General features: G+C 38.6%; 2 protein-coding genes and 1 pseudogene across 2 annotated transcripts; 1 reads left to right on the top strand and 2 right to left on the bottom strand.

The window, feature by feature from the left end:
* The first annotated feature begins 2,465 nt into the window (after positions 1–2,465).
* Positions 2,466–99,786, top strand: spns2 (SPNS lysolipid transporter 2, sphingosine-1-phosphate). The gene is made up of 13 exons (XM_051682547.1): positions 2,466–2,875; positions 27,719–27,784; positions 55,268–55,404; positions 64,915–65,066; positions 68,980–69,046; positions 75,856–75,998; positions 76,561–76,713; positions 76,926–77,115; positions 81,004–81,069; positions 81,640–81,738; positions 90,035–90,198; positions 92,739–92,775; positions 96,709–99,786. Exons 1-13 carry the CDS (start codon positions 2,644–2,646, stop codon positions 96,718–96,720), a joined length of 1,518 nt encoding a protein of 505 aa, XP_051538507.1. The 5' UTR covers positions 2,466–2,643; the 3' UTR covers positions 96,721–99,786.
* A 19,532-nt stretch (positions 99,787–119,318) lies between these two features.
* Positions 119,319–121,173, bottom strand: LOC127439751 (piggyBac transposable element-derived protein 4-like; annotated as a pseudogene).
* Positions 121,174–126,333: 5,160 nt separating this feature from the next.
* ruvbl2 (RuvB-like AAA ATPase 2) lies at positions 126,334–139,682 on the bottom strand. Its single transcript, XM_051682574.1, has 15 exons — positions 139,631–139,682; positions 138,954–139,008; positions 138,660–138,715; positions 138,382–138,523; positions 136,600–136,729; positions 136,153–136,219; positions 134,672–134,778; positions 134,105–134,198; positions 133,876–133,999; positions 133,626–133,720; positions 133,276–133,394; positions 132,077–132,196; positions 131,818–131,947; positions 131,596–131,710; positions 126,334–126,668 (listed from the first exon to the last, which is right to left on the bottom strand). The coding sequence occupies exons 1-15, from the start codon at positions 139,640–139,642 to the stop codon at positions 126,640–126,642; spliced, it is 1,395 nt and encodes a 464-aa protein (XP_051538534.1). The 5' UTR covers positions 139,643–139,682; the 3' UTR covers positions 126,334–126,639.
* Between the last annotated feature and the right edge of the window lie 1,851 nt (positions 139,683–141,533).

Consider the following 141,533-nt stretch of genomic DNA (forward strand, 5'->3'; position numbering starts at 1 on the left):
ACACACACACACACAACCTATTATTTATTTTCCCAATGGGAGTGTTTTAGTCTATACTGTATGCATACTGATATGTCATGCAGTGCAGATGCAGAACCAAGTCAATAAAGAACTCAGGATTTGTGGATGACAAAGGTAACCTTAGGAATTTGGCTTGTTTTACTTATCTGTGATCCAGCCAGACAGTAGCTGATACACAGCAGGAGGTAGATAAAGGATGTTTGGACCCTTATTGCACAGCCTGTGCTGAGTAAATATGCGAGATGTGCTGGCATGCAGATTGCTTATGAAGGTTGTTATTTAAGACCACAAGGTAATTTAAGCTATAGGTAGTCTACTGATATAGAATGCTGATTCCCAATTACTCTGCAACAATTGTGCCACAAACATGTTGGACTACCAATCATTTTATAGGAATGAATGAATAAACAAGTCTTTCTTAAACTTTTAGAGCATATTTTTCAAACACAGTCTAAATCTGTAGAAGTAATTAAGATTTGTTTTCATTTGGAAAAGCCCTCAACTGTTGCTATAAAAGAGGCATAATTTTAATTCTTATGACCCATTTAGTCTGATTTGTTCAGACAAGTAGCCTCAAGATGGGATATTAAGATGAAGAGAAGCATAACAAATGAATAGCTTCCCCATTTCCCCACAATTAATCGTTTAACAGGTATCATCCTTCTCTCAAGAGAATGACTCATGCATTCAAGTCTTTTCTGCACTCACAATGCATCTTAACTATCATGAAACCCTTCAGTTTTGACATTTCATGCTCTTCGAAAGGGTATTCGGAGCCTTGAGAAAACAGTTCTTTTGAGAGCTGACATGGTCTATTATAGAGACAGGCGTCTTTAGACAGCTGAGACAAGCCTGCTCTGTGCCTGTTAAAAATTCTGTGTAAAGATGCAAAAGCCAGAATAAATTAAGCCTGCTCTGGCCCACCTCAGCCCGTAGTATCAAAGGCTTAAATTCTGTGTAAATGAAATGCAGCATGAGAGCAGCCTTAAACTCTTTTGTTGTTATGATAGACCATATTTAGTATTTCACAATTTAGTTTCAAATTTAAAAGTATAACTTCATGTTTTCATTCATCTCATATTTTTATACTTATCATTTTATGCTTAAATAATAATCTCATTACATTATTTATGCATTTGGAATTGCTGTCTAAATTAATGTATGCCTGCTTTGAGAAGCATTAAACAGTCTGTGTAAATACACCTAAATGCACTTCAGATGCAGCTTCTGTGCCATATTTGCTGGCTTTAGACCTGTTTGCTGTCCCCCAGCAGCATTAACGAATTTCGCACCGGTATACAAGTGGTTATCGCATTAACAAAAGAATGGGAAAAAGAGGGGAAGAGGGAGGTGGTAAAACTAAGATGTACTTAATAATGTGATTTGATGAGATCTTCGCTAATTGATGGGTTTCGGTGAAAACGCGGACCATGATATGAATCAAAGAGTGCGCAGTAAGATCCAAACAGGAAGTAATAAAACACTATAGGCTATACATTTGCGTTATTTTGCGTTATTTTACCCGAAGTCAGGTCAATATCATGTTTCCAACAACATGAAACATTAAATGGTAATCACTAATCACTGAACATTATACTGTAGTATGGTTGAGATGAAATAATTCTTATTCTAGAATTCTTTGTTACTGAACGGTTTTAGATATAGTGATAATGAGCTGTCCAGAGTGCTGAAGATGGTGTGTCGCTTTCAGGGGCGGTTATAGCCCACTTGCTACAACTCGAGTCCAGCTGTGTTAAACCATGCAATCCCTTTCACCATGCATATACTTCATTAATGTGCTATATAATTCGTGTAGGCTACCACAATGAACTAACAAGCTGTATATAACAACCACAAGGATTATGAAACACGGAACAAACAGTTCTTAACTCCGAACTAAGTGTAATGAATGCGCTGGCAGTAGTCTACTACACATCACCGAACGGGTATTCAGATATTATGAGTGTCCGAACGCTATGCGTTTCATGTTTATATAGACGTCTTTTGAATATTCCTGTTATTCGAATAAACATCACAGTTATTGTTATGTCTCCAAGCCACCTAAGCGTACTACATTTCGTATTTTCACGGGTCTACCTGAATAGGGAACAGTTTGTAAGCCCAACGTTTCCCCTGGGGTCTCGCGCTTTCTCTTTATTCAGCGCGCGCGGTGCTCACTCGACGGTCCATTGAAGTCTCCCTTCCGACAAAACAGAGACAAAGCAGTCTTTTGCACAAGCGCCGTGTGTGTGTTCTGTCGTAGGTACAAAAAAAATAAATAAAATAAATAAAAAATAAAAATAAACAATAAAAAAAAATTGTCTTCGATTTGCCATTCTCCGCATTCCGTGAACATTAGGTCCTTCATTCGCTCAGAGAGAGGCGGGGTTAACGCGCACCGCCACGCCTCCTCGCTCGCAACACTAGTAAGAGTGAGAGAAAAGCGCTTACCGAGCGCTCAATCTTGTCACTGTCCAGACATGAACCGAGCTCAACGAGCAATAATCAAATCCTTGTTTTTTCCCCTCCGCAACTGACACGCAGTTTTTTTTCCGGCTGAACCGCTCTGTCTCCGTGCACCGAAATCGTCCAGTTTTTGTGCTGGATCTGTCGTGGAAGAAGATGTGCGTGGAGAGCGATGGATGCGAGATCGAGGGGTGCAGTAGCTCGGATGAGGTGCACACACTGTCTGGAAGCATGAGTCCGACTCTTAAATCCAGTCCAGACTTGCATCCCTGCAGACCTGGGCAGAAATTCCGTGCCGCATTACTCCGATGCCGGTCTCCGTTCGTTGCCGCCGGGATTCTGAGTTTTGGGAATGTGCTCAATTACATGGACAGATACACCGTAGCAGGTAAGATCAGTATTTTCTTGGTATGAAGAAGACGTTCGTTTTATTAAATAGCTTGGCAGAGCCAAAACAGCGTTGTTTAATGATTTACTTACAGGAAGGTTTCAGTTCAACACAGAGGCAACGAAATGCGCGTTTTAAACATTAACAGAAGTCAAGTGTTAATTTGGATAGACTTATGTCTTTGCACGCGTGCTGAGTTTTATTGAACGGCTTTAAAGAGTCTGCCTTCCAGGTCTTATGCTGTGTGATTTAATCAAACCATCCGGACAGTGTGCGGTAACGAGGGGCCACCGTTGTGCTAACATGATATTGATTACAACTGTGTGGGATCTTAGATCAATCCAATCTGAACCTTATGACAACTGGCAACTGAGTCAAAAACCAAAACGAAAAGCCTCATATTATGACACATGAGATATGTGGTGTATAATTTGGTGTCCCTAATGAGCTTTTATATTTGTGAAATTAGAGAGAATCAAGTAACAATTTAGTAGGCAGTGTGCATGTTACACTTCACATGTAAGGCTACTATAATTAATGATTATTAACAACAATATGCATATGCAAGCTTAAACATAAATAATTAAGTAGCTTATTAGGTACATTTACTTCGTATTACTCGGTTATTACTCATGTAAATTCACAGCAGAACTGCGATTTATAGTGTGACTAAAAATCACAATAGCATTGCCTGTCGTGATGTATCCTATTTATCAACCTATATGTGAAGTTTATGGCATTGTATTCAAATACAGGCTACATTTTGTACACATACAGTACATACACAAACCTCATTTAAAGCAGTTGCGTTTTTGCTTTTTCCGAGGATATTTCAGTCCGATGTAATTTAGAGCAAACTTCTCGAGGGACACGTTTATTCCAAGGTTTTACAATTAGTAACCATTCTCACATTAGGCGTAAAATCTTTCCGTGGCAGTGAGAGCTGCCACACAAGATGCCCTTGGAATCCAAATAGAAGTTATTCGGAAATAAATGCAGAGCAAAGATTCTGTGCGCAGCCACGGTTTCCATAGAAACTAGAGCAGATTTAATCAGCTAGTTTACCTTGCGTCAAACATGCTTCAAAAGTGCGGATACATTCGTTTATTGAATGCATACTTGGAGTGAAACGAAGAGTTAAGGCAGTGGTGATCTGAGGCGACATGTCAGCTGGCATTTGCTCCAGAACGCTCTGAGAGGGGTACTTTCATGAATAACTAATGATAAGCAATTAGGGATTTGGAACAAAGCATGAGTATACTGTTGGCTGGGGATTTCTCAAATGCGAGATTTAGCGTAAGTGTCGATGCTGGATACTGGATACTAGTATTCCACAAAGCACATTTCCCTCTCTTGCATTTTAGGCTTATGAAGTACGAAACAGCTCTTGACATAACTGGTCACATTGCAATGTTCATATTACACTATAATCACTGACTAATACGAATTAATATCATGCACTTTAAATGTAATTGTTTTGTGGAGCTGCTTGGCTAAATACATTTGACAAGTAATTATGTATAGGAAAAATAAAGCACCTCTGAATTAGTCCAGATTTACGTTTCATGCTCATCTTTAGTTCTGCAGTATCCGCATTTCCCTCTCTGAACAGAGCGTTCTTTGCGCGCGCTTATCAAACAGTCTGACAGCGCGAGATGCTTGAACGCGCTGCTGCAGCGTGCTTTATCGTAACGGGTGGCTGTATTGAGTTATAAATGCAGTCGCTGTTTTGCCTTTTCTGAAGCTTAATCATTGCAGATATAAGCAAAATACAAAGGTGCGTGAGTTTGCCAGATGGTTGTGTTTTACAACACGTAAGAATAGTCAATAATTGATGGGGCGAAATTTACAAAGACGTGAAGAAAATATAAACAGGGCAACGGATTGTAGCGCCAGTAGTCTACGATGGAATTCAGCATTACATAAGACTGCCGACCTGTGATAACATAAAGTTTTTACATGAGATATCGCATCTAATCTAGACTGGGCATCTCTAAAATCAGTCTCGTTTCACCCAGAGTATATCCTGGAAAGACAGATTTTACATACATATATATATATATATATATATATATATATATATATATATATATATATATATATATATATATATATATATATATATGTAAGTTAAATACATATGTATATGTAAGTTAAATACAGCAAAATTCCATCAGTTTTTACTCAAGTAGTGAGTTTACAGTAATGCATTTTAAGTCTTTATGATTAAGGAATCTTTGTCATGTTATACAACTGCTGGTGTGCATAACACACAGTCTCTGAATTGAGTGAGTTACAGCTGAACAGTTTAGTTGGATGAAGAGAGTGAAATATAGAGAACATAAAGACAAATGTGATGAAGACTGCATAAAGATTGCATCAAAAATAGCTAATTCCCTGGAATTGAGTTGTGTATAAGTGTGTGTGAGTGTGTTACAGTAGACAACATGTTGCAGCATGTTGCAGAAAGCTGTAGGGCTCTCCTCTGCACTACCATGTCTGACTGATCATGCATTATACATGGGAAGGGTGTGAGGGTGAAGCCCCCTTCATGGGCAAAGAGGAGAGGGGAGAGCTGACACAGCCATCCTGCAGTGGTGGTAACCACTCTTTAGTGAGTGAGCAAATGAGAGAAAGAGAGAGAGAGAGAGAGAGAGAGAGAGAGAGAATGGTCCACATGGTGAATGAGACCTGCTCACCACTGCTGTTGTTCAGTCATTTCTACTGCAGTCAGACTGACACAGACATCATGGTAATGAAGTTCAGCAGTGTGGTGTTTGTGAGAGCTTGTGTGTATTGTGAGTTTGTATCCGTGTATGAGGGTAAGCTAAGGCTAAAGGGGGTTTAGCCATACATCAAAAGTAATTCCTGATGCCATGACGCTTTCCAGTTTGCAGTGAAGCAGTTAAAAGATGATGAGTTGGCTGGAAATTGATTGAATATTGTTTGGAATGCCATGATGAGGTCATCATTGTGTCAATTGTGGTTTATATGGTACAGCAGAGGTCTTTAAGTTTGCACACACACAAACAAAATTAAAAAAATGTGTATGCAGCCACTGCTTGTAACACTGGGAAACAAACAGTACATTTTGCTTCACATTACATTCTTAACCATCCTATTGCATTCAGTTAATTTTTGACCTGGGAGAGGTAGATAATAGTCTAACTTTTAAATTCCACATAGTTTAGTACGGGAACCAAGCTTTGTGACTTTTTCAAGACTATCAAAATACATATTATATATATAATATACATATATATATATATATATATATATATATATATATATATATATATATATATATATATATATTCAGATTTTTTTATACAATTTTTTAAGAGATTTAACCATTTAAAGGAAAATGGTTAAACCTTTTGCGTTCACGGGTCAATTTTGACACGGGCATCAATTGTGGCTTTACGCATGATATTATGTAGATTTTTTTGTACATCTATGAATTAAATATTTTCTTATAAACACTTCACTTACATTTAGCCTTTTCCCATACTCTCAAACACAATATTTTGTCTCTTCCTGGGACTGCATCTTGTTTACAAACATACAAACACACACACACACACACACACACACACACACACACACACACACACACACACACACACACACACACACACACACACACATGCACACACACACACACTCACACACACACACACACACGCACACACACACACACACATTCCTGTACAAAACAGACATGACAGATGTAACAAACATAACAAATAAATTAAATCAAAGGTACTGCGGCCTAAAGGGGATGTGGCAAGAGCAAAAGTTCATGCACACATTAGTCTAAATAGGGCTTGAAAGAGGAAATTGTCCACATTTTATTCTGCAGCCATCTGATGTAGAACCAGTTTGCAGCATACTCACACATAAACATTTGACAGTTCATGCAAGTAAATAGAATAGATTTTGCTTAAAAACATAGCAAAGAAGTATTAATGCTGTATATTTGAGTTGTACAGTTGTTTTGATGGTGTTTATTTGAAATAGAATATGCTGGTTTCATAAATTGTAACCACCAAGTTGTATTGAGCAGTTACGAGTAATAGGAAATTAGATTCTGAACGCAAAAGGAGGGTTCACAGTAAGTTGACTATTAATGCAATCCCAAAGACTGAAATGCTGTCTAATAAAGACAGCTTATGTAATCGTGAAAACACTTAAGATTTTTTTTGCTTTTTTGTCATATTCATACTGTCAATTTAAGTTTTTACAAGCCCTTCCAGGCTGTGGCTGCCTTGCAATCTTCTAGCATCAACCAAGGTCTCTTATGTTTTTCAGAACTGAATAAAATGTTCATTTCTCTCAGGGGAAAAAAGTGCATATAATATGAGTTTTCCCTATCTATAGTGTGTCATTTTATCCTTGCTTGTTTAAATGATTGATAGGCTACTCATGTTTGTGAAAGAGAACAGTATGGCTCTAATTTGGCTGTTCTCTTCAGCTAAACAAAGCTTGTGGGTGAGCAGTTTTTAGAGCTGAGGAGAGACAACTAATCCCTCACAAGGACCCACAGAGCAGAGACATGTGTTTGTGAGGTGGTGGAGGATAACTACATTTATATTACCCTTCCCACTATATGTGAATGTGATTGTGGATAAGGACACGTATAGGTACGAGTATGTGTGTAATATGGTTGCAATAAGTTCAGATGTTATGTGTATTTGGTGGCGATACTGTCTGGGACATGGTTGCTATACTGTAACACATATCTGGCTTCTTGAGTCCTTGGAACACCTTGATCTTTCTTAATGTTCTGCCTGAGGTGCAGTACTACAACAGTGGCACTCTTCTCTTTCCTCTCCCAGTTGGCTCATTATAGCTATCCATTTTCTATATCTGTCTCGGTCTCTGTTTCCAACACAGCCTCCATTGGGACTGAGAGATCAAATTGATGGGACTGAGGTTGTGAACCATTTAGTTTGATTAAATTTGTGGTTTGGCTGTGTTGGCTCAGACTCACAGAGGCTCGCTGGCTACAGTCCCTCCATCAGACAGACTGAGTTCAACAACAGATTATGTGTGAAACAGGGATTAGGAAATGCAGTGAATACCACAGGGATGTACAGACGGAGGCCACTTAGCATTATTTGAGCTAAGATCCTCAGTTTCCTCCTCAGTTGAGCCACCATCTTGATGCCTGCTGTAATGAAGGCAGTTTGACTGGTAATCTGGATTATGAGGCACAGCAGATACTGAAGGGGCAGCCTCTTCTAAAGGCATTTGAGTTATGAGGATGTTTAATCTCACACAAGTGCTTAATTAAGTGTGTTGGTTAATCCAGAGGCCTGAGAAGCTCCCTGAGGGAAAATGGTCATGTCTGCACATTCAGCTACACAGGCTCACAGATTGCAAAGGGAATTCAGAGACTATAGACAATGTACATTTTGCTGCATTGCTGTTCTACACTAGATGGTCCAGTCTAGCTGGCTCAGCTGTAGTTCTGCCTGGACACACTCTCTGACAATCCCTTCTGTGAGGCGCGCGCGCGCGCGCGCGCGCACACACACACACACACACACACACACACACACACACACACACACACACACACACTGCCTCTTCCAGTTCTACCCCTAGTGGTGTATGCTGAAGGTGTGATAAGGCCTATCAGCAACACACAGTGTGTTGTGTGGAGTGAGATCAGAACCAGTAGCACGTAGTACATTGGCCGCACATACATTATTGACACTGACAAAATCATTACATCATTTGTTTCTGAAAACGTGTGGGAGTGGGCAGTAGTTTAGTTGGAATTTGCCAATATTATTAAGATGGATATGAAAGTAATTTGTAATTGGCAATAATTTATTTTCATTTCATTATGGGTGGTAATACTATCTAGGTATTTTGCTGTTCTTATGGTATAGAAGAGATGTGAGAGCTCATTGATAAGATGTTAGTAACAACAAGACAGGTAAAGTTTGTCAAGACAAACTTTGATGTTGGCTGCAAAGCCTTTTTTGAAAGTTTGAACTAATTAAAAAAGTTTTAAGTTTGATGGCTATACAGACATTACAGTAGGACAAACAACCAACTGGCTTGATAGTCAGACAGATTGTCACATAGATAGTCAGATAAACCATCAGATATACAGTATATATATACAGTATATATATATATATATATATATATATATATATATATATACATATATATATAATAAGGTGGTCGCACACATGATGTGTCTGGCGGACAACATGGCGCATTCTAAAATTCAAAACAATTGTTTTCTATGAAGGTACACACAGTGCTGCCCCTTTCCGTCTGTCGGTGGCGCTCAGCTACGACTCTGGATGCTGCTCAAAATTCTGCAGTGCCACGGAACGCAACTCGCATAGTTTTCCATTAAACTCGACCCAAATCATTATAAAAGGACATAGATTATTTAGTCTAGCCATCACTGGATGATATATTGTGTATATGTGTCTTTCACAATGTATTTTCAGTTACAGGTATGTCATTTTGTGCACTGACAGCTTGAATGAAATCTATTCATACAAATTGCATAATAAACATCAACATTTTTAATCATACAGTTTGCACAGTTACACAAGTTTCATACATTAACCTGTAAACTCATCAGTGTCACTTTGTTTATTCTTTTTTTTTTTTTTCTTTTTCTCCCAATTTGGAATGCCAAATTCCCAATGTGCTTTTAAGTCCTTGTGGTCGCATAGTGATTCGCCTCAGTCCGGGTGAATCCCAGTTGCCTCCGCGTCTGAGACCGTCAACCCGCGCATCTCATCACGTGGCTTGTTGAGCACGTTGTCATGGAGACATAGCGTGTGTGGAGGCTTCACGCCATCCACTGCGGCAACCACGCTCAACTCACCACGTGCCCCACCAAGAACAAACCAAATTATAGTGACCACGAGGAGGTTACCCCATGTGACTCTACCCTCCCTAGCAACTGGGCCAATTTGGTTGCTTAGGAGACCTGGCTGGAGTCACTCAGCACGCCCTGGGATTCGAACTTGCGAACTCCAAGGTGATAGCCAGCATCTTTACCACTGAGCTAAGCAGGCCCCCCCATAAATTTGTTTATTCTTGTAGAAGTACAAAAACCTTCGTAACTTTTATATGTATCTGCACTGCACCTGTTATCTGCATTGCATCGAAACATCCTGTCCTCGATGCGACTCGACACTTCTTCTGGTGTGCGACTGCCTAGAGAGAGAGAGAAAGAGAGAGAGAGAGAGAGAGAGAGAGAGAGAGAGAGAGAGAAACTTAAAGCAGATCACAAGCATTTATGGGGTTTGTTTACATTTTAATTGATGACAGTTGGAGTTTGAATTAAAGGAATGTTCTGGGTTCAATACAAGTTAAGCTCAATCGACAGCATTTGTGGCATAATATTGATTACCACAAAAACATTTTTTTTGACTCTTCCCTCCTTTTCTTTTTTTTTTATTTTCTCCCCTTTTCTCCACAATTTGGAATGCCCAATTCCCAGTGCGCTCTAGGTCCTCACCTCAATCCGGGTGGCGGAGGACGACACTCAGTTGCCTCCTCGTCTGAGAACGTCAATCCACGCATCTTATCTCGTGGCTTGTTGAGTGCGTTACCACAGAGACACAGCGCGAGTGGAGGCTTCACGCTATTCTCCGCAGCATCCACGCACAATTCACCACGCGTCCCACCATGACCATGAGGAGGTTACCCCATGTGACTCTACCCTCCCTAGCAACCGGGCCAATTTGGTTGCTTAGGAGACCTGGCTGGAGTCACTCAGTACGCCCTAGATTCGAACTCATGACTCCAGGGGTGGTAGTCAGCGTCTTTACTCACTGAGCTACCCAGGCCCTCCGTCCCTCCTTTTCTTAAAAACAAAAACAAAAATCTTGGTTCCAGTGAGGCACTTACAATGGACGTCAATGTGGCCAATCCGCAAATGTTAAAATACTCACTGTTTCAAAAGTATAGCCACAATACATAAAGGATATGCATGTAAAAATTAACATTTTCATTAGTTTCATTAACAAAGATTGGGAGGAGCAAGTTCATTTAATCCGACCAATCACACTGCCAGAGCAAACGTATATAAACAGCTGCTTACCTCTATGTGGCATCGAGCCTTCCAGCATCCCTACACCTCCCCATCTCCACCTCTTTATTTCAACAATAACTAATCTAAGTCCGGGGGGTATTCGAGCCCGGGTCAAGTCTCGAGCCCTTCACCCAGGACAGCAAGCCAGACACGTTTACACTATCCTCAATGCAGGATTACTTTAACTTGCGAACTACTGAAATTATTTTTGTGTGACAAAATCACTTACTAACCTTTTCTGTGTAAAGTAATTGCCAATTTTACAACTTTGTTACCTTGATGATGTAATGTCAATAAACCCTAAAACCGTAAAACGACTGTAAAAATTACAATATAAACAACTTTACAGCTCAAACAATACACAAGTTTTAACAGAAGAATTAATGCAAGTGCTTTTATAAAATGGTAAGCTTCACATTTCTGTGTATAAACCCTCCAAAAATTGGCTACATTCACTTTCATTGTAAGTGCCTCACTGTACCTCAATTTTGTTTTAAGAAAAGGAGGGACGAGTCTAAATAAATGTTTGTGTTAATCAGTATTATGCCACAAATGCTGTCGATTGGGCTTAAATTCATTCCGTTGGCCTGCTTGAACATTCTGTCAGTGTAAGCCTTTTGGGATTTTTCTGACATTTGTTAATCCCCTGTGTGAAAACCCTAAGTCCGATCAGTTAGAGAAGATAATAGCACACTATTACAGAACAGTCTGAAGGTCTGTGCCAAGTTTAGTGGATGTAGCTTGAAAGCTCTAGGAGGAGTAAATATTAGAAATACTAGTTTTGGTTTAGGGATTGTGAAAAAGCCAACACAATTAGTGATAAACTTTAAAATCACCTTAATATTACTCTAAGTGATAGTATTGTTCAAGATGTTTTGCAACCTATGGGGATTGCTACCCCACAGCTCAATGATAGAGAATTTACATCTTTTGCAAGCTTTTTTTATATAATGTTTTCAAAAAACTACCATTAGCTTAGTATTTGCAAATGACTTCTGTCCATGTGCTTTAAGTGATGGTAGAATTACAGTTTAATAAAAGAAGGCAGGATATTTGCTAAAAGGTCAGACGTAAGAAATATCTTGTTTAAAAAACTAATAATAGTAGCTAACACACAGTTGATAGTTTTTGCAGATGTTAGATTAATTTGAATTACAATTGCTACAATTTGGCAGCATGTATTGAAATTAAACTTTGAGGTTAGCTCAGTCACTTTAGAGTTGGCTGTAATCTTTCTCTTCTCTTTCTATGCTCGTACTTAAGGACTTTCAACAACAAAAGCATGAAAGTAATGGAAAAACTTGTAATCACTGAGTTTATGAGCTTGTCTCTTCTGAAACCCTCATGCAAAACAAATGGCTTCCATTTCTCCAAAATTGATTCCTATATGTCAGCTATGGAGCTATTGAGTTTTACAGCTGATGTCGCTCTCAAACATATAATATAAATCCATTAAACTTTTGTTTAAGAGCTATTGCAAGTTTGTCTCTAACATGCTGGAGTTTATTGATGAAGGCACAGAGTATTTAATATCCACTAATATAACTGTGTAGTACAATATGCATTAAGGTTTGAGAAATGATTGGCGTACTTTAACGCTTAGGGTGATTGGTTTTAAGAGGACACATTTCTTACTCCTACTAAAGTTCTCTCCTATCAAGATATCTCCATCTCTTTTTTGCCTGCGTTTGTGTTTTTGTGGGGTTGTATTTAGCTGATATATGGGCTGCCTGTGAAATAAGTGGCTGGAATTAGACAACATCTCTTCCCTTTTTCAACGCTGTGCTTTTCATGTGGTCATGGCATCCATTACTCAAGCCAGCCAAGCCATTTCTGAGACTGCCACTACTTTCCCAAAGACAGCTTGGCTTCCTTAGCTGAACTAGCCCTAAAAGTTAAGGAAGAAAGTGTGTGTGTGTGTGTGTGTGTGTGAGAGAGAAGAGAGAGAGAGAGAAAGGTTTTTTTTATATAACTATGGTAAAGTCCAAAGAGCTTCCAACCTTCCACAATCATTAATTTCATTCATCTGCCTCAGCAGTTTCCTTAAGAAGAGCACACAAGCATGACCACCTCAACAATAAGGTCAGTGTATAAATATACAGTATATAGAAGAAATTCTCATCTTGCTCTAGAGAGGCTGTATTGGGCAAAGCAGCCTGACAACTAAACAGACCAGCATCTCAAAATAAACACTGACACATTCATGTCCACTAACTGCCCCTGAGAAGCAGAATGCGATTTGTCCGGTTTATTTAAACGGACTTGTCTTTCATTGGTTTGTGCTTTTGGCCCATATGATGTTCATTTAACGTACCGTGAACAATCCAAACAAGGCACAACGTTTGTTATTTTTTTCCAACAGAGCGGCGGCTGCCGTGCTTGTTTAAATGGCATTGACCCTGCTAATTTAATTGGTGGCCCGCTTTTAGCTCATAGCGTGTCCAAACAGATGCATAGTATGTGTGTTAGTGTATGTGTATGTGTTGATGTTTATCTGTTTTAAAAAGGGATTCACAGTGATTCTTAGCTTCCTCGTGTGTATTTTTGATAGAGTGTATTTTAGGAATTAAGGGCAGAGAGTTTGACAGACAGCTGTAGAGGAGGGTAGAGGAAGAGAGGGGGAAGGGGTGCCTGAGGGAGTAGTGCACCTGTGAGATTTGAAGTCTTATGAATTTGAGTGTTAGAGATATCCTCAGGCCTGGCCTCTGACCCCATAATGCAGACAACTGGCCAAATAGGGCTCAGGGGCTGTACACAGAGAGTGTCAACAGTTTTACATTTTTGAATTACTGATGTATGATGTTGCATGTGAAAGGGACAGAGATAGAGGGAAAGAGCAGTTTAGAAGGATAAGACTAAGGGAGAATAGAGAAAGATCTTCACAGAAACCAATCTGAAGTGACAGGCTAAATCCATAATAAGGCCCTGCACAAAGCTGACATTTCTGACAGTCCATATGCATCATGTGCTGTTCACAACATCCTAAACTGACCCAATGTCCTCATGATATGAATAAACCCAGTAACCCTGGCCGTAATGCCTCAAAATGCGACATAACAGTGTCTACACAATTCCAATAAGATTGAAAGCACTGCAAATCACTGCAGGTGCTACAGCATAAATTTGAGATACTGGAATCCCAAAAAATGAGTGAATGTTCCTGAAATCATATATGATTTGAGTAGGTGTATGAGGGTGGAAAGTATTCATGGATTATGTTGATAATCTGTTCCGTTTTTACAGAAGCATTCCTTGCTTCCCCGTAAATATTGTCTCCAAACCAATTCAAAAGAAAGATCAGTGGACTAAACTACTCTACCAAAGCGTGGCTTTGTACTTAAAGTAGCCTATGGAAGCGCTCCACATTGCCGAGACAAATATTTGAACTGGACTTTACATGCCGCCTGTGTTTGCCAAGTCTTTATTAAAGAGAAAAATAGAGTATGCCATCTTTCCTTCTATTCAAAAGTGATTGAGTAAATAATCAGTGCAGGTTTTATGTAATGTGTTTATACCCAGATCTATAAACAACTCCTTAAACTAGTGTGTGTTTGCCTGAAGTGGAAACAGTCTGTATTTGTTGCATTGCTCCACCGGTTGCAATGAAACAAAAGAAGTAATGTTGTATGTGTATTCCTGTGTCATTTTATGTCATTGTATTTGGCACTCTGACACATTATATGTCAGTAACACTTTCAGCTCAGAGGGAAATTTTGCTGTGTTGTTTCAGTGTTGTGAAAAGTGTAGATGTTCTGGTTTGAAGGCTCATGTGTTTTCTCAAAACCTCTCTTTAACCTCTGGGTGGACAATGAAACATCAACTTCCTGCCCTCTATAGATCAGTTTCAAATTCCAACAATTCTTTACCAAGACAAATCATAACTCATTTATTTCTCAGAGCTGTTTTGACTTGTTCTAAAATTAACCCCTGTATTGTTACCTCAGATACCTGACATACACAGTTTACATGCATACTATAGAGACACAACCTTTGAGAATGCAGAATAACAAATACTTAAAGACTTTAGTTTCCTTAAAGCATTAAATGGGCATTCTTTCAAAGTTAGCCACAATTGAGTTATTTGGCCACACCATGACATAATAATTGTCCAGAAGTAACGCCTAAAAATACCTGCGTTTATATGTGACTCCACCTCACTGCAGTGGAATGTGGAGGTTGAGCTGGAATTCCAGTGATGTGCTTGTTTTGTTTTCCCACAGTTACTTAACCTCCGATCTACAGTTAGTTACCAATTACCAATTTATATTTATCAACCCATGCCACAGGTAGGCTGTTATCAATTCAAAATCAATAGTGGGTGTCACACTCCGTCATGTGTTCTTTCAGTTTCTCTTCCTTTTGTTACTTGAATTCTTCACCACTGTTCTATCAGGGTTTCTATGGCACAAGACTGTAGTAGGCCATTTTTTACGTGCTTGCAGGAATAAATATGAATCTAAGACATACTGTCTCTCGAGAGTGTCTTGCACTTTTCTGCATTAAAGTAGACCAGGAATAAATTAGATTTATTTCTTATTCATGAAGGAGAAAGTGAGATGGATAACTTTGCTGGCGAGTCTCAGCTGTTCTCAATGAGAATGCTGGGTGAGTGGATGAAAATAGTGCTTTACAGAGCAAGAAAATAGATGCACACAAATGATCAGCACACAAACACTTGAATGCGGATTGCTAAGATGAGGGTAGCAAAATGCTGTGGAATATGACGGTATTCTTTATTGCAGTATGTGGTACAGCACACACATACTGTACACTTTGAATTAGGGTTGCACTAGGTGGAAAGCAATGTCTCACCATAGGTGTCCACTGAGAGATCAAACAGCAGAGCCAATCCATGCTGAGCAAAGAGGGATGACAAATTCCCAGCCATATAGCACTTTATAGTCAGTACTGTTCTGTCTAAGGTTCTTTGGGGTTATGAATTCTCTGTCTCCTCTGAAGCAGTACTCTGAGGAATGTCAAAAAGACAAAGGTACAAGACTGTGTACTTGAATGAACTACGATCCCATGAAGCATTGCAAATAATATAGTCAAATTAAAAAATGATGGAAAAATATAAAACTATTGTTTTAATGTCTAATTTTAATTCTGTTGCAAAATATTCAGATATGCGCAAATATATAAGTAGTTTGAGAGTAGAGGGAGACTGACTTGATTGCATCATTGCGTCAAACTGTGCTATTAAACACAATAAAAAATTGAAAAAGTGAAAAAATAAAGTGAACTGATTGATTCAGTAGGTGCATGTACCAACGATTAACAACCTCAGAGCTCATGGTAGGTCTGTTTTACAAGGTTTTTAAGTTATCGTTAAAAATCAATTTGCTTATGGAGAAAAAAACAAGAATGGGATTTTAACCTCTAGACTGTTGCGCTCTATTAAGCTGAAGAAGATAAAGAATTCTTAGCTGGTAGCAAGGGGTCGTATTGTCTTTAAAGTATAGCTATATACTGTAATTATTCTGTACAGCATGAATCAGAAGGAGAAACTGGAACATTTGTGTAGTTTTCACTCAGCTGACCATTATAACTGACTGACCTAAACTGAGGACATCTGATCAAAAAGATGACTGATCCCAAAAAATTTTTACACACATTTGTCCTTCGTCTTACCCTCAGCTGTTAGTTTTATAAACCTCATGCCCACTCAGACAGAGCAGTATGGCTACAACATAATGCTAAATTGAGCTTGAAAGACCAGCTTTCAACATTTTTCAGCCTTAAGCATGCTGAAATGTCTGATCCAATTTAGCTCTCCTCTATTCTCCCTCTTTTCCCTCCAGTTTTCATTTACTTGATCCCTTGACACCTCTTTCGTTCCCTTGACTCTCTTATCACTGTTTGTTTTAGCTCTAGATTGCTCTACACTGTCAGTTATAACTTTGAGAATGGCTTAGCCCGTTTGAAGCTCTATTGATTGAGCTCTTCTCCACTTTCCAGATCTTCATAGATATTTTACACAGAGTCTGTATTTTTGTATTCTAGTGCCGTCACTTTCAGGTAAAATCTAAGCACCGTTTGAAATGCACAAATTGTTTATCTGTTTAACTCTTTATCTATAACCAAAGACACAATAATAGGCTAATAATAAAAAACCTTTTAGAAAAAAATAACAAAATTAAATTAACACCCAAAACTGTGGATTCATGTCCTGCAATTAAGTGCAGATAATATCTTAATCTTAGCACTGGTTAATAAAATTCAATTTATCATCTCCACACTTTGTTACAGGAATATTGTCAAATTAATGAAGCTTCACTGTAGGTTTGAACTTTGATTGGAATAGCAGTAATTAAGAAGGCTAATGAAGCACTTCAGCACTTTTATTGAGGACTAATACTCCCCAGATTTGGGCACGGTTGACACCCCCCCCCCCCCCCCCACCGGGCGAGACCCACCCCACGCCTACACGGCTCTTAGAGAACAAAGAGAAGAAGAGAAGAATATGGAGGAGGCATAACGAGTGAGAAAAGACAAATTAAATCTCATTAAGGCAAAAAACAAAAAGCCCCCATAATTACAGTAATCCCTCTGTGTTATGTAAAAATAAAAAATTAAGATCAGGATTACAAATGAGGCTTGTCTGTCGTCAGTCAGCGGAATTTATTGGTTGTACATCATCAAAATCAGATGATTTGGAACTGTTATTTAAAATTGGTTGGTGTTGATTGGTTAGTATCATGAACTCTAACTAACGGATTTTAAAGGGATAGTTCACCCAAAAATGAAAATTAAAGTCTTTATTTACTCTCCCTCATGACGTTCCAAACCCATTTGACTTTCTTCCTTCTATAAAACACAAAAAGAGAAGTTAGGCAGAAAGTCACCATTCACTTTCACTGGACATCTTGTTTTGTTTACCATGAAAGCAAGAAAGTCATATGGGTTTGGAACAACTTCATGGAGAGTAAATATTGACAGATTTTTCCTTTTTGAATCTCATTTGGGGAAAAAAACAAAAAGCTCTTATAATTACAGCAACCCCTCTCTGTTATGTAAAAATAAATAATAAAAAGCAAAGCATCGGGATTACAGATGAGGCTCATCTGCCGTCAGTCAGCAGAACCTAAGACAGTTAAGCTTTGTACGTCATCATAATCAGATGGCTTTGGCACAATATGATGAAGAGAATATATTGACAGATTTTTCATTTTTGGGTGCACCTTCCCTTTAACAGGATCATTTGAGGTGGATAAGGGAGGGTAAGTGAAGCTTCTCTATGTTGTGAACAGTAGCACAAAACTTACAGGATAGATGTCAAGGTTAGCATCAGAGCTGGCTGACAGATGTTAGTAGTAGCGTGAGGGCAGCGGTAATTGCACTCCGCTGTCTGTCAGAGGACCGCTGCAGAACTGCTTTCTCTCCTGCTAAATGTGATCCACAAAATTGCTCAATGTGGTCAGTAGCTCACTTAATTAAAGCCTTTGCGAATGTGTGGGTGTGTTTGAAATGTGCTCTATACAGTATACCATACACACTAAATGTGGGGATGGTGTAGTGGGTTAAAGCACAGAACTAGTAAGCAGAAGGTTGCCGGTTCAGTCCCCACAGACTAACTCCAGGTTGCTCCGGTGGGATTGCCCTTGTAATAAGTGCACTTGGGATAAATGTGCCTGCCAAATGCATAAATGTAATTGTATAGGGAAAATCTGTAACAATATTTACTGTTGCTACACATGATCTCAGTGTATCAGGGTGTTTATGACTAACATAATTTATTTTTATTGTCATTGTGTGTCTGATTATGTGTCACAGTGTAGTAAGTGTATGGAATATCTAGCCGCTTTTCCACCATCAGGCCGAACAGTTTTTGTTGCAGAATTGTGGCGTTCCAGACTGTACCTGACTCGACACGGTTATGGTTTCTGTGGTTTCTAAATATCTTCTATATGCTTCTATAAGCTACAGCAGAGAATTTACTGACTGTACACACCCTAACAGCATTTATATAGCAGCACTCTGTGATGTGGAGTATCTGAGGGGCTATCAGGGAGTCTGGGAGATCTTTGCCTTGCACCAGTGCACCCAGATCACTGCACAGCTATACATTGGCTCACAGTCCAGAGGATAATTCTCTGATGAATTATTGATGCCCTATATTATGTGCTGTTTCTGTATAGCACCTCTAGAAAAGAAACCTCCACCCCCCCTTTGTTTTTTAATGCAATATTTAAAAGCAGGTGATGCGGTCTAGACTAGTTGTCTTTTGGGGAAGAAACCCTGCCATGCATGCACAAACACTGTATTTACACTCTCTTAGTCATGTATTTTGGTACACGGGGCATGTGTCTGGGGTTATTGAATAATTTTTTATATGGCTGTGTGGTTGAAAATTCATAGATTTGAATTAGACAGGACTGCACAAACCATACACACTTCACATACTACACAAATATGCCTTAGAGCTGGCTCATTCTCCAATTTTCTAAGCACATAGACACACACACACACACACATGCGCACACAAACACACACCTGAAAACCAGTCTCAGATCAGCAGAGCAGGGAGCAAGCAGCACAACACACCAACAAGCTGCACTGGCAACGCACTGGGTGAAGCAGTAATGAGGAACTACTGGTACAAAAGGGTAAGGGAATTCCAAAACACCCGCACACGCCTGCTTAAACTCACCCACGGTCCTCTGACATCTGCATTGTGTTTATATTGACTGGTTAAAAGGCTGAGTGGAAAAAGCGTTCCCTTGCTTGTGGCGCAGGCCAGCGGGAGATCAATGGACCCGGCATATGCATACTTGTGGTCAGCTTCTTCACTGCATCCGCATTTAGGAAGGTTGGACTTGCTGTAAGGAAGCAGACATTTTGCAAGGAAACTCAGATATGTGGGAATGGTTAACATGGGTAACACAGTCTCTCACTCTTTTTTTCACTCTCTCACTTAGAGGCACACGCGTAATTTCTCCATGCCAAGGTGTTGTTGTATTGATCGTTGTGACACTTTAAGAAGGATCCTCCCAAGTTGAGAAGAGAGAGAAGCAGAGAAGAAAATGAGAAGGCGATGGGAAAGGAGGAAAGAAAAATACTATAGAGCTTTAGGATGTGTAAGCAGCGGTACAGTGTACCAGTGGTTTTGTAGAATGAAAAGAATGAGGGAGAGAACTTCATAACAGAGCAGAAAGGAAACATTCTCTTACCACAGAGAGTAACATTACTCAGGATATGGAAATGTGCATTTGTACTGTAGTTTGACCAACCAAACACACATGCAGAGTTCTGTCTATGCCAAGAAGCTTTACTTTCTTTTCTAGTTTTCTTTCCTCTTACCGATTACTATTGCTCAAAGGTTTCTCTTTCATAATTCAGTAGACTCAATGGAGTTATGTTTCATTTAAAGGGACAGTTCACCCAAAAATTAAATTTTCTCATCATTTACTCACCTTTATGTTGTTCCAAACCAGAGCTGGTACTAGGATGCAATACTTTTGTGGGGCACTATGTTTGGGGTGGAGCAATGTTGATCGTTTCGCCATCAGTTCGGGGGGTGGAGTGCCCCTTGATCATTTTGCTGTTAGTCAGGTCCGGGGCATCAGACGTTTCTGAGGGAGCTCAGAAACTTGTTTCGGAATTTGTTTCGGAACCTGGTGCATTTTCTTCCTTGGTATGGTTTGTATAGGCATATGTAACAATATAAAAATGGGCAAGGAGGAGGCGGGAACCGGCTGAACAGTCAAAGTAATATTTAATTAAACAAAAAGACACAAAACACAAACACACACATGGCAGCTGCGTGTGGCTCTCTCTTCCGAACTGCCGCATCCGACTCGGCCTTATCCCTCTCCTCGGCTGATTAGCCTGATTGGGGGCTGGCCATGCGGATGTATGGCCTGGCCCCACCCTCCTCCTCATCACAGCATATATGAACATGGCAATCGCACTCGGATCCGCACCAGAACAATCGGCCTGAGACCACCTGGATGGAGAAGAAATCTATAGGTCAGCTCGTCAACGTAATTCATCATCAAAACGCAGATATGGCCTTTTGGCTTCGATCTTCACAATCACTTCTCTCTTTTGGATAGTGGCAGAACAGACACAGGTAAAAATGTGGCTTCACTTTTTCTGTGAGTGTGCGGGGCAGGAGGGAAAGAGAGAGAGAGAAAACTATGTGACCTTGAGAACAGATACTTTTCAATGCAGAAATAACGCAAAAGCAACAAATGACGGATAAAAAAATGAATAAAAAATTCTGCAACTGAATTTTTTACAGTTTTGGTCCATTTCAAAATATAACCTTGTGAAAGCGAACAGAACCATGAAGAAAATGCAACATTGTAACTATTTTAAACTTTGTTTTGGAACAAAAGCTATAGGTCACTTTAAAAATCACTCTATTGCAATTGTTCTTGCTCACGCGGTACTGTTGTTATTTTGGCAAGCTCCATGTGACAGGGAATCAGAGAGAGTTGTGGTGAGTTGGTATGTTTGTAACCACTCCAACATTTTGTATCAGCAAGTGTGTTATACCTCCGACTGAGGAGAGCGAGATCTCAGCATAACCGTCTGCAAGTGTGACACCCCTAGCCAAAATCGGATTGTTTGGAGTCTGCTAGTGTGGCACTGGCAAAAGTCGCTATTTGTTCTCTGTTTTATCTCATTGGTGTCTTGGAGAAATAACTAAGATATTATAGGAGATCTCATTTGTAATGTTACTATCCTTTGGGTTCTCTGCTTCTTAGTTACAGTATAAAGGGCGGCCAGCCTCTGTTGCTATGCATTTATTCTAACCTACTTCTCCCAGCCTTGAAATAGCACTGGGGGCTTGCTCAGGTCTATCATCTCTCTTTTGGGAATTGGGAAATGAGGCCTGTCCTACCACTCTATGATCTTCGTTTTCATTCCCTCTACCCATTCAACTAGACGATCCTCTGGTGATGTGTCTGCATTCAAAAATAATAACAGGATATGTGAGCATGTTTGCATTAATGTAGTATTTCCACCTTCACAAGCTTTTGTGTCTGGGTTCCAAGAAGAACCTGTTTGTGCCATTGTCCATGCGCCTGACAGGTGAATTGATGATGTTTGCATTTTAAAAACTGTATTGACTGTATTGCAGTTTCAAACTATAAACCATTTTCTGTTTAAGTGAATGGATAGTTTAAAGCTGAACTGCGTAATGTCTGTGCTACCAGCGTCACCAGGCAGCTTTGCAAAAATATCCCCTTTTTTTAAAAAAAAACAGATTACTGAAAATTCCCCCTTAGCTTCCATTGATTGTACAAACAGATAGCCCCACATAAACTGGCTGAGACAATGTTGTTGTGCCGGGCTTGATGGGTTACTCAAACAAACAGAGGAATGTTTTCATAGCACTATAGAGCCACAGTGTTACACTTTAAGGTGAATTCAAACTACAACTGGTTTACTAAGCTGACTCTGCATAATAAGCTGCAATACGAGAAATCATTTTTATATCAAACACATAGAGGTGATTTCTTACACACTTACATACATGTTGACATATCTGTGTGACTAGGTCAGTATTTCCAAACTCAAACCCCTTTGGTCTCTCTTTGCAATGAGCTCATATTCTATTATAACACACTCTCCCCAAACAAGCACTTAAACTGACAACATCGCTTCTTCCTACACACACTTATCAGATCAAGTAAATGTGGGTCCAAACAATGTATGTCTCAGATAGCATCATGCCGTCTTGTGTAAATCAAATGCAGGAGGGCATACAGCATTTTAGCTTCCAGGATCCATTAAACAGCTTCACTGCAACCTTGAATGAATTCCTCTGAGATTGTAAAAGCACTAGACACATTAACAGAACTGATTTGCTCATCCTGACCCTCAGAGCTTTCTTCAAAATGCTATTGGCCAGTCCACTGGTGAGTAACCAATGGGTCTCCTGGGAAAGTCACTATTGTGAAAGCATTATTGGATTCCCATATCGAAAGACATCATTCATTTGCACTGCAGTCACTCGCTGCATCGCAACAGACTAGCCTCAATATTAGCATATCGCCATTTCGGTGCACCAATCAGCTGATAGGTTGGAGACCCACATGAATGGGTCAACGTTACATTAGCATTTAGGATAATGAAACTAGTGTGCAAGAAAACAATGGACTCTCTCTCTCATAATACTGTTTGTTTGCATTGCTGTTTCAGTGGTGTGATTTGTAACCAAACGATGATTTGAATCTGAATCAGTACCTTTGATTTTTATTATTACAAAGCCATGACTTAATTAATGTTCTATCATGGAATTTGAAAATTGAGCATCAGGGGCTTTTTCCATTAATTAATTTGCTAAGCTAGGATTGAATAACAATATATTACATTCCAAGAAACCTTCAGGCTGGGTGTCCATCCAGATTTCCAGATTTGATTAGGTTCTGATTCACAAGCTTTCTATTCCATTATATTCCCAATATATTTCCTATATATTTCAGTTATAATGTCCTTTTTGTTACATATGAAAGCAAATGCTGTGAATTATACAGGGAACTGTATTTTAACTAACTAACTAACTAACTAACTAACTAACTAACTGACTGACTGACTGACTAGCTAACTAGTTAGTTAGTTAGGTAGTTAGTTGGCTAGCTAGCTACTATCATCCATCCATCCATCCGACCGACCGTCTGTCTGTCCGTCCATCCGTCCGTCTGTCTATGGAGATCTATCTATTTATCTTTTAACTATTATATCATATGTATTTATTAGTAATTACACATGCACATTTGAATAGGAATGGAATGTAAAAACAAAAAACAAACAAAAACTCTCTTTTATGCATTTATCTATTTTCAGGTCAAACACCTACGTAATGTATATCATATTATATATCTGTTCAGATATCAAAGCAAATTTCTTTATCAAGATTTTTACATCTCAAACACCATCTCTTCTGTAGTTATGCTGTAACAAATTTTTACACTCCACTCAATTGTTGTTGGCTCTCATACTCTTCCAGTAATGTGTTTCATACAAGGAACCCATAATAGAGCAGTTACAACAGGCAGAGCAGCATTCTTTTACATCTTATTATCTGTTGCGGTTTCTGAATTTAAGCAATGTAATTACAGCACAGCTCAGTATTATTCTTATATGGGCTGCAACAAAGTGCAATGCAGGTGACTGTATCAGCTAAAACAAACAGGTCTTTTCCCTGTAACTACTCCTTTAGAATCAGATAAAGTTTTGGCTAAACAAGATAACTGAAGATATCTTAATATTCCAGACTTCCTTTTTCCTCCCTCACCAGTAAGATTTGACCAATCACCAACCGACCTTTCCCTCTTCTATGTGTGCCTGAGCCATGTTACTATGGCAACACCTCTAGGCTGATGGTATCAGGGTGGACACTGGAAGGTCGATGATTCTGCTGTTGCCATTTGGGGCATTTGCATCACCTTGGGTGGCATCGCCCACATAGTCGACAGGTTTTACGATATGTACATGTAGTCAGAGCTTCATGACAGGTCTTTCTGAGGTGTTGTTATGTTTTTTTTTTTTTGAGCAGTGTATCTTTTTCCGAGAAAAAGAAGTGGAGCAAGAAGAGAAGATAAAGAGAAGAATTTAGGGCAAATCACATTGTGAATAGTACTGCCTGCCAAAGAGAACAAATATTTCACTAATATGACAGTTGCTCAAATGGTCTGGTGTTGTGTAGAGCACACACTGACCTACAAGTACCAGCCTCTCAGAGATAAATGTCTTTCCTTCATAAAGTTAAGAAATGAACCTGAGAACATGATCAGCAATAAGCTTCTTCAAATCATTCATGTTTATAAAGTATACTTTCTTTAATACAGTTTATATTTTACAAAGTTAATCCATCATATCATCATACAGACACACATTCACACACACTCAATGTTTAAATTGGTTTTGGCTGCGAGAGTTTTGGTAGGAAGAGCACGGTGGTTGAGGTTGTGTCTTTGGCAGGCATGAGGGTGGGCAGGTGCAGTCTCGGTTGAGATGGGAGAAACGCAGCACCATCTGGCACAGGGATCCCCCTCCCAGTGGGAGGAGAGCGAGAGATGGAGGAATTGAGGGATGGGGGGCAATGGAGGAGTTTGACCAAGATAATTAGAACACTGCCTGATTAGAGTGACAGCAAAAGGGAGGGAACACCCTGTAACTCCTGAGCAAAGAGAAGAGCTGGAGTAAAAAGCCAACACCCCATATCTGCTCATCAAGTACAGCAGGGTGCAAATGTTTCTCTGAGAACTGAAAAGAACAACCAACAAGTTCCAATATGCTTCAAGTTTAACTATAATTTTTTAGCCCTTGACATGGCCAACTAGAAATTTGTTATTTTGGCTTGAAAAAGCCATGTTCAAACTGGCCAAGGTCATGTCCACATGCGTTTTCATTTCGAGGACGTTAGGAAAAATGCTACATTCACGTCATGTGGGAATTACAGTGCTGTAACTATGAGATGGCAACTCAGAGGTTTTACTCGGAGCTGTTCACATCCTGGGACATTGGAAGTTATACAGTTCTATTCATAACACCACAATGGCTTTGTTGTTGCTTATCAGACAGAAATACATGGCCACGACTTTTACCTGTTGAGGGCGCTGCCATATTTACATGACGTTATGACTGTGAAATCAGAGCTTTTATAGAATTCCCTAGTTAACAACTTGTAATTACAAGTTCTTCGAAGATGGAAATGCTTTTTACAAGTCAGAATCTGTAATTACGATAATTCCGATATGAAGTGAATGAATCCATATAAGTGAATGAATCCATCCATTCATCCATCCATCCATCATCCATCCATCCATCCATCCATCCAACATCAAATTATGTCTAGATCAAATTTCACAGTACCTGTCTAGTTATAGTTAATATATCTAGTATTGCAGCTGTTAATAAGGAGCAAGTGAGACCTGTCTGCTCAAGCATTATAAAGGCACTTTGGGGAAGCTGACATCCTCCGATGTGACATGCCACTCCACCTAAAACTATTTTAAACAGCATTTTGCAAATTATTTTATAATTATTATTCATAAAATAATTATTTTATGAGCTCATATTAACCTACATGGGATATTTGTACTTTTAAAACTTTTGACATTTGTCACACCACAGGGCCATTTAAAATGAACTAGTCAAGGCAAAAAGATGATTAGAAAATAGTTAAAATTAAAATAAATGGTCACCAGTTAGAGGTCCTATGATATACACTTTTCCTTATAAAGTACATTAATTTCACTCTTAACCTCAAATCCTGATGTTGAATAAAAAGGCTCATGAACATATTATGCTTCAACTATTTTTCAGAAAACAACTTTGAGAGTAAGTTGTAGACATTCAGAAAAAGCACATTCGCACTGCAGGAATGCAAACAGGTGGCATGACTCGTGTGACAGGAATGTTACATTTGTCACTATGCGCGGACAAGCCTGCACCTGCCTGAGCGCTTCTTCTATGTACGTCTTTGCACTGCAACATGCCAGTGACAAGTCAAAACGGGTGGCGATGGGAAACCACCGACCAATTGAGACGAAACTCGAAGATGACTAAAGCTACCGCTGTAACAGTCACTGCAGAGACAGATTATCAGTATTTATATTTTTCACAGCCACTCCTGTCTTATGTGCCCTTAAGAAGCATGACGTAATTATCCAGGCAGCACTGAGAAGTTAATTAATAGATGTTTAAATGGCACTAGGTGTTTAGATGATCTGGGTGCGTGTGAATTGCAGCCTACAAAGCTAATCTCTTTATCTCTCCATTCATAAAAGACTGTTCATTGGTTCAAAGAGATAAAACATCATGATAATATCAAGCCAACCAGGCTGTTTTCATGTGTTGGATCTCTGTTGCACTTGTCTAATTTCATTGGTTGTCAGTCACAGGCCCTGTTTACAGCCTCTCCTAGCATTTAGACCATTCTTGAAGTGTCTGAAAGTGTGCTTGCTTTTTTCACAAATGGAAGATCAAAGCATATGTCTAAAGAAGTAGACAGTTTAATGGTTTCAAAGGCTCAGTTTCTAACTTTAAAGTGATCAAAAATAAGGAATGTTGAGATTAGAGGCTGCTGATTTGAAGGCAGCAACACAAAAGCTGCAATTACACAAATAAGGGAGTTATGACCTTATCAAGAGCCCTTCAAATTCCTGGTCAAATCACACACACATAATGTGCACACACAACTAAAGCTAAAATCATAGAGTAACACAATATGCTCTAATGGTGCAAAAGATAACATGTTGCATCCTCTGAAAAATGATTAAGTATTGCTGTGATTACAATGATAGATTCCTTTTGCAAGAGATTTTTTGAAATATTTGCCTAAAGAAATCTTGATCATGCACTTCTGTTGAAATATGTTGACATGAACAGTTTGCAGTTTACAAACTATGTTTTATTGCCCTCAGATATTTATGTATTTTTGTACACCCTGAAAATTAAACACAAACAGCCCAGAGTGGAAGCGTGTGTGTGTGTGTTTGTTTGAATGCCATGTTCATCCTCTTTTTTAGGATTACACACCTTCTTACATTTAGGCCTATGATTGTTCTGTTATTGAGGATTGGGATGAAATATAATAATAAGATCTTAAAACCTGTCAGTATTTTTAATGCTTTATAAATGCTTAGCACAAAAGATGCCTGAAAATTAATTCAGTAATTATGACTTCAAATAGAGACTCAAATGCTGTACTTACAGTAACTCACATTGTTTTGCTTAAAGGCCAAACTTGCGTAATAGTACCAATTCTAATCTCTCTCTTGTTTTTTTGTTGTTGTTTTTTTCAGGTGTACTCCTTGACATACAGAAGCACTTTAACATTGGAGACAGTGGAGCCGGCTTGTTGCAAACAGGTAAGACTCTCATAATTCCATAATTCCATGGTTTTGCAATCATGCAGTATACACACACTCTTGCAAACATGCACACACACACACACACACACACACACTGACTTATCACTGACATGAGGTGGTAGAGTGGTCTAAAAACCATTAAGCTCCCTGCAGCTGGAGTGACAGGGATAACAAAGGAGAAAAAGTATGGATGAGGTGCTGCACTCCACCCCCCTCCTTCCCAAAGCCAGTGTAATTGACTGTGCTTGAAGCACTTGTTTGGCTTTAACAAAGCAGTGGACTGGCAAAGTTGTTTGGATTAGAGGGAGACCCACCCTGCACTGTGAGGGAGGAAATGACATATATTTTCCAATAGTTCTATATGGAAAAAATGAAATCCCTAAATATGCTCTGTTAAAACTCCAGTGAGATACAGAGGAAGTGGTAAATGTTTTTTTCAGTCTGGTTGTTACAAGAAAAAGTAATGGTTCTGCAGTGGATGCCTAACACTGCAAGAGTGGTCATTTAATGGGAGGAAAAGGTAAGTTTATTCTGGAGCACACTGAGCACTTGTTAGTTCACCGATGCATAGATTCTTTGTTATCTTTCATTTGCACAACATTTAGACAGTGATGTGTAACAAATGTGCTAACGCATTATGACATCATTAAAGGCTATTTGTGGGTGATGAAGTATGTATAGAGAGGGGGTGAATGAGAGGGCTTAGTGTTGAAACAGCAGGCTTGTGACTGGAGAAACGGTTTATGCAGAGAGTTGGGCTTTGGGGTTGGGCTTCCTGAACAGGGCTGGGTCCACGTCAAATAGTTTTTGTAAAGGAGAGTCAATGTGTGGAGGGCCTATTGGAGAGCTTAGTGACCCTCTGTGATTTAAACACTAGCACAAACAATCTATACCTGTGTGCACGTTCACACACACATACCAAAATATACATGAGGGATTACATGAATACACACACACATTTACTTGACCATCTAAATGGGGACATACCATAGACTTTTATTCCAGATCCAGCTCAATGTTTATCTGTTCTCCCCATTCATTTGGTCTGAAAATATTAAAATCACTGGCCCGTGGAGGCCTCATTTTTTTTTTTCCGCATATACCTTTCAGTATTTACGAGTGGGATATTTTGATTCTTTGGGGGAAGGGCCAAATAAATCTTTACCTGCACTTTGGCATTTTTATTTTTTATTTATTTTTTGAGCCTGAATGAGCATGAATATTCAACTCAGTTATATTATTTAACTGACTGTATAACTGTGGAAATGAATGAGGGGTACAGTAACAGAAACATTTATGGCTAATGAATAAAGTCATTGCATTAAATGAAAATACTGAACACATTTTCACAGAACTGTACTTTTCTGAGCCATTTCTGCAATTACTTATAACCAACTGACCAAAAGGTCACTTTTAGTGGATGTAGTGGAAGTTAACACTGGTTCCCTAGCAAAGTAAACACAGGTGTAGTACATCACAGTAACTGTGTAAATGTTCCACTATGAATAATTACTTCAAACACACTTATAATACTTTTATTCAGGAAAATGTGTCATGGAGCCATGCCATGAAGTGCACATGGGAACAGTAGGGAAAGAGCATCTCAATATCTTTTAAATTCATGTGACACCCCAACCTGTGGTTGAACCTCTGCTAGCCCACATTCCAAACCACTTAGCTACCACCTAGAGAAATGTGAGCAGGGTAAAGTCCCTTGGTTGAGCTGTGAACATGGTCACTGTTTAGAGTGTGGAGAAAGTGCCAGTGATGCACTTTGTTTGGCCTCTGATCCCGGTCTGACCCCAGTTTTCACATGATATAAAGAAATTTCAGATGCTCCGGCCACTGGGTGGGAAACTCGTGACAAGTTTGTGTTGGAGGGATGATGTGAGATCAGCTGGAGTGTGTCCCATTGTGATATACTCTTATTTGCTTGCTTAAAGGAATAGTTCACCCAAAAATTAAAATTCTCTCATCATGTACTCACCCTTATGCCATCCCAGATGTGTATGTCTTTCTTCTGCTGAACTCAAATGAAGATTTTTTAGAAGTATTTCTCAGCTGTTTTGGTCCATACAATGCAAGTAAAGAGGTGCCAAAATTTTGTCTCAAATAGTGATCTGTTTCTCACCCACACCTATCATATCACTTTTGAATGTATGGATTAAAACACTGGAGTAATATGGATTATTTCATGCTGCCTTTATGTGCTTTTTGGAGGGTCAAAATGTTGGCACTCATTCACTTGCATTGTATGGCCCTACAGAGCTGAAATATTCTTCTAAAAATCATAATTTGTGTTATAATTTGGGATGGCACGTGGGTGAGTAAATGATGAGAGAATTTTCATTTTAGGGTGAACTATTCCTTTAAAGGTTAAGTGTGCAATTTTTGCGGCACTAGCAGCAACAAACAGAATCGTAAAATTATTACTGTTTTCAAACAGGTTTCCCAAACACTCCTCTTGTCTGTCATTTGTAGAACAAACAGATAGTCCCACCCCAAACTCACACAATTGGGTGAGTAAAAGTTGCTATAATGGGCTGGTCAAACTCAATACAAATATAGCAATGTTGAAAGTGCCACAGTCTTCAGGAAATTCAGTTTCCTAATGGCTAACATATAGTTTTTCAAGCCATACTGTAAGACACTAATCTCAACATCTCTTCATGGCATGTGCACATTAAGACATCCTGCTGCAGTCTGTAGATTTTGGGAAGGCTCGCTAACCAAAGCAAAACCACAGAAGTGTATGTGTGTGTGCATGTAAGAGATGTGTGGTGTGTGGCTAAGCATCAAATGTTAGACAAGGACTCTTCAGGGAGGGTCTTTGGTTTACCATAGATGAAATAAAAAGAGAACCAAAGATGAAAATTGTAAAGTGGAGGAGAGAGAAAGGTGGGTGAAAAGAAAAAGAAGCAAGGGTGTATGTGTTTACTGGCTTCAGAGCTATAAAGGTTGAGTTTAAGGTGATGACATTTCTTTTTTTATTATTTTAAAATCTTTGTCCTGTTTCAGTTTATTATGGAGAGAAAATAGCTGACTAAGGCACTCTACCATAAAACAGGAGGTGAAATACAGAGACAAGTTGGGAGGAGGGAGATTTTTGTAATATAATTCAACCAATCTATCTGTCATGATGGTGAGCTATTTTCATAACAAAAGACAATAAATATACAATAATATCAGTGAATGATGGCCTGTGGGAAGACTGGAGTATCAGGCATCACAGAGATGAGGTCATACTGCAAACAATGAGACACTAACGCCTTAGCAAAGCGCAGTGTGATTCAGGTGGCAAGTATCATTGATTTAATGTGGTAAGTTCCACAGATCTTCTGCGCCTTAAAACGTCCCAGTAGCGTTAGCAATGGCATGACCATGGGTTTGATTACCAGGGCATTTATGGACAGATAAGATATATACCTTGAATGAAATGTACATGTACTGTAAATTGCTTAGGATAAAGGTGTCTGCTCAATGCATTCATATAATAATGTTATAATATAAATGTAAAACCCCCAGCAAACATACTGTGTTTCACATTTTTTAAATATTACAAAAACAGTTATGTGATACATGATGTCTGGTTTGTGTCCTTTAAGTGATGGCCAGTGTCATATTTCCAGACAAATGTGTGTTTATGCTTGTTACGGACACATAGACAGCTCCCATGTAACCTTATCTATGCTATATTGACTTTACCAGGCTGTACATGATGTGCTTTTGCCCGTGGCTCTCATACTTGTCAATTTCCTCACCTCATGTCAACAAAGACAAACCTTCAAGATCTGACCCCACTCAGAATGCTAATGTCACTAGATGCTCTTCTCTCATGGTTCATTGCTTTCGTCCTGGCTGAGTTTAACCCAAAGATTTATCAGAATAAAAGATTCTCATTTCAGATTGGTGGGAGAGAGCAATTATAGATGACACAGAACTAGAAATGACTATTTTCTAACCACAATACCCGCAGGCTGACCTGGATGTCTGCAAGATAGGAGGAAAGAGGATACAAAGGGGAAAAAATGAAGATGGAATGAGGATAGAGGAGAGGGTTAACTTGGATGTTATTACTGTCCCGAGGGCCTCCTCTGGTTCTTTTGTTTGTTAGGTGACATCGGCATTTGGGGGCAGGGTATGGGGAATCTGGATGGCCTCTCTGCATCTCAAGGAGAAATGTTTGCTGAAGATGGATGGAGATGAGTTTTAGGCAGGTGAATGTTAAAATGCCCTGTGGTTAAATGTCGGTTTAGTGACGCAGCAGGGAATGGTCTTCAGGATGGGCTCTCACACAACCTAAATAAACGCTGACTAACATCTTATGTGAGGAAGGTTTGCAGTTGTTTTGAGAGCAACACTAATAAGAAACTAGATCTAAATAAATAAATAAAATATATAAAAAAAGGGTGCTGGCTCGCACAAAACTCACCGCTACAATGGTTGGGTGCTTTGGGTGGTTGCCAGGGTGTTCTGTGTGGTTGCTACTAGGTAGTCCAACCCTAACCCTAAGTATGAGCAATAGTAATAGTGATGCTTACCTTTGCAAGAACCACTAATAATTATTTAAATGAGAACAAAACAAGATAATAAAAAAAAAGAAACTAAAGAAATTCTTGAAATCAGGCAACGTCCACACTAATACATTTGAGTTTGAAAACGCATTGATTTTGCTATGTTTATGCCTCTCATCCACACTAAAATGGTGTTATTCTCCACTGAAAACAGAAACTTTCAAATACACTCTCCAGTACTGCATGCTTAGGAAAACTACGCCATTAGGAAACTGAAGTAAAGTTTAAATTACAAATGGAAACGTATTAGCATGGATGTGGCCTCACAGACTCACTTGAATGTACAGTTCATACGGTCACTTCATATCTCTGACCACACTGCATTCACGCTCAACTCTAATTAGACTACATTACTCCAAAGGTCAGGAGGTCAGTGCCCTCTGGCCAAAGATGGCAGCTCTTGTCTGCATGTGAGGTGTGTGTCTAGAACCATTGCTGCCTATTCCATCTGTTGCTGCAGTCTTGTGATCTGCTCTGAACCCTGACACGACTTCACTGTGTCCGTGTCTCCGTCTAGCCGATCAGTCTGGGGCATGTGTCCTATATAGCTGCCTGCTGTCTGTGGCCAGTCAGTCTGTAAGAGAATGACTGTAGCCCAGGTGTCTGACTACATGCACCCGTACAAAGAATGTGCTATATTCGGAGGTTTGGATGTGGAGGAAATTTTTGGTGTGGATTGTAAGTGTCAGGATATTGGCTTACATAGCCATGAGCCATCAAAAGACATTAATTAAAAAGTGAGATGTCTTACCACACAGATGCAGAGCCGTCCCATAGTACTGTACTTCCACTGTATGTTTATACAGTCACAATTGTCCCCTTCTCCGCTTACGTTTTAATTATGGCTATTACAGTTTCTGATTTCTTTGGCTTGGACAGAGAGGAGCTTCTACTGTATCTGTGTATTATCAGCTGTTCACACTCAGACCATAGCTATACCCCCTCCCCCCGCTCTCTTCCTCTATGTCTCTGTAGATCTGTTCCAAAACCTAGTGAGCTGCCTTGTTGCCTACTGCCTACAAAGGCAGCCACCTTCTAAGGGGCCATTTAGACCGAATGCGTACTTGCGCTAAAAAAGGCTAGGCATATAACTACACATATATCAGAACGTAGGTGTCTCGAGTCACGCTTTTAAAAGTTGACGTTCTTTTTTTACTCTAACATGGCATCTAAAAAATGCAGTGCTTCTCTGCGAGACACTAAAAAAAAGTCTGAACATGGTGCAACAGTCAAAGATGTCCATCTTGTGCATGTTTACATAGAAAACAATGGAAAAAGTGATCAATGTGATTGAAGTGTGAGGGTCTGAACAGCCCCTAAAAATGCTGCCTCCATAGTCTGCTCACTAGGCTTATTCTCTGTATGATTAAGGGCTTGACAGGACACATCGCTTCTTTGCTGTTTCTGCTGCACTGTCAATGTGACAGGCACTTTGTACAAAAATAAAATGAATAAATGGATTCCACAGCAGGAAAGTGACAGCAGTAGACATGCTTAAGAGAGAGGGATACAGACTAAGTGAGGGGTTGGAAATGATGAAGGGATGTATACTGAAATAAAAGAGGACGGCTTCACTCCCACTGGCAATGCTACACTGATGTAATGATCTATAGCTGCCTGTATCAATGCAAAAATGGGGAAGAAAAAAAAAAAGTCATCAGTCTGACTTTGACACAGGGTAATGAGCAATCAATACACCAAATTGACATCTCTGCACATGCTATGATAAACAAAAATTATTAAATCTGCTTCAGATCTGGCTGAAATGCTTTGTGGCCTCTGTGCAATTCTGTGTTAATGAAATGTGTGCATGTGTGTGAATAAGCTAGAGAAAGTGGGAGTTTTTAAGCCATGTCTCACAGGGGACAGCTTAATATATTGCCCTAAACCCCACCCTGATCCTCAGGACTCTTTCACAGTGCACAATACCAATAGAACAACCTGCAACCAATCAAAACAAGCATTAACCCTAAAGCCACTGAGCAGCCAGTCTCATTTGAGATTCACAATTGCATCCTCCCTTTCATTTATAGAATCTGCTTGGACAGTTTCCCTCTAAAAGTGGAACATAGGAATGGAGAGAGTGAATAAATGTGATTTAGACTGTCTATGTAGACTCTGGACACAATCAAAGCAGCCATCTGTCCTACATCTTTCTCAGTGGTCAACACAACACAGCATTTTTGCCAATGATCTCAAATCCCTCACACATTAGAAATAGATTAGGTGTTGCGCAAACCTAGTCCTGCAGAGGGTTTTTTTTCTGGTATGACGAAGACATCAACAAATCAATACAAGCCGAGGGTCTGTTCTCTGTCCCCTGTGAACAGAACCACCCATCCACACACAATACAGCCTCATCTCTCAAGGTCGTACATTTTATTAAATTCAGAGAGAGGGGAACATGGTTGTGGCCATTTCATATATCATACATTTTTGTGTTTGTGAGTGTTTGTGTGCATATGGACACAACGACATGTGAGTAAATTTGTCATATTGGTTTAAACAGCTTTGGCAAGGATCTTTGCACAGACATAGACACACACATATTTACACACTCTGTCATTTGAATGGTGGCATATCATTAGATGCACAGCTCTGGGCTGGAGAGAAAAACTGCACACCCACTATAAAAAATGCTCCATATCCCACACTTCTCACTCACCAGCTACCAGTTATTACACAGAGTCTAACCAGCCGTAAGCAAGGAAATTACAGGATATTATCTTTTCTCATCTAAATTCTGGTGTCTAACCAAGGCGAAAACTGTACAAATACAGTTAAAGCACCATTTCCCATGTACAGTTTAATTCTTTACTCTTTTAGGGGCCATTCACACAGAATGTACTTTTATGCTGATCTGTGCTGATTTTCAATATGTGTATATATATATATATATATATATATATATATATATTTATGTGCTAGACAGGCGTCTTTGACTATTGCACTGTGTCTCGCTGTTTTTTCTGTGTCTCGCACAGAAGCAGTGGGTTTTTTGGAGACTTTGTCAAGTTTAAAAGAAATTCAACTTTTCAAAATGTATCTTGGGACATCTGCGTACTTTTATATTTATTGCACTGTGTCTATCTTTCTCAGCACAAGAACATGTTTGGTCTGAACGACCACTTGCACTGCAAAAATAAATATAATTATCAGTATTTCCCTTATTTTCCATACATCCTTAAAACAAGATACATTTTTATCTTGTTTATTTAGACTTGTTTTCAGAGAATATATCTTGAATTAAGTTAATTTTTCTTACCCCATTAGCAAATTCTTATTTCTAGTTTGAAGTAGTAAGTCACACTAAATTTATTTTAACACTAAAATGTTAAAAAAACATTTATGCTTAAACCAAGAAAAAGCTACTTGCCAACTATTTAAGAAAAATAAACTTTATTCAAGATTCTGTTTATTCTCTTAAAGAATGTCTTATATCTTACACAATCTTGCTTCACAAGTACATTTTCAGAATGCTTCAAAATTTGTACTGCAACGCAAGACAAAAATACTGATCAAGAATTTTTTTTTTTTTTTTTTTACAGTGCACTCTATTATCCATAATGAAGAATTTTAAATGTCTATGCACAAAACAAATGAACATGAAAACCTCTAAACATAAATCTTCATCTGGATTCCATTTAAAGTTGTCAGGTTTGAGATGAGGGAAGGACCCAAATGCAGTAGGCAATTCAATGGGTTTTTATTAATACAAAAAAATATAACAAAACAAAAAACAAAAGCTACCCTGAAGGGGAGTCCAGGGCGACAAACCAGATGACGGGCTGGGTTGGAGCAGGGCTGGAATCAAACAAACAGGACAGGAACTGACTGACAGATTCCTAACAGGGAATAATCCACAATACATTCCACAACAAACTGGCACAAAACAGGGAAGGAAACATGGAGATAACGAGGAGGGTAAGTGAGAACAATCAACTAATAATCAGACAGATAACAAGGCAAACGAGAGGGCTGCACTGAAGACAGGCATGAATGCAAAAGGGAATGAGAAGCACAAACCCAAGTGCATTGGAGGCGGCTCAAGGTAGGGGGCAGGGTCAGGTGGCCTGAGAGGAGGGTCCAAGAAAGGGGCAGGGTCCAGCGGCCAGGAAGGAGTATTGAGGACAGGGATGAGGTCAGGAAGGGCGGCGGCCACTGGGCAGGGGTCAGGCAGGGCAGCGGCGGCCGCTGGGGACTGGACAGACTGGATGACCGCAGGGAACTGGGCAGGCTAGTCAACAATCTCAGGGAACCCGGGAAGGCTCGTCGATGGCCAGAGGGAACTGGACAGACTCGATGACTATAGGGAACAGGACAGGCTGGCAGCACCTGGGGAATGGCCTCCATGACCTTGAGCGCTGACAGGGGAAGGGGAATGGCCTCCGTGGCCGTGAACGCTGGCAGTGGCAGGGGAACGTCCTCCATGGCCGTGGACGCTGGCAGCAGCAGGGGAAAAGCTTCTGTGGCCGGGAGCTGTGGCAGTGGCAGAGGAGTAGGTGCCCCTTTTCTCCTCCTCCTCCTCTTCCTGACGGTAAGAAGAACTGCTGCATTAATGGCCACCACCTCCTGGTGGACAGCAGCGGGCTCCTCCACCTCCTTGTGGTCAGCAGCGGGCTCCGCCTCCTGGCGGTCAGCTGGGCAGTCCGAGAAATAATGTACTTAAGCTCAGCCTCGCTGAGGTCCAGCTCATCCGCCACAATGAGGAAATTCCATTTAATTAGAGGCGAAATCTCTAACATCACCCACCCCTTCTTGGAGGGAATAGAGATGGTTGAGCTGGACTTACGGCTGGTTGCTGGAACTTTTCTGGCTGGGAGATGGGAAGAGGAAGATGCCCATATTGTCTCTGCTGGGTCCAAATAAGGCCAGTTCGTTCTGTCAGGTTTGAGATGAGGGAAACGCAGGTGGCAATTCAATATACAAAAAAAAATTAAATAATATATATAACAAAAACTACCCCGAAGGGGAAAAACACAGTTCAGGGTGACAAACCAGATGACGGGCTGGGCTGGAGCAGGGCTGGAATCAGACAAACAGGACAGGACAGGAACCAACTGACAGACACCTAACAGGGAATAATCCACAATACATTCTACAACGAGTTGGCACAAGACAAAAAACACAATGGTGTAAAATAGGGAAGAAAATAAGGAGATAACGAGGAAGGCATGTGAGAAACAATCAACTAATAATCAGACAGATAACAAGGTAAACGAGAGGGAAGGGTTATCACCAAAGACAGACATGAATGCACAAGGGAATGAGAAAACATGTCAGGGCTCTGCCACAAAGAGGAAAAAACCCAAAACTAAGGGCAGAACCCTGACAAAAGCATCTAGTGAAGTCTGTGGTGGTATAAGTCTGTATGTGTATGTGTGTAAAAGTGCAACTATTTCATCAGAGAAAAGTGTGTTTTTGTGCATAATACATGCCTACACACCACAGTGTGAATATTTTGATCCCACACACTCTCTCTACTAACACTATTCAGCTGTGAAGTGTTGAGTTGGTCTTCCCTTTTATCAGCGGCATTCCTCTAATCTCTTTCAGGTCTGTTGAAAGGCATTAATGAAGCTCAGAGCTAATAGTGAGAGCAGAGAACCAGTGGTGAAAAGCGTTACAACCTCACACCATTTACCACCACTTCCACATGTGGGCCACACATTCGCACGGGTTCACCCCAGAACCTTGGCAGAGCTGATTGTGGTGTTTCTAAAATAATTTTATTGCAACGTTCTGGTTTGCTCCATACAGCATGGCCCAGTTCGGGGAAGTTCTACCCAACAACGCGTATATAATGAGCCAAGAAACATATGCACTCTCACATACATCATACACACCCACACCGGTAATCCAAGACTACTGAAGCCTGAAATAGGCTAGATTTTTTTTAAATGGTTTGCAACAAAGTAAATCAGAGGAATGCTGGTAGTGTGCACTGAATAGACAGCACTGTGTGTTTGTGTTGCGGTTAGAGCATTAGTTAAGCCCTGTATTGAAGGGGAATTCTGACTGAGGTATGCATGAGCATCAAGGTTAGGTGAGAAAATTGTTAATGTGGAGTCTCACACTGTGTAGATTTATAGATACATCTGTCAGATGACAGTGACCTCTCCCAGATGATATTTATATTGCTCAGAGGCTGCTCTTTTATATCTCAGGAGACTTAATGGAGTTCTCAGTTATGTCTCTTTTAAATATCAACTTTGTCTCAGATGTTTCTCCTAAATACCTTAGGAGAAATAACAGACACAAATGAGAACATTTTTGACATGCAGGAAGAGGTATCAAATGAATGTGGATAGCATATCTATGATAATTTGGTTGAGAATTATTTGATGAAAATGATTTCATTTTCATTCATATTGAAATCTCAGACATGTGATTGTAGACTTTGGTGTCTTGGAAAATCTGAGCAAGGTTCGAGACATTGTTTATATCTCTTCTGTAGATATTGTTATAGATTATTGTTAGATTATGTCTCTAAAGGAGACATATCTGAGATTACTGGAGTTTTATTCTTAGAAGAAAAATCTGAGAAGCAAGAAACTTAAGCAAAAGTCTCCATTGGCTCCACATTTATTCTGTTTAGGAGGCGCAACTGAGATATTAATGCCCTCATTTGTGATTTTTTTGTCCTGTGGTCATCTGTCTGGTTGCCAAGTGTTCCTCAAACATTTAATCTGACAGAAGAACTACTGGAATGGGCAATAAAACATGTTAAGCAGTGCACAGTCTCAAGACATTTCAGTGACAGCCTCCGTGGAGGTTTTACTTTAAAACAATGTATAATTTTGAGGTGAAACGTGGCTGTTGTCTTTATGGTAATAATGTTACACCTAGATAAGAGTGTATAGCACCTCCCTGACACATTTACTGTAAAGAGGAGAATCCACAGAACATTGTCTGATGAAAGCGAATATTTTTCATTATTTTGCCTGTGTTTGCTGTTCAATACAGGAATGCATGTGTGAGAAAATGTTTGTGTGGGTGTCTTTAAGCTTATTCATTGTTATTTCAATTTCAATTTTCAGTTTTAATTTATTTGTATGACACTTTTCACAAAACATATTGTTCCAAAGCAGCTTAACACAGAATAGTGCCTTACATAGTTTTATGACACATCATTCTCTGGGCATTTTGCCTGTGTGATTGTGATAGTATCTAGGTTCTACTTTATGAATAGAGTTCTGAATCTGTATTCTCTTTGTTACAACAGAGACCGGAAAGCTTTACACAGGTGTTCCACTCTATTAACACAATCTCTATCATTAGTATCCTATAGATGAGTTATTCAATGCATCTAACACAATCATATCTCTAATTGGTATAGTGTTAGCAGGTTAGCATACATTTTTGGATCCCAGGTGGCTTTTTTTTTTCCTTGAAGCATTTTTGCTAATTACTCATTTGAAATTTGATGAAAAAACAAAAGTTAACAAAACATCCTCCCCGTTTTCCATTTGTCTTATAAAACATTGTGCATGTCAGTGTTGTTCTACCAGAAAGACTCTGATAATATTAGAATTCATGTGAATAAATGGAAAGAATCGTTTCCTTTGGCGCACACCCCGTCCTACAGTTCAGTGCTGAGATTCTCGCTCAAACTGTCAGGGCAGGTTAGTGTAGCTTACCCCTTACAGCAGGACCTAAACTTGTGGTGAAGGGGTGAAAACAAACAGCGGCATAATGAAGCTATGCAGGACAGCTGAGTGGAGCTTATAAAGCATTGGCTGGATTATGATTAGATGAGATCCTGAATTAAATAATGATGAAATGCTTACAATGAGTCTTCCTGATATAACAATCACTTCCATCTCTCTTATCTTTGTGAATGCCATATTACTGTAATGTGAAAGAAAAAATCTGAATGCTGTGGCCTTGGGATGTCTAATAGAATTCAGTAATTGTTACCACTTTGGCCTCATCATAATATATACTGATCAGCCACAACATTCAAATCACTGACATGTGAAGTGAATAACATTGATTCATTACAATGGCACATGTCAATTGGTGGGATATATTAGGCAGCAAGTGAACAGTCAGTTCTTGAATTTCATGTGTTAGAAGCAGGAAAAATGGGTAAGTGTAAGGATCTGAGTGACTTTGACAAGGGCCAAATTGTGATCTTCAAAATGGCAGGTCTTGTGGGGTGTTCCTGGTATGCCGTGGTTAGTACCAAAAGTGGTCCAAGGAAGGACAACCGGTGAACCGGCAACAGGGTCATGGGCGCCCTAAGGCTCATTGATACGCGTGGGGAGCTAAGGCTAGCCCGTCTGGTCCGATCCCACATAAGAGCTACTGTAGCACAAATAGATGAAAAACGTAATGCTGGCCATGATAGAAAGGTGTCAGAACACACAGTGCATTGCAGCTTGCTGAGTATGGGGCTGTGTAGACGCAGACCAGTCAGAGTGCCCATGCTGACCCCTGTCCACCGGCGAAAGCGCCTACAATGGGCACGTGAGCATCATAACTGGACTATGGAGCAGTGGAAGAAGGTGGCCTAGTCTGATGAATCACGTTTTTGTTTAGATCATGTGGACGACCAGGTGCATGTTCACCGTTTACCTGGGGAAGAGATGGCAGCAGGATGCACTATGGGAAGATGGCAAGCCGGCGGAGGCAGTGTGATGCTCTGGGCAATGTTCTGCTGGGAAACCTTGGGTCCTGGCATTCATGTGGATGTTACTTAGACACATACCACCAACCTAAAGATTGTTGCAGACCACGTACACCCCTTCATGGCAACGGTTTTCCCTGATGGCAGTGGCCTCTTTCAGCAGGATAATGCGCCCTGCCACATGGCAAAAATTGTTCAGGAATGGTTTGAGAAACATGACAAAGTGTTCAAGGTGTTGACTTGGCCTCCAAATTCCCCAGATCTCAATCCGATTGAGCATCTATAGGATGTGCTGGACCAACAAGTCCGAACCATGTAGGCCCCACCTCACAACTTACATGACTTAAAGGATCTGCTGCTAACGTCTTGGTGCCAGATACCACAGGACACCTTCAGAGGTCTTGTGGAGTCCATGCCTCGACGGGTCAGAGCTGTTTTGGGGGACCTACACGTTATTAGGCATTTGGTATCTGTGAGATTCAACTGTGATTCAACAGTTGACCTAATGTGTTAGTGATGACATCACAATGTCTACATCTGATACTGTATGTCAGAAGCTAACTAGTTTCTGTTTTAAAGCTGCACTTGTTCTCTATTATTAGATCGGTGATTTCTGTAATATAAAATACTCGTCCTTTTCTCCTTGATGTGATATATTGTATTTCAGTGCTTTGAAAAGTTTTAGGCGCATTTATCTTGCTATAAACATTAACACAAATAGCACACATGAGGTGACCTCTGTTTACTTTATGTTTTATATCCTTTATGAAAAGCTGAGCTTTGAACCTCTTTGTTCTTTGCTTCCACTATACTTTCATCTGTTTGTTCTGGTCCGATTCAGTTCTCCTCTTTTTACTCTCAAACAACTTAACATCCCCTCGTATTCTGTTGAGACCCTAAAGATTGCGAAGACACAATGAGAACAGACCAAACACAAGCATTCAAGCATGCACACACACAGATGGCAGAGTTTCCTGTTTAATGTCATTTCCCCAGCATCTGTTGCTCTGCACCTGCATTGTCCATTGACTTTGTTGGAACATGCTGATGAATGAATGGATCTGACATACATAATCCACTGTGTCCATTTTTTCTGTGCTCTTCTGTGCTAAATAGTGCAGTCCTAATATTTCCTATGCAATTTGTTGTAACATTACAACCAAAATGTGGTACATGTAGCATGTCAGCAAATGGCATCAACCTTGATTGCTGGTGTGAATGTCGCTGGTTAGTGAACTTCAATGGATAAAGGTGTGGAAAAATAACTGTACTACCAAACTGCATTTTTGAATGAGTCTGACAAACTGAAAATGACTGACTACGAGTGACCAGCCCTGTTTCTTAAGAAGGTATCTGCATACCTTTTCCATAGCCATTCACCTGACTCAGTCATTCATTGTCCAATGGTGACTATATTCAGGTGTGTTCAGCTGAACCGAGAACAACCTTTAGAACTATAGTTAATGGTAAAGAGGACACCCATTTCTTGCCTACACTCTGTAACCATTTTTGAGCGCCTTCATCACGAATTAAGCTTTCAGTCAAGCTTCCATAAAAATCTACCTTAAAACCTATTAACATATAAATAATTGTTTTTCACCTCAACCATTTATACATAGAATTTCAAATGATCATTACCTGGGATCTGTGGAAACATTCAATCAAATCAAGAGACACAGAGAGAGAAAAAAACATGCCAACAGTATTTCTTGGCAGACAGAACATTGTCTTGACAGATCAAAGCACAGTATACTCACTGCACTTGTCTTCTTGGTACAAATATTCAATTTATTTAGGTTAAAACTGACTGGGAGGTAAAGATGCTGTGACATTCCATTAGTTTTACACTTACTGATGGCAGCTTTGTCATGTCAGTTACTTTGGGGCTGTATCTTCATTTGGTGTGTATATCCTCTAAATTCTGTCGGAAGACAAAGTTGTGCCTCTTTACATTACAACAATCTGGATGTTCAAAACCTGGATGATTAACATCTCAAACCTACCTGTATAACAATTATTCTCACATTGTTTCAGTAGTTTTAATTGCGTCAACATCACATTTACAATCAGAGACCAGAGTCTAACTATGACACCATTTACACCTGGAATTAAGATGTGTTTCGGGTGATCCGATCACATGTGCTCAGGTGAGACACATCGCTGTTTACACCTGGTCGCTTAAATGCATCTCTGTGATCGGATTTGAAGGGAAGGGACTCTGTTTCATGATGACATACATCAATCACTATGTCATTGTGCTACTGCTTGACATTAAAGTGCAACAAAGTCAGAAAAAACAAAGAAACCATGCAAAAAATGGGTGCGCTATTTCTCCCAGATGCATCTGAAATATAATCTAAGCACCAAAAATTTTAGTGGATTACCTGTATTAACCTGAGCTGCAGATGTTCGTGCTTACCATAAGTGTCCGTGCATGTTGATTTCAAACACACTGAAGAAGATCCGTGAAGTTTTCATGCTTGTGTATATATACGTTTTTATTCATTTTCGATTGGACGGTTATTTCCTTTTAAATGCCCTCGTAACTGACAAAGTATAAACTCTTGTTTTAGCGCAGCGGTTGATTGACAGGTGAGGGGAGTCGCTTCATTGCTGCCTGGACGCACACAGGACAGATTAGCATTTACACCTCAAATGTGATGTGTTCAGAAGCGTTCTTGACCACATTCATATATGGTTTTTGTGATCCAATCACAAAACATTTTAGACCCTGTTTAGACCTGTATTTAGCACTGACCACATGTGATTGGATCACCAAAAACACATCTTAATACCAGGTGTAAACGAGGTCTATCAGATTATCAGTCTAGCTGCAAGAATATAAGATTAGGAAGACATTAAAACAATAAACATTTGCATCAATTATAAACTGGAGTGATCTGATAAGAGAAGTATGATGATTTGGTACACTCTATAGGCCAGTAACAGCTCACTGACTTCAGTTTCAGTTAAAAAGTTTAGTAACTTTTATAAGATAGATACGAAAACAAAACACACACACCCAGACACACTGACATAGCAGACAATAACAAATGTGTGCATTTTACATGGATTCTTCAAACACACACACACTGTCACACATAAGTCAAATATGTAAAACTTGCCAGATCCTGGTCAAGGTGACACTGTTCACTGGAGGGGCTCAAAAAATTACTGGCAAATTTATCTTTTTCTCTCTCTATCCTCCCTCGTGTCTTTCTCTCTCACTACCTGAGATTCATCCTAATATACTGACAATGATGCATGCCTCTCAGTGTATCAACACATATATCTATATGAAATATGAACTTACAATGAACTAGTGATAGCAGAAACATTGAAAGTTGTGAAAAACTAAGAAATGGTGATCAGTAACATACATATTATACAAATGTTCATTCATATACATTTTTACCTAAAATCTTAATGTTAATAAAATTTAAAAAAAAGCTTGTGGGACATATTATTTGCCCCACATACATATCTAATCTTAATCAATAAATCTTCTGTTGGACCTTCCAAGTAAAATAGCTGAGAGGATTATATAGTGTATCCTTGAGTAATAACACTGTGATCAGCAATTAAAAAAAACAAAAAAACAAAACACTGTTATCTCTTTTGTGCCTGATATCTCTTTCATTTTACAACATACACAGAGATAAAAGTAAGAGATAAAAGGACACAAGAAGATAAGGTGTTTCTAGTTCTGTATACTGCAATCTGCTAAGCTCTCCCACATCTCAGTTTTATAGCAAATCAATTCAGGAGATGCTCTTTGTCTCTTTTAATTCAGTTTCACAATGTGCACTCTTGGAGCAATTTTGTATTCATAATGCATAAAAAGACCGTTTTAATCAACACTCTGCCGGCGAAGATCAGGGGTGTCCCTTACACATTTAAGGCTAGTTCTAATGCCTTCACCAAGCTCAGCTAACCTGTTGTATAATGCTTTCTGTTTGAATTTGCATGCTATAACACTTTCTAGATGTTGAACTTTTCACTCTGACAGGTTTGCTTCAGAAAGTAAAAAATTATTATTTAAGAACAGGTCTGTTCATGAGTGGGGTGGAAGTTGCTTTGACTGACTCCCATAGGTGATGTGTTCCTGTGTGTCCTCTCTTGGCAATCACTGCTTTGCCTGGCTAGTCACAATCTTTCTGTATCCAAACACCCACTCACATACTGTTCAACTGCTGTCCAAATGAAATTATTAGCAGAGAACAGAACTCATTATTGCAACATAGGTGAAGGACTCATAGTTGAGCATGCTTCTCCCTTACAGCAGGACAGTTCTGGTTAAAGCGATGGTAATTCTTGTAGACTGAAACAAAACTGGATTGTGTGATGCAGGTATAGTCCTCTGTTGTCATGCTAACAAGTTTCTAATAAACCTTTGGTATTTGATCAAAGAAGGGGATGATTTTGAAAGGAAGCTTAGAGTCTGCCTACACAACCACATACACAAACAAACGCCCTTTCACGCAACATTAGCTGTGGTTTGTTAATTAACATTTAATCTGATCTGTTAAATGAAATAACTTGAAATTCACCATTGATCGAAATTAAAACACTGTACCCATGAGCTCTAGGTGTATAGACTGTAATTTGCCTAACTGGTTTGCTTGTCTTTGCTCATTATGCCATGTTCTGAGGCTACCCCTACACTTATGAAATCATGCACTCCTACTTGTTTGACTGGGATTGTGGGCTGACTCACAAAGTTGAGACGTTATTTGAACATTGCAAATTTAAGATATCTAAGCAATTAAATACAGCGTGATGTAATTCTTTTAGTAAGTCATTCACAGCTAGCCCACAACATATGACACATTTCTGCCCATTAAATCGCATTTACCCACACTGGCTCAAATTGCCTTTGGCTATATGGGGAATGCATTGTAGGAGCTCAGGATATTAAATTGATTTTGACACAACACAAATATGTATGTTCCAGAAGTGTAAAAACACTTAATGAGCCTATTAAGTAACTTTATGCAAACTTTTTTAAAACTTGTGCTGCCCAAACACCCAAGAATAGTACAATACATCCTTGTGACACTAGTAAGGTGGCCCAGGGGTACACAACACAAGCAAATAATAGCTGAACACACAAAAGTAATAAATCACAACACAAACAGATTAATATACAACACAACGGAACAGCCACAACACACACACATTTTTTTATAAAAAATAAATAAAAATAAGCCACACCACAACAGAAAAGCCACAACACAAAGAAAATATGCCACAAATTACAACACAATGAAATTAAGCCACAACACAACAGAAAAGCCACAGCACAACAGAAAAGCCTCAACACAACCAAAAAACCACAACACAAAGACAGTTAAGCCACAACACAACCAAAAAGCCACAACGCAAAGACAGTTAAGCCACAACACAGTGGAATTAAGATTGAACAAAATCATGATCTCGCCTGCATTGCCAGAACTGCCACATTAAATTTTCTGTTAATTTTGTTATGTTGTGGCTTAATTTTTTGGTGTTGTGGCTTATTTCTGTTGTGTTGTGGCTAATTTCAGTTGTGTTGTGGCTTAATTTTGTTGTTCAACTTTTTTTTGCTTTGTTTATTTTGTTGGGATGTGCACCCCATGCCACAATACTCTAGTGTTACCAGTGAGTGATAACGATTCAAATGCAATGGCATCTCTAGTCACACCTGATGTTTTTCTCTAATGTGATTTAAAACAGGTAATTACAGTATGTAATTTGCATCAGGCCATAATTTGCATGAATAGAAGCAGGTCTGGCTTCTTTTTACAATGATTTAGGCCTACATGTAACAGAATGCAAGCTGGCATCTTTGTTATTTCATTATGGAGTTCTGTTGCAAGTGTCAGTTGTCAATTTTCAAGTGTGTGGTATCTCAGACATGGTAGAAAAATCTGATTGGTCCTCTTTTGTGACTTTATTATATGCAGGGTTGGGGAGTAACGGAATACATGTAACAGGATTACGTATTTAAAATACAAAATATAAGTAACTCTATTCCACTACAGTTACAATTTAAATCATTGGTAATTAGAATAAAGTTACATTCAAAAAGTATTTTGATTACTGAAGAGATTAATTTGCATTTTATTGTCATTTGTTTCATTTAATATTTAGTCCTTTCAGATGGAAAAAATGTATACATATAAATGATGCGAACCAAAGTGCATTTAAACAGCAGTGAAACACTTTCTTATGATGTGTTACATTCATACGAGCAGACAGAGAAGTAAGTTTGAAGTAAGTTTGGAGCAGAAGAAATAGAAATAAACCTTGTGTAAGTTGTCAGCTTTATGCTAAGCTAAAATGCTATTTCTAGCCATTTTACATGCACGTTACCAGGCACAATCATATTTTTTTATCAAGCAAATTCACATTGGATCATAATTTCTTTTTTCTAGTAAGACCTTTGATATTAGGGAAAAAATCATATTCTTGATAATAATTGTTTTATTGTTTTCCTGTAAAAATTTCTAAAAATCCTTAAAACAAGATCCATTTGATTTATCTTGTTTTAGAAACAACACTGCATAAGATATTTTGGTTTTTCAGAGAATGTATTTTAACATGTGTATTTTGTCATACTGTACTGGAGTTTTTATAGTCAAAACAAGTGAAAAAATCTACCAGTGCTGAAGAAATAATCCAAAGTATTTTGAATATGTTACTGATTTTGAGTAATCTAACGGAATACATTACAAATTACATTTTACAGCATGTATTATGTAATCTGTAGTGGAATACATTTCAAAAGTAACCATCCCAACCCTGATTATATGTCAGTGAACATTTAAAGTAAATTTTAGCTTGGGTCAGAGGTTTGGTATGTTAGAGACAATTACAGTAGACTTAAGTAAGGTGGATACTGTGCTGTAGAATGCACTTAGAGTGTTATGGTTAAGGGCACACAGAGGAAGTACAGACAGTTTCTTCATGTATGTTTACAACACATCAACTATCTGCTGGAGTTCACATTGGCTGGAAAAGTCATGGAAAGTACTAAAATCTTAAAAAGTACTGGAAACGTAATGGGAATTTCAGTTGTGAAAATTATTTTTTCAGGTATGGTCAGACCTAAAACATTTAATTGATGAGAAATTGCTGTTTTTGAGTGAAATGTAATAGACTGAAATATATTGGTCAAAAAGTGTAGGAACCGTGGCACCAATAAAATCCATTTCACAAGTTCACTGGTTCATTTAGTCCTGGAGCACATTAAGTTAATGGATTTGGCATGCTGTCCATAATGGTGGGGCATGAGCACAGGACTAGAATTGAGCTCTGAGCTCCCTCCTGGACTAACTGACCGAGGCAAGAAATAGTAAGACAATTTCGGAATAATAATTGGTAAAGGCGTTGATGGAGATGGAGGAGGTAGAGGAATGGCAGAAAGATCGCCACCGGTGTGAAAGAAGCAGCCACTTATATATCATTGAGATATGATTGGCAAGCTTAGATGAACAAGTTCCTCCTGAACTTCCATTTGGAACTTCATTTCAGATAATGTGGACTAAATGGCTGTTTTGCTTATCAATGAAAAATATCTGCTGATTTTAAAAATTAATTAAACAATCACACGTTTAAGAGGCATTTGTTCAAAGTACACCTTCATGTAACTTCACGCAACATTACGACTTCCAACAAACCTTTGTGGATGCATTTGTGTTTCTCAGATTCTATTTGTGAATTTCATATCACAAGTCTGCTTTCCACAGACAAGCAAATTCACTCGCTCCAGTGAATCATTGCATCACAGTCATGAATGCCAGTGCATATTGTTTCAAAGAAGCTTTACAGAAAATAGTGCCTTAATTCCCCCCAGTGAGCAAGCCGATGGCAACTGTGGCAAGGAAAAAAAAATACTCCATAACATGTTTAGGTAATGCAAAGCTGAAGCCCAAAGAAATATACTAAATCTGGCTAGCCAGAAAGGACTCTCCCATGGTCTCCAAATTTGGATTGTATGTACACAGAACAAACACTATATGTGTTTTGAAGTGAGCCAGTGCAGTTAGTCTCTTTGGTTCCTGTTGCTAAAAACACTTCATAATAGAAAACAGCCATACCATTTTGAGGCTAACTATAGCAATGCTCCAGTTAAACTACATGACTCTCACTTACAACACTGCTTGTAAAGGGTCACCACACTCTGACAAAAGGGTTTAGGAAGCAAGTAAGTAGGGTGTAAAGGTGCTGTGTTTTTCATTCTCTGTCAGATTAGAGGAAGGATGTAATCCATCTTTATATCATCTTTCATCCCAAAAGGCAGAAATGCGGAGGATGACAGAGGAGGATGTGCCTGTTCACTCATCTGTCCGGGAGCTTTTCTAACAGTTACAAGACTGAGTGAATTTTAAATAGAAGGCAAGCAGTAGTGAGTGACAGAGGAACATTGCGTTCTAAATGAGAGGGAATCAAGAATTATATTTACAGGCTGTGAATCAGCCATTTGAAGGGCAACATTACACAGCTTCTTGATGCTGGAAGATATGCAAGCAATGCAAATGTGTTTTCTTAATAAATCCCCTAGAACAAAAAGGGATCAGTGGTCATGTAAAGAAAGGCATCGTTTCTTCTAAAGAGGTGTGTTATTTGAAGTCAGAAAGTTCCCACAGCATTCACCTGGACTGACAGGTGAGGTGTGTGACATGGCTCGAGTCATTTCAGAAATGCCATTAGTTTAGGTAAGTGAATGAGGAACTTGCAAGTATGTTAATTGATGAAGCCTTGGGCAAATACCTCAGGTCAGAGCAAACTGCAGAGGGCATGCTCATGCTTTTTGTTCTTACTGTAAGTATGTGTGGGGAAAAAGCTTAAAACAGGTGTACTTGCATTTTTACTTTGTCTTGCAATGTCAAAGCTCATTTAATTGTTATCTTTGACCCTTTGATCTCTTCTTACCGTAACACTTTTCCTGGGATCACCCTATTGTGAATGAACATTCTGTTCTGTCTAACATGCTAATTTAAACTCTGCAGGATGAACAGTTCATCAGGAAAAGATGAGGCATGAATATTTCAGGAGCTTTTTCACTGCACACTTTGTGTATTTGGTATTTGGTCCATATGTTCTCTCTGTCACACAGGCACACACATATACACAGGTGTTAGTGGTGTCCATAGCTGTATAATGTGATGAACACAGAAAAAGAGTGAGGTCATCAACAGAGGAATTAGCAGAGGGCACAGATCAAACACAGAGAGGGTAGTGGGAGAAGAGGCTTCTAGTGTAAAATTTCCCTCTCTCTTCCTGTCTGTCTTTCTCTCACTGCTCTGCAAGAAGGAGAGGTGTTGATTGCCTCGGTTGAGCTGTGGTTAGATGGATCATAACCTTTGGGATTTCTATTCATTCAGTGTATTATACAGTATATGAGAAATTATCCCATTCTGATTAAATGCCCATTACACCCACTTGTTTTCAGTGTGGATGTTTGATTTTTCTTTCTTTCTTTCTTTCTTTCTTTCTTTCTTTCTTTCTTTCTTTCGTTCTTTCTGTCCTTCTGTTTGAAGGTGATTCATTTATTAAAGTTTTACAGTAGTAAGCATAAATGTAGAAAAAAGGGCTGAACATGCACACAACAAAAAAGACCTATAGGAGTATAAGAATTTAAGGATCTGTAAATATTAAAAAGAACTATTTATAACCAGTTACAATCTTTATAAAATGTGTAATGTGTAAAACAGTGGCGGCCGTTGCTTTTCAAAAGTGGTTAAGCACAGACATTATTTTTGGTCTCTGGAATGTTGCTTCTCAAAGCTGTTCAAACTACTACAGTGCTCAAACAGTGAAATCTCCTAATGAAAATAATTAACTATGCAAAACACAGTTTTTGCAAACTGAAATCTAATGGTACAGGAATCTGATTGAGAAGAATATAGCTGCAGGCAGAGCTCCAAAAAGCAGCAGGAGCTCCAAACCATATATAGAGAAAGCACCCAACCTAACCCTAACCGTGTGTGGTAGTGACGCCCCCTTTTGGAGTTGGTGCAACCCCTTTTTGGAGTAACCACGCCCCTTTGGAGTTGGTGCAACCCCTTTTGGGGGGTAACCACGCCCACTTCTAGAGTAACCCCGCCCTCTTTTTGAGATTCCTCCCCATTTGGAGATCTCTGGCTTGCAGTTATACCTACTTGATTTCCTTTGAAGCATGGCTTAAATGGTCCACTGACTTCTCTGGATAAAATGGATTGCCTTACTTGAATAAAAGAGCGATAGTGACATTTTACACTTTTATTCGCAAAATATTAAAATGCACAAAGCGTAGGGTGTAATTATATAAAATACATGTACATATATTAAACTCACCATTGCCACATTTCTAATAAAATTTTAGGGGAAGCTGTGGTAACCGCAGAATGGTTGGTATCTGAATTCTTTGTTGACATGAGGACCATGATGACATGTGGTATTTACTGATGACAGAGAAATTACATTCAAACAGTTTCATTATGAGACTTTGTGTCCATTAGAAAATAACAAAGTAATGTTTTGGTCATGTGTCTTCAGTTTTGATACATTGTAAGTTGTACAACAGTGTTTGTGGGACCACCCAGTAGCACGTAGGACAATTTCAGACTGTATCTTTAAACTCCCAGCTAGATCTCCTGAGGAGGAAATATAGACATCCTGGGCACCAGTTTCACTCCTGTCCAAACCTGGTGTAAGTCCAGCTTGGACTCATTTAAACCACAAAAACACCATTTAATCGCTTGAGTTTTTTTGTTTTTGTTGTTGTTTTTTATTATTTGCTCATCATTTAGACTACTACAGAAGATTTTTTTCATTTTTGGAGCCGATTTCAAAGGAAGCCTAATTACGATCATTAAGTGAGAGAACTCATGGATTAAACAGCAGATCATTTAGCATAGTGCCGCTGTAATTTGTACAGATTTGAGTGTGTGGAGAGAGTGTTGATTTCCCAGCAGGCTCGATGTGGGATCTGTGCCTTTTTCTGGAGTGTTTCTGGAAGTCTAGCTGAGCTTTGGTTTGAACAAGCAGCCAAGGATAACATAGGGCAATGTTTCCGGTGGCTTCAGCAACTTCAAGCTTCCACAAAAATTGGGAATTATTAAATATCCAAACATGGCCATTGATCAAGTGGGGAGAGTGCAGAAATGTCAGGCCAGACTTTATGACTTTAGACTCCTCTGTGTGTAACTAAGGTCTCTCAGACTCAGCACAAAAGAGGATGTATTTGTGCATGTGATTTATTATTATATAGCAGGACTTTAATACATATTATATGTATAGTGGCTGAAGCCGCACTTAAAAATATTTGAATGTATTATAACAAAATATCAAACTAAGTAATTTATTAATTTTGTTTTTATTAACTAAAATGAACAAAGATGAATAAATGCTATAAATATATATATATATATATATAGTTTTTGTTTGTTTATGATACCTAATGCATTAACTAACGTTAACTAATAGAAATAATAAGAATAAGTCTTACCGAAATATAACACAAACACCCTTTTCAAGTGAAACTGGTTTCAAATTACACTTTCTGTACGCCAAATTTAGAGGGACATGTCCATGGTTGATGTTATAAATTACACTTGTGGTCACACTGCTACAGTGGCAGTTTCTCAGGGCCAGCAAAGCCTTCTCTGCTGGTGTAACATGCCTAATAAATACATATTCTTTCATCCTTTCATTCTCATTGACCTTTTTGTATTTTTCATGTATTTTCAATTGCTTTCCACTCCTAATTAATCTACAAACGAATAGCAAAAATCAAAAAGTTTATCCAATCAGAATTTATTTCTAGATGCTTACAAGCAAAGTGTGACAACTGTTTCACAAATTGCATGCTCCTTAGCCGATGCAGCGCGTGAGTCTGAGCTCCACCCTGTCAGGCCGTCAGAATTTCCACAGAATCCCTCAACACTGCAGTGAATAGGCATCTAAAGTCAGATTGTCAGATTCATCAGCCAATCAGATTGATTTATTTGTTCTTAGTGGGTGTGGTCTTTAGAATATGTCTCAGTCCAGGCCTTCTAGCTGGCTTTAAGTGACGCAATCACGCTTTAAGTGATGTAATTTGAAAGCGAAGAGTGCAAGATCTTGCTGACGAGTCAGCTGTCATCACTGCTGTCATTGCCGTTGAGAAAGAGATCCTTATGGATTTAAAAACCTGAGATGTTCTGCATGATCGTGCGATTGATTAATTAAACAGGAAATTTGCTGATTTTCACTTCAAGCAAATTGGTAAGTGCTTTTTGCATTGTTATAGCAACATCAGGAGTTTTCTAAATGCAAATTAGGGCTGCTTGAGCATTCAGTGTCGGATCAAGTTTTGAAAAGTAACCAGGTACCCTGACGAAACTAAATTTATTGCAAGCAAAATTTAAATCGCAAATATAATTACAGAGCTTTTTCTTGGAATTAGACCTCCTTTGTTCTGGCTTTCGTGCGTGAACGTGTTTTTAAAATGTCAGTTGGTATTATTAGTTGACTACCATGTAATGTATGATGCCATGTAATTATTCATTGTGAAACTGTGTTTTCTTAATGGCATGAATTGCACTGAAGGAGCAGACTTAAAATGCATGGGCCGCCAAAGCACTGCTAGGACACCTGTGTGAAGTTGAGGGGAAATGACTTCAACTTGGCACAAGCTGGTTAAAAGCAACTGAAAAAATTTAAATTGATGCAATTGAAAAAAGTTAGTGCTTAGAAAATGTCTAGCATAATTTGTTTGCAGATGCAGTGACATTGCAATGCAGTGCATTGACATACATTTGTAAGTGTAACATAAGTGTTAAGAGTTTTTTAAGGGCCACTGTATATACAGGGTATGATTTATATTTTACAGTCACTGCTGCAATTTACAGACTAAAATACAGCTGACTACTGTGTTCCTCCCCGGCTAACACAAGCTGTAGTTTGCCGTCATCTCTCAGCGTCATAGCAGTGGAATCCGACACCAAGCAGGAATGGAGCTGAATCTGGCAGGCTCTGGTAACCTCGGGATATGAATCATGGAATCATGGTTGAGACATGGAAACAAATAGAATAATATCAGTGTAGATGCCATTCAAGTTTATGCAGAGTTATAGATCATGATGGATGTTTCTGGTTCTGATAATTGTGAGCCTAATTGTGCTGGCTAAATAGATGAGTCTTTAGTCTAGACTTAAACTGAGTGAGTGTGTATGCATCCCAAACAGTGTTAGGGAGCTATTCCATAGTTTATGAGCCAAGTATAAAAAGGATCTCCCCTTTTGTGGATTTTGATATTCTTGGAATTATTAACAAGCCAGAATTTTGTGATCGTAATGAATGTGATGGAATATAGCATGTCAGAAGGTCACTTAAGTACTGTGGAGCTAGACCATTCAAAGCTTTGTGTGTAGTTAACAGAATTGTAAAATTAATACGAAATTTAACAGGTAGCCAAGGTAACAACGATAAAATGGGGCTAACATGATCATATTTCCTGTGTTTCTAGTCAGCACTCTGGCAGCTGCATTTTGAACCAATTGAAGTTTATTTACTGAACTTGCTGGACATCCTCCCTGTAATACGTTACAATAATCTAGTCTTGAGGTCATGAACGCATGAATTCGTTTTTCGGCATCAGCAACAGAGAGCATGTGTTGTAATTTTGCAATATTTCTCAGGTGGAAGAATGCTGTTCTACAAACATTGGAAATTAGATTTTCAAAGGACAGATTGGTATCTAATATAACACCTTTGTTATATTAGAAGTTCTTTGCAGAAGAAGACGATGTAACAGTACATCCATCGAGAATCAAATGATATTTTAGCGGCTTATAGATATATATATATAGAAATAGTGCAAGAGGTAGAGACCAGCTCAGTGCAAATGACAGGAATGTAAATAGATATGATGCATTGTACAGAGATGTGTGAATGGATGGTGACCATTAGAGTATATATGGCATCATGTGTAAATAGTGCAAAATGTGCAAAAAGGGATTGAGACTGAGGATGAGGTATAAAATGGCATTTAGCACTGTAGTGCAAATTACATGGAACAGATCTAAACAGTTAAATGCAAGACAGAAGGTGCATAGGATTCAAGTATTACAGGTAGTGTGCAAACAGCAGTAATATTGTACAATACAGAATTTGTTATATATATATATATATATATATATATATATATATATATATATATATATATAGTATATGTATTATTCTTTATATATATTATTTTGTTATAAAGAATAAATGTTGAAGTTGTAAGTTGATTCAATCACTCGTTTTCTCTCTCTTTCTTTACAGTCTTCATCTGCAGTTTCATGGTGGCCGCACCCATTTTTGGATACCTGGGGGATCGTTTCAACAGAAAGATCATTCTGAGCTGTGGAATCTTCTTCTGGTCTTTCGTGACACTGCTCAGCTCCTTTATTACCAAAGATGTAGGGATCAAATTTTCTTCTTCTTCAGCAAGCACCTCTTTAAATCTTCAAACTCACTGTTGCTCAGAACTTAAAGAAATCATGTTGGTTCATTTTAATAGAATCTTTAAAATAAAAATGCAAATAATTTTTGTATAGAAAGGGCTGGACTAGTTCTTGCAGTGCAAGCCATGTGTATTTTTAGAAGCAGAACAGCAACCCAGCCCAGCAGTAGCATCACTAGAGCTCATTCAGTTTCTGGCTCATTTGAGAGAGAGCTTTGAAACAACATTTGAGTCATTCAGCATAGCAGGACCCATTTCACATTGATCTGCTGTAGGATCTTAAAATATTGTTTTACAACCAACAAGCTCACTGCACTCAAATGTACTTTATTTATCTTTTAGATGCTCCATCTATTCTCTCTCAACTCTCTCTTGCTTCCTCTCACCCTTTGCTTTTTTCCATTTCCCTTTTGCAAAGATTAAATGATTAAAAGACATGCTCGTTTAGCATAACACTAGGCCTGTCTCTAAAGATCTCTTGTTTCAGTTCTATGGCTGTTTTTCATCTCCTTATTGTCTTCTCTATAAATATCTTACTCCGTGTTTCTTCCCACACTCACTCGCTCATGTCATAGAGAGATCACAGTTGTTAGCCAATCACTGTCAAGAGCAGTGTTGGGTAAGTTACTCTAAAAAAAGTAATTAATTACTAACTACTAATTACATCTTCGACAGTGTAATTTGATTACTGTAGTAATTACTCTGTCTGAAAAATAATTGCTTTACTTACTTTTAAAAAGTAATTAATAATTAATTACTTTTTAAAACCCATATCAACCTCGACCAGATGAACAATACAAGGATAGACATGAAACTGTTCTTTTAATTCTTTCAAATAAATAATATAAAATCACATAAATTATTCTTGAACTGGACAAAGAATTTAAGGGGGCAGCATTAAATTAAAAAACATACATTTTAACATCAGAATTAAATTTCAATTTTAAATTAACTATTGTTTTATATAATCCCTTACTTTACTTTTTCAAGGAAAAGGTAATTGAATTACAGTAATTAATTACTTAGTAATGCATTACACCCAACACTGATCAAGAGTCACAGAAGCCACCCAATGCAAAACCTGCACTATGAAGAATATATGTCTTCACTATGAAGAATAATGAACCCAAAGCTGATCTATAATCAGGCCCTTTTATAATGAAAAACACTAATTTTCACAATGATGAACCAAAACTAATCATAGACACTGGAGGACAATAAGAAAGCCGAATTGAGGGTGGCAGGCAAAGACTGACAATACAAGAACATGCCTTTAATTGATAACTATTGTCTAGAATCCTTTGCATCCCCTATCAATCAAAGTGTATGTGTGTGTATGTGTGTGTGGCCAGTCTCTGGGGAGGTTATTAAAACAGAGATGGAGAGTGGCGGGTAATTTAAAGGCCATGTTAATGAGAGTAAGACTAAGCTAAGGAATGTTCCCTGTGGCTAAAATAACAGATTCTAGTGAGTTATTTTCTCTGACATAGTGTGTTTATGTGTGTGCACTGTTTTGTGTGTTAGCCTCTTGCCAGTTTTCATTTTCACTGAGTGTGTGTATCTGTGTGTGCATCTGGAGGAACTGTGTGTGTGGTTGGAATGGTATGGCTGAATGCCATGGGGGTATAAATGCTTTAATCCACTCAATCTGCAATGCTGAGTTGACACTGACAGGAGAAGCCACTCTGCATCAAAGTCACATGTTCCCTTCCAGAACGTACACCCATACACAGATGCATACATAGCGCAGAGGATGCAGATATCCCTTTATCTGTCAATCATCCTACCCACGGCTGTATGCTGTTATATAACGTTTTCCATGAAAAGCAGTCTGCAGATCATATTTACACACAAGCTCCTCTTTCACCATCCTAACTATCGCGTTAATATTACTGCAATGTTGCTACAAGGGCTGCATTAAATCTTTAATACAATGTTTCATAAGGGATACACTGAAATGATGAAAAACACTATTAGACCAAGAAATATAGGATCGGTAAAGTAAATGACCGAATGTGTGTTTTCTTATATTAGTTTGATGAAAATAACACTGTTCTGTACTGGTAATCTTTGCTTTTTGGAGGAATGATGTACTACATTTATTGCTTCAACTGACCTCTCAAACTCTGTTCGCCTTATTTTAACAAGATTTCTTAGAGCTTTGAGAAGAGACAGCCAATTTACTACAATTTATAGCTGGAGCATGATTGGAAATAGGGGTGGTAATCAGCAGGGACCTGGCTAGAACGTGGGAATAGCATCCTTACGGAGGATCTTTGATGATATCCTTACATACGAAACAATTTAAAGACTTCAATTCTTTACTTGTTCTGAGTTTACATCTATGTCAAATAAAAATAATTGAATGTTTGTTGACCTAATGGTGAAGTATGTTTCGTCTTTTCACACACTTGCTCTGAGTGGTGTTAAATTTCACACAAATATTCATGTAAAAAACATAACACTAAAATATTGATTCTTGCTTTGAAAATATTGATACAGAATTGTGTATCAATGTTGCAATAATTTCCACCATCTGCAATGGAGCCTTTCCACATTTCTGGGTTTAGAATGCAGAAGTAAACTCTAGTGGGGTCAACTTCTAAAACTTTGAAAAAGGGACCATCAAATATCATTTTTACATTACTACTGGCTCCAACAGTAAATGAACAATTCCTCTATTACATTCCATGGCATTCCAAAAGAAAAAAAAAAAAAAAAAAAATAGAGAGAGATGGATCACCTCAGTTAGAAGAGAGAATGACCCCATAATTAGTGTCACTCCCTCAGCAGTGTTGACTTGTTTTAAAAATAAAATAAAAATGGCAGGGTAATATAACAAAGAATAATTGAAAATATAATAATTATTTTTTTTTCACAAGAATTACGTTGCTAAATAAGATGGAAACACATCATCTCAGGCTGTCAAAAAGGTGCATTTTTTTTTTTATCCTTTGAATAGTTGAACACAAGTAATAAATATACTGTAAGTGGCAATTGAATGGGATATTTAGGATGTCTAGTGCCCATGCAAATTTCCCTGGCCATATTTATCATAATCCTGTTTCTTGCTTTTGACAAATGACAAGAAAACAAAACATCAGGGGCTGATAGGCTGGTGGTTTTTAGTTAGACATGCACATATTTATGCAGAATGTATTTGAAACTTCATGTTTATGGATAGGATTTGAGGGATGAGGGAAGCCAGATGTGTACAGTCAGTCCTACAATACTGCAGCCTCATGAATTGGATGTGGTCTGAAAAAAAGACAAGGAGATAGATGTGTCGACTTTGTTGTTAAACCTTGGGGTTTAAACCACCCGGCCACAAGCTCAATTAGGATCTGTGCATGTGAAAATAATCAAATAATCAGTCTTTAAGAAATCAACACCTAATCACGTACAATCGATTGTACATCTAGTTATTATATATTGTATAATCTAGTTGTTACATATTACATAAACTGTGTGTGTGTATACATTTTTATACGACATTGTGGGGACAATGATAGTAAAACCTGAGATCACCTACCTTGTGTGGCCCAGCCAACGGACCCCACAAGGGAAATGGCTTATTAAACATAATAAATGATGTTTTTTGGAAAATGTAAAAATGCAAAAAGGTTTCTGTGAGGGTTTAATTTAGGGGTAGGGTTAGGGGATAGAAATTATCATTAGATCTGTATAAAACCTATAAAATGCATGGAAGTCAGTGGAGAGTCCCCACAATGATATACAGTAAGTGATATAAGCTATAAGTTTGTGAGTGTGTGTGTGTGTGTGTGTGTGTGAGAGAGAGAGAGAGAGAGAGAGAGAGAGAATTTGGCATAGCAGGGAGGTTACAGAGATCGCCACCCTCAAGTCCATCCCTCACACCATTAATCCCCTCACTTCGGGTGACAATGAAGTGTGTGTATGTGTGTGTGTGTGTGTGTGTGTGTGTGTGTGTGTGTGTGTGTGAGTCACCCCAACTAACCACCCTCCAGATGTGTGTATGTACAGTAAGTGACAGCTCAAGCATTATTTTTTCATGTGTGTGTATGTGTTAGGGTGAAGAGGGGAGAGAGATTGTGTAACACAAACAAACATTCGTCCACTCTCTCTCTCTTTCTCTGCCTTCCTGCTATTCTTTTATTCTGTCAATAAACAACTAGCACATAGCTTTTGCAATTTTTGAGCAGAGTCACGAAAAACAGGAAAAGAGAAATCCTTTCAGTTGCAGAGGATAACCCAGCTTGCTGCAGTCCCCTATCATTGCTGATTCCCGTCACGTACACTAAAGAAATTCCCCTGCCGTTGAGTTATGTAATATTCAACAAGTAAACTTGTTTTTCTTTTGGCTGTATGTTGAGGAAATGCTGTCACACCAAAGACTGTCAGGTGGAATAGAATAAGGGATGAAAAGGAGGAAAGGGAGTGAGGGATCCCCTCTAATGAAAAGTGACCACCATACGACTGGAGGGCATGAGGTTTGCTGTTTTGAGAGCAAGGACAAAACTATTGAAGCACACTCACAATTATTATCATTGGGTATAAGAGTACAATTGGTTTTGGCTGGTCAAGGACCTTATCTTGTTTTCTCCCCCCCAAAATACTATAGATTTATAGCTAAATGATCACTCATCATGTGACTAATGCTAGTAAAAATTTTCTTTTTCTAGTCAAACATCACTAAATTAAACAAATAGCAAGTAGTCCAGGAGGTTGGCAACCAGAAGCTGTTGTGCCATGATCTGGGGTTCCCTGATCATCAGCAGTAGAAGATGGACTGCCCACACACATCGTCAGCTGGGTTCTCTCTCTCTCACTCTGAGTTCTGGCCTTTTTTATTTCCCCCGTCTCTCACTGCGAACATAGAAACAACAATTGCCAGCAATTCATCTAAGGTGAAAACCCTCTCTCCCCAGATGAGCGCTAGACCACACTCTCGCCTCCACATGGTGCAATTCCCAAACCAAGCAATGATGCAGCTGCTCAGGATGCTCTCGATAGTCCCTCTATAGAATGTTGTGAGGATGAGGGGTGGGAAATGGGCTTTTCTCAGACTTCGCAGAAAGTAGAGACACTGCTGGGCTTTCTTGGCTAAGGAGCTGGTGTTGAGGGAACAGGTGAGGTTCTCCGCCAGGTGATCACCAAGGAATTTGATGGTCTTGACTATCTCCATGGAGGAGCCGTCGATGTTCAGCGGAGAGTGGTCGCTCCATGCTCTCCTGAAGTCAACAACCATCTCTTTTGTTTTATCCACGTTCAGAGACAGGTTGTTGGCTCTGTACCAATCCGTTAGCCACTGCACCTCCTCTCTGTATGCTGACTCGTCGTTCTTGATGATGAGACCCACCACGGTCATGTCATCGGCGAACTTGATGATGTGATTCGAACTGTGCATTGCTATACAGTCGTTAGTTAGCAGAGTGAACAGCAGTGGACTGAGCACACAGCCCTAAGGGGCCTCAGTGCCCAGTGTGGTGGTGTTGGAGATGCTGCTTTCGATCCAGACTGACTGAGGTCATCCAGTCAGGAAGACTAGTATCCAGTTGCAGCAGGAGGTTCAGGCCCAGCAGGCTCAGCTTTCCAATCAAATGCTGAGGAATGATTGTTTTGAATTCTGAACTGAAGTCTATGAACAGCATTCGAACGTACGTGTCCTTTTTATCCAAATGGGTGAGGGCCAGATGGAGGGTGGTGGCGATGGCGTCATCTGTTGAACACTTGGGATGATATGAGAACTGGAGGGGGTCCAGTAAGGGGACAGCAGGGTCTCGATGTGCCTCATGACGAGCCTCTCGAAGCACTTCATGATGATGGGTATGAGTGCGATGGGACGGTAGTCGTTGAGGCAGGACATTGAAGACTTTGGAACAGGACAATGGTGGTGGTCTTGAAGCACGTTGGAATGGCGGCACTGCTCAGGGAGATGTTGAAGATGTCAGTGAGAACATCCACCAGCTGTACATCCTCTGAGCACTCTGCCAGAAATGTTGTCTGGTCCAGCAGCCTTTCATGGGTTGACTCTGCATAGAGTTTTCCTCACATCAGCCATGGTAAGACACAGCCCCTCGTCGTTGGGAGGAGGGGTGGTCTTCCTCGCGGCATCATTCTGCGCCTTGAGCGTAATACGTTGTTCGGCACATCGGGAAGCGAGGCATCACTGTCACAGTCAGGTGATGTTGTCCTGTAATTGGTGATGGCCTAAATGGCCTGCCACATGCGCCGCATGTCACCGCTGTCCTAGAAGTGGCTGTGGATTCTCTTTGGGTATGTGCGTGCTTTGCCTCTCTAATGACCCAGGAAAGTTTGGCCCTCGCTGTTCTTAGGGCCGAATTGTCACCTGCTCTGAAGGGGACTCAGCAGCGCACACACCTCTGAAGTCATCCACGGCTTCTGGTTGGAGCGTGTAGTGATGGTCTTGAAAACAGTGATGTTATCAATGCACTTGGTGATGTAGCTGGTCACTGATGCTGTGTACTCCTCCAAGTTGATGGAATTGCCATCGGTTGCAGCCTTCCTGAACATGTGCCAGTCAGTGTACTCAAAACAGTCCTGAAGAGCAGAGATGGCTCCTGCCGGCCAGGTTTTCACCTGCTTCAGAACCGGTTTAGAGCATCTGACAAGTGGTCTGTATGCTGGGATTAGCATAACAGAGATGTGGTCTGAGTAGCTGAGGTGGGGGTGGGGCTCTGCCCTGTATGCGCTGGGGATGTTTGTGTAAACAAGATCCAGTGCGCTCACCCCTCTTGTTGCAAAGTCCACATGTTGATGGAATTTAGGGAGCACTGATTTGAGATTCACATGGTTGAAATCTCCGGCGACAATAAACAGTCCATCAGGGTGTGCGTTCTGGAGTTCGCTAATAGCCCCATACAGTTCACAAAGTGCCTCCTTAGCATTAGCGCTGGGGAGAATGTACAATCCGACTATAAGGACAGTGGTTACTTCCTTTGGTAAATGGTCTGCACCTAACAGTCACAAACTCCACCAGCAAAGAGCAGTAACTACAAACTAGCACCGAGTTCTTGCACATTCCGTGCTGATGTAAACACACAAGCCACCACCGTGAGCCTTACCGCACAGAGCTGCATTTCTGTCAGCACGAAACAAAGCGAGCCGTCTAGCTGAATCTAACTGAAGCACTTACTGGAGTAACAAGGTTTGTGTGTGAGTTCGTATTTGAGTGATCGAAAGAGAGAAACTCAGAAACTGAGAGAGATCGCGTGTGGGATTACCTTTGTTTGTTGCAGATCTCGTCAGGAGTAACATCACTTCAAAATCAGCAAGATGTACGTTTAAGCTCACTTCTCAGCAGCAGCGAGTGTCTTCATTTTTGTATATAGCTTTTCCGTTGTAAACCTTGACAACTGTTTTCAACCCCACTGAGATGCAGGTGTTCGCTGATTTTCACTCTGTTTTTCACTCACGAGCAACTGTTTGCATAATGCATATCTGTATGTGTGTCCACGTGTGTGGGAGTGTGTGTGAGAGTGAAAGAGAGGGGGATGGGGAGCGTGAGGGTGATTATATATATATACTATATATTATTTCAGGTAATATAGAAACCGTTGTATTAGTCAGGCTGTGGGGTGTGTGTGTGTGTGTGTGTGTGTGTGTGTGTGTGTTAGCACGTGTGTGTGTGCGTGTATGTATGTGTGTCAGTGTCAGTGTGTGTGAGTGTGGGTGTGACGATTGCGAAAGAGTGAGAGAGTGGGTGCGCAAGGGCGCTTTTCAACCAAAATTGAAATAAATGTAGAATATTACAGACATTGTTTGCCATTCTTATCCAATGTACTTAGCCAGTATTTTTGTATTAATTGGTTAACTTGCTGTGGTAGCCTGTAGGGCTCTTTGAAATAACTGAAATAATTTGCCGTAATATGGAACCGTTATGCGTTCAAGAGTATGCGTGCAACTACTTCATAGCCGTGTGTTTACTGGAAAATAATTGCACACCTTAGAACATCAACAATCTTGATTGTCAACAATCAGAATCAAGCAATCAACAGGACTGTGGTATAAACATATACTGTATATATTGTGAGAGTACAGGGGTTTACAAAAGTCTGCCACAACATCATCTGGCTGGTCAGGTGGCTTTGCAAACTTCCTCAAGAGATATCAAACATGGAGGTCTGCAATGAGTAATGGGATGACCTGGTGTTTCTAGAGGATGTCCATGTTTGCTGCTTACATTTTCTATCACTCTGTCAATGCTGGGTGTGGCTAGACTGCCAACTGCCTCTCATGAGTGTGTGTGAGTGTGTGTGTGTGTGTGTGTGTGTGTGTGTTTGGTCATTGAGAGAAAATGAAGGTGAACACAGCCAAAATAAATGAGACATAGTTATTTACAGATAAAAGTAGTGAGTCGTCATTTAGGAGAGGGTGTGAAAAGAAACAGAAAAGTAATGTGTTACGAGTGTGATATTATGGAGGAGGTTTTAAAATGAAATGGAGAAAGAGGTCATGAAGTAAAGAAAAATGGACCATGTGTACAACAGTGAGTGAGAGAGAAATCTATAACTAGATTCCTCACTTGGGAGACTGCCGGGATGACCCAGATTCTCCACAGCAGTATGGATGTCCATCACACACCCACATTTAAACGTCTGCACACAAACAGCTATATACACAACGAGTCTAGGCCATTTCAGGGAAGGGTGGTTTCTTAGTCTGGCTTCCTTCCTCACCCACCAATAACCAGATCAAGGTCAGAGGGCAACAGACACATGTTAGCAGTGTATCAGAAAATAGGAAACTTGCTCCTTAGTCACAAACACGAACTGTATTTAAGGAATAGTTCACCCAAAAATTAAAGATTCAGTCATATACTAATTTAATATACCCTCATGTTGTTCCAAACCCATATGACTGTATTTCTTACAAGTGGAACACAAAAAGGGATGTTATTCGGAATGTTAGAGACTGGTAGCCTCAGTCACCATTCACTTTCACTGCATCTTTTTCCATTCAATTATAATGAATGGTGACTCTCTGAGACTGAACTTTTTGTGTTCCAAGCAACAACTATAGCCAAATGGTTTGAAACAACATGAAAATTAGTAAATGATGACAAACATTTTAATTTTGAACAATCCATTAAAGGTTTGTCTGTTTCTTTGGAATTTAATTCTCATTAAACTGAATGAGCTGGCGGGTCTCAGTTGTGGAAGACAGAATCTATTTCTTTCAGAGAATAAACATCTTTCATGTAGGCCGGCAGTATCATTAGCTCAATGAAGAAAAAGCTTCACAATGGAATTCAAAGATCTTGATCTATAATGTGTAAATGTCAAGGAATGAGGGAATTAGACCCATATTTTAATGATTGATTAAATCCATTAGAAAGCTGCTGGAATTGTTTAGTCTGCCTTAAAGTATATTGGCAATTGAACATACAAAAGTAATTCCTTCAGACATCACCATTATTTAAAGAGCTGTTTCCTCTTTTCTGATCATATGACCTCTTTCTTTGCAGTATTATTGGTTGCTAGTGCTGTCCAGATGTCTGGTGGGTATTGGAGAATCAAGCTACTCCTCCATCTCCCCTACCATCATTGGAGACCTGTTCACCAACAACAAAAGGACCATGATGCTTTCTGTTTTCTATCTGGCCATCCCACTGGGAAGGTGAGTTTCAAAAGCCATACAACCTTATTCACCACATCAGTCGAAGTCTCTGTGTTTGGCTTCAATGGTCAGATAGAATCTTAAAGCAGAAACAGACTTAGCAAGAAGGCCAGAACCTCAACCCCCCCCCCACCCCAAAAATAATTATATTAATTAGAGATTATTTTACTTATGCCTAAGTGATTATTTTACTTAGTTATAAGTGATATTATTTACCATGCTTGAGCTTGTTGTTCTAATATCAGGCTTGTTAATGTACATTTTTAATCTAGCTATGATGAGAATTTTAAACGTGCATAAAGACTATATTAAGAATGAGTTTTGTGAAAAGGTGAAGTGAAGCTTAAAGGAATCGCTTCTGACAGCCAGATAACCTCAGCAACCATCTTAACACAGTAAAGGTCAGTTGTGGAGAATTAAGCCCAGCAACACTGTGCATTTTGTGTGGTCGCTGCCTCAGACAGCAAGACTTAAATATCAGCCTGGGCCAAATGGAGACTGATATTCTAAAACTGCTGTTGCTGTAAAAAGACTTTAAGCTTGTCTGTTTTGGTCACTTAACACAAGCAGCAGCATTTTCTTTTGTTCATCGAGGTGAAAAAAGACAGGGGGAAGAGAAAAGGGATGTGAAAATAAACAGAGCAAAGGTGATAAAAAATGTATGTACGTATGTAGCATTTTAAGCGGCATTACCTTAACGAACACAACATCTTGCAATTTAATAATTTACTAAATGGAGAAGACAACAACACACACACACACACACACACACACACACACACAAAACAAGAATTGCTTGATTTCCTTTTAAAGGTTTTTGCAACCTCTAACAGGGTTTAAAATGAGCAAGGAGGAAGCGGGAACTGGATGAACCATCAAAATAATGTTTGATGAAAACTTAAAAAGATTATGTTAAAAACATAAACACACACGGCAGCTGCGTGTGGCTCTCTCTCCCATGAACTGCCACATCCTGCTGCATTTATCCCTCTCCTCGGCTGATTAGCCTGACTGGGGGCAGGGCGTGCGTAGTCACGGCCCGGCCCCGGCCTCCTCCTCGTCACACTCCTCCGTCCTTTGCCTCAGGCCGGGAAACCCCCGGCATGATGTACCCCCCGCTTTCTGCGGTGGAGGGGGATGCTGTGCTTCTGGTTGCGCCTGCCGGCAGGCTTTTAAAGTGGACAAGGGGAGGGGAAAAAAAGAGGGAAATGGCAAGGCAGAGCGACAGTGAGAGAGAGAGAGAGAGAGGAGAAAAGAAAAATAAATTGCTCACCAGTTCCCAGACACGCCGTCGCCTGGTCCTCGACCACTCCTCCACCCTCTGGTGGACGACAGCCACTCCGACAGTGTGGACTCTAGGACTCTACGACAGTGCATCCCTCCTCCTTCCCATGTTTCAGCACCAATGTAACAGGGTTTAAAATGGGCAAGGAGGAGGCGGGAACTGGACAAACCATCAAAATAATGTTTAATGAAAAATTAAAACGGCACAAACATAAACATATACGGCAGCTACATGTGGCTCTCTCTCTCCCGAACTGCATTTATCCCTCTCCTCGGCTGATTAGCCCGATTGGGGGCCAGGTGTGCGTAGTCACGGCCCGGCCCTGCCCTCCTCCTCGTCACACAACCCCAAATAAATAAATAAGTAAAACAGCTTAAACCAGCCTAACAGACCAGCTTGACCAGGCTTGGAGACTAGCTAAGACCAGTAAACCAGCTTAGGCTCCCCCATGGAATTGAACACTGTCCCCCCACATATCTAAACACCGCAGCTTTTGCTATCAGGCCTGTTCGACGGCTTCTAATAGTATCGATGAGAGATTGAGTGTAGTCAGAGGAAAGGATGGGATGGAAAAAATCCATCAGTTGGATATGCCAAGGGCAGTTAAAGGTAAATAATGTGGTTTACCTGTGGAGGACAGCCTGTCGCGAATGTCTGGGAACACAGGAAGTGTGTGTGTGAGGTTAAATGCTGGGAGGGATGCTCAGAATTTAAACAGAATGATTAGAACATTGCAGTTAGGCCAGGGCACAATATATCAAATAGGAAAACTGAACAAATGCCAGTACTGGCGGCTACTATACCAAACAGCTTTAGTAAAATACTAATCCTTAAATTTATACACTACAAACAGTAAATAATAGTAAGAGAAGAAGCAGTCAGAAGCAGGAGAACCAACCACTTTACTTAAGCACATATTGGTGTGGTGTTTGGCTGTCCACATGCTTTTGGCCAAAAATTGTGTCTAAACCTTCCTTGTTTTGTCAAAGCAATAATTTGAATAAAAATCTCATTTAATCAGCAAAGTGGAGGAATGTTCTGAAATAGTTTCTAATCTGGGTTTATTCATACTAATAGTCTTAGTGATGAAACAAGTTGGGCAATCATTCTGCAATCATCTTCTGAGAGTGTTTTTCTTGTTTTATTTTCTATAGTTACCACACACCTTTACTCATAATATCATTGTAGGTGAATGTAGCACCTTTTTGTAGCAAATATACTTATCTTTGGACTACCTTTTGCCTTTAGCAAACATGTGTGGGAACAGGTGTACAAACATGGGAGGGTTTCATGTCCAAGGACATTCAAGAAGTCTTTCAAACATGCATTGAGACAGTATGAATGTCTTTACCCTTGAGTAAGAATGAGAATAATAATGTATCAAATGCAGGGAATTTGGAGGAATACTTTAGAACTTAAATGGAGGACTGATAGAAAGAAAAACAGCAAGAAACCCAATCAACTTTTTTGTGAACAGGTGATGACTGAGAAAGAACAAAACATACAAATCCAGATGACAGACAGCTTAGTCCAATAACATCCAGTGATGTCTAAGACCAGATAATCAGCATACATATAGATAAACTGAGGGAATACTTCTTGTGTGTTTCATCCCAGAGATCATAACAGTGCAATTATGAACTTAATCAGAATGTAAACAGGATGTAGAGCTGAGAGAGTTTGGTCTGTGAAGAGATGTGACTCAGATTCCTCAGATATGAGAAGGGAAGAAATGATCCCACCTTGAGTGCCAGCGGTTCTCATTTTCTTATTTCACTCTTTCTCAGCCAGACTTGTCCTATAAGGACATACAGGAATATTGGTGTGAGAAACAGACACTCTGCAGCCCCAATTTCCAACTGCTTGCAGTTTGCGGGTGCAGAATATATGAGAATTAGGTCATCTGAATGTTTGAAGTTAGGATTTCACCACAGTTTCCAAATCCATCCAAACCCAGAGAAACACTGTGTCGGAAGCTGGCACTGTAGGAAGCTTTCCCCAGTCATCCTCTCTCTTTCTCTCTCTGTTGCTCTCAAAGCTGATCTGTCATTCTAAGCCCCTGAGTAATGCTAAGTGGTTGACTCTCTTACATAGCCAGAGGTGATGTTCAGTGTAAAGCCATTATCAGCAGCATTAGTATGCATGTTGATTTTAACCAGCCTATCCAGCACATGAACGTTTTAGGGTGCATGACACGGCTTTGGGTGGGGGAGACAGACAGAAAAGAGAAAGAGACAAAAACCCAGCTGAAAAAAAAAAAATCCATCCTAAACCAGCCTAAGCAGGTTTTCTGGTCTTAGCTGGTTTAAGATGGTCTCCCAGCCTAACCAAGCAGATCATTAGCTTGTCTAGCTGGTTTTTGGCTCAGCCAGACTGGTCTCAACCGGTTTACTTAGTTGGCCAGCTGGTCTTCCAGCCTGACCGAGCTGATTTCATCTGGTCTTACTGGTTTCCATTCTAAACATGCTGTTATTCAGCTGGTCTAGCTGTTTTTTTTTTCAGGCTGGTTTAATTTTTTTTTTTTTTTTTTCAGCAGGCAAGAGAGATGGATTGTGTGAGTGAGCCAGTTATGACTAAAATATGATGTTGGCTTGTACATGTTGACATGTTTTGCTTTCTCCTCCACAGTGGTCTGGGCTACATCCTGGGATCCATTGCTAAAGATGCTGGAGGGGACTGGTACTGGGCTCTGAGGGTAAGAGATGTGAAATGTGTGAGTCTCTGTGTGTGTATCAATATTTTACAGGAAGCATGAATAGTCTCCACAAATACACACCATTTCCTCCCGTGCTGTTCAAAAATATCCCTAAAACCCATGGCAGACAGGTGAATCCCAAAATACCTTCGCCCATCTCTTGAAAAAGAAACATAACATTGCTATCCCTTTGAAGCCTGTGTGGTGAGCATTGACAACCAGCCTCCAGCTCCCTTGGGTTCCACTCAAACACGCTATCCTTAAGTCTTTCCTCTAATGAAATAACAAGGTCTTCACAGTTCTCACAGCAGTCTTTGTGCAGCAAAAACCGAGGAGAAGAAGGGGCTCACTTACAAAGACCCGTTTGTTGAAGGATATCCCTCTGTAGGTTTGATATATCACCGCGGTATCCAAAAGAGGCAAACCTTTTAATGAAACTAAAATAGTAATAGATAATTTATGAAATGATTGAATGAGGGGAAATGATGTGGCCTGCAATCTTTTTTTTTTTTTTTTTTTTGATCACTTTGTAATCAAGGAGGGAGTGCAGTGAAAAAGAGAGCCAAAACAAAACTTGTCAGAGAAAGTAAGAGGCCTCAAGAAGTGCTTTAAATTCCAGTCTTTTCCCCCTTCATTAGCTCAGTGCTGTTTTAAAACCATGCAGGCCTTTCACTCTTTCTGTTGAAACTTTAACAGGTGAATGCTGAAGTTAACAGGTGGACTCCATTAGTCATTCCTTTTGTGGTGTCTTAAAGAATCCACAGAGGGTCTTATCGTGAAGTACTCTCCTCTTTAAACTCATGTCAATCTCTTAGAACTAAAAGAAGACTTTTAGAGGAGTGTTAAACTCTCTCGAGCTAACAAAAACACCTCTCCACATGACAGTTATATGGCCCTCAGGAACAAGAATGACTTTATTTGGAGCTACTTTTTCTGAACGCTTTTGCAAACAGCAGAGCAGAGCACCATTGTTCGAGCACTAACTTCCTTGAGAAAAACATTCCTTGAGGAGACAAAGCTCAGGATTAGGGGGCAATTAATCATCACTAGCACTTTAAACGAGTATGAAAACAGCAGAGAGATGAAAAGGGACACCATTTCAGCCATATCCTGGAAAGAAAACAGTCTGTGCCACTTTCCGCTTGTTTTGAAGGCTCCTAAACACAATGGCCTTCCTTTCTTGGAGAAAGAGGGAGAGAGATTGAAAGTGGAGTGGACGTTATAAGCCACGTACACAGTGCAAGGTTTTGGGAATGACAATTGCCTTTAAATGAGAGAGTGAATCCCCTGAATTATTGTTCTGTTTGTGGAGTGACTGTGTGAGTGGCATTGCGATGATGGACACAATGATAACTATTGCATCAGTTTGGTATCACGGCAAACAAGAAACATGAATGCCAAAAGTTTATGCTGTTTTGTATTCTTTACTTTTGACCAAAGTAATCCAAAAGTAACTGACCAAGTAGTGAATGGAGTTGTGTTCATTCTGCAATTTTTATTAAAATGCTGTCAACTGAGCTGGCTTGTCTTTGTTACTGCTCGTTATGCTGATGCAATTTAACAGGACCATAATTTTGCCTGAGATACCCCAAGATCGCAAGGCTAGTGAGAGCAACTAAAGCTGGCCTCACACTAGTGGATTTTTTCAGCCATTTATTTCCAGCCAACCTTTATTTACATAGTCAACGGCCAGTAGGTGAGAGACAGAACGTGCATTAGCGTCTGCCAGAGGGAGGTCGTTTATCCCTTGATCATCACTCCCTACTGAATAAATGGCTCTGAGAACTGGAAAAGCACATCAAACATGACAGAAAACAATAGTTTTGTCACCAGGGTGGACTCTTGTAGTCTCGTCAAGTGACCAATGAGCTTCTTTCACTGAAGAATTGACAAGATATCATGCTCTGCTCTGAAAGCTTTTGTCAGTGATCGCACGCACAGCCGCATATCATCACAAACGTTGTTTGTAATCCATAGGGATTTTGTTACCAAGCGTTTTTCCTGGGGTTCTCCTACACTAAAATGACTAATAAAATCAGAAAGTGGAGGCAGAACTGTTTGTTTTTGTTGAACATAAATCCTTTAATCACTGAAATCTGGATACAGACATGAACGTTCCATGGCAAGCGTCGAGGGGATAAATACTCAATCACACACATTCACAAGTTACTCCATGAATCACATCCTTAATCACTCTGTTAATATTGTTTATGTTCACGCGGTACTCCTGTTGTTATTTCGGTAAGCTTCATGTGACAGGGAATCAGAAAGCGAGTCGGAATGTCTGTCACCCCTCTACCATTCTGAATCGGCATACTTAAATGTTATACTTTCAAATGAAGAGAGCGAGATCTCCCCAAAACAGTCAGTAAGTGTGACACCCTCAGCCAAAATCAAGTTGTTTGGAGTCGGCTAGTGTGACACCACCTTAAGGTGGAGAAAAACAGACTTGTATCAAAATTTGCAAATAAGTCAGGACACATACCTCTTTGCCTGTTATTTGCTTGCACTGCATTTGATGAAGACACAAATTACAAGTTAACTTCTACAGGTGCATCTCAATAAATTAGAATGTCGTGGAAAAGTTCATTTATTTCGGTAATTCAACTCAAATTGTGAAACTCGTGTATTAAATAAATTCAATGCACACAGACTGAAGTAGTTTAAGTCTTTGGTTCTTTTAATTGTGATGATTTTGGCTCACATTTAACAAAAACCCACCAATTCACTATCTCAAAAAATTAGAATATGGTGACATGCCAATCAGCTAATCAACTCAAAACACCTGCAAAGGTTTCCTGAGCCTTCAAAATGGTCTCTCAGTTTGGTTCATTAGGCTACACAATCATGGGGAAGACTGCTGATCTGACAGTTGTCCAGAAGACAATCATTGACACCCTTCACAAGGAGGGTAAGCCACAAACATTCATTGCCAAAGAAGCTGGCTGTTCACAGAGTGCTGTATCCAAGCATATTAACAGAAAGTTGAGTGGAAGGAAAAAGTGTGGAAGAAAAAGATGCAACCAAGCAAGAGAACCGCAGCCTTATGATTGTCAAGCAAAATCGATTCAAGAATTTGGGTGAACTTCACAAGGAATGGACTGAGGCTGGGGTCAAGGCATCAAGAGCCACCACACACAGACATGTCAAGGAATTTGGCTACAGTTGTCGTATTCCTCTTGTTAAGCCACTCCTGATCCACAGACAACGTCAGAGGCGTCTTACCTGGGCTAAGGAGAAGAAGAACTGGACTGTTGCCCAGTGGTCCAAAGTCCTCTTTTCAGATGAGAGCAAGTTCATTTGGAAACCAAGGTCCTAGAGTCTGGAGGAAGGGTGGAGAAGCTCATAGCCCAAGTTGCTTGAAGTTCAGTGTTAAGTTTCCACAGTCTGTGATGATTTGAGGTGCAATGTCATCTGCTGGTGTTGGTCCATTGTGTTTTTTGAAAACCAAAGTCACTGCACCCGTTTACCAAGGAATTTTGGAGCACTTCATGCTTCCTTCTGCTGACCTGCTTTTTAAAGATGCTGATTTCATTTTCCAGCAGGATTTGGCACCTGCCCACACTGCCAAAAGCACCAAAAGTTGGTTAAATGACCATGGTATTGGTGTGCTTGACTGGCCAGCAAACTCACCAGACCTGAACCCCATAGAGAATCTATGGGGTATTGTCAAGAGGAAAATGAGAAACAAGAGACCAAAAAATGCAGATGAGCTGAAGGCCACTGTCAAAGAAACCTGGGCTTCCATACCACCTCAGCAGTGCCACAAACTGATCACCTCCATGCCACGCCGAATTGAGGCAGTAATTAAAGCAAAAGGAGCCCCTACCAAGTATTGAGTACATATACAGTAAATTAACATACTTTCCAGAAGGCCAACAATTCACTAAAAATGTTTTTTTTATTGGTCTTATGATGTATTCTAATTTTTTGAGATAGTGAATTAGTGGGTTTTTGTTAAATGTGAGCCAAAATCATCACAATTAAAAGAACCAAAGACTTAAACTACTTCAATCTGTGTGCACTGAATTTATTTAATACACGAGTTTCACAATTTGAGTTGAATTACTGAAATAAATGAACTTTTCCACGACATTCTAATTTATTGAGATGCACCTGTATATGTTCAGTTTGGTTCTGTACACATAACAACGATTTATTGTATATACTTCTGTCACTACCTGAATTTTTCAAGAGTGACTTTGGTCATAGAATGTGGTTGTCACTCCTGTAGACCCAGAACAGGATTAAGCACACATAGCTGAAGTGTGTATGTGTTCTGGTGTTTCATGTGGAGGATTATAACCTAATTATTGAGACCCATTCCAGTCTTCTGCTAAACAGAGATGGGAAATACCAGCAGAAATAGCACCTTTATCTCTCTTTCTTTGATTACAATTGCCCTTTGGTGCTGCTCTAAAACCAGCATCTAAATCTAACCTTAGCAAGCACAAAAGAAGCCCCAGCTTCAGATTAACAGGAAAGCCACTGTCTAACAATACCAAAGCTGAGTGTCAGACAGAGTCAGAGTTCAAGAAGACTTATCAGTGCAGGCTTTGATATAAAACCAGATCATAGGAGAAGGGGAGGGATTCCCACAGTGTGACTGTCAGGAAACGTGTTCACTGCAAAGACCTCTTTAATGGCTGTTGGGTTTTCTTGTTATGGTGTGATAACGAGACCAAATCCAGGTTTTAGAGAGACACAGCTGTGTTAAAGCACTGCAGTGCACATAGATACATTCAGAGTGCAATGTAGTCAAGTGATCTATTTCACTCTCACACTGTTCACTAGGTAGATTTATAATGCAGTAACTGGATCAATAGATCCGTACACGGACACTTATATTTTGAGTAGAGCTTTGCATTAATGTGCAATAAATGATCTCCAGGAGGATTGCACCACAATTGCTTTGGCCTTCACAAGCTACAAAGGCTTTTACGCTGTTTCTATGTGGGCGAGCGAACCATCTAGCACACACACACTTATTTACGCTCACATACACACATTGCTTTGCTGTAGCCATCAGGAAGGATGATAAAAGAGATAATAGCTCATGGCCTGCTGGACGGCAGCCGCTCCCACACAAGGGAGAACTGAAAAAGAAAGAAAGAGAATAAAGGAAAGACACATCATATATTGGAGTCCACTACTCCACACAGCAGTCCATTACATAGTCGGCAATACATACACTGACTTATTTACAAAAAAAACCCAAAAAACTCATAAGCAATCACATAAAAAAATTAAACTGCATTATTGACCAAATTAATAAATGTACATTTACATTTATTCATTTGGCAGCTGCTTTTATCCAAAGCGACTTACAAAAGAGGAAAACATAAGCGAATCATCTTAAGGAGACAGTGGTACGAAAAAGTGCCATATTACAAAGTTTCACTAGCATCAGAATAGTATTCAAAACAGATTAAAGTGCAACAAGAATGTTTTTTTGTTTTTGTTTTTGTTTTAGTCATTAGTGACTGGTTAAGTGCTCATGGAAAAGATGTGTTTTTAGTCATTTTCTTAAGACAGAAAGTCTTCACGGATGGAGTTGGATGGTCATTCCACCATCGTGGTATGATGAAGCCGAAAGTTGGTGCCTCTTTGTGTTGGTACAACAAGGCGACATTCCTTAGCCAACCGCAGACTTCTAGGGGGCACGTAGCTCTGCAGAAATGATTTTAGGTATGCTGGAGCAGACCCAGTGACTGTTCTGTATGCCAGCATTAGAGCCTTGAATTTGATACGTGCATTGACCGGCAGCAAGTGGAGAGAGTCAAGGAGTGGTGTAACATGCGCTCTCTTTGGCTGATTAAAGACCAGACGTGCTGCTGCATTTTGGATCATTTGCAGGGGTCTAATTACACATGCAGGGAGGCCTGCAATGAGAGCGATACAGTAGTCCAGTCTAGTTATGATAAGTGACTGGACAAGAAGTTGTGTGGCATGTTCAGAGAGGAAGGGTCTTATCTTCCTTCCAGGCAGAGATTCGAGCAGTCACTGTGGTGTCATTGGGCTGGAAAGACAAGTAGAGCTGTGTGTCATCAATGTAGCAGTGGTAAGAGAAACTGTGCCTGAATGATGGGTCGCAGTGATGTTGTGTATATAGAGAAGAGAAGTGGCCCAAGCACTGATCCCTGAGGTACCCCAGTAAGTAGCTGATGTGGCTTGGATACCTCACCTCTCCAGGCTACTTTGAAGGACCTACCTGAGAGATAGGAATTAAACCAGTCAAATTAAACCAAAAGAACTGCTTGACCAAACAGGAAGCCAGTTTGTTCTAACTCTTATCATTGTTCAGCAAACAATATTTTGTTTGACAGATGTCAAGGTAATACCAGCAAGCATAGTTAGTGTAAAAAGTACTGTAACTCATACTGTGTGCATAAGACCCACCCCCCCCCCCCAAAAAAAAATTCTTAATATGTATTTTTGTCTTGTTTTCCAGTAATAATATTTAAACTTGTTTAAAAGAAGAAACATTTTGTAGGATAAGACTTGTTTTCAGAGAATATACTGTATCTTAGATTAAAGTTATTTGTTTCTTAACCCTCTGGAAACATTATGTTAGATTTACGCTTAAAAGAATTTGCCAATGGCATAAGGAAAACAAATGTAATTTAAGATATATTCTCTGAAAACAAGTCTTAATGTCCTATGCATTTTGCTTCTCAAGTAAATGTATCTGAGATTTAAGGATGTTTAGATGTTTTACTGGAAAACAAGACAAAAATACTGACTGAGCAAATTATTTTTCCTTGCTGTGTGTACATAAAGACATGGTTTTCTTCTCTTCTATCTAAAAGGTTTCTCCATTGTTGGGGTTGACTGCTGGCACCCTCATCCTCATCTTTGTCCCTGAGCCAAAGAGAGGGAGCGCTGACCAACTCGCTGGACGTCTAAAGACACGTACTTCTTGGCTCTGTGACATGAAAGCTCTTGCCAAAAAGTATGCCACTTTTTTATTCTTTTCTCTCTGATCATTTACTTGAGGCTAAATGTGTGTGGATTTACGACAAAGTGAAAGTAACAGTGTATGCATGTGAGTAAGAAGGTGAAGAATTACACAAAACAGTTAATGCAGACAAAAGTGGGGACATTATTTGTTTGAAAGAAGGACTTAAAGGGAAAACTTAAAGCTGATGCATGTAATTGATTTTAAAATTCCTTAATATGCAGAGTCCACCATAAGTAAGCCATTTATGGGGGTGGGGGGGGCGATTTTTGCCTAAGAGTGTAACACTGTGGCTCTGTCAAAACATTCCTCTGTTTGAGCGACCCGACCAATTGTGAGAGTTTGGGGCGGGACTATCTGTTTGTACAACCAATATTAGACAGGAGGCATTTTGTGGAATCATTTCTGGCATTTCATGATGCTAGTCTCACAAAAAAGTGCACACCTCTGGTTTAAAAGATACAACTTTGAGACCCCATGTGTTCTTAGTCGGATACATTAGATTAATGCATATTCATTAATTTTCTGACAACTTACCCTTCTTTGTGCTCCCCAGCCGCAGTTATGTGTTCTCCTCTCTGGCATCGGCTGCTGTGTCATTTGCCACGGGGGCTTTTGGGATCTGGATTCCGCAGTACCTGTTTAGAGCTCAAGTGGTGCAGCAGACTGCAGTGAGCTGCACCTATCAGCCATGTAGCAGCAAAGACAGGTGAGAACAAAAACATTTACATTTATGCATATGGTAGACACATATCCATTGCAACTTCTAGTGTATTTTTTATCAGCACATGCATTCCCTGGGAATTCAACCCATGACTTTGGTGTTGCTAGTGCCATGCTCTACCAGTTGAGCTAGAGGACCATACACAAAGAAAAGCTTAAACGTTTGACAAGAATCCAAGTTTCTCTCTCATCTTTCAGTTTAATATTCGGGACTATCACCTGTGTGACGGGTCTGTTGGGTGTGGTAATTGGCGCTGTAACAACACGACTCTTTCGGCAGAAGACAGAACGTGCTGATCCTCTGGTGTGTGCAGTGAGCATGCTTGGCTCTGCTATCTTCATCTGCCTCATCTTCGTCGTGGCCAAGAAGAGCATTGTGGGGGCATATGTAAGTGGCTTTGTTTCGTTCCCTCCAGGACTGGGGTCAGTTTTTTCATGGTTACAGTAATGTTTTACAAAGTGTTAAAACCCCTACCTCTGATCTCAGACTTTCAATTTAGGCCTTCAAAAGTCTACATGCCATTCCAAAAGTGTACTTTACTTCATATCTCTTTGAAATGTCTGCGATTAGTTACAGTTGATCCATTATTCTTACAATACGGAGTAGACACGACAAGGAAAAGCTCTCATTTATTGGTTGCCATGGAATTGCTGTGTTAATACCTGTATTCTCCTGATTGTCTTCTAACACAGTGCCCTAAACATTTCTGGTACAGCTCCCTTCTAACTACCATAAAGTCAGGATGAAATAAGGTCACATCTATTCAAAGTTTAATACAAGGTTTTAAGCAGATTTAGAATCTGTTCCATTTAGTGGTTTTAACAGCCATTGTTGCTTGGCAGTGTTGTTAGGTCCAAACCCAACACTACAAGAATAAGAAAGGCAGGCACTGCTTGCTTCTTTAATTGGCATGTTAAGTAGGAAAAGAGTGCAGTTTTCACAGTTACTGCTGAGAAACAATGGACTGTGGCATTTCTGAGTCAGTAATGGAGAAAAGTTATGCTGTATAACAAAATGAAATGCAACCAGGTGACATTCATTCGTACAACATTAAACACAGTCAGGTCAGAATAAATTCTCAGTGCTTTTGAAAACAACTCCTTTGGTGGCCAAATTAGTCCGAAGGTCTCATAATTGTTTTTGATGAGAAGTCTCGATATATAAACATATTTTTAGGGGCCGTTTGAGTTTCTTGTGAACAAAAAAGGTTAGTACATTGTGATAATGCCACATGCTGTATCTAGTGAAACTAATTTTATCAAGCTTGCTCAATGTTTGCCATCTTATCTTAACTATGAAAGACTCTGGTTACAACTGAACCCTCAGCTGACCACACTTTGCAACTTCTCAGTTCCTGTAGTGCCTTTGTTAATATTTGTGCTGAATCTGAAAAGGTGACCAGTAGAGTTGTGGTCTCATGGACTCATGGACCAACAGATCTTGGGTTCATAATCTATACAGGCATGTAGCAACTAATAAGGTAGTTACAAAACATAATGTAATAACTGCACATAATGTATTGAGAACCAGAACAACAACATTAATAATTGCTTTATAATAATCTTCCATTTTTATAAAAATATAATATAATATATTATAATATAATGTAAAATAACCTTTCCCTGGTATACAGTATATATCATATACTATACCAGGGACAGGTGCTGCAAATTAGCTATTAGCTAGAAGCCTGTGTACAGGGCATCTGCTGCTTAAACTTACATAGCAATGTTTTTCTGTATGGTCCCTTTCAAATAAACCAATAAATGAAAATAAAACTTGTTCATTTTGCCAGTTTATATGCAGTACTGAATATTTTTGTATTATTTAACATTCAAAAGGAATATCAGCTTGTGGGATGTTGTTTTGAAACCTATACTTTGAAAGGGAGACGTGTATTTAGATTATTGATGCATACATCTTTTTTCTTTTTTTCTTTTTTTTAATCAATATCTTAAAAATGTCTTATGAATATATTAGCGAAATATCTCTTTTAGGACCTAATAAGTTTTATTCAGCTTTTTGCCTTCACTATTTCATTTGAAATGGTCCTGAATTGACAAATGTATATCTAAAAGTACAAATATTCCATATTGTCATAAAAGATACATGATTATAAAATTATTAGCAAAATGCTATTTAAAATAGTTTTAGAACAGCAGGTCACACTGCAGGAGTCAGGACATGTCAACTACTCATTTGGGCAGTGCATTATATCACTCTCACAGAGAGCAACAATCAGTGCACTGCAGATTTAACAATAAATGCTCACAGATTTTGGGTATTTTTAGAAATGAAAGACAGAGACAGGCCTATATGCCACAGGTAACATTACAGTGGCAGCACTGGGTAATATTATCCCAAGCTCCCAACTAAAGACATGAGCATCCCCCTTAATCACCTGTCAAGAGGCCTCTGTAATTACATCCAAATGTCCTGTATGAAAAACAAGGAATCCAAAACTTTTAAGTTGTGAAAATGTTTTAAAGTGAGAACATTTTATAGTGACAGATGTGGTGTCTGAGAATGTGACAGCATGCTAGAGAGAGACAGAGAGAGAGAGAGAGAGAGAGAGAGAGAGCGAGAGAGAGCGCTGTCAGTGTTTGCTCCAGCAGGGACAGCTGCTGTCTCTTCAGCAGACTGACTGATCACACTTCAGCCCTTAACCAGAGTCCTGCAGGGCATCCGTCACGCTGTCTGAATCTTAACTCACTTTGGGACAGAGTTTCATACATGCCCAAACACACTACTCAGGTATTCACTCACACAGGCATATATAAGTGAGAACAGGGATAATTGTAACACTGGTTTTTGCTTATTTATTCAGAAAATGTTTAGCCTAAATCTTTGAATTTATGCCTCAAACTTTGCCAAAATCTTTGCCTTTAACATATTAGCAGTCATGACCCATGACAATAAAATATTTAACTTAGTCGATTTGGATTCTCTTAAACTACATGAAGTACATTTTTTGCATTAAACTACATTAAGTACATAAAGGCTGATGCTACATTCATAATATCCATGCTGTATAATTGTTATGGTAGCATATGATAAATGAAAACTTAATAATTAAATTGTATGTGTACATACTAATCTCAGTCAATAGAAAACATATCCTATAACACTAGTAAGGTAACCTGCAATTTTTACCTTAAGGTTTAATTACTACTTGATCTAATCTTTAAAAAATACTTTTGTTGCTGTAACCAAATGCAGTCAGGTTGATTCAGTCATATTAAATCAGACTTTTATTTAAATAAAACTAGTTGATTTAAATGTTACCACATGAAGTAAATTTTTTAGGTTACCTGTCAAAATGTAAATTTTTTATAATGAAGGACAGGCTGAAATATTAACATTAGACTACATGCAAACACACAGCAAAATAAATTATTATTTTTAATTTTTTTATTTAACTTTAAAGATAAACGTTTGTAAATGGTAAGAACACAAAAAAAAGACACAAGACATTTTTACGTAGAAACACACACCTCTTCATTCTTCAAAACCCTCACATTTGTTTTACACCCAAAGCCGTCATGAATTTCTCAGTTGTGCTCAACATACAGTATCTCTCACAGTAGTCACAGCCCAATATGAAACAAGACCCTGTCAATGTCAGAACAGAACAGCCACTGGAGAGATCAAATTCCCCTGCTAAGGTTTTTCATACAATCCGGTCTGGACTGACCCAGGTCTGCCCAGCAGCTGCCACCAGTCACATAATGGGCTCAAGAGAGGCAGAGAAAACATGTACACACTGTCAAGTCACTCTGATTAGTTGAGATATTCAATACTTGTGTCTCAATCTGGCACTGAGCACCTTGAAAACCTGGACCAGGCAGCGTGTGATGGCAGTTAATTTGTGTGGGAATGCTGAAGTCAGTTAGTCTATTCTCAAGGGATTCTGTCAAGTCTGTTAAAATAAATTTGCTCTTGTTAAACTGGCAAGTTTTCAGCTGACAGACATTTCGAGTTCCCCTCTAGTTGAATGCAAACCACTTGTCTGTTTTTATGGTTTGGAGCAAGAAAAGTTTCTATTGCCCTCAAATCAAAAACTGCATATAATAGTATAATATCAACCACAGTATAATAACACGTTTTCTTATTCCATAACATTTTTTTTATAATTATTTAGTTGAGGAGCAGGGTTAATTTGGTCTTTGACCAACAGTTCATGTAGGAAATGTAGAGTAACTTTAAATGCTCAAGAATAAAATCAAATATGATTGACCTTTCCTCTCTGTTTTTTTTCTCTTTCCTCTCTCTCAGATCTGCATTTTCATTGGAGAGACCCTGCTGTTTTTGAACTGGGCCATTACAGCGGACATTTTAATGGTACGTATTGAAAGCCTATATTTATCTGCTGGGCTGAGTGGAAACTTTAAAGCCTTTAACTATAACAAAAGTGGTCGTCTTCCCAGGCTAGTTTCTTATTTTGAATTTGTAGGATGCGTGACTAGCCTGGGTGGGGCCCAAGACAAAATTGCTGCCTTTGATTACGCTTAATGGAAATGCCACTCATGGAAAATAAAACAGAATAACAATTTCAGTTTGGATGTTTTTCGTGTGGCAAGGAAGTGAGTGAGTGAGTTCAGAAAAGTGAGAATGAGGGTGCATTAGAGTGCAGAGAGAGAGAGAGAGAGAGTAGTAAACAGGGAGAGAGTGTGTGCAAGGCAGAGTGAAAGATTTAGTAAGAAAAGCTATCATGAAGTTGATTCAGCCAAGCTCTTTCTGCATGTTTTAAACTTCAGTCAGTCTCAGTCAACGTAAAACAATCTGACAGAGCTGGAACTCCAGTGGCAAAAACATTGTTTTTTTTTTTTTTTTTTTTTTTAGTGTGATATTTTCACTCTTGTTTTCCATCACCTCTCTTTAACTACTCTCTATCTCTCTCTCTCTCTGCAGTATGTTGTCATACCAACCAGAAGAGCCACTGCTGTCGCCTTTCAGGGCTTCACCTCACATTTACTAGGGGATGCAGGGAGCCCGTACCTCATTGGCCTGGTAAGAATGTCTCTCATACACAAACTATACATTCATTGACCCATGTTCTAAAACAGCTACTGTAAGAATGATCAATTGCGTGCAGATCACTAAAGGCAAAATTCAAGATTGATGAATTGGCTCCCTTTCAATTAATAATCTGTCATTTGAATTTAACTGACCATGCCCACAAGATTTTAAATTTGAATTTGAATGTCAGGAATTTACTGCATTTCAATTCAAAGACATTCACAGTCACACAACAGAAGAATCCAATTGGCCCAAACCATAAATTATTACTTCATTAACTGGCTGGTCCCCAGAATGGCATATGTGTTTTGAATGGAATTCTGGTGTTAACTAGCTTAACCAGCATGACTTATTTGGTCAACCAGCTTCATCAGAAAGATCATGCTGGTCCATCAGCTTGAACAGCACCAAACCATCATAAACCAGCAAGAATCAGCATGGAAATTCATGCTGGTCTCAGGCAGTCTTCTAAACAGGGATGACCATCTATGTGTGAGTGAACTGTAGAGCAGCCTGCTACAAGTGTAGCTGAGATTTTAGTATTTGGTGTGTACAGAGTACTAGTACTACTCAATATTTTAAGGAGGAAGTAAAACATGCAGTGTGCAGTAAGGAGTCAAGCAGTGTGCAAATCAATACTTAATCTTTGCTTAGCACTGCTATAGCACCTCAGATGGTTAACCTCAATCAGTTAATTGACACACAAGCAGTTTTGAAAGATAGCGTAATGCTGGAAAGAGGAGGTCATCAATAGTTGTGGTTTTATGGCAAATTTTCACTTTATGTAAAGCAACACAAACCAGGCATTTAGGACACGGCCTTGTCACGCCATTTTTTCTTTTAGATCACAATGGTACAATTTCAGAAAAGCCCTCTAAAGGGAACCTTTCCAGTAATTCCTCTCCTCACGAGACACGATTCTGTTGTTTATATGCCAGTCACCAGCTTTTTCAAGGCTACATTCACCCGCAAGTGTTCCCTTTGGACTCTTAAACCATTCTGTCCAACAATAAGCTACGCCGCATTGTGCCGTGTGACATTGTGCTCTGTGATTGATACACTGACCCAGGCTCGGTTTCCCTTTTCCTATTTCCACTCTTGTCTATGTTAACAAAACAAAGGCTAACCAATCACAGTACAGCATAAAATCATCATTCTTTTCAACTCCAGAAAAAGCACACAATGGTTCCTAGACTTCCGACTCCTGCTAGACATTCCTGGCATTCCGAACAGGAGTCACTGGAGTTGATCCAAGCTAAACAGTAACTCTTGTGCATGCCTTTGACAGGTTCAGAGCCCCCTGCCCTGCTGGACTTAGAGGTCAGACCCATTGTTCACTTATTCCATTATACTCTCAACTGCTTACAAATAAAGTACATTTACAGTCTGTACTTAACAGGATAGATTACCGAAAAATGAAAATTCTGCAGTCATTTCTTCCCCTCATCTTGTTCCAAACATGTATGACTTTTTTCTTCCGTGGAACACAAAAGGAGATTTTAGGCAGAATATTATCTGATAGCCTCAGTCACCATTCACTTTCATTGCATCTTTTTTCTATACAATGAAAGTGAATGTTGACTGATACTGAACATTCTGCCTAACATATGCTTTGTGTTTTATGGATGAAAGAAAGTCATGCGGGTTTGGAACAACATGGGCGTAAGTAAATGATGACAGAATTTTTTTTCAAACGTTTTTGGTGAACTATTCCTTTAAGTTTTATAGTTTATAGTTAATATAGTTTGCTATCAGTAAAATACATCGTAAAATAACGAGCAACATTAGTTCAGATGATCGTAAAAGCTTAAGTTGCAACGTTATCGGGAAACCCAGCCCTGTACTGTTATGCTAGGATGTAGTTTTGGATGCTGATGTGATCAAGAGTTAAACTCTCAGACCTTATATAGAATTTAGCATCCTTTAAACAGAATACATTGACATAAGAAGCAAAATGGCATAAGATATTACAGTAAGTCTTGAAATCTATCAAAAATCTAGTGTGGATTTGCTTAAAACAAGAAAAAAATTAGCCAATGGGGTAAAATATAAACTTGTTTTCCCTACCCCATTGGCAAATAGCTTTTTTTATATCTTGTTTTTGTTTAGATATTTTAACTGGAAAACAATACATAGAATGAGTAAAAGTAAAAAAAAAAATTTTTTGCTTTGCAGGTAGTTATTAAACACTTTCCCACAGATACTAAACACAGATTTCACTGTAAAAAAAATAAATAACGTAAAATCAACAGTAACTTACTGGCAACAAATAGCCAGCAAGCTGCTGTATTCCATTCCACAGTAAAATTACTGTAAAATGATCTACAGTAGTTTACAGCATACTGTATAATGATTTACAGTATGTGCTGTACTGTAAAATTAATTACGGTAGTTGTTTGTATGACGTACATTAAAATACAGTATATAAGCTGAACAGTAAAATTAATTACGGTAATTTTTAGTATGCTGTATATTAAATTACATATGTAGAACTAACCACAGTAAACACCATTATAGCTTACAGAGTAACTAACTTCTGTATATTACAAGTTTAAAAAAGAATGAAACTATAGAGGCCTTTTTGCAAACAGAACATTTATTACACATTGACAACTCAAATATCACTTAAATGTTACTCATAAAGGTAAATTACCTAAAAGTCCATTCAAAAACTTCAATATTAAGTTGTCCTGATGTCCAGATGACTGAAAGAGCACTCTCCAATTCTTTGCCTGTCCAGACCAAGAGAACAAAATACAAAAATCAATTCATATCATGTAACTTCAGTTTTGTTTTTATACCAACATGACATTTAAGCTACAAGAGGGATAATACACTCTCAACAACCAAGGTTGTGCATCATTCAGAAAGGACTGAGACAGAAGTTACTTACATACATATTGAATAAAATTCTGAGCAAAATATTTACACGTTATATTTGTACATTATATAATTTTATTTTAGATGGACGGGTCAAATAAAGTGGCCGGTATAACTCAGACGAGTTGCGCATGTTCGACTGATGTAAATACAACAACATTTGTTCACAGACAAGGTAATTTGGTTAATTTGTACTTCAAAGCTTGTAAGTGTTTACTTAAATACTAAACAGAATGGCCATTATAACTAGCAAAAATGAAATGGACATATCCTTACCTAGGCGCAGATCAATGCGAAGGAGAGGGTGCATCCGCATTTGTAACTGCTGTCACCTTGTATTTTCCACTGGCAGCAATTTTTCTCAGTGTGCGCTTGTCTTTCAAGTGTTTATCGTAAAATGCAGAGCAGTCCAGACGTACAGAAAGCATTGCCTTCATGACTGTCACACTGAGTCGAGATTTATTCAGTGTCAGTGCTGCGTTCATTAATGAGAACACACACTACACAGATGCAGATGTCCAAGGCAAGCATAAAACAAACTCCACGACCTTGGCTAAAACTCCGAAGATGATGGTCTTGCTCTCCAGCTCACGAAAAACATCTGTCCATCTCTCAAACACGGCCGTCTTGTTCATGTTCCACTCAATGATGCGACGAGTGACAATGTTTTTCGCGCAAGCCCACTCATCAAAGAGTATGGTTTCGTCAATCAAACTGAGAGCGGGGATTCTGGAGTAGAAGTGTTCGAGGCTGCTCTGAATGTCTATCCACTCTGGGATGTCTCTCAGTAGGACCCACTCAAGTTTTTCTGTGTTCTCCAATGAGCGGCTCCAATTTTGGAGGTAATCCACCGATGATAAATAAAAGTTTCTCACTGCACAAAAGAAATCATCTGCTTGCATGTCACCAGCTTCAACCAGGGCATCCAACTGCTTTTTAATGTCAGTGGGTATGAATGATTCCTCCAGCCTGGCCTGCAAGACTTTACTCAGGTCATGAATGTGCAAAACTATGGCTGTGCACAACAGAATGATAAGCAAAAAGTCCTTCACTTGCATGCACCTTGTCAGATTCAGAACTTTGCTACATAAAACAAATTGCTAACACTTGGTGTGGCACACTTACTTTTAGCAGCATCCACATGCTTTTTTTGTATGTACATGCTGCATGATGTCAGTGCGGCCTCCATGGGCGATAGAAAAGCAAGCTCCACAAATCTCACACCTCACTTTACTAGGCTCTGTCTGTGACTCCTTTTTTAGAAATATAAACTTTTTTTGAAGATCCTCATTAAATGTACATGCACGCTTCCTTGATATTTTTCCAGCCGCAATTTCATCCGTGTGCTCTTTCAAACTGACTCTTCAATCAGTTCACTAACTGGACATCTATTGATAGGGGATTGTGATTGGATAGTTTAATCCAATCATGTACTTCAAATAACATGGTGTGATTTTATTGGTTTTACAAGCCGTATCCTTGGCTACCTTTGATTAGAATACTCACATGACTGAGATAGCCGATAGATAGGCGATAGAGAAATTTTAGGAGAGGGGAAATACGAGACAAAACACGATTTTTTCAGAATAGGTCGGGACACTAGAAAAAGTGCTTGAATATGGGACTGTCCCTGGAAAAATGGGACGTCTGGCCACCCTAGTTATAACTAATGCTAGTATCTGTTTGAGAACGTAAACTTTAGCGTTACAAAGCTATCTTCATTGTCAAACGATAAATGTTTGAAAAAATTATAATAAACTGCCAAAAGATACCTTGTGTGATGTTGGTGCTCACCTGGTTCAGTCGAAAAGAGATCACTTTGCTTCTGCTCTTCTCATGGCTGAAGTGACGAGGAGTGCAGGCTCAACTTCATAGGCTGCCAGGTGCATTCCCATACAGTTCTATTTTTATACGATTGTATGAGTAAATCCAATGCAGAGAAGACATCTGGGTTGTCTTTTTGATAATAGATTAATACCACAAATTTCCACTCTAAATTGTGTATGTACAGGTTTGAGATTAGGCCAGTTCTCATACAATTTAATAGTAAATTACTGTAATTATTTTCCCGCTCATTTTTTCCTAAAGTATACAGCTCAGTTTGACAGTAACATACTGTAAACAGTTTCTACAGTAAGTTGCAGTTGGAAATACAGCAATAATACTGTCAAAAAAACAAAAAATAATTTACAGTGTAAATCTAGTCCAGCATTCCAGCAGACAAGCAAATAGGAGTAGGATTAGAACTCTGAGAATGTCAAGCTCCAAAAGTGTCTTAATTGACAGGAATGTTTTGGCCTTCTCTCAGAGACCAGAGGTCAAGTTCACTTGAGACACTGTGTTAGCAACCTACCACATTCCATCTGCTCAAAACACCCTACCTGCGGTTCTCAGCAACTTTGACAGACAGCTGAACATTAAGGATATCATGCTTTTGTGACATGCTTCATTTGTGGCTATGAGTGAAATCTGTGTCAAGCTTAAAATACTTTTTTTCTGGGAATACAATGATCTTGTGGAGAAAAGTGTCCCATTTCAGTGTAGCCTGGATTATAACTGGGTTTCTTCTTCAGAGGAAGTACTGGGACATTCTGAACTGTCAAGTCCAGGAATATCAGACCAAGTTATACATCAACAGTTGCTTGATATTTTCTTTCCAGAAGCCTGGTAAGCTATTGTGAAGGTTCCTATGTCATACTGCTGTCGCAAAAAAAATCCCCCAACGTTAAACAAAACATAGGAAAACTGTTTGTTAGAGGAAAGCCACTGAAACTTTGACACTGGGCAATCACACTTTAGTGTTTCCAGACATTAGAAGTACATGTTGTCCAACTCAGAGTACCGTTATTCAAGCAGAAGTATCCAAGAACATGTTGCAGGCCGTCGATACTTCTCTTCCAGAAAGTGATGTTTTGACATAGAACAATGTGTGTAATAGACCTGTAAATGAAATAAAATTTCCCTAATACCTGGTAATGCTCCATTTCACTCTAACTGATGTAAAAGCATTTGTAGTACCTGTGTATGAATCTATAGCCTTGGGCATAGTGGGTGGTGTAATTATCTATAAAAATAGGCCACAATCTACCATCTTTTTCTCAAAAACCTCATTAGACACGCACCAGAAATGCTCAACCTCAGGCCTGTTTTGTCAGTAGAATTAGCTCATAAACGTTTGCCATCATAAGCCATGAGATATATGTGTGGTCTACTCATACACACAGACCTCACTGTCAACACCCACTTACACACCTTTTAATGTCAGCATTCCTTCCTGACCTATGAGACCCATGCTAGTGCTGATGCTAACAGATTAACCTTCCTAACATCGGTCAGAGGGACTGTGTAAGGAGATTTATTAGCCCTTGACCACTTTAATGTAGCCATCAGTGTTATATCATTTTGTGTTATAAAATATTATGAAGAGAGTTGAAAAACCCTCTTATGGGTACTTCACATCTGGTTTTAAAAGCGTTTCCTTCTACCTTATTGTTATTGGCCACTTCCTAGTATAAGATACATTTCTTTTTTATATATATATATATACAATTTTATCCCCTTTTTTCCCAATTTGGAATGCCCAATTCCCAATACTTAGTAGGTCCTCGTAGTGGCGCGGTTACTCACCTCTATGCGGGTGGTGGAGGACAAGTCTCAGTTGCCTCCGCTTCTGAGACTGTCAATCTGCACATCTTATCACGTGGCTCGCTGTGCATGACACCGCGGAGACTCACAGCACATGGAGGCTCATGCTACTCTCCACGATCCACGCACAACTTACCATGCACCCCATTGAGAGTGAAAAGGTCATATGGGGTAACCTCCTCGTGACCACGAGGACTGGTGTGACTCTACCCTCCCTAGCAACCGGACAATTTGGTTGCTTAGGAGACCTGGCTGGAGTCACTCAGCATGCTCTGGATTCGAACTCACGACTCCAGGGGTGGTAGTCAGCATCAGTACTCGCTGAGATACCCAGGCCCCAGCAAAAATGCATTCCTGATTGACTGCTTTTATTTTAAATATGCCAGTTTGTCATTCTTTGCTCTTAAAGAGATAATTCACCCAAAAATGAAAATTCTCTCATCATTTACTCACCCTCATGTCATCCCAGATGTGTATCACTTTCTTTCTTCTACTGAACACAAATTAGATTTTTAGAAGAATATCTCAGCTCTGTTTGTCCTCACAATGCAAGTGAATGGTGACCAGAACTCAGAAGGTCCAAAAAGGACATACTGTAAATGCCGCATAAAAGTAATCCATATAACCCCAGTGGTTAAATCTGTATATTCAGAAGCGATATGATAGGTGTGGTAGAGAAACAAATCAATATTTATAATTCCTTTTTTTACTATAAATTCTCCTCCCTGCCCAGCAGGTTGGCGATATGCACAATGAATGCGAATCGGCAAAAACAAAAGAATAATGTGAAAGTGGAGATTGATAGTAAAAATGATTTAAATATTGATCTGTTCTATTGACCTATCATATAGCTTCTGAAGACATGGATTTAACAACTGGAGTCTCATGGATTACATTTATGCAGCCTTAGTTTTTGGACTTTCAAAATTTTGGTACCCATTTACTGAAATTGTAGAGACCTACAGAGCTGGGATATTCCTCTAAACATTTTCGTTTATGTTCAACAGAAGAGAGAAAGTCACACACATCTGGGATGGCATGAGGATGAGTAAATGATGAAAGAATTTTCATTTGTGGGTGAACTAAAATGAAAAATAAATGCCTGACGAAGGTTGCATGACCAAAACATTACTGTCATGTTATGTTTCGATAAATAATTTTTGTTCTATATTGTCACAAACTGTGAATTTAATTTGCATTTTTTTGTTATGATTTTATTAGCAAAGCTAGAACAATACATTTTACATAATATTAGCTCTACCAACATCCTATCTTTTTTTCTTTTTTTTTTTTTTCACTTCAAAAGTAACGTATCCCTTAAAAGTCATTTCCTGAAATGACGGTTATGAAACAATGGGCTTATTCTTAAAATTCAGAATTAACACTTTCATATTGTCCGAGCAAATCCTTAGGGAAAATACAACATAAAAAAAATAATTTAAAGGTTTTGTTAAATAGAAACATGTTCAGTGTTTTCCTAATTGAATCAATATTTTAATTAATGGTTATTGTCTTTTTATTGATTCATTATTTCTTTGTTCAACAGATACCAATAGCTTAAGACAAAGTAAAACAAGGGGCTGTTTTGTAAAATAATTAACTGTCCATCTGTATGTTCACTAACTGATTGACACAGCTCAGCTCTTGAAGACAATATTAGGAAGCTAATCATTACATTCACATCGCTGATGACTCACAGTAAACTTTTCTTTTGTTTACTAATGAGTGTTTCTTTTGATTGTGTCTCTTTGTGTTCTTGCAGATATCGGACTCGCTGCAGGAGAGCTACGCCACGTCAGTGTTATGGCAGTTCCTGAGTCTGGGCTATGCCCTCATGCTCTGCCCCTTTGTCATCGTTCTGGGAGGGATGTTCTTCCTCGCCACTGCCCTTTTCTACTTAGATGATCGTGACAAAGCAGAGAAACAGTGAGTGCCTGCGCCTTTACTCATAACATAGATAGCTTGAGTTAATTCTATTAAATCTTAAATAATTTTTATGCAAACTATTTAATGACATCAAGGTGCTTCCGTTTTATTGTAAGTCTCTCACTATAAATTCCTAAATGGGGTTATCATTTCTCATTTCCTCCACTGACAATGACAGTCTGGTGAATAGCTTGTTGCCATGGTGATTTAGGCTATCTTGGCCATGCTTGTGCGCTGGTGAATAGCCTCAGGTGAATCTAGATAATCCGTGAGGACGAATGAGTTAGGTGGGCAATAAGTGAGATCTAGATCTATTCTCAAACAAAGACATTCTGCATAAGTGATCTGCCAAGGGGATGATGAACACTTCATCTAGGTTACAGATGCCAGAGTTAGCTCTAGGAAAGGCACTGCATGTATAATCATGACCTGAAATTATTCTTTGTGTATGCAATCTCTATAAAAAAATTTTTTTAAAAACAAAACAACTGGAAACTTATGAAAAAGAAATGTACTGGTCAAAAAGGTAGATCAAGAGCCATCTTCCCTTACCCAAACCATCCTTTTAACCATTATAATTTAAAAATAAATGTCATTTCAGTACAACAGCATTAAGCAAAGACAAGCTGGCTGAGTAAGTTAGTTTTTAAAGTTTTTTAAAGACTTTGTCCAGCAAAAACAATCATGACATGAGGAGGACTATACATCAGATAAACCCCAATGTGCTCACTTGCTATTCTAACTACCCAGACACATCATTGCATTTTAATATGGCTTACTTAAACCATTATAAGAAACTTTGTGCTATATATGTGTGTATATTTATATGTGTGAAATTTAAAAAAAATCCTTTATCTAAAACATATTCTGGTTTTGGTTATGGAAAAGTCCATGTCCTTAAAAGGTTAAGACAAACTTCGCATCTCACTTTCTTTTTTGTGGGGGCCTTTTATCAAGTGGATTTCCTGTGTGTGTTGCCACTCAAAAATGACTTCCTTCCAGTCAGCTTGGGGACATTTTTAGGCAGGGTGGTATGTTGGATTACTGTGAACTCCCTGAAGATCTTCCCACGATAGGTCTTAGAGAGACAACCTAGGAGGTTGACTTTTCTTCTTGGCTAGCCATCTATTACAACATAAGTCAATTATTATGCTAATTTCTCACAAGGAGCTACTCAACATTTGTATTGGATTATTTATTGTTGTTTTTCTTGTTGTATTTCATAAGAATGCAGATACTGTATTCAGGTCTTGAATTAATCTGAATTAAAAATACATTAGCTGTATTTAAATTTAGAATAAATATGACAGGTGGAGATTTTTTATTGAAAAGCAACCAGGGAGCAAATTCTGAAAATTAGCCTTTCTTGAAAAAGCTCCAATATTTACCATTGCTGTAATATACGAACCCAGTGCAGCATATATCGGTATATATCTAAAAGTTATGATTACTGTGATGTTTCAGCTTCCCAGATTATAAGCAGTTTTATTTGTGGATTTAGCATAAACTATAAGCTCATCTTCAGCAGTAATGAACCTGTGAATTTATTATTAAAATTTTCCAACCAATACTCTCTTACATAACATCCTTTTCAAAAAATGTCATAAGCACTGCATCACTGTGGGGTTCAATCCAGTCCAGAAATAGAGCCTTTATTAGAACTGTGCATTTTCATGCCCGACAAATATCTTTTACTTGAATGTAGTATTCTCACTTGTCCTCAAGTATCCTCTCCTCTATTTATAAAAACGTCACATGTAAAATGAAAGGCGTTCACTGGAGCGAAGGAATATATATTGAGCTTGAAGAGTGCTGTATTATTTCTAGATTGTACACTATTTTGGGCCAAGAGGGAGCCATTTATAGCACAGGGAAAAACACTGTGCACCCAGGCAGTCACGCAAAAATACATACACGCACATTTGTCTCATTTCCCTTGCTTTCCTGGCATAAGTTGGCATGGTGTCCATGGGGGCTTACTATAGATATAAGCATCCCTGATCTGTGTGTTAAAGCACAAGCAGCCTGTGGGGAAGCCAAGCACATTGCCATCATGTATCTTCATTGAGAATGCTAACAGAGTGAGTGAAATTACAAGAAAGCAAGAAGAGTTTATTGTAGGGCAAAACAACAGAAAGAAGAACTGAAAATGCTGAGATGATGAGAAGAACTGAGAATTTGATAATTTTTTTACCAAAAATATAACAATGCAAAAAACAAAGGTCATGTCAGTGGTGAATGATAAATAACTCTGTTAATTAACTCTATGTTAATTTTACAAAGTCTTACAAAATCTAAATCCTCACCAGCTTCTTTTACTACCCAACTGCTAGCGGTGACTGCTTCACCATTTCTACCCATAGAGCTCTACATTACAACTCTCATATTTAATTAATGCAAATGTAAATTTGCCATATATTTTAAGGGCCACTGTTGATATGCAAGTTATTGTGAAATATTTGCTATTTTATCGCAAAAATACCTGCAAACTCTCATTATTAATTACTCTTTTTTTTTTTTCTATTCTTCTGTTTCTCCAGAGTGGACCAGCTTTCCCAGCCACCATCCACAGTAAAGGTAAGACCTGGTCAAATTCCTGCAAGCCTCCAACAAAGGCCCCCCTGGTCATTTCCTTACACAGTTGTTGTCTTTATGACCTTTTTAAGTAAAGAATACAGTGGTTCAAGCTAATTTATGAGAAAGCATTCAGGACTGTAAGAGGAGAGATGATAACATACCGCCTTTAAGAAATTCCAGAGCTGCACACTTAACCTTTATTTACCCTTTGTTTAGTCCATATGCATCATAATAACTGATGTTTATTGGGTCTTTGATGAACTTAACTTACAAATAGAATACAACATAGAATACAGAATAGAATAGAAAAAAATAGAATGATATGTAAGGGATAATGTACATTCAGCAATAACACCCGGCTGACTGTACATTATCCCGCTTATTACACAGCTACTATCCAAATAAATTAATAAATGCATGAATATAAAATATCTGATTGGCACCAATCAGAATCGAGTATTCCAGAGAGCTGTATAAAAAGAGGTTATAAAACCTTGACCTTATTAGCTATGGACTTTTGGTGGCTTGACCTGTTTATTATAATTCATATTTTGAGTTATTTCAGCAGTTAATAATCTTAAATCTGGCTCCTATTCACAGCCTATTCCTGGCTCCTTCCCCTCCTTCTCTTATCAGCTTCTCACACTCACTGTTATGAGTCTTTTTGTATAATCACCGTAGCTTTACTTGCCCTAAAGAAAGAGTGAGGCATCAAAAGAAATAGAATGAAAACATATATTATTCAGCAAACAGGCTTCTCTGGTGGCCAGTTTTTTAGGTGGAGGACAAGGTGAGGTGTGAGAGCTGTTCACTAATTATAAGTAGTTCAACTGTTCTATTGGGAGGGCAGATTTTCCTCATTTATGTTTACAGTGACTGTTAAAATAAGGTCAAGGAGTTTTGCTCTGCAGTTAGATTTAAAATTAGAAATAGGGTTGGGAAAAAGAATCATTCCATTACAAAACATCTATAACCAAATGACTCTCTGTTAACAGTTCTTAAACATCTTCATTCTTAACACAACCTTTAAATGATTCTTTTTTTTATCCAACTCAAACAAAGAGTTATTCTGGTGTTCGTTGAGTATTTTTGTTCAGTATATATTTAGACAATTTATTGAAGGGGGGATGCTTCCTCAAAAGTACTAAAAGAATCGTTAAGGAGCCAGAATTGTTAAGTGGAATTATTATTGGAACCAGAATCATTAAATTCCTTATGATTTCCATCACTACTTACTATAGATAGCCTCCTACTACTCCACTGCATTCTCCACTTTCTAATTAGCAAAACTACTGCTGTTTACTAACTTTGGTTTAACAGCCTAAACTGAGTCACTAATTTAATTAGAAATTGTAAAAGCAGCCGGGTCTAGGGTATACAGCACCCACCGTTCTGCACTTCTCTTAATGCTCCTCCAGGCCCCTGTTTAACAGGAAATCAATGAGATATCTCTGGTTGGACAAAGCATCAACCATGGCCTTGTCAGGCCACATAAATTAGCATAAATAAGAGCATGATGGCAAGACATATTCTCTACTCTCTCTCCTCTCTACCAATAGCTGGTGCATGGTGAGTGTATTGGCGCACTATGGCTGCCGTCGCATCATCCAGGTGGATGCTGCACACTGGTGTTGGTTTTGCAGAGTCCCCTGTTAACTGTGTAAAGAGCTTTGAGTGTAGTGTCAGAAAAGCGCTAAATAAATGTAACGTTCATTCATTCATTCATTCATTCACATATTGCCTCAGTCACTTAAATTGATGGGAAAAGTTCTCTGATCAATGGAGTCTATAGGGGTCAAAGCACAAAATGGAGGATAAACTGCAGAGTTATGTAACAGACAGACACCCACACATGCGCTATTAGAAAAGGAATTACAAGGAGGCAGGGTGATGTGACAGCGGGCATGGGAGTAAGGAAAAAAATCACTATTGTGACATTAGCCTTGATGAGGGCAAAAGATTTCAGAGATACAGGAATGGCCTGCTACCAATGCAAGGAGTAGTGAATGAGAGTGTTAAAGGGAACGAGTGAGAGATGAAAAGAGGACTGCTGCCCTTGGATTATCAAGCACATGGAGGATGTGTTAATCACTAAAGCGATGATGTATTGTGAACACTTAATTTTTAAGTAGTTATCTAGTTATATATCAGATGAGCCCACAAACAGCAGAATGATACCACAATGGATAGAAAGCTTGTCTTCACTCTTTGAGAATGTTTTTTAATCAATGATAATACAGTCGTCTTCCATAAGTCTTTCAGGCATTCTATTCTATTCTATTCTATTCTTTTTGCCAGTCTACACTGATTTCATGTTTAATAATGTTTATAAAAAGGAGTGTAAATTGGTACTAAATACAGTTAAAATTCGATTTCTCAAAACATGCTATTAGTAATGCAGAAGTAATCAGATTAGATCAAAGTGTAAAGTGTAAAAAGTGTAATCTAAAAGAAACACATTACTGATTAGAATTTCCGTTGTGTAATTTAACCAGTACCATATTACATTTCATAAGTAATCTACCCAATACTTTAAACTGTACAATTTATTACTTTTGTGTTTCAGTTTATGTATGAAATTAACAAGACTATATTACATACATTTGCAAGATCCGGTATTTGTCCATAATTACTGAATTTCTGTTCCAAAGCATTGGTTGTATGATGTGTATGAGTGAGTACTATTACATAATTAAGAACAGAATAAACATCACTGTCTAAATCTCTAATCCCTGTTTAGTGTATTCTAAAGCAATAGAGGAGCTTCTAGGGCAGATGATTCATAGCATAACAGACAAATCCTTTTCAAGACCCTGGATGCTCCGTAAAACGTCACCAATGTGATTATCTGAGAGTATAATACCTCAGCACTTTAAAACATTTTGTTAAAGGGATAGTTCACCCAAAAATGTAAATTATCTCATGATTTACTCACCCTCCTGGCATCCAACATGTGTATGACTTTCTTTCTTCTGCAGATCATAAATTAAGATTTTTAGAAAAATATTTCAGCTCTGTAGGTCCTCACAATGCAAGTGAATGGGTGCCAAAATTTTGAAGCTCCAAAACCACATAAAAGGAGCACAAAAGTAATCAATATGACTCCAGTGGTTAAATCCATATCTTCAGACACAATATGTTTAGTGTAAGTGAGAAACAGATACATTTTTAAGTCATTGTTTATCCAAAATTCTCCTCCCTGCCCAGTAGAGGGCGATATGCACAAATAATGTGAATCACCAAAAACAGAAGAAGAAGAATGTCAAAGTGAAAGTAAAGTGGAGATTGACTGAGCAGGGAAGATAATTTATAGTAAAAAAAGACTTAAATATTGATCTGTTTCTCACCCACACCTATCATATCGCTTCTGAAGATATGGATTTAATCACCAGAGTCGTCTGGAGTATTTTTATGTTGCCCTTATGTGGATTTTGGAGCTTCAAAATTCTGTCACCTATTCACTTACATTGTATGGACCAACAGAGCTGATACATTTTTCAAAAAATCTTCGTTTGTGTTCAGCAGATGCAAGAGAGTCATACACAACTTGGACATCATGAGGGTGAGTAAATGATGAGAGAATTTAAATTTTTGGGTGAACTAACCCTACATGAGGGGAATATAATCTTACAATGCTGTAGTGCTCTGTGGTTTTCTTTGTGAACCAATTTAAAATGATACTAAAAAGAATGTCAGTTTTGTGATAGACACATATTGGCCATGTATACACTGTTAAGTATTGAGAAAGACAACCACATTTAAATGTGGGAGTGCATCCCCTCAGTTATCCAGCTTCACCAGCAGAATTAGACAGATGGCTCAGTGGGTACTGAGATATAGAAGCCAGAGACTAGAATGCTACTGCTCCAAATTTTTTTCAGCACAAACAGCCAGAGACTAACCCTCTCTCTTTCTCTTTTTTTTTTCTGTCAGGTCACCAAATGATTGCAACATGAAGAGAATATGGAATGAGAACATGGGCAAGTGAAGGAGAGAAGCGGAAAGAAGAAAACTAGCAGCTAACTCACTATACGCACACGCAATACTCTGATCACTGCTATCATCAGCATCATCATCTCTGCTTTTTTCGTTCCTTTCTGTGAAGGCTATTCTGAATTCAAATCGCACCTTGCTTGCCCCAGGAAACCTTGAATCGCACCAATCAGCTGGCAAGAGGCAATGCAATGTACAAAGGTCAGCCAATCAGCAGCTGGTGTGCAGCTATTAATGATGTTTATTAAGAAGGGTGAAAAGAGCCACATGCACTCTTGATGGGTGGTTAGAGGAGGGTGCATTAGCACTCTCAGTGCCATACTACTGAACACAGCACGGACAAATACTCCCGTCCTATCACATTGCCTGTCGATCTGCACCAAGTGCCATAGCATCACATTCCTATTAGGGACCAGTACCAATGATGCTGACAGCCAACAGGGGCTCGCCAATAAGCCAAATTTCCAAAAATGTGTAAATATTGAACCGAAGGAATCACTGACAACACACCTACCCAACAAAAACAAACTGTGTGGTGAGCCCTGCCTTAAGAACTCTGGCAGAAGCACAGGTCTGGTCCCTTGTCATTGTTTCTTTCGTAAAGATTTTTTATTTTATTTTTTGCTTATATTTAAATGTATTTTCCTTTCTTTTTCTTAGCACTTACCATTTGAATGCAGTGCCAGTTACATCATGCTGCCATGCATGACACCCGATGCCGTTTAAATTGATAAATATTGTTTCTGTTCTTCTCTTGACTGTGTGTTTATTATATAAATGAAACTGGAGGGACTTCTAAGGACAGCATAAACTATAGCTGAAAGGGACACTGGATTGTAAATATGATCTTTTTTCTAATGAAGAAAATACTTGTAAATGCTTTCATACTTTTTGTCAGCTGATGAGGAATTACCGAACAGTTTGCCAGGATAAACAGGACACAAGCACCTCACACAGTATGCCCAAGAGAAGAGCAGAAATACTGAAAGAATTTTAATAAGTGAACAAAGCCAAGGTTATTGTTGCTTATCATGCAAACTCTTTCTACAGTGCCGGGTTACCCACCCAGACAGGCAAACTGGGGATAAGATTCACAAGCTCACTCTATAAGAATGATAGTCTTTGTATGCTGGGTTACCTTGTTTTTACATATCCCTTTACTGGAGAAGGAGAGAGGGGAAAGGATGATAGTGTATCACAGCCAAGTTAATTAGCTACTGCAATCCATCCATTTTCTAAAAGGGGGGAAATTAATTCTGAGGTTAAGCGAGGTCTGGATGTTAAGCTTTTTTTATTTATTTATTTTCTGGAAGATTTACACCACTTCAAACCAGTTGTGGTCTGAACAGGGTGAATCTTGTAACTTTCTGTGGATTATGTGAATTGTTTTTAGATTTCATTTAGGTGATTCAGAGTGAACGCAGGTATTTGAATATGTTGCATACACTAAGAAAAGCACTTTGCTTTTCATAGAGTGATCTTGGATAAGAAGGGATAGTAGAAATTGCAGAAAATGTCACTTATCGCTGTTATTGCCCTGTATGGCTTTGCTTCAGAACATAGTTTGTAATATATGCAATTTTAAAGCAGATTTCATTATTAACAAAACATGAAAGCTTTGACAGTGGCAATAATTTGTATATTCTCATATTTAGTCAAATTTTCTCAGTGCACACCACTGTCACTTTTTTGCAACCTATTGTAACCAAATCTGTCTGTGTCTGGAGCCGTTATAGTGTAAATCTGTTCTCAGAGGGACTTTTCCCATCTTGAAAAAAAAAAGCACCTTGCCTATAGATTGAAGTGTTGATTGGAGGGGGAAAAAGCTAAGGCATAGTCTGCGTTTTGAAGGTCTGACTTACCATATGATGTGAAATTACCGTCCCTATTCGCCAATCATATCCTCTAAGCTTTCATCATGCCAGGTGAAAAGCCTGTCTGAATGTGATTCTGTCCAATACAATGTGTTTACACATGCACATTTATCTTAATGAAGCTTTTGTATTATTATTCTTTTACAGGTGTCTTTTTCGTTCTTTTTACAAATATGAGTTTTATATAGAAACAGATCACTATAAAGATGAACTATATTATGCAGCAATTTTAATATATTGTAAACCAATGGCTTTGATGCAATGTATTTATTATGTTTGTGTTTTGTTAATTTGCTACCCTTGCTGATAAGATGGTATAAAGGGAAAGTAATGTTACAGATTTTATGTACAGTTCAGTTTTAGTTTATTTTTGTTTGAAAATACCCATGTGTCCTGACCAGTGAAGAATCTCTCCATTGTTCATCTCAGAGAACTGTGTGTTCATAGTTCGAACAGACCAGAGCCAGTTATTTTACTGGTTCATACATACACATGCACTCACACATACAGAGGCACAGCATGACATACACTATATAAAATTACCTGTTTCGTATCAACATTTTTTGTTAGACAAATGAACTGATATTTTACCCAATTTATTTTGCACAAGTTAATGGGTGTGTGAATAATGTGCTAATCAGGGGGTTTCTTTTACTGTTTAATCCAATAGTTTTACACTGGCATTTTTGTAAGTGCTAGCATTGAGGGATTATTACCCATTCACTGCCTGGCTACTAGATTTTCAAAGTTTTATTACATGCTGACAATTATTAAATGATTATTGTTTATTTGTTTTTGTTTTGAAAAGTGACACTCTCAGTGATCAAGATCAGATGAACTTCTGACTAAGTGTTTGTAATGCCAAGTCCATTTTACCAACAAAAACAGATGTTTGCAAGTAGTTTTATGAGATCATTTTTACTACTGAATTGTGAGAGTTGAGTATTTCAGAATGCACATTTTCTTGTCATACAAGAATCCTGTAAAAATTAACCTATTTCTGATGTTAAGCAGAAATTAAAAGGTGATTTTATTTTTTAGAGAAAGTGTGATTATAAAGAAGAAAAGTATCTAGGATGTTACTGTGATGCTCCCACAGGGATATAACTGATCAAAATAAACTTATTTAATCAAAACGGAACAAGGTGTCTTTTTTTTTTTCATTGGATTCAGCATGAGTTCACTCAACAACTTCTCTTTAGCAGTAAGTAATTATACAAAAGGAAGATACACTCTAAGAGAAAATGTTTCATATGGGTTCTATACAAAACCTTTCACTTGGCAACAAAAAACCCCACAGGGTTCTTTTATTTGAACCCTTATAAAGGTTTCTAAATGGAACCATTTAGAGGTTCTAAATATGTAATGATAGAATACTGAGTGATGGAACAATTTAAAGGGATAGTTCACCTGAAAGTGAAAAATGTGTCACCATTTACTCACCCATAATGTTGTTCCAAACCTGTATGATATTCTTCTGTGGAACACAAAAGATGATGACAGGCAAACAAGTTTGGAACTTTTCCTTAAAGATTCTACATGGAGTAATTTCAGTGAGTGCATGATGATCATTTGCTATCTACTTGTTTGGATAAATTAAAAGCACACAGAATTATGATTCAGTCGGATCCTGCCATATCCTGATTCTCTCAGTCAATAGAAAAAGATCACCTTATTCCAGAGCTGCACACAGAGTGTACATGAATGGGCTCTAATGTCATGGAGACCCATTAGCACATACCTGAGGAGACAGAAAGGAGACTTTCTCTACTCCAGAGCAGGAAGTTTTCTCTCTCTTTTTCAGAGGGGTGGGCATAGCAAAGGTTTGATTTTCATCAGGCAATGTAAGAGTCAGCTCAGATTTGGAGGTCTGAATAAAGTCCAGCATTGTTTAGAGAGGAACTCTGCACTTCTGTTGCCCGGCAACAGTTTCAGTGACTCCAGAGAAGAAAAATGTAGAAGGAGAAGGTCACCAGTGTGTTGACAAGACATTCAAACACACTCACAAAAGACATGTACACATGTAGTCTTGTATACATGAAACACCTACATTTTATTTATACCTAGGAAATATATGCCTAGCAACATTTTTCACATTCATTCATTTTACAGATGAAAGAAAAAATGTTGCCCATGGTGTACCCAAAACTGCATATGAAAGCAAATTGAGAAAGTTCTCAAATACCTGCAACAGTGGCCACAGCTGAGTACATCATTACCTTATACTTTGACAAATGCTGACAAGCTCCTGTAGATGCCGACTCAGTTTCCTCTGTTGCAAGAAGCACAAAGAACAGAAGGCCTTAATAGCCAAATATCACCAGAGTCAACTATGATGAGATGTTTTCCTTTAGGCTAAACATAGAATTGAGGGCCCTGGCCTCAAAATCTGCTTACTGTGGCTGCATTCAATCAAAGTATTGATCACAGAGGCTTTTTAATCACAGTTGACCCTATCTAACCTTTGACAGGAAGTTAGTTATCTTATGTTCGATTAATTTACAATCTAACCATCCAGTTTTCTTATTGAAAGCCACTTGTAAATTTACAACCAGCGAGACCAGCGAGATAGACCAACTTAAACCAGATTATAAGGAGGAAATCAAAATAAAATAAAAAATCCAAACTAGTTAGCAGTATCGTGAAATTAATGGAGTACCTGTAGAAGTACAAAGAATAACCAAATTAGAACAAACAGGTACTCAATATTTGTATTTGGATACTTTTTTTAGGGATTTAATCAAACTCTACTTATGGGGCGTTGAAGACCTTTCCTTACTGAACAGTAAACTCTGATGAACTGACATCTGAAATCAACTGGTCAAACAAACCAACCCTAATTCTAGCATGACACCATGGACACACTGTCAAATTCAACAGAACAGTGGAGATCGGACAGGAAACTCTAGGGTGTAGACAGGATATAATGATTCCTTATTCTCAGGAAAAGTTGGAAAGTCAACATGCTCGTTTTTTCCATGGAACTGTTAAAAAACTCCATGGGACATCTAAGGAAACTACAAATATAAGCAAGGGTAATTTTAGGTGCACTTTCTAGCTTAAGCAAATAGTTGCAGAAGCACATGTCAATCATTATTTAGCTATTTTGACAGAAAGCAATGTTTTTGCTAAATCTACATGTAGTAGCATCTGAACAGATGCAGGAATTTAATATACAGTAATTGGCTACTCCTATTATGTACGGTGCATTCATAAAGAATTCAGACCCCTTCATTTTTTTCACATTTTGTTCTGATGCAGTCTTATGCTAAAATGCTTTAAATTGTTTTTTTTCCACATCAATCTACACTCCATAATCCATAATGACAAAGCAATAACCATATTTTTGATAACTTTGCAAATTTACAAAAAAAGAAAAACTGACCCTTATTCAGACCCTTAACTCAGTACTAGTTGAAGCACCTTTGGCAACAATTACAGCCTCAAGTCTTTTTGGGTATGATGCGAAAAGCTTTGCACACCTGGATTTGGGGATTTTCTGCCATTCTTCTGTGCAGATCCTCTCAGCCTCTGTCAGGTTGGATGGGGACCGTCAGTGGACAGCCATTTTCAGGTCTCTCCAGAGATGTTAGATTGGGTTTAATTCCAGGCATTGGCTGGCCCACTCTAGGACATTCACAGGGTTGTCCCTAAGCCACTCTTGCGTTGTCATGGCTGTGTGCTTAGGGTCATTTTCCTGTTGGAAGGTGAACCTTTGGCACAATCCTGAGCACTCTGAACCAGGTTTTCATTAAGGATATCTCTGTATTTTGCTGTGTTCAGGTTTCCTTCAACCCTGACTAGTCCCCCAGTCCCTGCCACTGAAAAACACCCCCACAGCTTTATGTTACCATGACCATTCTTCACCGTTGAGATGGTATTGCACAGGTGATGAGCCATTCCTGATTTCCTCCAGACATGATGCTTGGAATTGAGGCCAAACAGTTCAATCTTCATTTCATCAGACCAGAGAATCTTGTTTCTCACAGTCTGAGAGTCCTTTAGGTGCTTTTTTGCAAATTCCAAGTAGGCTTCCATGTGTCTTGCACTGAGGAGAGGCTTCCGTCTGGCTACTCTGCCATAAAGCCCAGATCGGTGGAGTTTTGCAGTGATGGTTGTCCTTTTGCAAGTTTATGCCATCTCCACACATGATCTCTGGAGCTCAACCAGAGTGACCATTGGGTTCTTAGTCACCTCTCTTACCATGGCCCTTCTCAATTTGGCCGGGCAGCCAGCTATAGGAAGAGCCCTAGTTGTTCCAAACTTCTTTCATTTAGGAATTATGGAGGCTACTGTGCTCTTGGGAACCTTCAATGCAGCCAAAAAAAATTTTTGTAGCCTTCCCCAGATCTGTGCCTCGACACAATCCTGTCTCTGAGCTCTACAGGCAGTTCCTTTGACCTAATGGCTTGGTTTTTGCTCTGATATGCATTTTCAGCTGTGAGACCTTATATAGACAGGTGTGTGCCTTTCCAAATCATGTCCAGTCAATTGAATTTGCCACAGGTGTACTCCAATCAAAGTGTAGAAACATCTCAAAGATGATCCAGAGAAATGGGATGCACCTGAGCTAAAGTTTAAGTGTCATATCAAAGGGTCTGAATACTTATGTCAATGTGATATTTCAGTTTTTTCTTTTGAATAAATTTGCAAAGTTATCAAAAATCAGTTTTTTTGGGGTATGGAGCATAGATTGATGTGATAAAAAAAAAAAGCATTTTAGCATAAGGCTGCAACATAACAAAATGTGAAAAAAATAATAACCTCCTCATGGTCGCTATAATGTGGTTCGCTCTCGGTGGTGCGCATGGTGGGTTGTGCATGGATGTCGTGGAGAATAGCGTGAAGCCTCCACACGCACATGTCTCTGCGGTAATGTACACAACAAGCCACGTGATAAAATGCACGGATTGATGGTCTCAGATGCAGAGGCGAGTTACTATGCCACCACTAGGACTTAGAGCGCATTGGGAATTGTGCATTCCAAATTGGGAAGAAAAAGGGGAGAAAATAAAAATAAATAAATAAATATATAAAATAAAAGAATGGGGTCTAAATACTTTATAAATATACTGTACATATTAAAACGGTGTTGTGAAAGGTATATTAAGAAACAAATAAACTTTTTATGGATTATGTTGCTCCTACCCTGAAGGTTGTTAAAAGATGAGAAAGATACGCTCAGCTAATCATGCACACATCCCCTCTTTACAGAAATGCAAATCACTGCCCCCACTGGCCAAAGCAGTAAGTGTTGTTACACCCTCATGATTTCCCAGGTGTGTATGGCTTTCTTTCTTTACCAGATCACATTTGAAGAAAATTTGAAAAATATCTCTGCTCAGTAGGTCCTTAAAATGCAAGTGGATGGTGATCCAATTTTTGAAGCTCCAAAAATCACATTGAGTTAGCATAAACGTCATCGATACAACTCCAGCGGTTAAATTAATGTCTTCTAAAGCGATACAATCGCTTGTGGTGCAAAAAAGATCAATATTTAAGTACTATTTAACTCTAAATCATCACTTCCAGTAAGCTTCATGAGAGGGTGGAGATCACGCGGTCTCTCGTGTGACATATTACCATTGCCATGATACGGAGGTAATCTCAAGTTCTCCTCTCGGTTGAGACATCCAGGATAAGCAAACAAATGCACCACTGTGAGTAAAAAAATAAAAAATACTGAATAGCGTTCCTCCTTCTCACTTGAAAATAGTGCTGCTCTTCTGGCTGTGAAGCACGCGTGTCCATTCTCACGTGTTTCAAATGCCAATGCGATTATTTCACACGCGCGTACCTCTTCTGACTAGAAGCATGATTTATAGTTAAAAAAAAAGTACTTAAATATTTATCTTTTTCGCACCAAAAGCCAAGACAAATTTAACAGCTGGAGGCGTATGGATGATGTTTATGCTGACTGTCTGTGAATTTTGGAGCTTCAAATATCGGATCACCATTCACTTACATTTTAAGGACCTACTAGCGGAGTTTTGGCGAACTACTCTCAGGCCACTTGAAAGCAAGCTACACATTATCTGCAAATGGCAACAACAGTTCACTTTCTTTGTCATCTTAGTTGTCACTTAGCCAGATGTCTCTTATAGTGTTGTCTCTTAGTTTTCCAAACAGGTTGGAAAAATGAGCAGAATGAGGCATAAATTCATTAATAACACATTTTGAAGATTTTACATAGCGTCCTCATATTTTAATGTACTTCTAAATGCCTCCCACATCGGTATGGCGGGTGTCTGAATGTTTGGAAACAGTATACCGTTGCTCGGCTGTTTAGAACTTCTTTTTAGTCCCTGAACAAAGAACAGAGAAGAACTTCTACTGAAGTATATCGAGGCCTTTAACCCTACTAGAAGTCGGATAAAGGGTCGGCTGCGTTCAGCCATACTTCTAGTCCACGCTGGTTTGTTTACATCAGAGTGCGCATGTGTCATTTGTGCCGCTACACGCAGTGTTGCAAATCTCGATTCGTTGATGGAAAAAAAATACTGTGTAATCAGAAAAATTTAAACAATTTGGCTAAAAGGTTATCTAGAATTATCTATGGTATTTTGATGTTCCCATGATAACAATATTGTGCACGTTAATTACCGTGATATACTGTATAACCGAATTCCATCACATGCTTAAATGTGGCGATCAAGTTTAGCAGTATTCTCCAAAACAACATACCAACTTACCATGTGATCATGTTGGTTTGAGATACACAGATTTATACACACACACAAACTATTACATAAATTATTTATATTAAAGTGCCTGCATTATAACAAAGCATTTTGTAATATAAAAGCTAAATAAAAGTGCATTACAAACATACAGTACAGTACATTCATATTTGTCAAAACCAGAGATAAAGGAAGGCAAAGCAAATGCAGTGACACACCATCGATCTGAATCAATCAGACACCCATGAGTGTGAAGTGCGTACACTATTTTTATTTGACCAAGAACAGACTCCTTCACAAAGACTACCTTTGTCTACATTGTTGGAACAAATGACCCCCATAAGGAAAATGGCTTAATAAAATAATAATAATAATGTCTTAATGAAAATTTAAAAAGCAGAAAGGTTAATGAATAGGTTAGTTCTACGGGTAGGGGTAGGGGCAAAACAAGGGGACAGAAAATATATTTCACTCTCATTTTTCTTTATCTTAGGAGGTTTAGGGCAAGGCCTACATCCCTTCATTGTATGCCATTGATAAAAGGCACATACAAATATAAATTCCTTATTTATACCTTACTAATAAAATACATCTACATACAGTAAATACCTGAAAAATAAACAGTAGAAGCATACTGATAATGTAAGGATAATTACACAATTCTGCAGCACAGCACTTCCATTTCAATAGGTAGTAATATCCAATCCACAAAACTGTACAACGGCAGCTGAAAAGCAAAGACATATTCTGAAGCGAACCACCAACTGCTGTCTGATTATGAATGAAGTCATTCCGTGCACGTTTTAGTGCAGTCAGCGTATTTGCCATTCCTTCTCAAACACAAGAGACCAATCCAAAGGTCAAAGCCAAGAATAGTACCACACATGAAAACACACAGCTTAATTGTGCATTTAGGGATTAAAATAACACATGCTTAGCCTAGAAGTGTGCTCCATTAAATATAGAGACAAAAAGGAGGAAAAGCCACAGTCTCCATCCATGATCATTAATATAAAAAGAAAGAAAAGGGCAGAAAATGACAGATGAGCACAGACAATCTTGTTACTTAAAAAAAAGCATGTAAAAGAAGCTCTGGGGACAAATTCGAATTTGTTCACAAAATTATCCTTTCAACATAATGGAGGCATCTAACTGTATTTCTCCCATGAGAAAAAGAACTGCTATTCTGGTTTATAAAGTCAGAAAGAACAGCTTGCTGCATATAAAATTAGCACACACACAAAAAAAAAAGATATTACAAGAGTGTAAAATCAGATGGAAACAACTGGCTAGACAAGAGCTCAATACAGAATTCTCAGTCATTATGAACTCATTACCTTAAGGAGTAAAGTCATTAAGAAGCTTAAAAGCTTGGTAATTCAGACTGACATGCTACATTAATTGCCATTTTCAAATTTACTTTTAATTTTATGCCACCTTGAATTGCATTAATCTACTTAAAGGAATGTTCTGGGTTCAATACAAGTTAAGCTCAATCGACAGCATTTGTGGCATAATATTGATTACCACAAAAATTAATTTCGACTCGTTCCTCCTTTTCTTTAAAAAAGCAAAAATCTAGGTTACAGTGAGGCACTTACAATGAAAGTGAATGTGGCCAATTTTTGGAGGGTTTAAACACAGAAATATGAAGCTTATAATTTTATAAAAGCACTTGAATTAATTCTTCTGTAAAAACTTGTGTATTATTTGAGCTGTAAAGCTGTTTAAATTGTCATTTTTACAGTCGTTTTAGGATTTTAGGGTTTGTTGACATATTGTACATCAAAGTTGTAAAATTGGCAATTGCTTTACACAGAAAAGATTAGTAAGTGATGTTTCGCACTAAAATCATGTTTAAACACATATCCTTTATGTTTTGTGGCTATACTTTTGAAACAGTGAGAATTTTAATGTTAAAAAATTTACCCCCATTCATTCCATTGTAAGTTCCTCACTGGAACCCAGATTTTTGCTTTGGGACAAGTTGAAATATATTTTTGTGGTAATCAATATTATGCCACAAATGCTTTCAATTAAGCTTAACTTGTATTGAACCCAGAACATTTCTTTAAGGGCATGGGGCACATGGACTGCAGTTTAATGCAATGTGTGTGTGTGTGTGTGTGTGTTTTGCAAGACATTTATTTAGGATAATGTGTGTTTGAGAGTTGTGAAGTCCAATTAGATTGTCAATGGCATTTTTAGCCCTGATACTTAGATTGTGTGTCGTTTTATGCCTGTAAATTGGTGTATGCATATTGGTGTGCTTTCGGGCCATTTGTGAATTTTCGCTTACACACACTGGCTTTGTGTCTCCCACACACAGACTAATCTTACTAATCACTTGCAGTGCACCACTAATTCGGTTTAAATTTACGTTTTCTGCATTCATTCATTTTGTGGTTGTTTCTCATTCATTACCAAGCGTGTGCTTCTTCATGAACGCAGCATGGTACACATGAGCCATTTACAGCGCTTCATGAGCCCCTGCAGCGGGACCGACCAACTCAAGCATGTATGTTGTGTAGCCATCCCAACATATGAGCACAGCTGGAAAAGTGCCAAGCAGACAAATGGTCCAAAACATGTACATTCTGCTGTTGTTGTTTAAATGAACAAGCCAAATGTTAGCCGCGAGATTCTCTCACATTTCCACATATTTTTCCACAAAACTAGGCTCAAGCCCAACCACTATGTTTGTTTTTAGGATACTTCAGGAAATCAAAGCTTTTAACTCTACTTAAGGTATGGAATATGTGACACAAAACATGAGTTTAAAACAGGATATATAAGGGATTTCCCTACACAGAAACAACAATCGGCTACTGTTAGATCAGTTTATTGTGCACAATGTGCAGGCTCAGTCAGACAAACATTAAAATCTCCAAGGCATAATGTCTTCTGAAACTGCCAGTTCCAACAAAAGAACATCTTGTAGCTCTTTTCCAGCCTATATTTTAAAATGTCATTTTTATTATGATTGATTCCTGAATTTCTTCACATTCATCATAAATGTTTAGAGACTACTCAATAACTTACTGTAAAAAATGACCATCATTTTAATGGGAAGAGAATGTAAACCATGCTACAGTAAACATACTACAATAAACAAAGTTTAATTGGTTAACTTATATGATACAAAATTATAACATATTAACCAAGACAATACAAGTTGTAAAAAAACAACTTTTTTAGATGTAAAAAAAGTATGATTTTACTATATTTAACAGTTACACATTTATATTATGTTTAACAAGAGAATGCATTTACTTTTACAATAAACTTATGTTAAAATAATGTTAAAAGAAATAAACGGGCATTATCACATTTTATTAGATATATTTTATGGAAATAGTTATGTTTATTCTTATTTGTATTTAAAGGTTGGTATATTAAGTTTATATCATTTAATATTACAAATATGACTATATGGAAATTCTCCTGTCAGCACATACATCGTATCTCCCAACTTCATTTTTGCGAATAATAATAAACATTCCTCATTAAACTTCATCTAGTGAAATATATAAAAATACAAAACCTTTCATCTGGTGAATATATAGGGTATATTTTTGGTAAATACTTTAATATAAATTATTGTAACAGAGATAAGTCTCCGTCATTTCAAAATAAGAGTCTGCGGTGTGTTTCGGGCTTGTTTATGCACCTTATAGTGGTGGCTCCACAGGTAGTGGTGGCTCAGCGGTTAAGGCTCTGGGTTATTGATCAGAAAGTCAGAGGTTCAAGCCCCAGCACTGCCAAGATGCCACTGCTGGGCCCTTGAGCAAGGCCCTTGACCCTATCTGCTCCAGGGGTGCTGTATCATGGCTGACCCTGCACTCTGACCCCAGCTTGGCTGGGATATGTGGGGAAAAAAAGAATTTCACTGTATATGTGTGATAAATATAATTAATTATAAATTATAATTATGCTCCAGAGAAACTAGCACGCAGCCAAATTTTGTCTTGGAACTTCCATTCTAGCGGTTCAGCATAAATATGGTGTTGATGTCAAAGTGTAATTAGATAGCGAAATGGATTTACAGGTTATAGAGTTGTCGAAAGCTATCATGAGTATTTTAAAGTGTTCAGGGGATGTCATAACAACTGGAAGCAGACATGGGAGATTTTAAAACAAGAGTGCTTCATTAATAAATACAAAAGACATACTGATATTCTTCGCTGCTCATGAAACTCCAAGAGACAACACAAAGTCATTAAAAAAATATCTCTTTAAGACACCTCTGACCATCTTCTCATGTCATTCACCCATGGCGTTATAGTTAAGGTAAGCAGATTTTTTTGAGCATTAAACCGTATACACAAACACACACACACACGTAAAAGTGTATGTTTTATTTTATATTCTGTTTACAACAATTTTAATCACATTTAAGCCTCTACAAAATGTAGGGTGACAAATTAATTTTAAAAAGTACAATTGTAATTTTCTTTAATGTTCAACTTATGTGTTAATATGAGCTGTCACTGTTGGAAATTTCATATCAACTACACATTTGAACACAAATTATTAACAAATTGAAACCTAAAAATTAAGCAGAATTACATGTATAACAATTAAAAGCTTGTATTATGAAAAAGTGGTGTGTCATAGCTGTCCGAATGTGATCTGTCAGGTTAATTTCTGTGTATTTACTGTGTAATACATTTATGCCTTCTCTGAGCAGCATTAAACAGTCTGTGTAAACAAAAGCCAGTTTAAATGCAGCTTCTGTGCCACCTTGGCAGTGTGAAGATAGCTTTACATTGGTAACACTTTACATTAAGGTGCCATTCATTAACATTAAATGCATTAGGTATCATGAACTAACAATCCATCCATTTTCTTTACCGCTAGAGCGTTTACTGAGATTCACAGGATTTACACAGTGAGATCAATGGTACAGGTGATATCACACAGAAGAGCAGCTTTACAAACTGAAGAAGAGGTAACAGGCGAAACAGCAGAGTAAACACTAAACAGATATTGTCGAAGATCAAGAGCAAATACAGACAGGTAAATAAACACTGCGAGTCCTTTGTGTGAGACTCGACAGTGAAGTGGCGTGAAGTTGAGTTATTTATGCAGGCAGTGATGAGCAAGTGAATTGAATGCAGGTGTGGTGAATTAGAAATCGGGTGATGAGGAGCAGAGCGCTGAGGGAGGCGTGACAATGACAAAGTTTTCACACATACCTGAGTTTTCTGGAAAAACAGCACGGGCACAGCCGATGAATTCAGATATCGACTTTTTGTTTCTTTCGATGGTCTGAAATACTCAGGGGTAAAATGTTCACTGCACACCCTCCAATATTTGAGAGAATGTAGGTGTGTACTAATATCCAGGTTCAGCGTGATAAGCCAGAGCTTCAATCGCTCATGATCATGTATAGGCAATTGATGAAAAGTTAATATTTTTCCCGGTGTGCATTTCCTTTGGGGTTTCTGAAGGTTGAAGCATCCAGGATACACACACCAAACGACCATTTTGAACAATACACTTATACAAATACAAATCTACAGCAAAGACAATTAAACTTTTGTACAGCGCTCCTTCTTGTAAACAATGATGCGCTTCCTGCCTCCTCCTCCACGTGACGCATGACCTTACCAACGAGCTTCCATCATCCCTCTCATGAGATGTATGGAAGCGAACATTTGTAGTTAAAAAGTAGATAAGTATTGTTTTGTTTCTAGAAATAATCAATCATTTGGGTTCAGAAGAACTTTATTTGTCGACTGGAGTCGTGTGGATTATTTTGATGCACCCTAAATATGTATTTTGGACCGTCAAAAAAATGGCGTACATTCACTTGCATTGTTTGAAGGAGGAGGCCTGAAATGAAATCCTAAAAATCTTAAATTCTGTTTTGATGAAGAAAGAAATTCAGATACATCTTGGATGGCCTGAGGTTGAGTAAATTATCATCAAATTTTCATTTTTGGGTTAACTATTCCTTATGTAATGTAGGCAACTAATGTTAACAAATGGAACTTTATTGTAAAGGTTATAGAATGTATAGAAGCTAGCGCAGAAGAGACAAGTATTTTTATAATTAACAAAAGAAATCCTTACCTTGTCCACAGGTCACGCTGACAACTTTATTGAATGGCTTAACTGATTATAATAGGAGCAATATAATATTCCTGATCTTTCCGCTGAGGAAATAGTTGTGAGCATTAAACTACGATAAAATTTCATTGCCTTTCTAGCGTAGACTCTCAGTATCTACAACATGTCTGGATAAGTCACTTTAGTTAAACGTTTGATGTCCTTTTGGAAAATAAGTTAATTCAGAGCCTTATTTTAAAGGATCAGTAGCATTCTAATTCCTTTGTTATAGTTTACAACCTTGAAATGGTCTATAGTTAAAAATAGTGTTGTCACTGTACCAAAATTTCAGTAGTCGGTACTGATACCAATTAAATTTCACGGTTCTCGATACCAATTTCGATACCACAGAAAAAATGTGCAGATTTGGTAATGTGCTATTGAACACTCCTTAAGCATATTTAAAGTTAAATTTCAATGTAAATAATAAATTAAAAGATATGCATGTTTCCTTCAAGTGCCTCTCAATTAAGCATGCATTGCTTAAGTGTTTTTAAGCCCTACTGTTTTAATTTTTCCCAAATATGTTTTTCCTTTTTTTTATTATTATTTTTCCAGAATTCCATGTTTTAAAGTTTAATTTTATTTCATCCTCAAAATGGTGTCTAATCAAATTAATTCTTAAAACTTTTAAAAACTTTTAACAAGTAAAAGTGATGCCTTCAACACCATAGATCACAGCATTCTCTTGAATAGGCTTGAAAATTATGTTGGCATTTGTGGACTTGCATTAGCATGGTTAAGGTGCTATTTAGCAGACCACTACCACTTTGTATGTGTAAACAAGGAGCTGTCAAATTAAACAAAGGTTAAGTATGGAGTGCCACAGGTATCATTTTTATAGCCTCTGCTTTTCTCCTTATATATGCTTCCCTGGGAGATATTATCAGGAATCGTAGAGTAAGTTTCCACCGTTATGCCAACGATACCCAACTTTATATTTCTTCTAAACCCAACAAAGTGTATCAATTAACTCAAAGATTGGATTGCCAGAAATTTCCTTTTACTCAATTCCAACAACAGAGGTACTAATTATTGGACCAAAAACCTCTAAAAATAAGCTGCTAAAATATAATTTGACTCTCGATGGATGTACTGTTACATCGTCTTCTACAGCGAAGAACTTAGGTGTTATATTTGATACCAATCTGTCCTTTGAAAATCAAATTTCCAATGTTTGTAGAACAGCATTCTTCCACCACAGCTGCCTGTATTTTACCATACATTTTTCAGATATTTTTACAGTGTAGCTTTTATTCCATAGAAACAAATGTATCATCACCATCAATATTAGTATTCATGTAAAGTAGGAATTGCACATGCTTACTCTTATCATGGTGTGGCAGAATGGAATCCGGTAGCCACTTGATTATTTTGTTACGCTGTTGACCAATTAGAAGAGATGGATAATTTGTGACTAACTATTTAAAGAGGGATATTGTCATGTTGAGAAGGACGGAAATGAACTGGTGACGTGAGAGAAGTCGTTGCTACTGAGATGAGTGCTGTCTGTTAGAGGAAGGTGGGTGAAGTTGCGTGCTACGGTGCGAGAAATGAGTCTGCTTGGAAGAGAAGAGTGAAGTGAAGGAAGCGAGCAGTGACCAGATTGTGTGGTTTATGCTTTCTTGGGTTTGGATGCCGTGTCGGTGTGATCGAGAGTGCAGCTGTGAGGCGAAGACGCAAACTCTCTATTTCGGCTGCCGGTGGAGGTGCGTGCTTGGATTATGCCTCATTGACTGTTCCCCTGGTCTGTGCTGTGAACGAAGCTCCTGTTACTTACCTCAGTCTCCAACTGAAGACCAGCGGCACCGGGTACAAGTTCGACTCACCCACATTACATGCACATGCCACGCATGTCACACAAACAGACACGCCACCCATACATATACACGCAATCTTAATATTTCTTGTTTTGCTTTAGCGTGTAAAAATGTATGAAAGTGAAAACGAGTTGTAAATTCCATAAGTTGATGGGTTTACTCTGACGAAGTTATTCTCTTTTCTCATATATTTTATTTTTTATTTTGGGGGGGGGGTTTGTGATCAGTTGGGACTGAGACCAAGTATATGAATGTAAGCGAAATCGGCAGTGAGGAAATGCCATTGCAGCCTTCATATTCAAGTCGTGGTTCTGTACATTATAGAGTTTTTTTTTCGTTGTGTATTTGTGTTTTTTTTTTTGTCTTGTTCCCCATGGAGGTGTGTTGAAGTGAAATGTAAGACTGTCTTGACCCGTGATGATTGAAGCCGAGTGTTATGTTTTGCTGTGTTAGTTAGGTGATTTTGATGATTTTCTAAAATAAATTTGCAAATGAATTGGAGTTTTCCTACAAATTTAATTTGATTTTCCCTCCCTTCAAGTCCTTAACATGTAACTGGTGGTTTTAAATAAGCTATCTGGAGTCTGTTTATTGACAGGATTAAAGGCCTGTCTGGCACCCGAACAAATAAAATAAAAGAGGAAATTTTATTTTTTCTTTCTGAAAGTTGATGGGCTGCCACCGTTACAATGGACATATCATGTCAAGGTCATTAGCTACATGTGGCCTCACTGATCTAATCTTTTGCAGATTGTTCTCAGTATAGATACAGTGTGGATTTCTTTAGGTTTGTCTGGAAAATCAGGAGAAAATTTCTAAAACACACAAACTTTCTCAGTCACTCAGCTTCACACACTGACATCTCTCTTTGAACTCATTTTCTCTCTGCACTGTTTAATGCTGCAATAACATGGAGAGGAGAAATCTCTCAGTCCCTGGCCATGCCAAAAATGTCCTCTATGACAAATTGCTTCCCTCTCTCATGAGGGGGGAGAACACTGCCTTTGTGTGCAGAGGCCTACTAGGCTCTGTCGGCTAATACGGCTGAATACTGAAATTGAATTCAACCCCATCGACAGGGGCTGTGCTAGGGATGGGCTTACCAGGCTTAAGTCCCAAATTTTTAGGAAAAGCCCTGAATGTTTTTACTACCCTGTACTCATCACTGAGTTTTCATGTGAGCAGTAAAATAAAATCCATTAGAACCGTAACTCTGCACTCTGCGCATCAAACAGTGTCTCCTTTTACGTTCATTCACTCCTGACAAGAACCGCCCACTCAGACAAGTAGTACTGACTGACATGTAAACTGGCCAATCGTCTATAAGTTACACACGATCCAGCCAGTGAGATTGGAACTTTTGGATGTAATTACCTTGATTACTTTAGACAGACGGTTCATAGGTGTGCACTTGTCTTGGTGAGGAGATTTATTAGAATATTGAAATGGACATTTCAAAAGTATTTTCGAAAAAAATAAGTACAACTGCACAAGCACTTCAACAGTATCTTCAGCTTCAGGTATGTGTAACTACTGTGTAACTTATTGATTACATCATCAAATGAGGCTAACTATTTGTCTCTTAATAGCCCTGTAACTGTTAAACGACAACTTTAGATCTCATTATTAGAAATAAGCTGGGATTCACTCGTGTCCACATAATATGAAAGAGGATGGACTGACTTTCATGTGATCAATGGCTGCAGCACATGCTAAACCTTATCTGTGCTGTATTTATATTTGTAAATCTAATTTCTTGGAATGCCTGGTATTCTCACTTTGTGATCATGCACTTTTGTTGATGAATATGATATAATTTCTGTATGTTCTCTATGCAGGTTCCTAAGGAACAATGACAAGGAATAACAGCTTGGTACCATGGCTCTGGTTTGTAGGTTTTAAAAATATAGCTGATGTGTTCAGTAAGTTCGATTACAAATTATAATAGCATTGAGCAGTATTAAGGAGGAGTGCTCCTTATTGAATAATGGAGTAGATAGATCTGAAAAGTTAACAAACAATATTAAAAGAATTACGTAATTTAAAAATGGACTCTTTGCTGATGTAACCTTTAAACACATTTTAAACTGTATTCCATGTATTATGATGCATGCATACCAGTGGTGTTTTTTTTGGGGGGGAGGGCGTGAACTAGTGAATACAGAAGTTATATTTACATTTTTATTTACAACATAAATATGCTAATGGCAAAAGCAAAGATTTATAAACACTAATTGAGTTACATAAACCGCAATCAATTTCTTCTGCACCGCCGATCACTCTACAACTACTGAATTACAGTGTTTGAGTTCGCCCAATCATCATATAGAGAAGCCGGGCTTCCAGGCGGGATAAAAATACTTTGATTGAATCAAATAAATCTGATCATTTCCCTCATGGAAATAGCGCTCATGAAGCTTCCGTAGACCCCCAAAGACACACTGCGTCCAGGTGGGAGTTGTTGAAAGAGTGTGTTGTGTATGAAGAAAATAACTGTCGCATGTCACCTAATTGGCTGTTGTAAAAGTCGTACGAATTCGTACAACCTAACTTAATTTAGCCAACTCGTTCGAATCCGTATGACAACAGATGATAGTCAAATAAGAGGACATGTACAAACTCTATTCATTCCAGCTCTGTTCACTCACACAGTTCCTTCTATTTCATTCCTTGTTTAAATAAGGCATTAGCCTTTACCCCCCTTTACTGCTCCTTGAAACAACCACACTGTCTTTTTCCAGAGCAGCCTGTATTTCTCCTGAGGTTACCTGTGGGTTTTTCTTTGTATCCCGAACAATTCTTCTGGCAGTTGTGGCTGAAACCTTTCTTGGTCTACCTGACCTTGGCTTGGTATCGAGATCCCCAAATTTTCCACTTCTTAATAAGTGATTGAACAGAACTGACTGGCATTTTCAAGGCTTTGGATATCTTTTTATATCCTTTTCCATCTTTATAAAGTTCCATTACCTTGTTATGCAGGTCTTTTGGCAGTTCTTTTCTGCTCCCCAAGGCTCAGTATCTAGCCTGCTCAATGCATCCATGTGAGAGCTAACAAACTCATTGACTATTTATACACAGACACTAATTGCAATTTAAAAAGCCACAGGTGTGGGAAATTAACCTTTAATTGCCATTTAAATCTGTGTGTCTGTAACAAGGCCAAACATTCAAGGGTGTGTACACTTTTGATCAGGGCCATTTGGGTGATTTCTGTTATCATTATGATTTAAAAAGGAGCCAAACAACTATGTGATAATAAATGGCTTCATATGATCACTATCCTTAAATAAAAGACATTTTTTATTTTTTTTTTTTTTTTTTTTTGCATGATTAGTCATATTTTCAAAATCAATGCCAAAATTTCACAATTTCTGCCAGGGTATGCAAACTTTTGAGCACAACTGTATATAACCTAATATTTGTAAATAGCAGGATATTTTTTTAAAATACAGCCTTGTCATAATTATTCAGCCCCTATTGCATGTAGCTGTTTCTTAAATATGTAAGGCTATACAAGTAATAATTTTGTTTTTAAAACAGTCATCAATTTGCGATGGTACTTATTTAAGTTTAGCGTTGTAAGCAAAAATGTATTTCTATGCAAATAGAATACCTTTCATGTATCAGGCCATTTTGGCATGAAAAATTTGATGCCTTCAGTGTGTAAATTGAAGCTCGGTGATCACTGGACTTTCCAGCAAGACAATAACACCAAGGATACATCCAAGTTGTCCAAAATCTGGTTCAGGGATAGGTCGTGGAATGTCCTTAAATGGCCCTTTCAGTCCATCATTAAAATCCCATTGCAAACCTTTGTTGGGATTTCAAGGAAGCAGTGGCAGCACAGAAACCAAAGAATGTCAATGAGCTGTGAAATGTGTACAAATTCTAATAGAGAGGTGTCCGAAGCCTGAGAACACTTACCTGAATCATTTATTTGCTGTTATTAAGGATAAAGGATGCTCCACAAGAGAATTAGAGAGAGAATTAGTTCTTTTTTTTATTTTAAGATTTGGTTAAACTGAACTCTTTGTTTTCAAAATCACTCAAATGTGTATTAAAAACTTACTTTGTTTACTGAGGTTTTAGTTTGTGTTTTAATTCACATCACCAGAATGTATTGCTGGTCAGGGAGGTTGAATAATTTCGATTGCAACTGTAACACCCTTCCATATCTTCTAGTCTTCTAAACTGCTCATCCAGCAAACTACCTTCTTTTCAGCTACCAACATCTGCTCATAATGAGTGGTGGTGGTGTAGTGGGCTAAAGCACATAACTGTTAATCAGAAGGTTGCTGGTTCAATCCCTACAGCCATCACCATTGTGTCCTTGAACAAGGCACTTGACTCCAGGTTGGATGCCAAAGGCATAAATGTAAATCTGCTATACATTCCTTCCAGTGCAACCAATCTGGTGTTTTTTTATTTATTTTTTATTTCTCACCTACTGTATGCTTAGTTCTTTCATTGGCAGCCAAGATCTTCTCAAATTCAATTAGAAATGTGCTGATGCACTGGCTGCCAACTACCTTCAATTCTTTTATCAAGCTGGCCAGCTCAGATGCAATGGTCAGGTGTTTCTGGTCACCTAACCATGGATTTTTCAATCTCCACTTTCAAAATCCACTGAGAAAGACATGCATTCCAACACCCTTTACAATCTTTTCTTTAAGAATATAAGTAATGTTATTCACACTTTAAGCACACGATACATAAAATATGATGACTTCAGCTCACTGTATTTAATGTGACACTTGAGCCTGTCGAGCACATCGCACCAATATTTCAATAGCCGTTAGAGTCTTAAACCATCATCCACTGTCAATAAATAGCTGGTCATAGTCGGGTGTGGTTTGTAAGTTTCTTATTAGTTCCACACACTCAGTTTAAACTTTAATTTGAAGGCACCTTAGATTAGAACATACAACACTGGTTCATTATTTAGCGTAATGTACGTGAATCTATATTTTATCTATCTTTTTCTCTTTACTTGAGACCCTAGAAGTATGCAAGCCGGATCCAATTAATAAAAAAAATAAAAGAGGTAATTCTGACTTTTTATCTCACAATTATTACTTTTTTTTTCTCTGAATTGAAAGATATTAAGTCGCAATTTCGAGAAATAATCCTGCAATTGCGAGATATAAAGTCACAGTTGCATGATACAAACTCGCAACTGAATGATAAAAAACTCGGAATTGTGACTATTTCTCGCAATTACAAGATATACAGTAAAGTCACAATTGTGTGTTTTTATCATACAATTTCGAGTTTATATCACGAAATTGCGAGTTTATATCATGAAAATGCAACTTTATTTTTGCATTTGCAGTGGCATTTCTCATCACGTGTCTGGCTTTATTCTGTAGTTACAAAAATGCAATGTTTTAATTCAATGCTTTATGCCCGAATAATATGGTTATATACTCTTTAACTTAACCCTTGTGTAGTCTTAACATTCTGTATACTCCCCTTGTCCTAAGGGTCAAAAATGACCCACCTTCACCAAACCCCTAAAATAAAGCAGCTTAATTGAATTTTAAACCCCAAATCTATTTTGCATGAAGAAACAACCTGTCATTCATCACAAACTTTGTGAAAATGTGGGTTTTACCTCTTCACAGTGCAGAAAAACTCCATTTAATCAGTGGACACCACTCGTTTTTATTACAACACACCTGTCATAATTGTTTTCTTTACTAAAGTAGAGGTTTATTATTATTAGTATTATTGCTAAAGGTACTGCATAGGTGTAAACATTAATTGTTTAGCAAGAGATAGCACTTGTATAGCCTAAGAAAGTAGCAGAAATGTGCAGAAAGTAGTTTTGAATGCATTTTATTGAGGGGAAACAATAACAGTCTTGAACTTTTTTGGCAACATAGTGAAATATTCTTATATACTGTACAATGAGGAATTCAACTACAAAATACTGCTCTTCTCCCATTTTTCGAACCATTGCCCCCACCCACAAGGTGTATAAACAACAACAATAAATAAGAATAAAATAAGATAATAGATACAAAACAAAAACGTGAAGAACATAAATCAATCAACTCTAATTAGCACATGTAGGACAGTGTGTGCACATGGACTTTGCAGATGTATTTCTCACATGTGCAGCACATAGTATTTGATTTACAGTGTTTCTTTGAGGGGCAGAATTGGCATCTCCTCCTTTTGCCTGCCCCAGCTGCAGCCTCAGGTGTATCAGGACAAGATTCAGCCCCCTGAACAGCTTTCACAAGCGCTGCAGAGGCTGCTGTGCGAACACTTCCTTCTTTGAATTTGTGGGGTTACAAGTGCCTTTCCCTGCTGCTCCAGGAACACCCTCCTCTTGTTCCGCTTATCAAGCATCCAGGTAGGGTTGATCTTGTTCCATATCACGAAGGCATTGTATGAGGACACATCAATGATGTTATGGAAGATGACCAGGGGCCAGCGGGCAGTCATCGTCCTGCAGCTGTAAGTTCTAATCACCTTGTCCAGGTTGTCCATGCCTCCTTTGTTGTGGTTGTAGTCCAGGATGATGGCTGGCTTCCTGTCCTCACGATCACTGATCTCAGCCATTTTGTGCAGTGTGCTCAGGAGGACCACATTCTTGTTCCTCTTTGGAAGGTAAGAAACTAGAGTGGTGGTGGGGGTGAAGGCAAACTTTGATGAGAAGGCTTCTCTCCCCCTTGTTGCGAGGAGTGCAGGGGGAGCTCAGGCTTGTTCTTTCTAACTGTGCCAACCATGGTGATCTTCCACTTCAGGAGCTGCTGGCTGAGATCATAAGAGGTAAAGAAATTGTCACATGTGACATTGTGCCCCCTCAGTCCATCTGTCACATCAAGCACAATCCGCATCCCCTGGTTCTTCTCTGGGCCTCTACTGGTCGGCTTCCCTGTGTAGACTTGCATCTTCCAAGCATAGCAGGCTTGTGCATCACAGGCCACCCATATCTTGATGCCAAACTTTGCTGGCTTGCTGGGCATATACTGCTGGAAAGGACAGCGACCTTTTGACAAAAGAGATTACTATCAGTAATTAGTATCAGTGTCACAGAAAACAATCACATAAATCAATGATATTACAGCAATACATAATAATATTAACAGTGAAAATCACTTACATTACAGATATGAAAATAAAAATGTACCTCTGAATGGAACCAGTTGCAGAGGTATGGCAGATGCTCCACCCACTTCTCCCAGACCTCTCTTATGGCCGCCAGTTTGTCTCTCACACGTCTTGCAGGTCTTGACTCACGGATATCAAATCGTAGCATTTTTGAGAAAGTGTGAAAGACTTTCAGTGGCATCGTGACACGGAAAATCGCCCTTCCACTCTCTGCATCCCAGAGACTACATGTAGCCTCGCCTTGGGACCTATACACACCCGCTAAGATTAGCAGCCCTATGTAGGCATGTAGGTCAATCTCATCCATTCTTTTCCAGTTGTCTCCTTATTTACAGAAACTCTCCAAATTTGTCATCTCTAGGATTATTTTTTCGATGGCTGGTGTGATGAACATGTAGAATGTTGAGGCGATGTCCTGGGCAAGGGCAACTGCATGTCTTGTGGGCCCTGGGGTCATCCTTATGATTTTTTGTGCTGCCATCCTGCCCTGGTTGTCATATGGTGACAAGGACCATGTTATTTTGCTGTTCTTTGACAAAAATGTCACTCTTTCAGCTTGGGGGATTTCTTCTTTATCTGAAGATGATGCATTGTGCTCTGGGTTGTATTCTTCCCCATCTTCTTCCCCATATCTCCTCCTCTTCTAAATCATTGTTCTCTTGTTCCTCCTGGACATCTGAAAAAATCAGATCTACTACCTGTCGGGCACTGAATGTGCACTCATGGCTTCAGCAAAGAGAGAACAGGGGGTACTGTCATTTGCAGCACCTTTATGGCCTCTGACTGCATTCCCATTAGTAAATAATGCTTTCAAGAAATGTTTATTTTATCTGAAATGTAGTTTATTTTGTCTGTGAACTTGAGTCATGTGTTGGGTCGTGGAGGGGAGATGCTGCACATGCACAAGAAAGTTTTAGTTTTGTCTGAGTTCAATCAGTAGCACACATAATCTCAATTTCTCATTGTGTGTGTGTGTGTGTGTGTGTGTGTGTGTGTGTGTGTGTGTGTGTGTGTGTCTCTTTGTGGTTTTTGTGGTGTGTAAATGATTTTATAACTGCTGGGTCAAAAATGACCCTAAGACAATCTTTGTACCCTGGTGGTGTACAGCTTTCATGGAAATATGAACAAAGGCAATGTTTCACTTTTTCTAATGTTGGGGTCACTCTAGGAAAAGTCATCAAATTTCAAGTTGAAAAAAAATAATTTAGCTGGTTTTCTCTGCTGGTAAACATAGTGGCGGGTCATTTTTGACCCTTATGACAACACAAGGGTTAACTGTGCTAATGATATATTTGTAAGATTGTCGCATCGAGAGAACATGACACAATGACAAGAAATGCCATTGCAAATGCAAAAATAAAGTCGCAATTTCGTGATATAAACTAGCAATTGCGTGATAATAACTCACAACTTCGATTTATATCTCGCAATTGTGAATTATAAAGTCGAAATTGAGAGAAATAGTCACAATTCCGAGTTGCGGGTTTAAATCACTCAATTGTGATTTTATTTCTCGAAATTGCAAGGAAAAAAAGTCAGAATTACCTTTTATTTTTTAGTACATGGCTGGATCCAGCTTCCATATAAAAGTGTCTCATTCATGTACGAATCGGTCATTTTGAATGATTCTTTAAAGTGAACGATAGTTCTTGTTCACTTCCATTCTTTTGGTCGTAAACTACTCTGTGCTTTTTAACAAATCGTTAATTCAATGACTCTCATAAAAGACACTCAGTTGTCGCCACATACAGTTACAGGACACCTCTTTTGAATCAGTTCACCAGTTGTAAATGAAACACTTTGGTGAACTGATTCAAAAGACGAGTCACTTCCTTGACAGACAGACCACAGGTAAAAACCCTGAGCCACCCCATCTCTCCACATGTAGTTTAATAGCCGGCAAAGTAAATTAGAGCAAATGAATTTATGTGCTATCCATCAATTTCTGCGCCATTAACATTAATCAACCAAATATCTGATCTCAGCAATCATTATAATGTACTGTATGTGTTTTTTTTAACAGTTGCTAATTTCCTGTGGTGCTGAAATGCATGAATTTGTGAGGCCTGTTTTAGCTAATTATTCTGAGTTAGCCTTCCTGTCTTTGTAACTGCCATTAATATTCTTTGTGAAGTTTTTGAACAAAAATGGAAATGTCAATACTGGTGGTTTCAGAGCATATAAGAGTTGCATTTTTATATATTTAGCATGCACATTATTTGTGTTTTTCGGTGCATTTGGTAAATTTAACAAATCAGATGCACAGCGCTGTGATGTGCTGGAAATAGATTCCCACACAAAATGGCTGTCACACCTTTATTGGGACCAAAGCAGAAACACCCTGTTTGCTTTTCCTTGCTAAATATAACACACCAAGGTGTATGTGTGTGCGTGAGTGTGTACATGAATGAAGCTTAAACATTGTGGATAATTCTACAGGACACTATCACAGGCACACACCTGCATGTTTGTGAATCTGTCAGAGCTTGGTGTCCATGTGTGTGAATGTTTTGCTACAGTAGCCACAGTGGGATGTGTGTGTGTGTGTGTGTGATTTGTTTTATCAGCACACACACTGGTGTATGAAGTACCTTTTTTGGGATGGCAACATCTAAATATAACCAGTGACCAGAATGTGGGGAGAGCGGAGTGAGACTGTGGAGTCAGATGGAGAAAGCAGCGGAAATTTAAGGAGACAGGCAGTCTCCAAAGATGGGTAAAGATTGAGAGTATAGGGAGAGAGAGAGAGAAAGAGACCATAACAGATACAATGAGAAGGAAAAAAAAAAATTTATGTCATGGATGTACAGCACAGACAGAAAGACTTCTTAAGGAAAGAGAGATATTATCAAATCTACAAATTAATAAAAAAGAACTACATTTTCTTAAGAAACAATGCAAATCCCGCCACCACCATATCAGGGTGTTGCTATGCTGTTGCTAGGGTGTTCTAGGTGGCCAAATGGCCCCCCAAGTCTCTATGATGTTCTGATCCCTTTATATGACTCGGCCTTTCCTTCAATGTTTTGTTTTATCATCCAGGTGAAATTCACCTAATAGCACACCTCTCCTCAACTACCTGCATGATTAGTGATATCATTAATGTACAAATACACGTCGAATATAGGCTGGTCTGGCTTCACTTGGAGTGGGATGCAGTAGACTATGGGGTCATACAGTGAATGAAAGGGTGCATGTGGTGGCTTATTAGTGATGTCAGGATGACCCGCACAAAATGATGCAATCTATCAGGATCTGAATGTTCAATCTCTAAGTGAGAGCACTTGCTGGTACCCCAAAAAACACTCAAACATAGACCATGCTAAAAAATAAATTGCTTCATACCTCACTGTCCTCACATCCATCAACACACACACTGCATAAAACACATATCCTTGCACAAAGGCCTCATAGTGACAGCTTGTCTTATTTAATATGCTCACGACAGTCGCTCACCATGACAGTCTCTCAGTTTCTGCCTAGTCCATGGTTCTCTCCAGATTTAGCCCTCTCTTATCCATTTCTTGTACTATTTTTGTTAGCAGAACAGAAATAGACATTTTGCCCTATGAAACTTGTTTGTAGCCCTAAACCTTGGAAAAGAACAGCCATTTTTTTGTCATGGGTTCCCTGTAGAATTTCTAATAGGTTTACAGAATAGCAATTTTCAATTCCTGGATTAAAGGTGCTGCAAGGGATTTTTAAATAAAATGACATACAGAAAATGCTTCTATTACCTATCAGATATCACTGAAATAGGTGCCATGAAATATCACACCTTTAATGTCAGACTGTACAATACACATCTTTTAGGACTTTACCCACAATCGACAGTGTATACTGAGCATTTTAAGTTATCAGTCTGCGTCACATTGTCTCATCCGCATAGATGCGCAAAATTAAAATGATGCCGCACAAGCAAAAACAAGATATAGTGCAAATTTTTACTATATTTTGCCTGGAAATCAAAAAAGTGTCTAAGTCATGGCTGGGTAAAAGAGGACACCATGGAATGCCCATTCTACAATGCAAACTTGAGGTAATTTTGATATTATGATCATAATGTGAAGATAACGCTAGCAACACCATATTTGCGTTGGCATATCACAGACAAGCTAGATCAGTCATCAGATGCTGTATTTCTATTGGTTCTTTATTAGTCGGGCATTGTAGGAATAGTCATTCTGCAGGACTTCAAAACTAAATTTCTGACAAAGTCAAAACTTCATCGGAGGATGAAGATTATAGCAAGGGTTATTAATCGGTCATCATGTCATGCTGTTGTACTGAATATCAGCACAGCTGAAATTCAGCCATTGTATGTTCTGTACAACAGCATTCTAGCTTTTTTGCTCTTGCTTAAATACCCCTAAACTATTTCTCATTTTCTCTTTACTTGCATCAGCTCTGTATCTGTGCCTTTTGATTTAGCATTATGACTCCAGCAGACACTTCTGTGATGTTGGAGCAGAGGATATTGGGAGAGCTGCCCACAGATAAGCAGTAGGAGACTGAGAGGGATTTGTTGGATATAGGAGACAGATTAGTCCTCTTGAGTGAAAGGGAGAGATGGGAGAGTTATGAAACATCACAAATATATCAGGTAAGTAAGCTAAAAGGGGGCAACATTTTTTCCATTAATCTCTCTCTAAATCCATGAAAGTGATTTGTATTCCTATAATGCTCTCTTAACGGGATTCTTCAGTGCACCATTTCGACTCTGGTGTAGTCTACAAAGAAGAAATGTGGGTCAAGATTAATCATCCTAGGAAAGTAAAAATATTTTTTTTCCCTGGCCAGTCTATGACCTAAAACAATCACACAAGAAAAATTCATTAACAAACAGTCGAGTGTCCCCTTAATGGTAGCGGATGTCATCATTTTCAAGGATCGCACAAAAAGTAACTGGGCCCGGTTTCAGTATCGTTTTCCAGTCCTTTTCCTCCACTCACTGCCATTTATCTTGACATGTTAATGGTCGGGTTTAAATTACGGCCTTATCTTTGGGACGCTGGAGAGGAGTGAAGAGCGCACACAACCCTCTAAAAATGCACAGACCTTTTCAATTTATATACCTTTGATTTCATCTAACTGCTCAGATTCATCCAAAGCACTTTTGAGATGGCCAGTCAGCACAGACTCCACAATATGTCTCCAAGAATTATCTCTTATGTACATGCCTCCTTTTTTCTCCATTTTAAAGCAGGCTGGTGTTTTGTTAGTCTTGGTGCTTTTTTAACAGGCAGACACCCTGTAAATGGAAAGCTATGTTCACTCATGTGGTGTCAGAAACGTCGCTTTGTCACCTCAGACATGACGATGACTGTGTGAGGCCTTTCTGTTAAGATTGCTCCAAAGAAAAGGGCCACTGTCCATCTATCTATCTATACATTCAACCCACTGTGAATGAATTGGCTTGTCTTCTACTTTGTAAGCAAAGTCTATACATCAAAACCTTTGGGTTTCTAAATCTCGCACTGGTTTGTAAATGTGTACAGTACAGTCCATATAGGTATATGATTTTAGCACATGCATAAAGCCAACATGTAAACAAAATTAACCTATTTCAGTCATCTGAAGGTTTCAAGAGAATCGATCTTTCAACAAAAAAAACAAACAAAAAAAAAAAAAAGGAAAAGGAGAATTTTGACTGCACTGGTTAAAGTGAACAAAATATTGATTGAGATTGTCTACTACTGTATATATGTATCAACATGAAGAACTGCTCTAAACAGTGAATATACACTGCCACCTAGCTATGAGCTGTAGTGCAACCGATCAGCAGCTTATTCAAGAGGGAAAACTCAAATCAACACATTTGTTTAACTTCTTACATGAATGTCATACGCAATTCAAGATTATCACAAAAATAACTCCAATAGTACATTATTTAAATCACCAAATAAGCACACCAGGACAATCACCACAGAGTGATCTCCGAGATACAGGTTTCAGTGTCATGGGGTTGGTTTTTAATCACAGATTGCCAGAGTGTTCAAATAACTTATTTCATATTTTGGTTGCCATGTTATACAAGCAAAACAAGAATAAATTCTTCAGAACTTTTTTTTTTATTATTCAATGCAAAACATAAAATCTAGCAACACCAAGTAGCAAAATTAGAGAGAGAGAAAAAAACTAAAATTATGAACAAATACACAAAGATTGAACACTTCTATGATGGCTCTGCAAGGGGCAAGGTCACAAGTGTAGCTGAACTTCACAGGAGGAATGAATGAACATGCCTCTCCACAGTTCCGCTCATTGCGAGGTATCCATCTGAGTGGATTCTGACAAAGAGAAAGTTAAACCATAGTCAATTTTACACCATTAACATGTCAAAGTACTTTTTAAAAACGGCTCCTATATGTCATGAAAGCAGGTTTATACTGAAACCAAAAACTCAGAAAAAGCAATTGGTCAATTATTTAAAATGTGTTCTAACAGCATTTATTGTATTTTGACATCGGCTCTATTTCCATGGCAGGGTGGTGCTTCGTGAGAGCACTAGTTCTAAGTGCAAATTTCGTGCCAGCACAAAGCACAAGTGGACATGGGTGGCAGTGCTTGTGCTATCTGTGGGCGTACGCATGCAAACTGTCAAATGTATTGTATGTTTCCTAGGGGTTTGACGATCCATCGATCTGGAACAATGAATTGATCAATTAACCAATGATGCAATGTTATCGATACAACACGTTAAGATCAATGTATATTTTAAGATGCGCCATTATTTTAATGCTCTAATGCTAGCCACGTCCGTACGCGTTTCCGTCACGCGATGCAGCAACCTTATGATCTTCATCTTGGTTTATAAGCGCTAAATATGCTTCTCATGTGGGACACGAATGTGCGCAGAGTGATTTAAGTGGATGAAGTTGCGCTCTGCTCTATCCGTGTGTGTGCGTCAACAGGGTTGCAAGCTCCAGTGACAGGATAGCGTGGAACGGCTCACATGCTTCCCAAAATATTGCATCACATTTGAATTCTACATGAGAATTTTCGCTTTCAAAGTGCTTAGGAGCAATTCAACCATGTCAAACGGCTAAAGAGCCCTGATATTCTAAAGAGTGCTGACGAGGGAAAGAGAAAACACCTGCCCTGCTGCACCAGCATCAATTACCAGACTTTTCACATCCTCACATCAACACCCTTACTAACATTTATCACAGTAAACTGTAACAGAATTTTTCAGTACAACAGTGGAAGATGTAGCCAAGAAAAACATGTATAGCTCATACTCTCCTGTCTTGGGTATATAAGTATTTTGGATTGAAAGACTTGCTTGACAGTTGCAGAGATGACAAATTGTCACTGTAGTGTTTCCCCCATTCCATGGGCAATGAGCTGTTATAAAATGATTGATCATTTGTACGTGATTGATTGTATAACTTTTTTTATTTTATTTTTTTCTGTATGAACTTAATTTTTTGTGGATGTCCCAATGTGGATACTTGATTTGCACTTTTTAGAGCACTCAATATTCAAATATTTTTTTTTGGTTGCGTTTTTTAAATAATAAATGTAATTGATTGTGTAAAATAGGCACATAATATCGTAATATCAATCGATAGCCCCTGAATCGAATCAAAATCATATCATGGCAGGCATTGAGGTATCGGCAAACATCGGATCGCTGGCTAAGAGAATCTATATATTGGGATGAAATTGACGATTTACACCCCTAATTTATCCCAAGAAATAAGTCACTGCGCTGAGATGTCTGAGATCCACATCTATTCGACACAATGTCTAAACTCAGTTCCTGCATTTGCAGTCTGGGTATTTCACCTGCAGATGATATCAAAGAGCTATCAATCACTTAAAACTAGCCATTATTTGTGTGTCAGTAGATCAATAGGATTAATTACTTTGACTTTTATTATTTAACGCAGCCTACATCCAATTAGTACTGACAAACACCACATTTTCCATGCGTAAAAAAGGAGGGTGTCACTGTAATAGCAATATGCCCGACATTCAACAAGAATTATTTGCAAAAGTTAATGCGCAAAGAACGTCAGACACAAATGGTCCATATGTCTATTCTTATAATGCATTGAATACAGCCCATTTATACTACCAAATTCTTACGAATGGGCTGTCTTCGTTTATATAAATGTTGCTTGACAAAGAATGAATTATATAATAGGACTCCACAGAAAAACCTCAAATAAATTGCACTTGACTAAATCCACATATTTCGACAACCCACTGATACCTAAGATTTAGCGCATTCTTGCATGAATACACCAAAACTTTGCAGCCATGCCCACTGACTTTGTGCACAGCGGTCCTAAAACAGGGCCCTTATTTTGCATGATTTACAGATACTTTAAGTTTTATATTAATTTTATTTTATAAAAGACAACTGTTCAGATTGAGAATTTATTTCATTCATTAAAAATCTGATATGTAACAAATGATGGGTAAATATAGCACTTTTGCTCTAATTTCTGACTAGGGATGCACAGATATGACATTTTTTGGCTGATACCGATAACAATATTATTACCACTTACCTTATTTTGTAAGCAGATCGCTGTTTTGCTTAGGAATAATGCTTACAAAGAGGTACAAAGCTTTTTTATTGTTCTAACAATAAATAATTATCATTTAACATGGATTGGATCTGTTGAACACATGGCAGGCCAAGATTTTAAAGTGAGCCAGCCACAATAAAAGATAAACAGAAGATAAAAAAGACTTGAAAACGAACTAAATATTATAGCATGATGATTGATGTGAAAATGTTATACTTCTAAAACATTTTTGTACTTTCAGTTCAAAACAACAGAACTCACATTTTACATACAGGTGCATCTCAATAAATTAGAATGTCGTGGAAAAGTTCATTTATTTCAGTAATTCAACTCAAATTGTGAAACTCGTGTATTAAATAAATTCAATGCACACAGACTGAAGTAGTTTAAGTCTTTGGTTCTTTTAATTGTGATGATTTTGGCTCACATTTAACAAAAACCCACCAATTCACTATCTCAAAAAATTAGAATATGGTGACATGGCAATCAGCTAATCAACTCAAAACACCTGCAAAGGTTTCCTGAGCCTTCAAAATGGTCTCTCAGTTTGGTTCACTAGGCTACACAATCATGGGGAAGACTGCTGATCTGACAGTTGTCCAGAAGACACCCTTCACAAGGAGGGTAAGCCACAAACATTCATTGCCAAAGAAGCTGGCTGTTCACAGAGTGCTGTATCCAAGCATGTTAACAGAAAGTTGAGTGGAAGGAAAAAGTGTGGAAGAAAAAGATGCACAACCAACCGAGAGAACCACAGCCTTATGAGAATTGTCAAGCAAAATCGATTCAAGAATTTGGGTGAACTTCACAAGGAATGGACTGAGGCTGGGGTCAAGGCATCAAGAGCCACCACACACAGACGTGTCAAGGAATTTGGCTACAGTTGTTGTATTCCTCTTGTTAAGCCACTCCTGAACCACAGACAACGTCAGAGGCGTCTTACCTGGGCTAAGGAGAAGAAGAACTGGACTGTTGCCCAGTGGTCCAAAGTCCTCTTTTCAGATGAGATCAAGTTTTGTATTTCATTTGGAAACCAAGGTCCTAGAGTCTGGAGGAAGGGTGGAGAAGCTCATAGCCCAAGTTGCTTGAAGTCCAGTGTTAAGTTTCCACAGTCTGTGATGATTTGGGGTGCAATGTCATCTGCTGGTGTTGGTCCATTGTGTTTTTTGAAAACCAAAGTCACTGCACCCGTTTACCAAGAAATTTTGGAGCACTTCATGCTTCCTTCTGCTGACCTGCTTTTTAAAGATGCTGATTTCATTTTCCAGCAGGATTTGGCACCTGCCCACACTGCCAAAAGCACCAAAAGTTGGTTAAATGACCATGGTGTTGGTGTGCTTGACTGGCCAGCAAACTCACCAGACCTGAACCCCATAGAGAATCTATGGGGTATTGTCAAGAGGAAAATGAGAAACAAGAGACCAAAAAATGCAGATGAGCTGAAGGCCACTGTCAAAGAAACCTGGGCTTCCATACCACCTCAGCAGTGCCACAAACTGATCACCTCCATGCCATGCTGAATTGAGGCAGTAATTAAAGCAAAAGGAGCCCCTACCAAGTATTGAGTACATATACAGTAAATGAACATACTTTCCAGAAGGCCAACAATTCACTAAAAATGTTTTTTTAATTGGTCTTATGATGTATTCTAATTTTTTGAGATGGTGAATTGGTGGGTTTTTGTTAAATGTGAGCCAAAATCATCACAATTAAAAGAACCAAAGACTTAAACTACTTCAGTCTGTGTGCATTGAATTTATTTAATACACGAGTTTCACAATTTGAGTTGAATTACTGAAATAAATGAACTTTTCCACGACATTCTAATTTATTGAGATGCACCTGTACATGTACTGTATATTTTAGAACATTACACATTTATATTATGCATATGTTGGGCAATTCCACTGAAATGTCAACCACACCATAAAAAAAATAAAAAGTTATAACCAAAAGGAACAAAATTCCCTTTTAAATTCTATTGTGGTGTAATGGATATTGCTGTCCAGACCGGTAGAGGGCGCCGCTTGCTCACACAGCGCTGACTGAAGCACTGAAATGTGTACTACATTTTAAAACGCAGCCCTTTAAGGTTTAGTAATCTTGCAAGACCATATTGCGATTTTAATCTTAACTCAATCAATCGTTCACCCTTAATGTATACCATACCAAGGTCTCAGAAGTCAGTGAATCGAAGCGTTTGGATGGTTTCCCTCATCATGTATAGGTAAGTGCCACTTTCACAACTGTCATGTCTGTAACACCGGTTTGTCCTTATTAAAGTGTGAACGAAAATGATTAAAAATTCAATATTACATTTTCTTAGGAGTACCAACCCTTTTACAATTTTGGCTATCATTATTTCTGGAGTTTTAACAAAGCGTGTTGATAATTAATTATAAAAATAAATATCAGTCTTTCATATCGTAATTTTTCATGCTTACAAATATGCGAATGGTTTTAATTTGGTCAATAATTGGCCAATAAATAACCGGTGGCCGATTCATCAGTGCATCCCTGTTTCTGACACTTTGACAACATGGTGTGGTGTCTTAATAATGTGTTTGTCAGCAGGCTACAGTGTCCATGCCTTGCTTTCTGTTTGTATGGGTGTCAAGAAGACCCCCAACAGAAGCATAAAAATATCCAATAAGTACAGAGAGTACAATCTTACGTGTTTCATTGAAGAGGAAGGAGTCCTGGTATTCCTTCATGTACTGTGAGGAGCGGGACTCATCCAGGAAAAGAGAGTAGACCCTCTTTATGTCCTCCACTTGGACTTCCGTGCCCTGAAAGAAATGTAGAACCGTAGTCAGGAGCAGCTTTTTTACTACTCCTTGATTTGTATAGTTTGTATTTTGCTTGGTGGCATGATACGTGCGTGTGCTTGAATTACCCGGCGTTTGCGGCACACCAGGCCTGCAGTACTGATGAGCTGTATGGCATAGCGGAGTGAGGTCTCCTGTCCAATACGTGTTAAAACTGTGTGTGCCTCCTCACTGAGCTCTACATCCTCTTCCTCACACCTGAATCACAAACATACATTATGACAAGTGAGAAAATCTCACAAGTCTACACATGATTTGACCTTGATAAATTGCCCTCAAGATAAGACACGGAAAATAAAAGAAATAAATCAAGAAAAGTTCTCTCACCGAATCTTCAGGATCTGTCTGGTCTCTTTCTCAGTGTAGGGAGTTGTAGCAATAATCAGCAGACGGTCAAGCATGTCTATGGGAATACCATGAGGACTCTGGTAGTTGGTGCCTCTAATGCTGTAAAAAACAACACAAGAGTAAAGAGGAGAAATAACCCAAAAGCTCATGTATTGTGGTGCTTAAAGTTATTTCTATGTACAGTTGTGGCCAACAATATTGGCACCCTTGGTAAATATGAGCAAAGAAGGCTGTGAAAAAAAAATCTGCATTGTTTATCCTTTTGATCTTTCATTAAAAACAAAAAAGAAAAAAAAAAAGAAATCCAACCTTTAATTGAAGTAAAACTATTGAAACAGGGGAAATATCTCATTATTAAATAAATATTTTTCTCCAAAATGCATTGGCCATAATTATTGGCACCCTTTTATTCAATACTTTTTGCAACCTCCCTTCTGAGTCTTCTCTTATAATGCCTAATGAGGTTGGAGAACACCTGGCAAGGGATCTGAGACCATTCCTCCATACAGAATCTCTACAGATCTTTCAAATTCAGAGGTCCATGTTGGTGGACTCTCCTCTTCAGTTCACCACACAAATTTTCTATAGGGTTCAGGTCAGGGGACTGGGATTGCCATGGCAGTACCTTGATTTTGTTGTCAGTGAACCATTTTTGTGTTGATTTTGATGTTTGTTTTGGATCATTGTCCTAATGGAAGATAAAACCAGGGCCCATTGTAAGCTTTCTGGCAGAGGCAGCCAGGTTTTGATTTTTTTTATCTGTTGGTAGACACACATCCCTTTCCAGGCAGATTCTTAAGATCTCCAGTTGATTGGAACTTGTTAATTATTGCCCTGATTTTCAGTGCTTTGGCTATTTTCTTATAGCCACTTCCCATTTTGTGAAGCTCAACAACCCTCATCAGAACTATATTCTTTAGTCTAACCCACTGTGATTGATGATAAAGGGAATTTGTTATACCTTATACCATAAGAATTTCTAGGGGTGCCAATAATTGTGGCCAATGTGTTTTGGAGAAAAATATTTATTTAATAATTAGATATTTCCCCCCTTTCAATTGTTTTACTTCAATTAAAGGTTTGATTTTTTTGAATGAAACAATGCAGATTTTTTTTCACATCCTTCTTTGCTCATATTTATCAAGGGTGCCAATATTTTTGGCCACCACTGTATGTACCGGGTGATGCCTCGGTTAGTGGCCATGACGAGGACAGGTGAGAGATCACTCTCTAAAGCACGATTTAGGAATGAAAAGCATTCTATATCCAACATGTGGACCTCATCTATGAAGAGAACCTGCAACCACAAAAAAAAAAAAAAAAAAAGTAGATTAAGAGCAAATTAATCCATTTCCATTGCAGGCATAATTTAGAATTAATTTAGAATCATTGAACTCACACTTTTTCTTAAAACCAATTCAATGTTTGGAAAGCTTTCAATAGAAAAAGAGGGAGAAAAAGCACACTCTTTTGCTGGCTGGTTCCTCTCCATTGAGCCCAGAATGTCTTAGTTGTCTGGCCTGCTTACCCCAGGAATGATCTCTGCTTTGCCTTCCTCTCTCCATTCAGACACTTTAGCATTGATCTGCTCCCGAACCTCTGACTTAATCTCTCCCGTGTCGCCTGCAGAACAAACAACGATCATAGATCAGCTACAGAAAATACGGGACATCTACAGAAATATTTATTGTGCTGAAAGACTGATCAGGGATTAGTTCCACTGAGCATGTCATTATCTAGTCGGTCAATTTTAAAAAGCTGACAAGACCATGAATTACCTGAAAACAAGGCCAGGAATCCCTGTGTGCGGCTGTTGATGACATCAATTTCATGAAGCGAGACGGTGTGAACAACCTCCTTCCGTTTTTGCAGCTCTCCCTCTGGACACTGCACAAACTGTGTCTGAGGGGAAAAAAAAAAAAAAAAAAAAAAAAAAAAGACACAAAACAGTAAGAAAACTGTAAGGGAAATCAATGGACTAATTTCAGAAGAGCAAAGACAGTTTACCTGTGCCCCCATGGCATCGTAATCTCTTGCACGAGTAAAAGACCGGCCCAGCTTGCTTATCTTTCCTGTGGCTTTATCAATGGTGATCACATCCCTGCAGTGAATAAGATACAATATGATGTGGTTGGTCTTTAACAATTCAAGCACTGAAAAAGCATAGATGAGATGAGGTGCTTTGGCTGAAGTAGGGTCCTTTGTTTGCCTTTTTGATTTAATCTACAGTACATATATAAAACAAACTGTCCTACAGAAGCAAATACACACAGGATTCACAGGATTGATAATTATTCCCCATCATTTATTTAAGATGAAGCAGAGTATGCTCATTAGTGCAGTACCCAATGGGCCAGCAGAAGTCACAAGATCAGCTCAAACCACATAAATGTTTTCAGTGGTTACGTTAGACAATTTTCATTTATTTTTTGGGAGGAGCTGGATGCCGATCCAGTCTGATTTATTTGTGCTCTGCAGTGAGTGAATCACAAACACAGTCCGTGACTTGCACAGAAGGGGGGGCGGCAGGGGCGCGTCACTGTATACAGCATATCATCTACGTCGTCTACCCACCCAGCTTGTACTCTTTCTTTACTGAGACTCTCGATCATTTTGTTTCCCAGGTCATAGATAGTCTCCATCTCTGTTGTCTTCAGTGTGAGCTTACCTACTTTTGCACCCTTAACATAATACAGAAAAGAAAACAATTATTCATAATCAACTAGATTCATTTAGGGACATTTGCTTGCTTCTATATACAGCAATGTCATGCTGCATATTTTCATATCATACTGAGTACTATTATGCCTCATTCAACTTATAAAGGTAGATGAAAACTAATTTCCCATATTCACTATAATAAAAGGCTAATCTACTGCAGAAGTATGAAAACTATCTTTAATAATGTTTCTGAACCAAATAAATGATTTGTTTTAGAGGAGAGTGATTTCCTCTGCTTCTCAAGGTACCTTATACAGTATGGTTTAAACTGTTATCTATCCACCTTATTTTGCAATGTGACAGAGTTCTGCCATCATTGACCGCAATGAACAACTAGAAGCATAACAACACCGTCTACACCGGACGCGAGCAGCACATTGCGTCAAAAGTAATAGAACCCCATTATAATCAATGATGCTGTCTACACTGGAATCGTTCATTGTGGCGCATCTAATAAATGGGTGTCCCGTTCCATTTTGCGCTGCTCGCGCTACCGCTACTACAGAAATTCTGCGGTTTAGATTGTTCGTGCTGACGCGTCCAGTGTAGACAGCCTCAAGCCGTTGCGGTGCAGACAGAGTGTAAGACCAGAATTTAGTGATATGGGTTTATAAACTATTACACAACCACAGGATGTACAGCAGAATAATATACCAACATTGGATAATTTTCTAACGTAAGCATTTAAAATAAATGAGTAAGTAGATTATTCTCTTGTTGGTGTGTGTTGTATTGAAGAGACGATAATACAATCTGCTTCTCACTTTACAGAGCGTGATGATGCAGTTTTTTAATGTCACCACGTAAACCTCCATTCATATTTATCTACTAAACCTCCGATGTTGCCTTTATTTATTTCAAAAGGCAATCAGCGCCTGATCTCTCATTCATTCTGCCTGTGCAAGTCTGTAATTAAACAATGGCAAAATGCGATAAACGGTAAAACTATTTGTGCTACAAACCAATGTGTTTATGAAAATAATAATTAATAAAAATATGATGACATATTTTGCCAGCCTGCAACATAATGCAGTATTTTGTATTGCTAAAATAGCTGGAAGTGGCTTATACTGGAAGAGGTCCACATTCAAGGTGGATAATGGCAAAGCTCTACTCACGGTGAAAAATAAGGTGGATACCTGCATTTATATAAAAATGTAACGCACGTGTTAATTATTTAGACTGTCAAAAGGGTACTAGGCATTTAGTAAAAATAATATAGTTATTCTGATGAATGATATTAAATAGGCAGGATGAGTCCGATTCAAAAACAATAATGGTAGCAAAACAGAGGGGTTAATTCAGAGAAGGAAGAAAGGACAGCAAAGACTCACTGTTCCTGTAGCAGGTCTGTCGATCTGAATCTCTACCACCTCTCCTTCAATAATCTCTGTCTCCTCTCTGCCGGGCAACAAATACAGGTAGAATATTAGCAGTTATGTGACATTCCTGACTATCACAGGAAACGGTGCTCATCTTGACAACAAGTGTATTGGTGGTGAATGTATCAAAACTATAATCAATATAACTATAATATAAACTCCTCTACTGTGAAAGTAATATGAAGACATAATATTAGTCTTAGAAATTAGATCCAAAATCAGTAGAAGATTACATTTTCAACATACAGTGATACAATAGAAAACACTACAACACTGATGTTGATGAAGGTTGTGCTTTGTTCCTAATCTAATATTTGTATGCTCTTTTATGCTTGGATTATAGTGAGAGAAGTGGATCCAGGAAATTGGCAGTTCACACTTTGATCAGCCTTTACTCACTTAATCCGGACTCCAATGGCTTTGCGGAAGGCCTGGCTCAGGGCCTCTGTCTTGCTCATCTCCAGAGAGAAAATCTCACTCCCAGACAAAGCAGTGAAAGGTGTGTCAGGGCCAAGGGACTGAGCAATACCTACACAATAAACACAGCTCACAATTATGAATGGGTCCTGTGTCATTTGCCCAGCATGTTATAATGCACTGCACTCAAAAGTAACTTAAAACACCAAAAGTTCTTACTGATGTTTACATTATTGTTTAAGGGACAAATACAAAAAATAAAAATAGGCAGTGTGAACATCAAGTGCTATGGCTCAATATCAAGTGCAGGTATTAACATCTATTGCGGGTGATCCGGTCACAAGTGGACAGCGTTAAGTACATGTAAATGGAATCCTAACAATGGTAAGATTAAAATTCAAGTATTTAAGCAAAATGTATACTATTTGTACTTTATCAACATGCAGTGGTTCACTGAAGTAGTAAGTGATGCACATCGCCACAAAATCAGTCACATCCTCCCTTTGACAAAATTGGTTCACAAGTACAGTAGTCAAAGAAGACGCATCTGAGATGTACATAAATGTCCAGGTATAAACATCTCTCGGTCTCAGCTGACCACTTGAGGTCTGGTCACCGAAAAGGACGGTAATGTGAAGAGTAAACAAGGCCTTAATGTACATTGTAAATGTTCAAATATGGTTTATTATGGGAAATATTAGAGCTGATCTCGATTCAGATACCCACGCAATTTAATTTCTAAATGGCAATTCTGCAATGTGTGTTAACGTTCCAGTGGCATGCATTTGTAAGGTGGTCAAATTCAATTCGAAATTCACTTCAAGATGCATTTTTAAATGTTGATCAATTTTATATGGACGAGATACTAAAGCAAACACAGTTGTTAATGTATAAGCAGATGGAACAAATTCTTCAAAACGTTCTGTGTGATGTCTAAATGTATATAAGCTTCATGCTGTCTGTTATCAGGCATTCTTACTGCATCAAATCAGTATTAATGTAGATCTATAGCACAGTAAAGAGTGTCAAGTATTTAAGTAGTTTAGTTTTGCATTAAATTACTTTTATTAATGTTTTATATTATTATGTTTTTAATGTTTAATTGCTACTGTTGCTAAAAAAAAAAAAATTAAAAAAAAAAGCACCGTTTACTCTGTTCTCTATTTATTTACTGGCTCTTGAATTATTCCTTTACAAGCTTGAAGCAATTTTTACAAGAGAAACACTGAAGGCCTCATTGTTTTAATTTAATTGAATAATATTTATTTAAAAACAACTTTTGTAAAATAACAGTGTTTTATTGCATATTTGCTTACAAGCGCAATACCAAGTTAACATAGAACAGTTAATGAAGCTTTTTTTCTGCTCGTTTTGTTTTTTACTTATCGTTTATTTTTATTATTATGCAGTTTTTTAAAAGGATTTTTTTTCTTTTTTTTTTTTTTTTGGCTATTGCCAAAAAAAACAAGGTGCTGTTTGGTTTATAATGTATTCGTTGCACCCTCTTGTGGACAATTTAAATGTATATATTTTATTTACAAATGTATTGCATTTATGCATAGATTGAAGCAGAGAACATTTATTCAGAACCTCTAGTAAATTAAATGTTACTTTGTTTAGTAACCTTATGTCCAGGTTTTGTAAATCACATAAATAAGCATTTTTCTTCAGAATCGTGATCCTTATTCTGAGCAACAAAAAAAAATACATCGTGATTCTATTTATCCAGTATTGTGCAGCTCTAGTAAATATAAGAAGACTTGCCCATAGCAATAGCGGTCTTGCCCGTCCCAGGCTGGCCTGCAATAAGGACGGCGCGACCAGCAATCTGCCCATCTTTGATCATTTCAAGGATCAGCCCTGCTGCCCTCCGGGATGCCAGCTGGCCCACCATCCCCTGCGATACCTGGTGAGGGAGAAAGAGAGGCAGAAGAGTGGTTGATCATTTTCTATGTAGTCTGTTAATAAATGTAGTAAGCATTATTTAAGCCTATTACAGGCATGTCGTCCTGGTAATTCCAATCATACACATTTATTTTTACCTGCCGTGGTTCCAAGGCATCGTCCAAACCAAGGCCACGAATATGAGAATGTGCACCTGTAAGAGAAGTAAAGATTTTTTTCTCCTTCCTGTGTATCTTCACAATGCATTCAGTGAAAACAACAAACATTTACAGAACGTCTCAAAAGTCAGCAAACTAAAATTTACCTATAATACAGTTTAAATAAAGATATCATCATACGTAAGTTTTGTGATATCACAAGCATATGCTGATTCGGTTTTTGTTTTCTTTGTTGTTGTTATGATTCGTGTGTTATTTGATTTCACTACTCACCAATCCTCTCTATCCGAGTGATATCACGCACCTCCGGAACCTTCGTGGTTGCCACCTTTCATAACAAATGAAAAGAGCTGAATGAACAGCATGTAAAGTGCAAATATATTAAACATGAAGCAGCAGTTTAATGCCGTGTTGTGCATGTCATTTGATCAGTAAGCAGTCGTTAGCGCGTGCACATGTTGCCATAGTGACGCAGGAGCCACAACACAGTTTCCAACTAGCTGAAGAAGCAAAACTGCAGAAATGTGAAACTATAAAATTCACCAGCGTTAAAATAGTTTGCGTCGCATAAAAATACTGTAAACATGCAGAAATTCATATCCCCGCTGAAAACAGTGATATGGAGGCTATCCAACTATAAACTGATGCCATGTTCGCAAGCTACTTAACGAACAACTACTTTGCAGATTATCGGTTTCAGTCAAAACATGTTTATTAAAACCCATTTTCATGACTGCACATCGGAATTACAGTGCTCTGAATTAAAATCCTATGGTGTAACTTGAAGCACATGTGCTAAAAAGCGGCAAGCTCACAAACGCGTTTATTCCCCCTCTCTACAGACAGCACACAACAGTGGGAAAAAAATAAGAATTTTGTTATATATATAACCTAAAAGAACCACATATTTATGAATAATGCTTAAATAAAATGCTGTACATTTGACATACCTGCGCAGCCATGTTCTCTCCTGTACCGGTTCTTTCTGAATGGGTGCGCAGTGGAAACCCGTCCGAGTGGAACACATGACCTCGTGTCTGGGTTCTTGCCCCTTTCACACATACAACCAGGTAAATAGACCCTTTTCACACTCCAGGTTTTGGAACGCGGAAGTAAACGTTTGCAGGGTAAACTTCGACAGCAGTGAATGGGAGATCACAGCAAATATTATTTTCACTTACTCATTTGCTCTAAGACCAAAAGAAAAAATCCACTATTACGTTTGAATGACTTTCCAGAAGAGGAAAAAATAAAAAAAAAGTCAGCGGTGGATTAATACAGTAAAAAAAAAAAAAAAAAAAAAAAAAAAAGTACTGTCTCAGCAGCTCGCAGCTGTGGTAATTCATTTATATATATATACACACACACAGGTGATGGTCATATAATTAGAATATCGTCAAAAAGTTGATTTATTTCACTAATTCCATTCAAAAAGTGAAACTTGTATATTATATTCATTCATTACACACAGACTGATATATTTCAAATGTTTATTTCTTTTAATTTTGATGATTATAACTGACAACTAAGGAAAATCCCAAATTCAGTATCTCAGAAAATTAGAATATTACTTATGACCAATACAAAGAAAGGATTTTTAGAAATCTTGGCCAACTGAAAACTATGAACATGAAAAGTATGAGCATGTACAGCACTCAATACTTAGTTGGGGCTGCTTTTGCCTGAATTACTGCAGCAATGTGGCGTGGCATGGAGTCGATCAGTCTGTGGCACTGCTCAGGTGTTATGAGAGCCCAGGTTGCTCTGATAGTGGCCTTCAGCTCTTCTGCATTGTTGGGTCTGGCATATCGCATCTTCCTCTTCACAATACCCCACAGATTTTCTATGGGGTGAAGGTCAGGCGAGTTTGCTGGCCAATTAAGAACAGGGATACCATGGTCCTTAAACCAGATACTGGTTGCTTTGGCACTGTGTGCAGGTGCCAAGTCCTGTTGGAAAATGAAATCTGCATCTCCATAAAGTTGGTCAGCAGCAGGAAGCACGAAGTGCTCTAAAACTTCCTGGTATACGGAAACGGCTGCGTTGACCGTGGACCTCAGAAAACACAGTGGACCAACACCAGCAGATGACATGGCACCCCAAACCATCACTGACTGTGGAAACTTTACACTGGACCTCAAGCAACATGGATTGTGTGCCTCTCCTCTCTTCCTCCAAACTCTGGGACCCTGATTTGCAAAGGAAATGCAAAATTTACTTTCATCAGAGAACATAACTTTGGACCACTCAGCAGCAGTCCAGTCCTTTTTGTCTTTAGCCCAGGCGAGACGCTTCTGACGCTGTCTGTTGTTCAAGAGTGGCTTGACACAAGGAATGCGACAGCTGAAACCCATGTCTTGCATACGTCTGTGCGTAGTGGTTCTTGAAGCACTGACTCCAGCTGCAGTCCACTCTTTGTGAATCTCCCCCACATTTTTGAATGGGTTTTGTTTCACAATCCTCTCCAGGGTGCGGTTATCCCTATTGCTTGTACACTTTTTCTACCACATCTTTTCCTTCCCTTCGCCTCTCTATTAATGTGCTTGGACACAGAGCTCTGTGAACAGCCAGCCTCTTTTGCAATGACCTTTTGTGTCTTGCCCTCCTTGTGCAACGTGTCAGTGGTCGTCTTTTGGACAACTGTCAAGTCAGCAGTCTTCCCCATGATTGTGTAGCATACAGAACTAGACTGAGAGACCATTTAAAGGCCTTTGCAGGTGTTTTGAGTTAATTAGCTGATTAGAGTGTGGCACCAGGTGTCCAGGTGGAAAATTGTTGTTGGGTTGCCTTTACTGGTAAATGTTCCACATGTGCTGTTCACACATACCATCCATTTGGAATGATATAGGTAAT

The sequence above is a fragment of the Myxocyprinus asiaticus genome, chromosome 4, assembly GCF_019703515.2.
Source record: "Myxocyprinus asiaticus isolate MX2 ecotype Aquarium Trade chromosome 4, UBuf_Myxa_2, whole genome shotgun sequence".
Lineage (NCBI taxonomy): Eukaryota > Metazoa > Chordata > Actinopteri > Cypriniformes > Catostomidae > Myxocyprinus > Myxocyprinus asiaticus.

Coding starts and splice junctions, on each gene's coding strand:
- spns2 (XM_051682547.1), top strand. CDS start 2,644: ATGTGCGTGGAGAGCGATGGATGCGAGATCGAGGGGTGCAGTAGCTCG. Junction 27,785..55,267: donor AGCCGGCTTGTTGCAAACAG/GTAAGACTCTCA, acceptor CTTTCTTTACAG/TCTTCATCTGCAGTTTCATG. Junction 65,067..68,979: donor CTGGCCATCCCACTGGGAAG/GTGAGTTTCAAA, acceptor TCTCCTCCACAG/TGGTCTGGGCTACATCCTGG.
- ruvbl2 (XM_051682574.1), bottom strand. Junction 134,000..134,104: donor ACGATGCCATGGGGGCACAG/GTAAACTGTCTT, acceptor TTTTCCCCTCAG/ACACAGTTTGTGCAGTGTCC. Junction 133,721..133,875: donor ATTCCTGGCCTTGTTTTCAG/GTAATTCATGGT, acceptor TTTGTTCTGCAG/GCGACACGGGAGAGATTAAG.